A 130,060-nucleotide genomic window follows, 5' to 3' on the forward strand; every position below is an offset into this window, starting at 1 on the left:
AGTCCTGCCAGCACAAGAAGGCTGACAGACTAAGCTTTAAACTATTTTGTTTCAGTGTGGGTTCAGGAAATACCTTAGTAAGAGTATTGTCTGAGGTTTTTTTAATTCCTTCCACAGAATTTTCCATTCGTTTTTAACAGCTACGGAATAACATTTTTTTCTCCCTCTCCTCACATCACTCCAGTGCCCTGGATCCTGCACTGATAGGTCTTTAGGGCTGTATTTAGATCTGGATTTTCCAGACACTGGGATTTGTATTTCCATCAGCCAAGAGTGACAGGCTGCTTGGTCCCAGATCTGGGTGCAGACACAGGCAGATTTCTATATTTTGTAGTTAAGACAGAAAAATCTGTAATACTCTCAAATGCAGAGCTTTAACAAAGTGGGGGATGTGGGAGCAGGGAGAGAGGGGGAAGTGTTCTAAGTTATGCTGGAAGTCAAACACAAGAGCATTTTTGTGCAAGTTTGCAACAGTACTCTCTCTTCCCTAAGCTCTACATCTGCTCCAAGAGGACTGCCAAAGTATTTTCGAGCTACTGGATCTGACCTGTGACTGGCTTTTAACATTTAGAACCTGGGAAGCTGGGAGCATGGTAGAGAGGGATGTAGGAATTCACTGAAACCTTTTAGAATATTTAATAATCCCTTTGCGGTTTGGTCAGAATTGGCACAACTTCACAGCAGTAAGCTGATTTGCACAGAAATGGCCTCATGGCTCTAACAGATGCTAACAGCTCCCAAGAACAATTTTCTGCTGCAATCAAGGTCCTATCCATAGTGTTGTTTTGCTCCAAACAGGGTTGAGAGTAGAAACAGATTATTTTAAAAAATATCAAAACACCTCAAATAATGAAAATAACTTAAATGCTCAACTCAGTTGTTGAAACATTAGTTATCTTCATCAAAATTGGAACCTTCGAGTAACCAAAACACTCTGTGAGGCTTGCAGCCATAGCAGGACCTATTTCAGAGCAGCAGGGGGAAAGCTGAGGATACTCTTGAGCATCCAAAGGTCAAATACTCACAATTATGGAACCAGACCGGTGTTTATAACATTTTTAAATTCTTGGACAGCAGAAAATCCCATTAATCAGATTCAGTATTCATTATCTCAGGGATGAATAAATGGAATATTTTTAAAGTCTGTTTATGTTTGCATCATTTTCTTTATTACTTCAACATTGAAAGAATATTTAAATTAGACAGTGCTCGGAAAAAAAATGTTTTGGATAAGAGACTTTAAAAACCCTAAGTCCTCTATTGCCAATTGTTTGTCCTGTCTTAAAGTTTACAGATTGTGATAGGTATCTTACAGAGAGCATCAACTCATTAGACAGGACATAAATACACCCCTCTGCCACAGCATGAAAATAAGCATTTGACAGAATTTATGGGGGGGAAAAAAAAAAAAACAAAAAAAAACACCACAGCAAAGATAAAAAAAATCCGTTTCCTCTAACTAGAAAATGACCAGTTCTGGTTCCAAGATCAGTTCACATGAAAATCCAAGAGCCCATCTAAAGCCATTCCTTGTCCCAAGTGATTTTGACGTGGCTTCAGTGGGCATAAACACCAGAAAAAGTACAATGAGAGGCTTCACACAGTATTAACCCAGCCCAAGTTTGTCAAACACTAAAACAATCAAGGTGTATTTCCAGCTGAAATTCTGGAGACAGTTCACAAACCTGAAGTTCTCATGACTGCTCCTCTTCAGAGTAATGGAAAAAAATGGGAAGAAGTGGTGGAGAAAACCCACTCAATTTAACTACGTATTTCTCAGCGTGCAGGTGAAATCCATCAGCAACAGACTTAAGAAAGCAAAATATTAGCTCAACATTTACAAAAACCTCTGAGCCAGCTGTTTTCATTCAAACTGAAAGTGAAGAGGGTCAGAGGTGGGCATAATCTGAAAGTAGGTCCATTGGATTCACCATTCTGCAGTTGTTACTAACAGAGTAACAACAGTGTGTTCAATTTCTAGTTGATTTGCTTATATCCCCACTATTTTTTAATCCCAGCTGGTGGTTTTCAGCCTGTTATGCTGAATCAGCTGTTCATTCAGGCAAACTCTAGCTGAGAAATCTTTGGCAATGGATAGGAACATCCAAAAATCATCCAGGAAGGTAAGTCAGTTGTTTGTAAAAACTTACTATAAGTAAACTAGTCAGTAGTGAAACAGCTTTCTTGGATAGCAGAAAGAGACACCAGCAGGAGACCTGGCTGCCATTTCCATCCCCTGCTTGCAAGAAAAATGCTCAATGAAAGAAGTTATATAAACTTGCATATAGTGTGCACATTGTTTCCATGGCCGTTGATTATGTTTATCAGTGACAAATTACTACAATGAAATGATGTTTCTAGTGGCCAGGGAACAGATGCATAAGCTAGAAGCTTTTAGATTTCATGATATGTGAGAATATGAGATTTCCGTTTTAGCAACAGAAGGATATAATAATTGTTGTATCCTGAGGGAAAAAGTTTCAGCTCTAGCACATCAGTTCTTCTGTCAGCAGAGCATGATTCTTGTGAAAGATACAGTATTATCTATATATTCTGCGCTAGCAATTAAGGCATCAATATGTTCATTTTTTAAGGTCTGATAGAAACTTAAAAGTTGCCTTACAATATTGAAAACATTATGTTCCAGCATATACAGCAATGACAGAATAACTATTAAATGTGTGAGGTTTTAAATATTCTCCATTTCACAGTGGAGCTTTTTAAAGCTAGCATTTGAAGGAATCAGTAGTAACTCCGCAGAAGTTTATGTCAGCTTTAGAGACACTCAGTCCTTTGACAAAACACAAACTGCATTTCTGGTGATATCTCATGAGGAAGCAGAGGGGGGCTACACCAAAGCTCTCTAAAGCGACACACTCTCAAAGATTGCAATAATTCTATCTTTTAGTTGTCTGCACTGCTCAGTTTGAGCAGTAATAGCTCTGTCATCTCCTCTGCAGAAGCACAGAATTTATTTCGTTCCTTTGTCCTCATATAAAAATTACACTATTTCCAGAGAAAAAGCAGGCATCTACATATATGCAGAACTTGTATTCTGCATATGTTCTCTCTTACATTGAGAGAACTGATTTACCAAGAAGTTCCAGCTGAATTTCAGCCTGTTTTCATAAGCTCCAGGTTCACAGGTTCTATCTGGACCACCTTTTTTGCATACAGCTGTTCTTCTATGTTTTACCAGAAGGTTGCTCTCTTCCATTTGATGCCCCAAACAACCCCTTCATTGATGCCCCAAACAACCCCTTCATTGCAGAACAGGCTGATGCTCTGCTGTCCAGCCAGGATGCAACAAAGGCCTCTGCCCTGAGAAAACTCTCCACTCTTATTTTCTCCTCCTCTGCAAAAGCACATCCAAAAAGCAACCAAGCTGATTTTTTCCCTGTCAGTGTCACCCCTAAGGCTACACAGGAGTGAAGGGAAGAAGAAAAAACTTACATGAACATCTGCACCAAAAACTGAAGGTATTTTAAAATCAAAGAAGTCTCCTCTAGACTGATGCACAGTAACATAACCCAACACACGCAAGTAGAATTTTGCAACACACTGCCTTGTAGCAATCCATTTCTGAAACAAACATCCTCAAATCAACAACATCTAGTACATTGTAAATAATGTTTGTACATGCTGATGTTACCTGGTGAAACAACTTGGTAGCCTATAAGATAAAATTGAATGTGTCCTTTTCCTAGTATGTCAATAATAATTATTTTTTCTAATGCTTGTTCAGTTATAGGAATACATGAAAAGAAGCAATTGCGTTGCAGAAAACATGATTTGATGTTGTTTATACAGACACATGTACTGAGAGTTTATTTTATCTCCTGAGATATCACTGAGATTACAGGACTTGCAGGCAATAACCATAAGAATATTTTTTTAATCATAAGAATAATAATTTCCATTTTATATATGTAGAATATAAATTCCTAAGTACTTGCAAATTCAAGGTCAGCTGAAAGTTGCCAGAGCAGCTAGACTGTTTCATTAGAAATACAATGAAAACCAAAACCAGCAAAACTTCAACAAACCTAGCAGATGCACTGAGACCACAGAGGCTGTGAGACACAGCTTCAACACACATCTTGTTCTCCAAAATGCTTCAAGAGATGTACACTGAAAGGACAGCAGGTAGCAGACGAAGCCAAGCCAGAGCAAGAACTGAAGTAAAAAATTTCAGAGCCGACATAGGCTTTAAAGAGTGGAAAAAACAAGCTTATACTCCAGTGTATGTACAAGCACAACAGAAGCTTAAAAATTGCAGGCAAGGAAGGTGTTTTCTGCTCTGTTTCTCTTTAGTCCACAGAAACAAAGCTTTGAATAGTTGAGGGAGGGGAGGAAAGCAAAACACCAATCAAGGAAAAACCCACCCAAGGTGTTAGCAAAGAAATCCATGACTCACTCATTGCCAGTATCTACTCCCATTAATGTGTTGTGGTGTATTTACCTGACCCCTGGCATAACAGTGTAGAAATAGAAGTGAATGTGTATTTGGGCTACTCATAAACCCCTGGAGGGACGGAACAAAGCAACCTGAAGTGATCATGGTGCAATATTACTATTATCCATAGGATGTCCCTCACAAGCCTCATCATTTTACTCCATGCTTTGGCCATCCTGCATTCAAACACCTTAGGTGCTTGAAGCAGGCTGGCTCTATTTGAAATCTTTTTAGACTGTCTGCAATCTTTTGAGCTTCACAGCCTTAACATGTTCTGAAGGCACTATTGAGGCACAAAACAAGAGCTATATAAAGAAGTTTCTCTACAGAATTATTACTGGCTAGCAATAGCCCTACTCTCTTGGTACACGTAGGTAATTATATATAAGCATCAGAAATCTTCGTGGCAAGATTTTCTGTTGTGATCAAGCTAGTTAACCATCATCGGTTTCATGATACCACAACCACTGACATTCACAATAATTTCAATTGTCTTAATGAGAACTTGTAACCAAAGGAAAGCAGTTAACATGGAGGAGCACTCAAATAACACTGGAGAAGTTCTAACTTAAATCTCAAAAATATTTAATCTGAGACATGTTTCATTTTCAGTTTGAGAGATTTCTTCCATGTCCTAAATGGATGAACAAACCACCTGGTGAGCAAGGTAAGACCATGAGAACTTTACCACATAGGCAGCAGATGAAGTGATGGAGGTCTTTGGGCCTCAAGATGGAAGGTGTAATTTTGTACACTTGAATTGCTGGGAAATAGAAATCCCCAGGCAGCAAAATGAAGAGATTCAATTTTCTTCAACTAAAAATAGTACACCCTCCTTTAAGCAGGCATTCCCTTGAACTTGAGAATCACGGAGCAAAAACATTCTGCTAAGGAGTTTTTAGCTTTCTGACATTGTGGGTACCCATAAGATACATCTTTATCTGGCTGTGAGCCACACTGCCACAGGTGATGCCTGTATTCCACAGCATACATGAAAAATATTCCACAACTGCAATCCCCACAGAAGAGCAGGCTCAACAGCTCCCCACCCTCACCCACCTCCCCTTGATCACATCATCTGAATGCTTCCATGGGCCACATGCCAAAAATATCCTCGTTGCTCACATTCTTCTGAGCGCAGGCAGACAGCACTACTGCAAAGCTGGAAGTTCCCTGCATTTAGCTCACACATAATTAGCACAGTAGTCTAATTATGGACCACCTAAAAACATACAGTGTTCACAACTCCACAGCTTAGATTCAACAAAAAGTATTTGTCACATGTGTAAGGTCAGAACACAAAGGCAAGGGGAGAAGTAGAATAAATTTGACACCAGCCTGCATCAGCTACCACAAAACATTCCTCAGCTCAGCACCTTTCCTGGTTGTCACCAGGGATTGTAGTTGAGTTGTATCTTCCAGTGGTCTTCAGAGATATTCCCAGCAAGACCATTAGGATTTTGGAGCTAAGGGTCAAAAATCAAATCCTTCCCTTTGACATTGTTCAAAAACCATGAATGAACCTATTACCCCTTTCTTAAATCATGAGATTAGCTTGAAAATAGTATTGTCATGTGCTTATTTGCCTCCAGCATTAGATGTTCAGATTCCCCTTTTCAAGCTTTCTTTACAACTATTAATTTGAAAAAAAGAGAAAGCAAGCTCTGATTCTTGTGTGGCTAATGTACATCAGGCTGATGCTTTAAGAAAAACAGCAGCCATCATGAGAGTTGGCAACTCTCAAATTGGTGGTTATGAAGGAAAGAATATTAAACAGCTATCATCAATCTATCTAGACCTAGGAAGTGAGCCATGAAACGCTGACAAAGGGGAATATCTGATCTGACAATGACGGTATATTTATCTTTTAAATGAAGAGTAATGGAGTTACACTGGAGAGACTCATTTTAACTTTGCAACAGTATTTATCTCATCACCTTAGGGTGGTATCTGAGCACCTCAGGGTAAGAGAATTTATTCTATCATCTCTTTTAAAGACTACCATTTTACACAGGAACTACACAAACAGGAGAAAGGAGTGTGGAACTGACCTTCTGAACAGCTCTAGTGCAGCCTCCCATCGCAGCAGCAGGCCAGGTAGTCAGTGCCCGGCTCATCCTCAACTTCTTTTCTGCCAAACAGAGATACCATCAGATTCTCACAACAATATTGAGGTTTGGGGTATGTTTTGAGGATGATAACATCTTCACTTATTTTGTTTCCCAGCACATTAGGCTTTGTGACTGGGAGCATAAGTGGTGTGTACATGCACAGGCTGTCACACAAGAAAAGCACAGCAGTGCACTGGCTCTACAAGTGGGGTAGGAGCCAGAGCACTGAGGGACAGCTAACATCAAGCTGCCCTCATATCAGCCCTGGGGCTGTCTGAGCACTCTTATCCAAACTCAGACCAAAATATTTTTATACAGACCTCTACCAAAAACAAAACCCCAAACAAATCCCAAAAACCAAAACCACAAGGCAAGGGTGCTGCAGGCACTGATCTGTTTTAATCACTGTCATTAAAACAGTAGGTTGCAGCTTGAGTTATAAGAAAGATTTGAAGAGTTTTTATAATTAAGGAAGCCAGAAAAACTCAGGATTCATACACAGATATGATCACCCATACCTAAGTAAACCACAGATTCCTTACAGGGATCTATACCACCCTTTCCTTCTCCCAAAGACTGGACCCCACACCACACAATAATACTTTTTTGTTGTTAGTCTAAGCTAATTATGAATTCATCATGCCATCCCCATATCTAAGGACTGATCCTACCAACAAGGACTAATGCTTCACTTAAGTTCTGATAAATTTACCTGCTTTTTTCCATAGTCTGTCCACTCAAATTGTGAAAAAAGTAGAAAAAAAATTCAAACAATCCTAAGCAAACTCCCTTCCTATAGAAAAACTCCTTGGTCTTGTACTGAAGTCCCACTCTCCTCACAAGAAAATGAGCACTTGTTCTGTGGAGATACAACAGCTGATTCCAATTACCATTTTCTCTCCCACCTGTGCCCTATATTGCACCATAAGTATAACATTTGTGACTCAGCTGGGGTCCCACCTCTAGACAACCCAACCTCCTTTTGCTTTGTTGGGCAGCAAACCAGCTCCCTGTCCTGAGCTGTGTGGGACACTCAGATGTAGCCAGTCCACACCAGATTATGATCACTGGGAAAGGAGCTGCAGCTGCTGTGGTTTGATGCTCCCTTACCCTTTCTGACACCTGTGCTCAGGTAGCCATAGCAGCCTTTCAGCACGTCCCTGGTGCAGCATTAATGTTAGCAATCTGACTAGCAAAATCACCCATCTCTCTCTTCAGAAGCTCTGAAAAATGTATTTATTCATTGTTTTTACTACCAGAGAGTAGAAATTTACCTTAACACAGCCAAAAAATGCAGAAGCACACATTGATCTGCACTAATATTTGGCTGACCTCAGTTTCACAGAATGCTCTCTCACCCTGCAGTAGCCCAGACCTGGCAGGCAGCAGTGCTGAGCAAAGCCTGCTCTGGCTGTTTCTGTGCTGGGTCAAGCATGCAGACAGGCAGCACGTGGTTCCTCATGCTGGGACACCGGGTTTTTTTCTGTTTGTTGCTCTCTCCAGGGGTGTTCTTGGCAGGGAGGGTGCGAGTGCAGCACCCTCATTCAATAATTCTCAGCAAACTAAGTGGACTTAAGCCTTCAGTAAAATCAAAGCTCTGGCTTTGCTTCAGCTATGCATGGAAAGGGGGTGCCTATAGAAAGGAATTAGAGCTTGGACACAGAGTAAAAGCAGAGCAGAGCAAAAACTTCAAATCCTGAAATCACATGACTGAGCTTTCCTAAACACACAGAGAGCACGTTGCTGAACCAGAGAGCTCGTTCCCATCAGAACAGCAGGCTTATAAGGACTTTAAAACAGTTTTTTAAAAAGCACACCAGCAAAAAATCACTACTTTGAAATGCAGCAGCTGATATTGAAAAAATGTGCTGGAGTTTTAAAAGTAAGACAATGATATGTTTCAAGGAAGAGAAGCAGTGGCAAGGAAGCCACTTACCTTGATAACAAAACCCTTTCTGTTGGCTTGTGTAAGGAAAGATCCACCAGTAATTTAGACAGGGAATTTTGTACTGTTTTCTCTGGTGGAAAGTGGGATTCAGAAGAAAATCCTTAAATCTTTCAAGACCAAAACGATCTATTTTTTCCTGTAGAGCAGGAGAAGCAGCATCTTCTCTGCAGCAGTCTGATTTTCAGAGAGCATGCAGAACTTATTTGTGAAAGTTCGTTGACACCCCTAAAAATCTTGTCTATTAAAATCATTCTTGCTCTAGTAAAAAGCATTCTGAGCCACAGAGGGATCAGAAATGGGCAACAGCAATTGCTGCAGAATTTGTTGTTCCAGGCAATTTTTTCATTGTTTCATTGTTCATACTATAATAGCGGCTATATGTATGTATGTTTGATTCAATATAAAAGGAAAATACTCACTTTGTCACCTTATTTCATGTATTGTAGAGCAGGATTGACCACATATTAGCCAAACACCCTGCATGCAAGGAACCTGAGGAGTTTAGAGGGATTAGATGCAATGAAGCAAAACAATCTGTTCCTATTTGCACTTCTTGCTTACAAATGTGAGCATCAGCCCTGCACCTCACAAACAAGTAATAAAACAGACACCCCAAAACCCCATTTGGTATCACAGGGTTGCAAATGTTTCTGGAGCTATGTCTGCAAGTGATACCAGAGAAACAATGCTCCCTGAGAAAGCACTGACAGCGGAAGGGGCAGGGGTGATGACTTTACAAACTTAAAGACTGCATTTTACTCTTTTATCTCCGGTTGTACACATGACTTCATTGTGGAAAGGTCACCAGACAAAGGAGTTCAGTGAACTGGGTCTGAGGGGAGGAACTATGTGTGGGTCTCAGCTTTGCTCTTGCAAACCATTCACGTAACTGGCATGGCCATCTGTCCCGGTGAGGGGCAAGGCTGGTGTTCACACAGCCCGGCACAAACGCCCTGGGAGTCGGTGGGGATAAGTAGAAATTGTCACAGCAGAAGAAAAGTTATTGAGAAGTAAGCTTAAATTCACCTTCTGCGTCCCGTGACATCACACAGCACCTGGGTATCGCGGCCGAACACGCCACGGCCAAAACTTTCGCTCTCCCCCAAACACGAGGCAGGACGGGGCAGGGCCGGAGCGCGGCTCCCTGCGGGATGGAGCTCGGGCTCGGAGGCGCTGCCCGCGCACCCCCGGGCCCCTCGCTGCCGGCGGCGAGCGCGGAGCGCTGAGAGGGGCGGTGGGACCGCTGCGGGATGGAGAGAGCCCCTGAGGGGCGCTGGAATCTGGGGGGACAGTGGGACCCCTGCGGGATGGGGCGAGCTGCTGAGGGGCAGTAGAATCTGGGGGAGCGGTGGGACCGCTGCAGGATGGGGGGAGCCCCTGAGGAGCGGGATGGAGAGAGCTGCTGAGGAGCTGTGGAATCTGGGGGGACAGTGGGACCCCTGCGGGATGGGATGAGTCCCTGAGGGGCGGTGGAATTTGGGGGGACGGTGGAATTTGGGGGGGGGCAGTGGAATCTCGGGGAGCGGTGGGACCGCTGCAGGATGGGGCGAGCCTCTGAGGAGCGGTGGAATTTGGTGGGGCGCTGGAATTTGGGAGGCGTTGGGACCCCTGCGGGATAGGGCGAGCCGCTGAGGGGCAGTGGAATGTGGGGGAGCGGTGGGACGGCTGCGGGATGGGCCGAACCTCTGAGGGGCGGTGGGATTTGGTGGGGCGGTGGGATTTGGTGGGGCGGTGGGACCCCTGCGGGATGGGCCGAGCCGCTGAGGGGCGGTGGGATTTGGTGGGGCGGTGGGACCGCTGCGGGATGGGCCGAGCCTCTGAGGGGCGGTGGGATTTGGTGGGGCGGTGGGATTTGGTGTGCGGTGGAATTTGGTGGGGCGGTGGGACCGCTGCGGGATGGGCCGAGCCGCTGAGGGGCGGTGGGATTTGGTGTGCGGTGGGATTTGGTGGGGCGGTGGGACGCTGAGGGGCGGGGTGGGGGGGCGCGGCCCCACGTGACGCCGGCGCCCGGGCCGCTGCCGCTCGCGCCGCTGCCGCGCGCGCAGTCCGGGCGATGCGGGCGGGCGCGCGGCGGCGCGCGGCGCTGGTGCTGCTGGCGGCGCTCGCGGCCTGGGGCGCGCGGGCCCAGCGCCCCGGGGACCCCGCGGGTACGGGGGGACCGCGAGGGGACCGCGAGGGGACCGCGAGGGGACACCGGGACGGCACCGGGGGCCGCTCGAGCGCTGCACTGCCCGTCCCGCGCGTGGCATCGCTGCAGCGGTGCTTGCTGTGCTAAAGAGAGAAATCCACCGGAGCTCCAACCCGCAGACGTCCCGGGGCCTGAGGAATGGGAATGTGTCAGGATGTGTAACACTTTTGCGCTCAATTTTCAGAAAACGGGACGCGTTGCATCCTCTCGTCTTCATCGGAGTTTCCTGAAGGATTTTTCACACCGCAGGAGAGGAAGGATGGAGGAATCGTTATCTACTTCATCATTATACTGTACATGTTTTTGGCCGTGTCCATTGTGTGCGATGACTACTTCCTACCTTCCCTAGAGATCATCAGTGAATGTAAGTGACATCCTGACTGCTTTCCTGAAAAACTGAGAAGCTTCGCATACAACTTTCTTTAAAAGTTTCAAAGTTAGAGTGCTGTGAAAGAAAACTGAACAAGTGTCACTTTCTATGCACAGATGTGTCCATAGAATATTTAATTTGGTACACAGGATCAATATTTTATTGAAAAAACCTAGTGATTACACTGCACATGTATTCATTTAATATTTGCTTTCTTTCTGCCTGGAGGAAAATCTAGATTCCTCAGTATTACCTAAACTGACAATTTAACTTTGTGTTGCACAGTACTATGTCCAGGTAACTACTAGTAAAAGAAAAAAACTAGGAGGGATGGTGATTTGTTAAACTAAAACTCTTTCCAGGGTTTGTTTTTCTTTAAAAGTAGTGATGAGCTACTGCTAACATATTAAAAGTATGACACAGGAGGGACAGGAATTCTGTGGTTACCATGGTTCTAAGAAATCTAATCAACCTGCAACAATTCCCCTGGCTCCAGCAGACCACTGAAGTAAAGAGATGGTCTTGGCAGGGAGTTCAGATTTTCACTGCCAAGAATTAACAAAATTCCCTAGGGAAACTCATCCCTGAACTGGAAAACCCCCTCCAAATCAGTACACTCACAGCAAATGTAAGCTTATACACTGCCATAAGAGCTGGTGTTTTGTTTATTGATGGTAAATAAGCATTTGTCAGACTTTTGCCATGGTCAGCCATGTGCCCTGTACTTTGTGTGCAGGACTTGATCCACAGAGTGACTTACATTCCAGAAAGTCAATTTGCCAGAAAAAAAATCTCATTTTTCTTAAGCAACACACATACTGTTCACACAAAATGAAAATTTGATTTTAAGATCACAGCACTGGTTTGAATTTAACCAATGTTTCTGGTATGTGAAGACACAGTAGTAGAGATTTCCCTGGAGGATAGATTGATAGAATTGATTTGGGTCATACAGCAATATCACACTACAGTCCATGGAATTTCCCACAATTATTACCAATAGGAAACAGTTAAATCCTGCATACAAATACTGATTTTATGAGAGATTTAAACTAATTTCTGTAATGAAGTTAGAAATTAACTAGCCCAATAGATCAGGCTAATTTTCAATATACTTTATGAATCTCATATAAAGCACTGACTGTATGGAAATAAACTTTAATCTACTAAACTAGTAGATTAAAGTTCATTTCCATACAGTCAGTAGCTAACATTATGTACCAGTGAGAGTAAAGAGTGCAGGCTACAGAAGTATCAAAGTTTTTCAAGCAATTCTTTTTGTTCTATCCTTAGGCCTTGGCCTCTCACAGGATGTAGCTGGAGCAACTTTTATGGCTGCTGGAAGCTCTGCTCCAGAGCTTGTCACTGCTTTTCTAGGTAAGAAATGTGTTTTGACTCCTTATAACTTGGAATTCTTTTCCTTCCATGCCAAACTGAAACATACCAGAGAGTCATTGTCCTTACAGGAGCTTTTGTGACAAAGGGAGATATCGGCGTCAGCACCATCCTTGGATCAGCAATATATAATCTTCTTGGTATTTCTGCAGCTTGTGGGCTGTTTTCCAGTGTGGTATGTACCAACTTTGATAGTTCTGCTCCTAAGAGCCAAATAGTTATCCTTTCTCATTTTCCAACAAAAATCAAGAGAGACTTACTATGACAACTGCCAAGTTTATTATTTAGTAGCAAAACCAGCATGTAATCAGTTTTAAGATAACCTGCTATGAAAGTTTTTAAAAACACTAACTTGTTAAATATCATACTTAAGTCATTCCTAAGAATCTTTAATTTTTACATAATATAGAAACAACATATTGATGCAGCATTTACAGCACTTAGTGAAAGTATTACAGAGAGGTTTAAGAAAAGTACATGACTGATCTGCAGGTTTCGAGGCTATCCTGTTGGCCGCTGTTCAGAGACTGTCTGGCATACACCATCAGTGCAGCAGCGGTCCTTGCCATGATATCTGACAACAGAATTTACTGGTAAGAGCACAAGTAGTGTTGAATTCCTGTTGACTGGAGATTTGTGAGACAGTGTTTTGAAAAACAAATGAAAATCCCCAAGCCCCAAACTTCAAGTAGCCTGAACTGCCGTTCACTAACAGAAATAAACATCCTGTTGGCTTTAAAAAACTTAAAAAGTCACAATGCTTGTAAAGATTATTACCTAAACATTCAAACTCTGCATATTTATGAAGTTTGACCTGCATAGGTTTGTCTGTACAGACTTCACAATTTCTATCACAACTGTTCTGACGTAGCAATTAGTGTTCAGCATTTACTCCTTTTAAGCCTTTCTTTTCACAGCAGCATTGTTCAGAAAAACATTTGTCTGCCAGGAGATCATGAGTTTCTGATGTTTTGACTCCTCCATCAACACTGAAATTCCTGTTACCTCAACAGGACAGTCAGGTCCAGCACTAAGTCTCTTGAAGTTTATAATTTAAGCATCACATGAAGACTCAATTTTGCAAACATCAGGAAAATGTTAAATCAGTAAGATCCCCTGAAAAAACATGCAGCTATATAATACACAAACAAGATTCTGCAGAGGAGGGGAGTTAATCAAACTGCTGAAAGACATGGGGACACTCACAAACTTCCATGACATTAGCCATACAATTGCAAATAGATGCTTTTGTGTGTTCTCTTTTGCTATTCATGCAAATTTTCTCTCTCTCTTCTTATGCCAACAATTGGGTTCTTTTATACTACATATTATATAAAACTTGTTTTTCATTCTAGGTATGAAAGTGCATCCCTATTATTGATATATGGGTGTTATATTCTGGTACTATGTTTTGACATTAAAATCAACCAATACCTCATGAAAAAGTTCAGTCCCTGCTGTGCGTGTTTTACCAAAGCTCTGGAAGAGAACACGGAGCAGCAGCCACTGGTTGGATGGAGGGATGAGAGTGGGCCTCTGATCCGTCAACAGTCGCGAACAGACAGCGGAATTTTTCAAGACGAGCTGGACTACTCTCACCTTTCAACAAGCTTACATGGGCTCGATGAAATCTCTGAAGGTACAGGTATTGTTAAGCTGTCTCTAGCACTCCACATGCCTGTCTGCACCAATTCTGATCAAGAGCAGATTCTCAGACAGTATTAAGATTTTGCTCACAAAGAACTCCAGCCTAGTATTTAAGTAGATTGTTATTCTAACTTGGAATATAACACTGAGCAAAATCAGAGTGATGGTTTTCATATGAAGTTCGTTGCTAGAGGAATGCAAGGATAGTTGCTTATTTGTGTTGTAGTAGAACTTCTGTCTTTGTTGTGTGTATTTGAACCTTCTCAGCAACACTGCTTGTAAAATGCACTATAATCAGCTGAAAGCCACACAGGTACTGTAGTAATATACACTGTTTCCTTATGACAGTGGCAGGTTCATAGCCCAAAATATGCATAATATCAAAAGTAAAGGGATAGCTGTGATGTGGCCACAGGTCATGTTTCCTCTTAGGCAAAAAAGAGCAGTTGGTACTTACTCTTGGTAAATGCTATGGGCAAACCCTTATAAAGAAATTAATTTTTCATCCACCTTAGTCCTCCCCTGGTGATGTAATAAAAAACATTTTAATCATAGAATACTATGTTGGAGAGATCTCAAGGATGATCTGGTCCAACCTTTCCTGGCAAAAGCATGGTCCCAGATGGGCCAGCACCTGTTCAGCTGAATCTTAGAACTGTCCAACACTGGGGAATCACAGCTTCCTGGGGAGATTATTTTACTGGTGATTATTCTCATTGTGAAAAAATATTCCTCTTGTGCACAAGCAGAATCTCCCCAGAAGTAACTTGATTTCAGAATTTTGTTCAGAGAGATGTAGGTACTGGGTAATACCACAGCTGAAACTTGAGGAAGAAGTATTTTTCACCTTTTTTCAGTATTCTCACAAGTAGAGGACAGTAACATACTGTATACTATGGATTCAAACTTGATGCTACAATTTAAAATTTACTTTTTCTTCAACAGATCATCCAAATGTCTTTACTATGCCTGAAGCAGATATGAAGAGAATTTTGTGGGTGTTATCTCTTCCTATTATCACATTACTCTATTTAACTATACCAGATTGCAGAAGACAGTTTTGGAGGAACTGGTTCATGGTGACATTTTTAATTTCAGCAGCATGGATTTCTGCAATAACTTATGTTCTTGTATGGATGGTAACAATAGCAGGTAGGTACCTAAAGGGGTGTTGCTATACCAGTCAAGAATCACTGAAAGAGTTGTGTGGTTTCTCTGTGAGGTCCCTGTGAGGTTTCCCTTTAAAAGTCAGTTTAGCAACTGAGACTGTGCTGTAAAAAACACAACAAAGAAAAACAACAGAAACTTATGTTTGACTGCTTAGTCTGCCACCCTCTTCTATCCAATTGAGGAACACTTTATAGAGTTTAGCTGCTTCACACTGCTTACCATCACCTGAATGAGAACTCGATGTCGCTACAAAAAACCCGGTCTATTTTTAAAAACAGAGTTTCACTAAACTGCTTCATTAAGCAAAATAATTGGGACACACAACAATAAATTTGTCATGCTGAAGACTAACAAACATGAAATCCCCTAAGACTGGAATTAGACGTCAAAGCTTTTGGAAAAAATCCCTAATTTCTATACCTGTGTTTTTCACGAACATTACAGTAAGAGATTTGGCTTTAAATTCACTGCCAAAAAACGTCTCAAATGTGTTTATTAAATATTGTTGGAGTGTGTATATGTGGACCTCTTACAAATCTGCATCATAAAGTGGGGCAGTAAAAGGATTGCATTTAAGTGAGAAGGGGTATGAACTTATATGTAAAAACCGTCTCCTAAAAGTACTTTGAGGTATTAAAGGTCTCCTCATTTCATTGTTTCTCCAGTCAGCTTGAAAGACATCCAGTTTTTAAATTTAAGAACAAGCAGAAAATGAAACAAACTCTACAGAAATTTTTCAAAGCTTGCCATTTTCACATTATAGCTCACTAATCCTACCCAAGCATTCTACTAGTTCAGATATTAATAACTCCATGTTCAGTGCAGGAACAGACCTACACATTCAGTAAACCTTTGAGAAATCACTAGTAGATCACTGGATATTATACCCACCATGTTAACCCCTCGGTTAAATAATTTTCCACTTGTACCCAAAGAGCAAGGGTTCACTGTCTGGATGCTAGAAACCTTTGAAACAGGATTCAAGTCAACATTATTGCTGTTCTACAAGACAAAGCATTAATTCATTCATATGAAAGTAGGTACAGTGGAGATTCAGAGTGTATTAGTTCACTTTCAAGAGTCATCACAGCTAGTACTGGGGTCTTTGGCCCACTACTTCTAGGTAAATTATATTCTATTTACATGTTAAAACACTACAAGTTAAACACACAATATATTCAAGTCCAGGCTCTCATGAAGGTTGAGAACTCAAAGGTTCTATCATTGCATAATCAGTCTACTAGAATGTCACAAAAGTATCACAGCTGGGCACTAAACTGGGATGGTCAAGAACAAACCTAATTTAGTACATCTTTCTGTTGCTGGCAAAGAAAATTTGACTACTTATAGCAACACATTGCTACTGATTCACAAAATTAACAAAAGCCTAGAAAAATAAGACTTTTCTGTCTTAATGGTCAGTTGCTAGAAAATAAACCATTACACATTAAAGAGAAGATAAATCTATCTAATAAAATGAAAAATTAGCTTCTCCTGAGTTTATATTCTGTCTTATAACCTTCAGAGGGCTAGAAACTAATGTTGGATATATAAGGCTGGTTCTTTCATATTTCACCTTGGTCTGAACCATTATTTTCCAGCCTGGATGGTTTATAAAACCTGATTTGTTGGTCCCTCATCCTACAAATCTATTAGAACTGATGGAAGGATAAAGAGAGTACAAATTCTGCAACAAGATCATGTTAGTACCTCTGAAATCAACAAACAGTTTCAAACATAAATTTACTGGGCTGCTCTAGACTAAGCTGGTAAGTAATAGACAAGCATTGCTGAACTAGCTTAGCATACTGCCTCTTACTTAAATAAAATTGCTCTTATTAAATGTCAAAATATTTCATGTAAGAACTCAGATTTCAACAATAAAAATATTGAGATACTTTTTAGTGAACAAAAATGTTTAAGAAAACATAATTATTTTGTAGCTTGACTAGAGGTATCAAATAGTTCAGCATATTGATGCATCTGAATATCTGCTAAAACAGTTTTGAAGAATCCCTGTATTTTAAGTTAGAAATTAATATGGTTACAGGACATTTGGGGCTGAGAAGAATAGAGATTAGGGAAAATAAGCCACTCTTCCAATAAAAGTTTAAAACTTTTCTTTTAATTTAAATTAGTATCTGCCTGAAGGAACTCAACACTTCTAATGGGTTACTTGTACTTAAAAGTCATATAAAAAATGCTGTACTTTGATTCTTCCAAATCACTTTCTAATTGGAGTGAAATGGTAATGACATGTAGCATTCTCATAATATCTTAATGACTGTCCTCCCCAAGAAAATTCATGTGCTTTTTCCCCCCGCCCTGAGGGAATGAAAAAGAATGATTATAAGAGTTATTGCTTCATGAGACTTTTGAACACTAACAAGGAGATGCCCAAAACTGTAAGAGACCACAGTATTTTCTGGAAGTTGAGGGGACCAAAAAAAAAGTAGTAATTTGTTAGATATTTAAACTTCTACTTTATCTGCAAGAAAAAAAAAATCATAATTGCTACTGTCTTGACCACTGCAGACTTGAACATGGAAAGGATATTTGTTGTTACTCTTTAACTGCTTTGTGGTTCAGTCACCTCACATGTAGTTAAGTTAGCTGATACATTCCATATGAAATTACTGTATGATTATTGATTCTTTCTCCAGCAAACAAAGTCCAAAGCACTTTCAGTGGATGAGCCCTAACTAAAACCACACTTGCATTTTCTACCCTTATTTCTCAACTGCAGGTGAAACGCTGGGAATCCCAGAGTCAGTCATGGGTCTCACATTACTTGCAGCAGGAACCAGTGTACCAGATACAGTTGCAAGTGTGCTGGTGGCTCGAAAAGGTAAAAATTTAGTACTTAGGCTCATGCCAATGGATGTGTTTAAAAGGTACTACAAAAAGAAAGAATGCTAGTCAACATTTTGATAAATTCAAGGAGTAACCTCAAAATCCATGCTCCACATTCTAGAGCTTAAGTTTACTAAAAATAAATAAATAGCTTACCTGAAAAAGCTGTGGCTCAGACATTTAAAAACTTCTCAGAGAATCTCAGAGAAGTATTCTAAATTGGTTCAATTTTTGTTGATTACGTATTACAGTTTTACTGCAGAACACAACTGTAGGTCTCAGTATTTTAAACATAACTGGACTTTCTAATAGCCTGTCTAGCTTAATTTTAAGTGCAACTGTGCAGATGCTGGTGATTTAGGGAGACTTTTTATGGTTGTGGTACCCATGTTCTGTAGAATCATGACTATAGTTCTTCCAATGCAAAATCTGAAAAGGGTGCTCTGTGAGAAACTGAGGGCTGGCAGTCTGTTCCTCCAAAACAGTTTGGCAATTTAATGCAATACAATTAAACCAACTCATTTGTATTTCTTCTTTTACAGGAAATGGAGATATGGCTATGTCTAACATTGTAGGATCCAATGTATTTGATATGCTCTGTTTGGGAATACCCTGGTTTATAAAAACTGCCTTCATAAATACATCAGGACCCATAGAAGTGAACAGCAGTGGTCTGACATACACAGCCATTTCTCTTATCTGTTCTGTTGGTTTTATTTTTCTGGCAGTTCACCTGAATGGCTGGAAAATAGATAAAAAATTGGGAACAATTTGTCTTGTCCTGTACTTAGTATTTACTGTTTTATCAATTTTATATGAACTTGGCATCATAGGAAACAATCCTACAAGAGTCTGTGGTAACTAGTTTTAATCAGTGATTATGCTGATGAAAAAAAAAATAAAAGCAGGAGAAAAAGATCAGTTTCTTCATTTAGTCAAAATAAAACTTAAAAAACCAACTCCAAACTCCCGTTGGGCTCTAAATCTTATATACAGAACTAAGTAATGTCATTAAAGTAATATTAAGTAGAACAAAAACATCACAGCCTAATTGGAGCCCTTTCTTTTAGAGTCAAGAATTACAGTATGACTACAACGCACATATAAAACCAAAATTCTGAAAAAGACATCTACTTCTTACATTACAATGTTGATACACACATTTGGCGGGGAAAAAAAAGATCAGAAAACACTAAATAAATCCCACTATGCAATCTGGAGATTAACAGAGAAAATGGCTTATTTTATTAAAAACAGTATAACCATTCATTTAAACTGAATGACTAGAGACACTTGGCCTAATTTTCCAAAGGCACTGAGCATCCAAAGCATCCCCGGTCTATAGGGAGCTGCAGGTGCTCAGTGCCTTTAAAAAAAACAACAAAAATCAGGCGAATTGTCTTTAAAAACCAAACATAGTAAGATTCAGTTAACAAGTATCACAGTATATTAAACACTATACTGTTAAAGGCTGGTGGGATTTAAAAGTTCCTTTTTACAGCTTTTGTAAGCATACAATGTTACTAAAAATGACTTACTAAGACAGAGAAGCTAAACAGACAGAGGAATGTTCCTGAACACAGAGTTTTAAATTATGCATTGCGATCCAAGCGGACATCAATTTCTCTGCCACTGATTTTTATGCCGTTCATTATCCTACAGGCCTTTTCAGCAGATTCTGGTGAGTCAAATCTGACTGTTCCACAGCCCTTTGATTTTCCATTCTCCATTTTTATTTCTGCAAACATTACATGACCTGAATAAATAAGTTAAACAGCAGTTATTTTAAGTCCTCAGTGTACTAACAACTTAAAGAACTCAGAAGTAATAAAAAACATTTTAAAGTATAATCTAGGGGAACATTTGAAATTTGCACTTTCAGACTGATGGCACATTCACTCATTCAGGCAAGGTGATACAGGACAAAACAGCAGGAAAGAATCCAAATCCAGATCCACTATCTCGAATCTCTCCTGAAGTATGCCTGTATTTGACCTCAAGTTTGAAACAAAGTGCCCTGTAAGACTCAGGGAAAGGTTTGTGTTTCATACTGACAGAAGTGTGAGTATTGACAGGCATTAACCAAACTGTAGCTTAATCCAGGCCACCCTGTTCATCACAGAAACCTACCAAGTAACAGTCACAAACAAGCAATTTTTGGTAAGAAGCTGCAGAGCAAAATTAAAGCCTTTAAAACAATAAAGTTACCAGTCTGGGAGTGGTTCAAAAGTAGCATGCACTATCCAATTCCTGCTGAGCTTCCTTGAGGTTGGACACTCAACTCACAAGGAAATATTTTTATAAAGATGAGTTTTTGCTTATGGTATGTTGTAGCACACTCCTCCTAAGCCCCTGAATGTCACTAGGAACAAAAAACTTTTCCCTGAAATACAAAGCCTTTTATTTTTAAATATCATCTAAGACTGTCCTTTCACTGAAAGAAACTGAACACTGGGGAACAGTCTTTGTATTTCTTTATGATACTGACATGAACACCATCTGTTGCTTATAATTCTCAAAAGCAACTGAACACAATTACTACATCTATTAGCTGACAGAGATAATGAAAAAAAATTCTGAACTATCTGAAAGTTGCCCAAGAGGTTAGGACTTAAAAAAATAAAGAACCTGTTGTGCTATATCCTCCATATACAAAGAAAACATCAACAACTTGTAATTTTTCATAATTCAACTGTGAAGTCTAATTTATATCAGATCTGTAAACAGCTGTATGATAATTGTCTAAGGCATCAGTAGTATGTTTAAAATTATTGATCTTTTCTGTCCACCCAAAATAAGAAGTCATCCTGTAATTCAGTTAAAGCTCTCTGTTCTGAAAATGCGTTTTCAAAACATATCATGTATTTTGACACTCAAGCTTTATTTTTCACTTATTTCTCTGAAAAGACCAACTTTTCTGAATTAGATAAAACCAATTATTGAATATTTGTAGCAAACCTTTATCTCTTAAGAAAAAGAGGGACATTACAGCCTGCAAATGTACTAATCAGGATCATCTAGATCTATAAAACCTGTAATACTACACTGGCAAAACTACTAACTGATTTGATGCAGCACCATTTCTAAAGTAATGCAGGACCTGGACAGACCCAGGCTCCTGCACATATTTAGCTCATAGGAAACACTACATTATATACTTTTACTGGCCAGGGACTATGTCAAAAAAGAGAAAAAAATCAAAGAGTAATTTTATTAAAGGAAGAGGTTAAAGTTTATAGCAAGTGAGCACTCAGAGCCAACATAACTCATACTGTACCTTGGTCTTGTGTTCTGTCATGCCTAAAAATTATTTATATCATTCAAGAAAGCTGGGTGAAGCAAGAAAAATTAATCTAGCCAGACTCTTCTTCAGAGTCAGACAACGGTCTTCCTGATATCATCTAATAAACACCATGCAACACATGAAGTCCATGGAGATGAACAGGGGTAAGGTTCATATACATACCACATTGACTGAATTTCTCCTTTAGCTTCTGCCAGGTCAAGTCAAAAGGAAGCTAAAATAAAAAAGTATTATTGATAACAAAATATTACAACGAGAATAAGAGCTTGTAATCAAACATTCACACAAAATAAGCTTGTGGTTCCTATACATTTAATTGCTTACATTTCTCACAAATATCTGGTTGCCTTTAGAGCCTAATCTCTCTCTCATGCCACCTCCCATCGGGCCAGGCCCAAATCCTCGGTCGATGTCCATGTTCCTGTCCAGGCCTCCACCCATGGCAGGTCCCATTCGATCAAAACCGGAACCCATCCGATCCATTCCCATTCCTCCAGCCATATTGTTCATACCACCCATGCCACCACCTACACAGAGAAAGAAATGGAGGATAAAATAAAATCTCCTTTTAGTAATAAACACACAGGTATTTGGTAAAAAATAAAGTTCTTGTTTCAGGAGAAGAAAAACTTCATTAAAACTGCTGTAATATAAACCATAACTTTTATACATGCACAGTGATTTATCAAGGAGCATGGCTAGTATTTTAAGACAAAGTATTACACAAGATATAGAGTGTCAGTTCTAAAATAGTAAAACCAAACTGCATCAAGCTATTAGTCATACCATCCAACGTAGCAAAATGTTGAACACAAGAATTTAAAGTCTGTCTTGTTTAACTAAAAAAAATATGATAACCTTTACCAAAAAGATCAAATAAATAACTGTGGCAATACTTAGATACAGATAATTTGAGCAGATATACTATTGTTTATTTGGCTTCCTTCGTTTATATTCAGCTTAACTTAATGCAGCCATACCCACACCTAATTACAAAATCTTCTAGAGAAGGCTTTTTTTGCCAAGAACAGAAGTTACCGCAAGTACTGTAAAGAGCATGAACTTTCCTACACGTCATGGTTCAAACCCCAATAAAAAGTACATACATGGAATAAAATGTATTAATTTATTTACATAAGTAACTAAGAGCAATAGCATTCAAATGCTATAATATTTCTGGATTCATAATTAAAAATTAATGTACAGTAAAATGATCAAGATCGTTCATGAGGGACCCTCTCTTCAAGCTTTATGCATTCTAAGATTAGCACTAGCAACATTTTAGTTTCTCATCTGCTCTAGTCTGAGGAACTCAGATAGCTGGTGCAGTACAAACTCAGTATTGGAGCTTTGCACAAAATTAAACTGGAGGATAATCTGAAATTCAATGATTTTTTATTTCAATGATGACAGATTACTGAGGTTCAGTTGCATGAAGTTTACTCAAATAACTGCCTTTTTTTCTGAAACACGAGTTTGCTTTAATCACTTCTCCCTCCAAACTAGAAGTTGAAACTATTCCAAATCTAAGATTTAGGGAAAGACTGTGTTAGCTAGTTTTCCTCTGAACTTTTACCTCAACAAAACAGCTTTGAAAACTGTTAGACTTGTCACATGCAACCCAGTTCTACTTCCCTCAACAGCAAGACACTACACTACAGCAAGTTCCTCTGATACAAGTAGGTGTACATGGTATTGTTACATTGCCTATGCATTTATGTTCTATTGAAACAAGTTAACCTACTCATTCCAGATCTTACTGGGCCCATGCTAGGTGCTCCCATTCCTCCTGCAAAAACACCAATCATTGCACCACCTAAACAGAGAAAAATAATGAAGTGACATACACTGAAACCACCAGTTAGTGAAAAAAACAAAGCACACACTAATGAAGTGCACTGTTCTCAATGTTCCCTGGCAATATTTTTCTATAAGGGCACTTTAGCATGTGCCTTTACTATACAAACTAAACAGGAACACCTTGTAAGTAAAGTTAGTCTCTCCTTTTCTACTACAGGATTTAAGCTATTCTGATTTCTTTCTAGCTTTTCTCCCCTCTGACAGCCTGCCAGCAGCACAAACATGGTAAAACTAAGTGGGCCATTTCCCACATTGGGAAAAACAACCTCAAAATTCAATGCTTCATCTTATATGAACTTGATAGTGTAAAAAGTCAACAATTCTGCTGCAAATCAAACATCCTCAATTCCACCCTGATACTATAGCCCAATCAAAGACACCTTCCTTGATTTCAAGGTTACTAAAACCAAATGCCTTCACAGTACTTATTTTTAAGATACCATTAACCTAAACACTGTAAACAGCAGTACATCAGGACCTCCCCTGAACAAACACAGTATCTGTTAAAAGTCCCTACAATTTCCTTCCATTATTTAAGCTGAAGCTGGGAATCTCTAATCTTGGTTCTCAGGACACATTCAAATGGGCAGATCACAGATAGTTTGTAAACTGAAGCTTGCTGGATCTACTGAATGAAAGACACCCACATCAGTTTCTCACAGTGACCACGTTCATGAATTTTTAAACCAACATGTTACCAGAAGACTCAGAAGCCTACTGCTTGCAGAAACATTTATAACTTAAGTGGCCTTGCATTTTCACTCAGGAAACAGATGCTTATGCAAGTAGCCAGAGTGAAAACATACACTTGATTTCTAAGACCTTCATTCCAAGGCATTAAGACTAGCTCAAAGGACAAGCTTATTATGTTCTTACCACTTCTACACAATTATCAGTGCTGAAGAGAAGCACACAACAGTTACCCTTTGTTATGACTTGCCTCATCTAATATTTTTTTTTTTTAAAAAAACCCAACTTTTAGACCAAATGAACCTTGTGCTCTTAGGAGTTCTTCTCTTCCAAGGAGGTGAATTAAGGGAATGGAAAAGTACAAGAAACAGGGAAGAGGAAGAACAGTTGTCTCTTATAATACATTTTGTGTTCAGTTTCAGGCCCCTTAACAACAAGAAAGACATAGAGGTACTGGAGCATGTCCAGAAAAAGGCAACACAGCTGACCAAGGCCCTGGAGCACAAGCCTTGTGAAGAATGGCTGAGGGAGAAGAGGAAGAGACTCAGGGAGGACCTTTCTGCTCTCTGTAACTATCTGAAAGGAGGTTGCAGAGACATGGGGTCAGTCTCTTCCACCAATAACAAGCAAAACAACAAGAGGAAATGGCTTCAAGTTAAACCAGGGAGGTTCAGATTGGATATCAGAAAAAATGCTTCACAGGAAGAGTTGTCAATCATACAAACATACTGACCAACAAAGTGGTGGCATTACCATCCCTGAAGGGATTTAAAAGACATGTACACGTGGTTCTTGGTAACCTGGTGTAGTGGTGGACTTGTCAGTGTTGGGTTAAAGGCTGGGCTCGGTGATCTTTTCCAACCTGAGGGATTGTGTGATTCATCCAGGTAACAGCATAGTAACAAAGGGCAAGAAGGCTCTATTGTTGAGCTCTTCCACACCTTTGAAGATGGAAGAGTAACTCATTCGAGTGAACCCCACTGCCAAGAAGACATCATCTATTAACAAAATAATCCTGGCTCAGTTACAGAAGAGGCCAATAAATACCATTCTGAGCTACAGGAGCTCAGGAGGTAGGACAAAAACTGAAAGCACCAAAATGCAACACTCCTGTCCAATGCTACCTGATCTGCAGTAGAAACAGTCTTACAAAGTGCATTTGCAAAACAGGCTCATGGAAGTTACAAAGGCTGTACATGGACACCTTGTTCAGGATTATCAGAAGCATATACTTCAACACCCCAAAGATTTAATGCCCCACAAAATATAGAGTATGAAGGTAAATGCTTTCCTCAAACAGCTATTCCATATATTTTTTACAGAGGGAAAAAAACCCTCCACACCTGAACTCCTGTCTTAAGTGGTGACTGTAATGAACATTCAGTTTACATCCTTACAGTAATGACTGGGGGAGAAGAGATAGAAGATGACCAAATGAAACCCGGTCTTCTTCTAGCAAAGTTCTTCTAATACTATGTCACAGAAAATTTAACAGTTACCATACCCATCCTTCCAAAAGACTCTCCAAAACCACGGTTCAATGCCATGTCACCACGACCAAATTCTCTTTCCATGTTTGCTCCCATTCCACCACGGAACATTTCTGTAAAGAATGAAGCAAAAAACCAGGAATGTTCTGTTATTTACATCTAAGTTGATGCTCCTACAACACTTCTTTCACAGCCGCTTGTTTAAATAGAAGTGAGTCTAATGCACAAGCCAGAGGCACCTATTACACACTCAACTGTCCTGCCAGTTCCTAGGCCTCCACTCATGCAACTACTTCCTTTGAACTCATCTATATTACCCATCCCTAAATGGAGGGCTTTTAATAAATAAATAGCAGCAAGGTAATAGCTGTACAGGAACGGTGTTCAACTACCTCCCATTCGGTTGACTCCAAATCCTCCCATGTTAGGCATTCCTTCAGGCATTCCACGAAATCCAGGAAGCCCTGCAAAATAAGGAAAAATGTTTTCTCTACAGTATTAAATAAATATTTAATGCAAAAAACTTCATTGCACGTACCGCCTCCCATTCTACTCATTCCACCAAATCCTGGGCCGTCTATTCCCATACCTTTAAACCAAAAAGATAAACAACACTTAGTACACCTAATGGATTTCTAAAAAGTCAGACAGAGTTAAAATCTCAAAAGCACACTAGACAAGGCTTGCTTTGTCAAAAGTCTGTCATTTTTGCAAACACAGAAATTACAATTTTAAACTTTAAAATTTTTAACAAGCTTTGTATAACTTAAAAATGAAGAATATGGATTTACCTCCTGGACCCATGCTCCCCATTCCACCACCCATGCTCAGCTGTGTTGCACTGATGGGCTGTCCACCTGGTCCAAGTCCCATACCAATGCCACCAAGACCACCTCAAAAACAAAGAAAAGTAAGTATGATCAGAAGAGAGACCTTCCTCTGTATCACAGAAACCAGTTAGCAAAAGTGTTGCTAAACTGTACGAAAACATGGATCACCATATACTAAGTGCAAGGAGTAGAAAACAGAGCAGGCACTCACGAGGTAATTGTGAGCTTTTGCTGTCCACAACACGGAAATCTTCATGAGGAACTGATTTGTCATCCTGACAAAAAACAAGGATGTTATGCTATGATCCCTTCAATATTTTGGTAGAGACATGTAAGTAGAAAGAAATGAAAGCAACCTACCATTTTAACATGCATGGGTCTATCAAATAGGAATTGTCCATTGAACATAGCTGAAGAAATGCAAGTCAAGGAGTCTTAAGAAGGCAATTTAACTGTTTCTGAAGAATCAATGCAATAACTTATTAAATTTTTGTACAATTACTATGAGTCTTATCTTTCCCTATTTTAACTTTAGAAACCCAATTCAAGGGCCAGAAGATGCAATACAAGCTGTTAGGTACACTGTTAGTTTCACAATTGTCACACTGCCAGGTATTTTAATTTTGTTCAACATCATGAGGACATTTTAGAATTTAGTAGTAAATTCAGGCATTACAAATGTAATCTGCACAGTATTACACTCTAGTCCCTATATCGTAGCTACAAAGGCAATAAGCACCATTTGCAAAACTACGCTGCCAGAACCATTAGATTAATCAATATATGATCAATTATTTTCCAAAACCAAAGATACATATTGCTTGAACAGCTTCAATTGCTTGTTCAAAGGTAACTGTCCCCATTCCTCGACTCTTGCCATCTTTATCTTCTTTGATGTCTGCACGCTTCACAGTTCCAGCAATGCTGAATACCTCCTTCAGTTTCTTCCAGCCAACTTTGAAGTCAAGCTTAAACACAGGAATTCATCAGTGATTTTAGTGCACATCTCTATTCTGCTGTCACATTTGGAAGAGATTTTCTGCTTTGCTGTTAACCCTTCATTGACAAAATGCTTGATAATTGTAAATAGTTGAGATTTTGTAATATACACACACTGTGTCAAAGTCCAAAAAGTCACCAATTGTACAGGTATGCACAATATCTACATGTATTTTACTCTAATTAACACACTACCATTGGGTTGGTTCTGGAGAAGAGCAGCTGTAATTCCACAAGATCTCATATAAATACAGTACTCTTTTGTGCTAATAAAGAACTTAAATGACTGTATTTGTTGGAACTTTATTGTGTTAGTCTAAAGTAACTAGCAAGATAAATTGAAGTAAACTGATATATATATTTAATAAAAAAGAAATGCAATTGTAAATAGTGAAAAATGAATAAAATATTTTTGAATCAACAGATGACTGCAATAATTAGAAGCGCATGTCAGTCTCAAGAGTTTAATGTATCCTTCCATGTCCAAAATCTGAACACATATCCAACATTTTCAATTAAATACACTAACTGTGAACTATTTCCAGCCTCCTCTTTATATTCAATCTGAACTACACAGGTATAAGACGTGTTACAAAGATCAAGCACTAAAGTTATAAAATACAGTTTTAAGCTTACATTAGCAACAAAAATCGTGGATCCAAGCCTGCCTGCTTGCAAATTACTGATAACCTCAGGAGGAATGTTTGGATTATTAAGAATAGAAGGTGGTAAATTCATCATTCCAGGTGCTGCATCAGGTCCATGTCCTCCTGGAAACTGCCCTCCTCCCCGCTGCAGTGCCCTACGAGCATGTTCCCCTTCAGGATCCTGAAACATGGGCACAAACAAAGCCACTTAACCATCAGCAACTGGACTGGCAACAAACAAAATGGCACTATTTGAAATTCTGCATCAACCCATCAAAATTATCAACTAATAAATACACTTGTCCATGTCAGAGGGATCATGAACTGAATTAGCATGGAGACCTAATTCCCTCACCTCTAAAGGTGGGTCCTTTCGGATGAGGGTTGAGGCATATTGGCAAAGCACTTGTTGAGGAAGCGTGCACTGCCACTTCACATGCTGTACCTAGCCTAAGGACAAGTAGAAAAGATTTCAAGCTAAAGGACTGTCAGTCTAGCACTTTCTTCCAAGAACTGAATTAATTTCATTAGGTGGTGGTTTTCTATTATTTATTAATACCATTATTAAAATTGTAAGAGGACAGGAAGAACTGCATCAGATACCATCACACACTACAGCACTACAATAGAAATGTTGACATTATTTCACTTTCCGGACAGGACAACTTCTCTATTTCCAGCCCCATCTTTGTACATATGTAGAGGTCTAATAAAATAATTAGTTCTGTCTGGTATGTTGAAGCAGGTAAGCAATGTAAACATAGATTACCTACATTGGAAAAACCCTAAGGTAAGAATATGAAGTTGTTTAAACAACTTTAAACGGCATTAGATTATTTGACTTTAGGACATGCTTTTTGTCAGTTTATTTGGCATAGTATAGAAACTTCTGCAAGCCAACAGACAGTTCAGCCCATGAAGAAAATTTCACAAAACATGAAACCGGAAATTGCACACCTAAGATTCTCAAAACCCTGTATGGTCACCTCAGTAGCTTTAGTATCTTCACTATTTCAAATTCAAAACACCAGCAATAAACATACCTCTTTAATATTCAGCGGTCTTCCACTAAGATCATATTTGTTCATAGTGTCTAATGCCTTCTTAACAAATTCTTCATCTTTGAATTCAACCACACTTCAAAAGAATCAAAATATTTAGAGTATTAAAATAAAGTTTAACATGTCAAAAGTAATAGAATGATTGGATAGCAGTGTGCTTCTACACACATAAAAAAAGAAACTTACCCACAACCCTATATCCACGAGATTTGTCATCACATGTAAAGAGAAAACAAGCAAGAAAAAAAGTCAGTCAGCACATGACAGACTAACGAAGATTCCAGTTAAAGATCCCAGCTCACTGTTAAGTAACTATACAAGTTATTTTCAGCTTCAAAATCCAAAATATATGCTCTTTAGTGGTAGCCAATCTGAATTTCTCCTACTTTCTCAGCATACATACCGTTCAAATACAAGAGAATACATTGTCTCTTATGCTCTTTGAGTCAAACCAGAATTGGAAAAATGCCACACAGATCCATGTAAGGACAACTGGGAAGAGGAGGTGGGAGGGAAAGGGTGGAAAGAAAATAACCCCAAAACATAACCAAAATCCAATCAAGACACTCATCATGTCATTAAAAGTTGTCCACTAACTACAAAATTAAAATCTACCTACACATCAAGTACACCACTACAAGGAAAAAGCAATCTGCATACCTCTTCAGTACTACAACATAATTGAGAAATTACCTTATAAGAAAATAACCTTATTGACTGCACCAGCATCCTTCTAATCAAGCAAAGAGTTGAGGATTTCTTAAAGCATAGCAAAGCTGACAGCATGCTTTAGTTTTAACAAATATTAAAGAAAGTAATTTACAACAATTGATACAACCTCAGTTAAGACTCAAACCTGCATTTCTCACGTTCTCACTGCAGGTTTGGAGCTGCTATTGGCCAAACTTTTGACTATTATTAAGAAGACAGAGGAGCTTTAACAATCTTCACTATTTGTGCCTCATTGCAGGCACTCTGTTGGCTACCAACCATCTCCATCCATTTAGTTTTAAGAAAGTAAATACATTAAGCCAGTGTTTAAAAGTACCAATCCTTCAAAGCTGTGAAATCAGGTACTTCACCCAGTATATTCTTAGCTAATATTTTATACTTATTGGCCCCAAGAAGAGCATACTACACTAACAAAATTTAAATAAAATGATTGGTTTATTGAACATCCTTTATATGAAACAGATTTGTACCAAGACAAAGGTGTTGGCTAAAAAGAAGAATTAAGTAAAAGCCATTTGTTAACATTTACAGTGCCCCTTACAACGAACTAGTGTGAGTTGCATGAAGGTGTAAGACTACTTCTAATAGAGAATCCTCAAGGCTACCTTAATGAAAATCAGTGTAAAAATGAAACTTACTTTCCAATAACTGGTACAGGTATTATACAGAAATAAAACTGCTGAGGAACTTTTAAACCTCTAGCAGATTGTTGCCCACGGCACTTACCCTTGATTTTCCTTCAGCATCCTTAAACAGCTCCACGTATGTAACCTCACCAACTACATAAGACATACAAAGGGAAAATACCAAGAGACAATGCATTTAAACACCAGTATCTTTCTTTACTGTGCCCCTGTGCACAAGTCTACAGAGAATCACCTATTATTCACCAACAATCAAAACCAGACCAACCATACCTCCTGTCAATGGCTATATAATTTAGCTAGTTTTCAGAAATATGCAGCAGCCACATTCTCAAAAGCTAAAAACAAACAACTATATTTAACCTAATTCATACTACAGATCATATTTTGGCCAGTATGATATAGTTGGTGAACAAATTCAGATATACACAGTCCCTTAACCTAACAAATGAAACTTCAGTGATCACTGAAAAGTGTTACATTTATCATCCTACTCACAACACCTGTTTTAAGGTGACTTTCTACCTGAATATCTTCAATCAAAAGTTTGCCTTCAATAATAACCAAATTTACACATCAAATATTTCACAGCAAGCGACTCACTTTCTAAAGTAGGAAGTTTAAGGAAATAAACCAATCAAATAGTCACGTCACCTTACAACAGATAAGCCAGCAGTTACAGAAGGGGGGGGTCTGGCATTTTTCACAGCCTAAAAGCCAAGTGTGCTTTGCATTACTTTTGAAGAATCAATTTTTCAAGGAAAACACAGAACTAACTTTTTACAAAATCTATACATTATCGTTATTTTACCCCAAATTTGAAATAAAATTTTTGGGGTAGTCAGGTTTCTCTATCAGAACTGCAACAATAGGAACAAGCTTTTAATACAAAGCTCCAGACAAACAGTCATGGCAGTAGTGACAATGCAGACAAAGTTAATGCCACAGCCAGATTCCACCAAAGAAATACAAAACAACTTTTGAAAGACATCCCTTATTATTCAGGTTAACACACTTCATGTGTTGCTTAAATACAAAAGCCCTTAGAGAAAAAAAAATCTACAGGAACTACAACTAGACAAAACACAATCTCTTTAAGAACTCATGAGGTCATGCATATACTCTCTACTATCACACCAGAATGGCAGAAGATTGTGAGCACTTCATTTACCCAGCCTACCCTGCAATGCAATTGTCTCGGATGAAAGAGGGGGAAGGGAGATAGATGTACCAAGTACAGGCCAAAACAAAAAAAGTCAAACCAAATCTGTGTGGCTCAAAGGACACATCGGTTGCATTTAAGCCCCACTGGTTTCTGTGTGAAGTGCATTACAAGGAGTAAGTTACCTTTCTCTCTCATCAGGTCTTTAATAGCTTGCCATTTCATGTCATACGGGATGTTGCTAATAAAAACTCTGTTGCGATTAACAGCCTTCTTGTCTCCAGAGCCTGCATTCTTCTCCTTTGCATAGGGGTGGAATTTATTCTTGTTTCCAAGAGAAGGGATTGCCTTTGCTTTTCCAACAAACTTTTCTTTCACAGGTGCTTTCCCTTCTTTTGCTGTCTCATCATTATCCCTACATTAAAAAACAAAAATCCAAACAAACCCCCTGTTAGTCTTGTGTTGGATCATTAGACCACCCCACTTCCCATCTATATAACTGAGTATTTCCTATGCTACTGGAACTCCCAGGATGTCAAAGGCTGCTTTTCAAATTAGGAAAAACAAATTCATGCTATCAGAGTAATTCCAAAATACACTGCTTTAGCAAGAACAAAAAAATGTTCCAATACTACGTAAAGGAAGTACATCTTACCAATTCACTTACATTCCATTTCACAGAATCATGGAATCCTAGAATGGCATGGGTGGGAAGGGACCTTAAAGATCATTTAATTCCAATGGGCAGGGACACCTTTCACTAGATCACCTTACTCAGGGCTCCATCCAACTTTTAACACTTCCAGGGATGGGGCATCCACAACTCTGGGCACTCTGTGCCAGCACATCCTGTCTGTCAAGACTCAGGAAGATGGAACTATGAAACTACTACAAAGACCAAAACAGAAAGAGTGAAAAATGACCTCTAATGCCCATGCCTTGGTGCTTTGGCAATTTTCACCTCACTTGGACAAGTTACAGGATATTCACCACAGAAGTGAGAGTAGAAAGAGTCTAAGCTTGAGAGTTGAAACAGCTCGAGATGCTTAATTCAATGGAATAATAATATATCAAAATCAACTCCAATAGGTTTTATACCAAATTATATCTTTTTAATTGCAATTTGTGCTAGATTACTGTTAGAAATTAAAATCCAACTAAGAGCAACAAATATTTTTTCAATTTCACTGCTTAACACTACTAGAATTTGAAAACTTGTTAAATGCATAGGAAACAGCTGTATTAAGCCATGCTATGAATCTAAGACTAATTAGGTAACTAAGTATTATCCACAAAAAACAATAAAGCAGACACCTGGCCCTCAGTCTTTCAAAACTTCACCAACAGCACCAAAATTCTCCTTTTAAAATTTTTTTTAAGATGAAAATGCAAGAAAATTGGCTGCTTTCCTTCCACAGCAGTCCGAATCTCAACTTCAGTAAGACCATACACTTCCAACAGAATTAGAAGTATCTGTAACTCTTCAGCATTCCTGATATTGTTATTATCACAAGGTCATTTAGCATGCCAGCAGAGGCTCAAGGAGCCTGAATTGTTACTTTTAAAATGCAGAACTGCTGAACCGAAAGAACCCACTGAATAAAGCCACACAATTGTGATCCACCAAACAGATGCTACTTAGCATCTTTAACTACACATCACCGTTTACTTAAAGAGAAACTTTAAAAGCACTTTTACAGAAACGTGTATTTTAAAAAGCCAGAATCAGAATCTTTATTTAGAACAATTAGAAGGTGATGTCCTACAGGACTGACAGTAGTGAATGATTGTGAACCCTCCGTCTTAAATAACATCACTATCTTTACTCTATTTCCCATATTTCAGAAGGCTTAGTTTTTATCTCATTGAGACACTTTGGAAGGTTTCAGGCATTTCAGTTTTACAACCACAACATATGGCCAAACCAGAGATTTTGATTAATTGACAAGTTTTCAGCTCTCTGCATAGTTAACAAAACAGTGAGTAAGTGGCAGTCCTGCACTCAAAAGCACATTCAAGGAGCTCTTCATGAAGCTAAATGTATTATCTACTCAAGCCTGGGCATTTTTTCAGGGAGTACATTCAAATACGTCCATACTTCTCCCCTGACTTTTTCCCCAATTTTGAAATACTCACATGGTATTAACTTCACAGTCCTTATGTTTATACGTGGATTAAGAGTGGATTAGCAACTGGGAAATGCATAGATACTCCCCTGGGGCAAGTATTTGTAAAATTTAAAACATCTCGAGTCAACAACATGTTATCTGGTTCAAGCTTTCTCCGAGTCCCTCTGCATCATCCCTCCTCCACACCATCCCATCTGTGTGGCTGTGTAGTGAAGAGAAATGAAGGGAACAATGCAGGAACTGCATTGGGATCCAAGGGAGGAGGCAAAGAGCAGAGTACCAGGTCTCCCAGTCAGATCAGTTCCTTCCAATCCAATCCCATTTGCAAATGCAAAACTCCTGCCCAACAAGACTCCTAGTAAAAATCTGAGTTCTTCCTTAAGTTTTAGGATTAGAGCAATGGATTCTCTTCAGCCTTTTAAGCTCTTTCCTGCTTAAAGGATTATGAAACATCCCTTGGTGCTCAGTGCAGTGCACAGGATGAGACAGCTCTCCAAATATGGAATCCAGAGGCTCTGCAAGACCTGGCTGTGCACATCGTAGAGAGCACAGAAGATACAAGCCTGGCATAAACTCCTAAATCTGGGAAACAAAGCGACACTGCACTTGGTCTGGGAATCACAGCCAGGCTGCTGAAAATAGAGGATTAATTAAAGAAACAATCTTTTTTGCAAAACTCATCTGCCAAAACAACACAGGCCAGTGACCAGGCCAAAGACAAAAGACAAGCAAAACTAGAAGCCTATGAATAATAAGCACAAGATACATGAACATGAAAGCACTAAAACCTGAATTTTTAAAAGAAACTTCGACTCCTCCTCACAAGTGTCCATAATAAGATAAGCAGACAGAAATGGAAGAAGTTCACAACATGTGATTTCAAAGCACATGGATCATTTTAGCTTTGTTGTGCTGAACAGTTCCACCGCCCAATACAAAAAACAGGGAAGTGTGCAAACTGAGTCAGGATTCCTCTCCAGTTTAATCAATGCTGAGCAAACCAGGTTAATAATATCCTTTTTTTTTTTTTAAGTAATACATTTCACCCACAGACTGACAGCTTAATCCTTTGTACACCCGTTTGGGGGAAGATTAGAAATTGTATGTGAAAGAATAAGATTTGAATCTCTGTTACCAAGATCCCCCCATTACTTTCAAACCAACTCCTACCAGGCATAATGACTGATTTTTCATTTGCTTGTGAGGTTTTGGAGGGAAAAGAAGATACTGTTGACAAGAGGGATACAGAAAAAATACTTCATTTCAAAAGTAGCAACCTCGAAAGCAATAAAAGTCGGAAGCCTAAAAGGGGCAAAAAGGGTGACAACCATCCTGTGAAAATCCAGTTCTAATCTGTGCAGTCTGGAAGCTGAGGGCCAGACTAGAGAAAAAGAAAACAAATCCACAAATTCCATTTTACAGTAAAGTGGAATTTTTAGCTTGTAAACTAAGATAAAATTTACAGGGAGTCAAGCAAAGGCATGAAGTACATATTTATTCCTCCAGCTTTATATTGAAGATGATCCCATATGCATTTTTTTAAACACAATAGTACCAGAGCAGGGCTGCTTAGAACATGTCAAAACTTCACCGACTCCAACAGCTTTGATGTACTGTAACAGAAAGTCTCCTGCAAATGTATTCTGCCTCCAAGATGGGAATGAGATTGGAAGAGATACTGAAATTCCAACGATCTGAGGCCAAAATCCAAAGAGTGACAACCCTCAAAGCCTGACATCAAGAACCACGCACACAAAGTTATTCATGGTATTGTTCCAGAGAGCTGGTATTTCCAGCTCCCTCATACTAAGTTCCTTTTAGACCTACTATACAAAGCACAATTTTACATACTCCGTGTATGAAAATGCTACAGTTTCCAAGAAAACTTCATGTATGCATGCGCGGGGTTTGTTTTCAGAAAGTAAATTACTGTAGGGCTGTCTTACCATTCTCACGTAAACAAAGACTAGTTCAACGGCTTTACAAACAGCAATGTTTCGGCAAGAAGTGGAAACGCAAACGGCACCAGCAGCGATGCGGAACGCTCCCGGAGGGGCATCCCGCGGGAACCGGCCCGCCAGGTACCGGAGCCCGGGGCTCGGAGCCCTGCCCTGCCCTGCGGGGCGGCCTCGCACCGCCCGGCCCTCAGCGGCCGCTGGCCGAGCGCCGCCGCCTGCCCGCCCCGGGCCGCGGCCTCCCCGAGCCCCCGGGCCCCCGAGCCCCGGCCCCGGCCCGCGGAGGAGGAGCCACGGGGGCGGGGGGCCCGGCCACCTCCTCCCGCCGCCCCCCAGCCGCGCTGCCCCCGCGCCCCCCCGGCCCTGCCCTCACACACATTTTGACGCCATTTGCGCTGCCCGCGCCGCTACCGGGTGCCGCGGCCGCCGCCGCCGCCTCCTCATCCTGCGGCGGCTGTTGCGGCGTCTGTTGTTGCGGTGCCGGCTGCTGCTGCTGCTGCGGCGGCGGCTGCGGCGCCTGGCCGGCCGGCTCCTCGGCTCGGCGCGGCGCGGCCGCCTCCGCCCTGTCGCTCTCCGCCATCTCGCGCCGGGCCGCGGCCCAGCGACCGCCGGTTTGAAACGGGCCCGACCGCCTCGGCCTCGCCGCGCCGCGCCGCGCCAAGTCTCGCGAGAGCGCCGCGCGCGGCCGGGGGAGGGCGCGCGCGCCGAGGCTTTGTGCGTTGCCATGGCGACGCGGGGCCGGGCATGGCCGGCTGCGCCTCACGACAGCCGCCCTCGCTGAGGCGCTGAACCGCCCAGTCGCAGAAACAACCCGGCTGGGAAAGACCCTGGGATCTTCAAATCCACCCTTTAATGTAGCACTGCTAAGTACAACACTAAGCCGAGTCCCCAAGTGGCACATCTTAGCGTCTTTCAAATCCCTCCTGCAATGGGGACTGCACCACTTCCCCGTGCAGCCTGTGCCAGTGATGGACAACCCGTTCCGTGAAGAAATTTTTCCTAATATCCAACCTAAACCTCCTCTGGCGCAAGTTCAGGGCATTTCCTATCACCCTATGACGTGTTTCACGGAAGAAGAGACCAGCTCCCACCCGGCTGCATCCTCCTTTTGGGCAGTCGGAAGCGATAATGTCCCTCCTGTTCTCCAGGCTAACACTCCCTCAGATGTTCCTCACAAGACTTCTCTCCAGACCCTTGATCAGCTGCCCTTCTCTGGACACATTTCTGCACCTCAATGTCCCTCTTGCTGTGAAGGGCCCAAAACTGAACACAGGATTCATTGTGCAACCTCACAGTGAGAGTAGAGGGGAATGATCACTGCTATAGTCCTGCTGGCCACACCATTTCTCATAAAAAAATCTTGTATGTCTTTTCCCAAACATTTCAGTACTCTTCTACATTAATAAGTTCCCCCCCCATTCATCGTGAACTGAAGGCTCCCAAATTCTGAAGGATTTGGACACAAAATCAACCCTTAACCTGTGATGAGACAGCTCAGACCAAATATAGAATCATAGAATATGCTGAGTGGGAAGGGACTCACCAGGATCATCCGGTCCAACTCCTGGCCCTGCACAAAACACCCCAAGAGTCACAAGAGCATTGGCGAAACGCTTCTGGAACTCTCTCAGGCTTGGTGCTGTGACCTCCTGGGGAGGCTGCTCCAGTGCTCAGCCACCCTCTGGGTGAAAAACCTTCTCCCGATCTGACCTAAACCTCTCCTGACTCAGCTTCGTGCTGTTTCCTCGAGTCCTGTCACTGGTCACCAGGGAGAAGAGACTGGTACCTGCCCTTCCCCTTGTGACAACGTCGAAGATCCCAGTGAGGTCTCCCCTCTGTCCCGTCCAGGCTGACCAAGTGACCTCAGTCATAAGGCCCCAGACACTCCACCATCTTTGTTGCCTCCTTTGGACACTCTCTAATAAGCAATATTTTTAAAAGAAGAAAAAAGCATTTGTCATTTGGACAAAGTTTAATCATTTTACTAACTACAAGTACAAAAGCATTTCTAAAGGGGTAGCCAAATATTATATAAATATCTATTATATAAGGAAAGCCATTCACTCCTCTGCAATGAATTTAGATTGGTGGCTTCTGGTTGCTAATCCACAGGCCTGTATTAATGTGGCTTTTGGAAGTAAACTCCTTATGAGCTGCTGGGACTCTGTTTTGTCTGTCCTCATGATTGTCATAGCAGGTGTTGGTAACATGTGAGATTTTGGAGAAAGCACTCAAAGCAAAACACCCCAGTAACCTCCATTCCAGATGAATGTAAAAAGGCATGTCCAGAGATCTGATAAGAGCTGCAATTCTGTTCACATATTAACCATAATTAGATAAATATCTTGGTATTTGTGATAATAATCACTGCTGGAATAGTTAATGTTTACTTGATATTGCTGCAATTACATTTTACAGCGCTCACTTCTTCAGGATGAAAGGGAGTAATTCCCATGTTCAGGTAACCAGACCCTCTGATTGTGCTTCGCACAGAGCATCTCGAGTGATGGAATCCTCCCCTCCCTAAAGCATATTATGGCACCAAGCAGCTGACACTGAATTCCTGTCCTGATGGGCCTGTGGAGTTGCTGACTTTCTTACACACAGTTTGCCCACTTGTTCTGAATAACCCACTGGCTGTTTCAATTGCTGCCCCGCCATGTTTGTATGCCTTTTGGGCCCGTGGGTCTGGCTGAGGTGAAGTCAGTTTTCCCCAGAGCAGCCCTCAGTGCTGTGCTCTGTACTGGTAGCTGGAAAGGAGTTGGTAACACGTTGGTGTTTGCTGGGACAGCATCACAGCTGTGTCTCCAGCATTCCCCTCTCACCAGTGAGCTGAGGGTGGGCAAGATCTTGGGACAGGACATAGCCAGGACAGCTGACCCAAACTATCCAAAGGGATATTCCACACCATATGACATCTGCACAGCAACAAAAGCCAAGAAAAAGGAGAGGCAAGGGCATTTGTTATGACATCTGTCTTGCAGAGCAACTGCTGTGTGTACTGCTTCCCGGAAAGTGGCCGGGCATTGCCTGCTGATGGGAAACAGAGAGTAAATCTGTTTTCCTTGGCTTCCATACACAGTCTTTGCTTTATTCAACTGCCTTGATGTTGATCCATGAGTTTTTTCCACCTTGTTCTCTGCCATCCCATCCTGCTGAAGAATGCTAGAGCAACCTGGTGGGCACCTGTTGGCCAGTCAGGATTGACCCACCACAGCCCAGTGCACACAGTTTTGTACCAGTAAACTCTGCTGTCACACATTTGCAGTAAATACTCAGAACTGCACAATCCATACACAGCCAAAGATGAAGAGGTGTTTTTTTATTAAGGCTGCACTGGGGCAGTCTGGCTAAAAGCCTGGAGAAGTTATGGTAGCTTTGCCCTGTCTTCCTCAGACCACAACACCAATTTAGAGCATTCTGTTCAGCTCAGTTGCCTGTGTCAGGATTTTTATGGGAGTCTTGCTGCCTATTCTACAAGTCTCACACAAAATCACTCAGTAGTTCTGTCTTCAAAGAACAATAATAAAAATGGGAGAGTAATGCCACAAAGAGCTGTTAGGGACCTGACAGGGGTGAACTGAAATTTAAAAGTAGAATTTCTTTGGTCTACAAAACTGTGTTGAAAAATGTTTAAGTTTTTCCCTAGGAAGACTCTTGAGTATAAAATGATTGAAATATATATTTTTTTAAAAATCTACTTGCCATAGTTAAGTTAAAAAAAGGAAACCATTATCTTTCCATGCCATTTCCTGTGCTGAGAAAGTCTCCTTTGTTACACACCCCTGGTCCCTCCTGAGAATATTTTAAAATTATCTTTTGATATGCGGGCTTTCAACATCTCCTCTGCTTCTGTTCATGTTCTTACAGGAGACAGACAAGATTTCTGAGGAATGTTCCTATTAAAAGGGGATCCTTCATTTAGTACAACACTGTTACAAGCGTTCTTGATCTCCTGTCCTAACAAATTCCTCTTGTCATTCCCTAATGTAAACAGTGTTTCACAGTTACAGGTAGGGTGTATGCCACAATGGCTGTACAGTCTTGGCAAGCACAGAGTTGACAGCAGTAACTTTTGGTAGCACTTTTACTGTTCCTACACGAAACAATTCACATTACCCCTCTTCTCCCAGATATTACTCTAGCTGCTGAATTACAAAGGAAAAAACAGAGCAACCTGCTTTTTTGTTGGTCCTTCTTCCTCTGTCAGGCTGAGTGCCCCTAACATGCCCACCACCTCTGCCTTTCAAGTGAGGCAGCAAACACCTCCCTCCTGCAGCTCTAAAGGAACTCATCCTTCCCTCTGCCCTGTCCCCAGCTGGCCAGGGCTCTCCCCAGTGCCGGGGTGGAAGAGCTGGAGATGCACCGGGGCCATTTGCCTCCTCATGGACCAACTCTCCCGTCCCACCCACACAAGGTGGCACTGTTGGTTTTCACTGTATTCATGCACTTTTCCACCTTCCCCATCACTAACACTGACTGGACTTAAAGGGGGTGATTTTCAACCTTCTCCTGAATCCCTACACTTTTCCCAATTGAAGAGTGGGCCTAGTCAGACATTTAACAAGGGGAGACTGCTTTGTGGGACTTGTTTTCCAGCACCATTCCCAGCAGTCACCAAAGCAGTGCCCTACAGACCCACAGGGCTGTAGCCTCTATGTTGCTGGTAAAGTCAGAGTCTAGTAAAAGCACAGCCTTTGAACAAGCACAAATAGAGATTCCGATATTTTAAGACTATGTTAAAAAAAAGGTAGAATTGAGATGTTTATTCTTTTAAAAATGCTAAATTACATTAAATAATTCCAAGTTGCAATTGTGCAATTCCAAAGTTGCAATTCCAATTGTGATCAATACATAAATTAATATATAATCCACATATATTATGTTTTTGCTGGGGGCCTCTACTACTGCTTTTATCTCCCCTATATACTATTGCTTTCTGTTTATGCATATTCTCAAAAATCTTGCTTAAATTTGCTTGGGAGGGGAGTTTCAACTTGATCTGTTTCTTCTGTGTACAATATTTTTCCCTGACTGCCCACTTCAGCCCATTTAAAATTTCTATTGAAGGGAGAGTTTGCTTGCAAAGGAACACGCAAAGAGCTGTTTAAAGTTAAGCTGAAAAGCAAGTTACAAGGGAGTTAGTTATCCCTCAAAACAGTTACATTTTCTTGACACCTACACCACTCAAGTGATCCTTAAACTTCAAAAGTATTGACCAGCTAACAGCTCTAAGACTTCCACATTGCCTTTCACTCACTGGCACCCACTTAGCTTTAAGTCTTGCCCAACCTTAAATTAGGCCAGTTGAATTTGCCAACTCAACATAACAAATCACTAGATCATTATAAAATCTCTACTTGTGATCAAGGGCTCTCCTTTGAGGAAACACAGCACTCCCTAAATAAGGATCAAATCAACACCAAATATGACTGAAGTCAGATGAAAGTGATAGTAACTGTCAGCTGAACACAAAAGATGGATCCTGATCAAGAAATTGAAAACAAAGAGTAGCGAATGCTCCCTTTGTCCATATACCCAGAATGATTCACATCCACTGCTACCCATTTGCCTTACCAAAAAATCACTTCTCTCATGCAAAAGAAAAACTTGTGAATTTCAAGTGAAAAAGAAACGAAATGTAGAAAAAGATTGTTATTCCATCACTTTTCCACTTTAAAATATACCATCTTGAACAGAAAAACAGTGCTACTTGTCTGTTGACAACTGGTAGATGAAGAAGGAGACTCGTTCCCTATTGCTGGCTGCCAGTTTCTTTTCCAGTTTCAATTCCAGAAAAGTGGATCTTAAATATATAAATTCAGAAGTCTTCAGAATAGAACATGAGTGTCAGATTCCTAGAAATAAACACACGATTTCAGCAACTTCTGCCATGCCAGAGTACAATAGGGACAATTATTTCAGTGTTAAAAAAAAATAATTCTTTAAGTTCAATCCTCTAAGAATAACAAGACAAAAGGATCTATCTACAAGGAGTAATATCCCACAAGTAAACCTTTCCCAGGAAATTGGTAGACATTCATGCTTAAATTCTGTCAGAAGAGGCAAGAAGCACCCCCTCAGAATGTGTTTCTATTGTCAGTGCTGTCCCTCATTCCCAGCCACAGCAGTCAGAGTGGTCCTGGCTGCTCCCCAGGTCATATTTCCAATAAGGTTCTCCAAGTACAGCAAAGCTCAGCAACTACTAGGAATCCCTGGATTTCTGTCACTCTCCCTTAACAATTACTCTAGGTTGAGGAGGCACTCTAAAATTCTGAGATCTTGTATGTGCTCCTCCCAAAATTTCAAACTACAGCTTTCAGTCTAGTGAGAGACCTTCATGGGGCCCCCAGGCAAATCAGGGACAGGGCTAAAAAAGAAAACTAGAGCTCCTTAGGAACAGTAGGGGCTCTATATACATATTCTGAAAGCACAGTCTTATACTATTTAAAACTATCTATTTATAAAGTCTTCATGGATCTTTAAATATGAGAGGCACTTCAAAAATTAGCTTGATTTACAGACATTTTTTATCACATGACTAATCATGCAGCATTAGAAAATCAAACCAATAACCATTAGCAAGTACATAGTTAACCATCAGTTTAACCATTAGTTTTAACAGCAGGAGAAAGCTGTATTTTGACTCAGTACTTGGAAGTTCACTGCAGTCACAGCAGAGGAATTGGGCATTAAAATGGCAGGCAAGGAAAAACCCTGTTTTGCTCCAGATCATTTCAAGAAGAAGGTTTAATCTATTGTAGTGTTATTTCAGCAAGAAACATGAGGAGTTTTAAAATTATTTTCCATAGAACAAAATCTGTTAGTAGGTCTACAGCAGTCTCATAAGTCTCATGATGCATGACAGCGTGATACAGTCCTGTTCCACTGACCCACGTGCATCCCTGCAGGGGTGTATTCACCCTGATGATTTATAAATATGGAATCACTATCATTTGAAACAGATCTGTGATTTATTAATGCAATATATACAGATTCAGCTTTGGGAAAATGAATCTTCTTTCCTAATCCAACTTAAACACCTGCTGTTGTGGTAAATAGAAACCTCTCTAATATACAACCAGCATCAGCTAAACGCGGCTAATGAGAGGCTATAAAGCGAGGTCTATGCTTTAATCGTTATTCCTATTAGAGCTGCTGGGAGGACGCGAGGCCACACTGCGGGCACAGCCTAAGAGGCTTTCGGCTCAGCACGCCCCGCTCAGACGGGCGTGTGGAACCCTGCCACGGCCAGCAGGGCCCAGCGCGGCTCCACAGGTCCTGCTCGGCGCCGGAGGGATGCAGCCCCTGCTGCGGGTTCCGCAGCCCCGCTCTCCACCACTGCAGAGACCACCCGGCCTCCGAGGCCCCGGCAGCCGGCCTGGGCGGCGGTGGCGGAGCGAGGAGGGACGGCTGCTCCCGCGCCGCTCCGCAGCGGCCCCGGCCCGGCCCTTACCGATGCACCGCACGTAGTGTTTTGCAGGAAGTTTCCACGCTCCCGGGTTTAATCCGCGAAAAGCGGGGCTGGAGAGGAGCGCGGCTGAATAGCGATGGAAAGGGGCGGGCGAAGAGGTGGAGGAGGAGGCGGTAGCAGCAGCTGCCGTGTTTAATTTTTTAATTAGGGCGGTTTGAGCATCTCCCGGCGGGGTCGCATCGCCGGGCGGCGAGGGGAGCCCGGGCGAGCTGCCCCCGCCGCCCGGGACCGCCCCGAGCCCGGAGCCGTCGGGACTCCAGCCTGGACTTCGCAGAGCCGGCGCGGCGGAGAGCTCCGCGCTCCGCCACCATGGGCAGCGCGGGCGCGGAGGACAAGGCTTCGGACAAGGCTTCGGACAAGGCTTCGGACAAGGCTTCGCACCAGGGTGCGTAGCGCGGGCGGCGGGCGGGGCGCGGGGCTGACCTTGGGCGCCGCCCGGCCCGGCCCGGCCCGGCGGGGCACGGAGGGACGGGAGAGGCACCGGGGGAGCAGGGCAGGGGGAGCGCCTGAATCTGCCTTCCCCCGGGTAGCGCGGCCGCTGAAAGCGAAGGCTGGGCGCGCCATCCTACAGCAACAATTGCTTTGCAGGTGCTCGGTCTCTCTCAGCCTCCATCCCCTGGGAAGCAGGCAACACTTTTCCACATTCCCAAGTTAAGGATGATGCTAGTAAACGTTTTATTTTCCTGCACTTCTATATTATCCAAATCTAGACCACGTATATGAATTCACAGCACAGAAGCTCTCATCCACTGAAGACGCCAGGTTCAGATATTTGCTACAGATAAAATCTTATTTTGCAATTCATTCCTTGTTGGAAGGCTGGAAGTGTCACAGCTCGGCTGCTGCTTCTTTGCAGGGGAATGCTGTTTATGTGGAAAAGTGTTGCTTGCACCCAGTTACCATGCTGCAAAAACACAGTGTGGGGCTCTCTTTGCAGAGCTGTAAGCCATGTCTTCATTTGCTGAGCATCCATGTCCTGGCCTTCCTACCTTCACCTCCCTGAATGTCTTAGAAGGACATACCATACCCTGGAAGATACAGTGCTGTCCCCAGCAATTTAGAGAATACAGGCACGCAGTGAGCAGCACATGAGTATGACAAGTTGGCTGTGTGCTCACAGTGCTCCTTTTGCAGCATTTCTGGCCATGTGTTATTAACTCAGGTAGCTCAGACTCTTCAAAGAACTCCATATTCATGCTTATTTCTATTTCTAGTCTATTTTATAGGACTTCTCCATTGTTAATCTTTTCACCTTACCACCTTCTATGACCAACTTCTGTAATAGCATTTCTGGAATACAGTTTTGTTTCCCTGAACAGACAGTTAAGGGCAAATGAGGTGCTTCCAAAGCTCCCAGAGAATACCTGTTTATATGTCACTTTCCAAGTTAGGTTTGCTGTTACTCAAGCACAAGCTCAGGACTGAAGCTATTCAAAGTACTTTCAGAATAATCACATCCATGAACCAGCATTTGGGCTGTAGACATCCAGGAAGAGAACAGATGGCCACTAATGTGGTCAATTTTGTTACAAACTGTCATTCAGGAAGTGAGTTTTTAGGCACCTGAGGCTTAGTCATGCCAAGAGGATGAATGCTCCCAGCTTGGGATCGTGTAAAGCTGCTAGTTTCCTGAGCACTGAGCCACCAGAAAAAATCCTGTAGGGGGTTCTGTGAGAGAAGGACTGAAACCCAGAAGCCCAGGAAGATTATCCTGGTTATTTTCCTGATCTTCTTAAGTCTCTGTAAACCTGAGAGTAAAGGCTAGATCCGAAAAAAATGACACCCTGTCACCCCAAACCACCAAATAGCTGAGGCTGGGATCTTCACACCAAACACTGGCAGAGTTGGGCTGGTGATTCTGCTAGAGAATAACAGTTTTGCCATCTTCCTTCCAGCTGCCTCACAATACCTAGTGCCCATGGTGCTCCCCTTCATCCCCCACAGGTGCAGCCAGCACCCCCAGCTCATACCTCCGTGTTTCTTAGCTCAGTATTAAGCTGTTTTCCTCATTCCCATTTTCTTGAGGACTCTGTTTCTTCTGAAGGACTTCCAGTGGCCTTTTATTTCACAGCAGGATGTTAAGGAGCCTTTCTTTTTGCCAGTGTTTATATGGGTAACGAATAAAAGGAGGAGAAGAATCCTGACCTGTAAAAAAAAGATCAAGCTCTGTCTATGGCTTAGCCCCCACAAAATGGCTCTGCAGATTATAAATTATACAATGCCTGTCCCCACAATGCTGTCCTAAAGGCTATCTTTGAGCATTTTGGGATCCAAGCCAGGTTAGTTAGCATTCAGAGTCTTCTGACTCAGGACTTTGACAGATACACTGCAGCAAATGCAAAGGTACCCGACTAACTGGGAGAGGACATCCAACCTGTGTGCAGCACTAAAACGTGAAAGCAATAAAAGGTACCACGGGTTTGGGGATACATAATTAGAACAAAATTTCCTGTCAACTTTAAGGCTTCAATTACAGTTTCTGAAATACAGGACAAGGAACAGAAGCACACAAAGCTGTACATTAGAGTTTCCCAGAACCAATCCCCACCCCAGGCAAAATACAGTCTTCTCCTGCAGCTTTTTGAGGCAAACTTTTGTTAAATAAGACTAAGATATCAATTTCTCCACCTTTCAGCTTCAGTCAAGCTTTGCACAGAAATTTGTCCCATAATGTGTCCTGACAAGCACATAATGTACAAACAAATCTCATCTAATTCCAGTGTGTAAGCTGCAAAATTACTAAGACTGGAAGTCATATTCTTGGAAAATTACTCTGTGGTGAAGAAAGGTTATGTCAAACACAAACCTATTTATCTGGACTGAGCTCAAATTCAGAGTTCTCCATGGCCAGCCTACCCCTAATGTTCTTCTCAATGTCTTTCAAGAGGGCAGTTGGGATTTTTGGGTCTGGCTTTTCCAGCTAGTGACTATGTATCATTTTCCTGTGTAAGCCTTGTTTTTACTTTTTATAACACATTACCCTAGAATTTTTGGAAAGTTTTTTTTTTTTCCTTGACTGGCTTTTGCTCAAATCAACTAACTTCTAACATAAATTTGTGATATTGAATTTTCTGTAATTTTTTTTTCCTGCAGAAGGTCAAACTTAATAGAAAAAATGGAAGTATGCCAAATGAAAATCCATAAAGCAGGTGGGCTTTACCTATGATGTATTTTCAGAAAATAAATATTATTGTTGTTGACATTATACCTAATTCCTATAGGCTGTATCTGGATCTTTCTTCCAGCTTAACTGGAATTAAAACAGTATGACCCAAAGAGCAGAATATAATTCAAAACAAGGAAAGATCTCATACACAGGTCTATAGAATAAACAGAACATTGGTTGTTATGCTCTGGTAAATGTGTAAAGACCGTCAGGAAACATTTAATATCTACTATACTGAGCTTTATTACAACAAAATATATATACTAGTGTTTTGCCCTTTTGCTCTTTGTTCTAATTTTTTTTTTCTTTAGGATAACAGTCAAAAAACTCATAAATTTTGAAGTGAGAAAGGAGACACCAAACAAGACACAAGTTCTGTCCCTTTCTGTCTGCTCGGGAATACCAAAAGTTATTTTTACTTTTTCTGTTGTTTTTACTTGTAGGCTGACTCAGAGTATGGCTCCTCAGCCATGGCTGCAGTACAGAGCAGAGATTCTGGAAGTCCCTTTAACCTGGCCGAGCAGTGCAGGTACCTGAAGCAGTGTAGCCATGGCAGCACAGAGCTCTGAGTGGCCTAATTAGTCTGCCAAGAAATAAATGGATACTGGCAATTCCCTGGGGAAAAAGAGGTGGAATTGTTAATAAAAAGAGTTTTCCCTGAGGCACATTCGTTAAATAGGTGTTAGCAAGAGCCAGAAAACCTCAAGTTCTAACCTTAGAATAAAAATGTCTTTGTCCTTTGGCACTTTTGATGTCCCAGCCTTCCAATTCTCCCACTGTCTATAGACACAAAAGAAAGATGTGATTGCAATATCTGATGGAAAACCTAAAATAAAGCAAATGATCCCCACCCCCAACTAAAATCTATCCATAAGATCTCCTTAAAGAGACAAACACAAGAAGTTTCTCCTTTCTGGAAACATGCAGAGCTCTCCTGGTGGCAGCAGTGGGGTGGAGTTGCTTGAGCATCCTGCTTCCCCAGGACACACATCAGGGGCAGATCTCCTGTTCACTGTGCCTGTGAAAATGGCAGGGTATGTATGGGGAAGACCAAGGAGAAGAAACAAATGAGAACAAGATTTAGCGGAAAGGAATTTAATTGTTATCTCTTCTTCTACCAATCTTTGCTCATACACAAGAGTGGACATGTACAGAGAAAGGTGAAGGGATTCTAGCAATCTGCTCACTTTCTTACAAGTTCAAAATATACCCAGCTTTTTTTTTTTTCTGAAACTGGAGCCCAAGACTTCAGTAAAATTGCACACACAGTCTTTTATTTTACAAGTTGGATCTATTCACGTAGACTCTGAGCTAAATCAAATGAGTAAAATCCACATTATTTAGCTGAAATTGCCTTTGAGGTCAATGCAAGTTTAACTAGTTTAAGCACAGAGATGTAAAGCCATTTCAGGAAACATATCAGGTTTCTGTATGTGAAGACCCTAGAGATTATTGCCAAATCACAATCTGTAGACTTGTGCCCAGTCTGACAAAATGCTGTTTGCAACAACTGAAATTTCTATTTTGAGGAGATAGAAAACCAGAAAATTGTGAGTCTGCTGTCTCAAAACAGAGGCCAGTAAGTGAATGGTGTGTAGAGGCTAATAGTTGCAATTTTATCATATTAATTTAAACGTGAAAAAACAACAGGACACTTCTGAAATCCAAGCTGGTTTTCATTTTCAAATGTTCATCTGTTACAGCTCAGACATATGCACCCCATTTAGAGCTAACCACACTGATTTGACGTTTCTATGCAGGCAAAGAAGCAATAGAGGTGAAAATCCCACAGAGCCACCAGGATGTGATGCCCAATGATGAGCAGTAATTACTGCAGCAACACTTCAGCCAGTATGAGTGTCAACGAAATGTCTGCCTTCCCTCTGACTTTAGAACAAAAAACTGGCTTTGCCTTTGTGGGGATTTTGTGTGTTTTCTTGGGACTTCTAATTATCAGATGCTTCAAAATCTTGCTAGACCCCTACAGCAGTATGCCTTCTTCCACATGGGAAGATGAAGTTGAGGGGTTGGATAAAGGAACATTTGAATATGCTCTTGCATGAAAACTCACAGAATATCCTGCCTTAAATTTGATGTTGATTTCATTTTGGAAACCAACTGTTGTTACATTTGTTATACATACCTGCATTTTGAAGATATGTTGGTGGCATCCATTTTGTTAAATAAATATTTGTTGCAAACTCAAAAGGTACTTCATGTTGCTTTTATTTGATGAACAGTGGAATGGTAGATAATAAATGGCTAACAGCAAACAAATACACAAAACATCACTAGAAGTTACCATGGCCAGTAATTTAAGGATCAGATTATATTTGGCTCTTCAGAGGAGGATCTCCTGTCTACTGTGATAGAGAAGAAATTCTTCATGAAGAAAAAGACAGGCTCATGAATGGTGAATGTTTAAGTGGTAACCCCCTTCTCTCTTCATCCAATGCAATTTTCTGAAACTCAGTGTCTGTACTTGTACACTGAGGATACAAAAGTGGAGAACAACAAATGGCTGTGGCTTAGAGGAGGTGCCTGCAGGAGGTGTGTGTCCATGTTTTTATTCCACTTGGTTACAGAAGATGATTCACTGTAAAGTGGAACTTAAACTGTCTGGTTAACAGCTCCCAGCAGTAATTACACCAGCCTGGGGCAAGGCCAAAGCAGACACAATCATGCTGCTTACCCATTTTTACCCACCCTCAAGGAGGGCTGGGGTCCAGAGCTCTACACTCCAGCACTCTCCACAGCTGGTTCTTCTGTTTGTGCTCCTGCAATTGTGCACAGTGTATGATGTGGACTGTCACTGATGAACTGGTCATGGGAGATCCTATCAAAGCAGAAGTGGAAGAGGGAAAGCAGAGATTCAAATCTGGATATTCAAGGTCACCCTCATACACACAGCTGTTTAGCAAGTGTGACAGTACTTGACAGAAATTCAATTCCGTTTTTAAGAAGGCTGGCATTAGAATATTAGGCACTGTCACTTTTGCTAAACAGATCTGTTTGCAATGAGGAGCTAAGACAAGGAGATCAGTTACAGCAGTTGTTTTCTTTTTCCTGTATTCTGAAAAATACATGTTATTCCTTTTGCCCTATATACTAGGCAGAGGCAGACAGTGGAACAGCAGACCTCAAGTGCCATTTGGAACATAAAATACTCGATTGCACAGAGAAAGACATTAATCTCCTGTCTAAAAAATACAAGAGATGAACAGCCAATATTAATCTACACTGGTCCATTTAAATTATAAACCATAAACAATTTTTTGAATGTAAGGGCTTTCAACTGCTTCAGATTATACATAAGAAAAAAAAATCCAGACCCTCAGAGATTCAGTATATTGCATTTATCCTAGTTAATTTAGCCATAAAATCCAAGGTAGATATCAGTACAATGATTCATGTGATCTGTTATTGCTGGATAGGATCATCCACTGCAGAGACCTGACACTGCCATTCTTTTTATGTACATCTAATCAGCAGAGCTCAGCTCTGGGCTGTCAGGTTAGAGTGCTGAAGGTACTTAAGTTATCTGGGTTAAATATAGCTCAGTTATCTCTAAACTACACAGCAAACACTGCAAAAATATCCAAAGAACCCCAATATTGTCTTATTTTGTTCTTGACCCAATCTATTGCTGGAAGCAAATTATCTAATTCCCTTCTAATCACAGAGCTTCATAATTTCCTGCCTGCTCTTTTCTTCAAAAAGACTAGGAAGTCAGCCTTCCCAGAAACAAAACTGAGAACATCATTTTTCAAAGGCTTTTTAACATACAGAGTAAAACTTTAAATAGGGTCAGGAGTAAATGGTTTAAAATTGCATGTAGGACAAGAGGACCCCTCAAAGAATGATCCCACTGATTTCACTGAATCTTCTGCACAAAATGCACTGAGCAGATCCTGTCCTGAACTCTTGTTATCTGCATGATTATATATGCAGAACTGAAAGATAGAGAGAGTATGATCTGTGCAGATCAGGCATAGCAGGGAGGGAAATGGAGATAACAAAAGTATTTTCAGGCCCCCTTAGAAATTTCACAATGCCATAAACCCAGTAATTGTAATGGATAGGTACATTTGCTGGTTAAAAGTTAACAAGCTAGAATGCCTTTCTAAATCACCATCTAGAAATGTTTTGAAAGAAAGGGATTGGATGGTCTACTCAGTATATTAAACAGGAGAAAAACCTGGCCAATAAGGCAGAGTCTGTAGTGCCTCAAAGAGAGGGTCACACTATATGCATGAATAAAAGAGGCAGATTGTCCTTCCCTAAAAACACAGGATTGAATGGTAAGTTCAATTACCCTGAATAAGGTAGACTTGATTATATATGCATAATGCTGGAAAACTAAACACAAAGTTAATGGCAAAAAACAGTTCAGAAATGTCTGGAAATACATTGTGAAAACCTAAGTATTATTTTCAAGAACAGCAGAAAGGTAAGAGATTTTACTTTTCCTAGCAAAATAAAAATATGGAAATAAGACAGTGAAATGACAGAATCATTTTACTTGGTAGCAAAAGTTTCATTCTCATCAAAGAATCAGGATTTCATTCAGTCATGAAGATGGAAACAAACACAGTTCTGACCTCAATGACAGAAGATTTGTCTTTGCTCCTTCATACCTGAAGATGAAACTCTTCCTTGCAATTTTAAAAGGCTGAAGGAAGCAGAATAGTATGATCGTAAATGTGTAATAAGAATAATAACAATAATATTAATAATACAAAGCCAGTAGAAGTAAAATAAACTAAATAAATGTAATATGTTGCTGTGAGGCTTATACAACATTAAGCAGGAAAACTAACACAAATATGAGGAGTGACTAAGTGGTGTCTTAGCAGAGAGGTGACAGCAGAATATTACCTATAGCTGATGGAAGAAATAAGAAAATATGCTTTAGCTGTAACTTATACTGAAGATGGAAGGTATCTAATTATCAGCTCTTCAAATAATAGTTTGGATATGTGATTTTAGAGAAAATTTACATTGCTGAGCTATAAGTATTGATGTTGTATTTTATCTTTCCATGACAAAGGGCCAAATCATTGAGAAATCTAAATTGAAAAAATCTTGGGGGTTCATCTAGTCCAACCTCTTGCAAAAACATGGAACTTTTAAAAAAATGTAATGGGCTTATTTTTCCAGATTTTTGGGTCATATATTTGTTTATAAGATGTATTTTGTTTCTAAAACTTTCTGCTTTTACAAATGCTTGCAGAGTTTCAATGTCTAAACATGCTTTGGTTTAGTGCCTTTGAACAAGCTGTGCTCCTTCTGAATTTTACAAGTCTATACAACCACACTCCCTAATCTCCTTAGAAATATGTTTCAAGACAAATGATTGCCATCATTTCAATAGCTCATTCCAGGGCTTTCTAAGCCATACTTTAAATTGCTGCAAAGGTACTTAACCCACTAAAGGCCTTAAATATATGTACCCCTTCTTCTCTTGGAGTTTTTGTTTGCTTGTGTGTTCTCTCTGAGGAGATCTGTGTGGGAAGGAGGAGGTGAGAAGCAGATTATACAGCTGTGTATAAAAAACCTCTCCATGGGCTGCCACTCAGGGCAACCTAGACAGGCCAGAGGAATGGGCCAGCAGGAATCTCATGACATTCAACAAGGACAAATGCAAATCCTGTACCTCAAACAGATTTAACATCTGCACCATACAGGGAGCAACTCTCCTGGAAGGGACTGGGGGAGCAGGCTACAGAGGAGTGAGTTCCATGCTAATCATGTTCCAAGCTTCTGCACATGGATGCTCACCATGTCACCCTGCTCTTTTGTGAGTTTTCATGAAACAGATTGAAACTAGAGGAGTTCTTGGCCCATTTACAGCTCAGGCCTTTACCTCCTCTGGAGCTTGTACCAAACTCCTGCTGCTTTGGTTAGAGGGTCAGGTGCATCCATCACAGATGGAACATCTCCACAAGCTCTGTCTTTGCTAGGTTTTTACTCAACAAGTCATAGGATAACAGTCTCATGGATACGTGGTGAGGCAGGGGAGAGGGGAGAGCTTATGGTGGAAAACTTATCTAACCTATCTATAGCAAGATAATAGAAATAGTTTATTTGTATCTTTTATAGCAGTAAACCTGCAGCCAACATCAGGAAGACTGCTTAGAGATTCAAGAGAAAATTCTCAGCCCTTCATTATTTGAGAAGCAAAGGTCTGATATGCAACAGCACTAAACCCTTTGCTGTATCTGCAACTGTGTGGCTGCAGCCACAGGAGAGAGCACAGATCAGTGACCCAAGGGTGTAGCATCCCTGAAGATGTCAATGAACAATGCACCAAACGTATTCTTGGATCCAAATGCAAATCGGTTTCAAGTTAACATAATTAATGAAGACCATGACAACAATGAAACAACCCAAGAGGATGAGGGCTCTGACCCACCACATTATGAAGAAACATCTTTTACTGATGAAACACATAACAGACTAAGAATCAGTTACAGACCAGGAAAAAGAGAATTATACGACAACTTCCGTCAAAATGGGGAGAAAACAGAAGCTAGCCTACATCCCTATGATACTCACAGTAAAATGTATTATCTACAAACTTTTGGACATAACACAATGGACCCAGTTCCCAAAATTGATTATTACAGAAACACTGGCAGTGTCAGTGGGAACAAGATCAACAGACCAAGCTTATTAGAAATTCATGAACAACTGGCAAAGGTAAGTGAAAAGGAAAGAAATAATTTTTCTCTATTCCATTTCCAGACTGTTAATTCTGTTTATTAATAAGAGAAAGTCCTTAAATTCATGGACCTTGCCCAAGAGAAGAAGTACAAGTACCTACTTACCATATTTCCTTTGGTAGCTGCAGTTTGTTCTCTGCTCTGTACCTTGCTCAAAGAAAAGACTGTTATTAAAAGGTAATTGTAATGTACTCGATAATCAGAAAAACATAGCTTAATCTTGTCTAAAAGTATGGATCTACCAAATCTCTTCTGTTTCACATAAGAGTTAGGATGGCAGATGGTGAACGTCAATGCATACTTTAACCAAGCTACACAATTCACACTTACTCTAAACTAGAATTTTACATCAATGCATACTAATTTTGACATTTTTACTCATTAACCAATATAAGCATTATAAAAAAATTATGTGAAACAAATGCAACTTCAGTTAATCAGATATCCAGAGTAGTACCTGTTTGTTGCTGTAACATACATAGTATGCAAACATACTAATTTAGTATCCATACTCATTTGTACTGCTACTCAAAGGACTAAACATTTCCATGCTCAGAAGAAATATCCTCTTATAGAAATAATTTACTTCAGTAGTGGCCAGAAAAGAGTAAAACTGTATCTTGGCTTTGAACATGTAGTGAATATCAGCATATTGAAGGATTTTCAGTTTTGATGGTGACCAGAAAATTCTGGGTTTTTTTCTGTTGTATCTCTCAACAGTTTGTATATTTTAAATAAAATATAATTTTAGGGGTTTTTTTAAGGCTTTCACTTAAAGACAATTAAAAAGAAGGCAGATTATATCACAGAATAAAATGAAAATTGCTTCACATGTTGGGACTGTTAGAAAAAAGAGAAAAAAAGCATAATCTAACTTAGAGATTTCCAGACTTTTTCCAGTATCCATCTTACAGAAAGATAACCTTATGCCTTTCAAAACAGGAAGGTGAATGTCACAGGTAATGGGATTTTTGTTAGACTGGCAACCTGCTGTGCCCTTTTGTGGGTTGTGGCCCTGGTCTGGGAGCACAAGCACAGCTCTGGAACAAACGATGCCCCATTAGCATGGCTGGAGCCCATTCCTGCCTGTCCCATGATCTCACTTGGTGACCTTGGACAAATCACTTCTGTCTGCAGAGCTTTTGCTGAAGAATAAACAAGCAGGAGGTCACCAAACAGGAGCTTAGTAGGAAAGGGAAATGAGCTGTCTGAGAAGGCAGAGCTCCTCTCAGGAGGCACAGGCTGGATGGGGCTCCAGCCCCTGGCAAGGAGGGAGGAGGTGCCACACTGAGCGTGCACAGGAGTTACGGCGACAGCCCAAGGTGCACTTATGAAGCAGATGCTTTATTCCTTTTTTACTTAACCACTAAAATCTGAGTTTACCACACCATACCCCAAGGCAATGCCACCCCCTTGCCCCTGATTTGAAACTCAAGTTTTTGAAGGCAACTGTTCTGTCAGAGCCCATGGCAAGATTCTGATAAGAAGTGGCATATGTTTGACTTCAGATTGCTAAACATCACATAAGCATTCCCATTGTGCTTTGATGCTGGGCTTAACATCAGAAGATAAATATTAATATTTAATACATTTTTTAATATGTAATTTTTCAAATGTCAGAATGTAAGACAGGCTGAAAGGAACTTCAAATATCTAGTTTCCACACTGCTGGAGTCAAATGTGTGTCATCTTTTAGCAAGATGTGTCAGTTTTTGCACACATTAAGCCAATTAAATCCCTAAAAAATAGTCTAAGTGCTATTTCACAGCTGATGGCTGGTGATAATTACTTGGGCTTAATATTTACCCTACATAAAAAATAATCTAACCTTTCTTCCTCTTGGCTATTCTCCACACTTGTTATGGAGATTTGATGAGCTCATCATCTTTAGCCACAGGAGAGATGAAGACTAAGCTATTCTGAAACAAGGAAAGGAAAATGTTTGGGTTAGTTTTTTGGGGGGTTTTTTAAAGCAGTAAACTTTTTATTTTAGTAGCTTTTCAAAATGTTCTGTCACTTTTACTCCACATCTTTAATGCATGAGTAGAACAGGTACAGCTGCTTGGTAAATAACCAATCATTCACTAAAGCACACCAATTTAAAATGCATTTATGGAAGGTTTAAGGCCATAATTTATGATAATGACACAGAGAGCACAAATTAATTCAAACTACAGAGGAAACAACTTGTTTCAAGTACAAAGACCAAGCCCTTTTAATTTTTTTGTCTTTGAAATTCTAACCACTGTAGCAAAAGCCTGTCATATTATTCTGCTAATCTTCCTTCATTGACTTCAATCATTTACTGCATTTTGAGCAAACACAGACACTATTATTTCAGGGTAAGAATTATCAAAATTATCTAAGTATCTCAAAGGAGCTCAAAGTCACAGGCTTTCAACAGATCTTGTATTCCCACTTTTCTTTGGGCCAGTAGAGCAATAGGCACCAAGCTTAGCCCACATCAGAACATAATATCCAGTCACTTTTTATTTGTCAGCACAGTACAGGACTTACTGTGTCAAAGGCATTCTAAAACCTTACATCATTTTGGCTAGAGCCCCCATCCTTGAGGGGCAACTCCAAACATTAGTATAAGAGGCATATACAGTTGGTCTTTATTTATCTTTTGGGTTTGTGCGTTGACTAGTTTTTAATTTATGGACAAAATATAGAAATAACCTTAAAGTTAACCAAGATTTAAAATCTCACATTTCACAGAATCACAGGCGTCTTTCCTCCTTGACCTGCTAAATTAATCTGGAAATCTCTTATCACCCTCCAAAGCCTAAAAACATCTTGATTCCACTCCAGGAATGGTACCCACTCCTGATTCCCTGCCAGACTATGGCAGCATGCAGGGTTCTTCCTGAAGGCCTTTGAGGAGGACCCAGAAAAATCAGGCAATTGCTAACCTAATGCCAGTTCCTCACAGAAACAGTGGGAGCTCTGAATAAAAAGAATCAAATTAAATTAAAAGACAATTACAATGAGTACAAATCTCAGCACCATCACTAATTCCTATTCAAGCCACAAGAAACATATCATATAACATATCCAAGATTCTGGGGCAAGAGAGCTGAAGAGATAAAATACACATTTATATCTGTAACTGATCACAATCAGTTACAATCTAAAATTCTAGGCTACTCACTCCGGTTGCACCATAAATGTATTAATTCCTAATCCTATCTACTATGGTAACACCAGTTGTGGCTAACCCACAGAAAAAATTATTCAATTTCTACATTTCACTGGCATTTCTCTAATTGTTTTCAGGAATATGTTACCCATCTGCTGCTGCAGTTATGTTTGTACTTCATTCAACAGGAAACACTAGATTTCATCACAGAAATTAACCAAGCTGCATTCAGTTAGGTCTCTTTTCACTGTTTGCAATTATCCCCATTTCTACACTTAGCATTATTCATAAATTATTGCAAGAGCATGCAGGGGCGAACCACAAGACCCTCATTATGTTAGACACTCTGCTAACATGTCAACAAAACATATATGTGGAATAGCTTACAATAAAAACAGGTTAGTATCAGATCAAGTAATGATGTATTTACTCTGCTTAAAGTGATTCTTTCATCTCCTCCCCTTGTTAGCAAGCCCACCTGCTGATGCCTGGTGTGAGCAGAATATTGCTCTCCACTCCAGTGACTGTAAAACGTGATCTTTGGAATTCTTTTCTATTGCATCTCCTTTATGCAGCCAGGTGTCCTCTTCCTGGCCCAAAAAATGTATATGTTTTCTGTGTGGTCCTCCAGAACATCGCTGTGAGCACCGGCTCCGTCGAGAGAGTGGCGAATGGAGAAAGCACGGCTGGAGATGAGACAGCAGTCAGCAAGGAAGAAGAAAACAAAACTGGATTTGTCAAGTTCGGATGGGTGAAGGGTGTGCTGGTGAGAAACTTACCTGCATTTGTAAAAAAACACAATTAAAAGGAAATAAAATCAGTTCTGTTACACTTAAGTCTCTGAAGAATTAAGAGAGGGAGGCAGACTTCAGGGATGTTTGGGGTGAAATGCACTTTATCACCCTTCTGGTTTTAAACATTACTTTCAACCTTGAACTAATGCAGTAATTTTTCTTTAAAACCTAGGTAAGATGCATGCTTAATATTTGGGGTGTGATGCTCTTTATTCGACTTTCCTGGATTGTAGGTCAAGCAGGAATTGGTATGTATCTTATTTAATATCATTTTCAACAGTGGAAGGGATAAAGAGGATAAACTATACATGATCATGATTAATATATAATCCAAGATGTGCATTTGCATGTTGAACTAAATAATGTTTTCAAATGCTTGCCAGGGTAAAAGACATTAATCCTCCAAACTATTGGAATTTTCCAGACTCACAGCCAAATTATTGCTTAGAGGCATAGATCTGTTAACTATGCATATGATCATCACATTTGAATATTTCTGAGCTTTAGTGAAATTTGTATTTAGGTCCTTAACAGATGTAAACTTTGTGACTCGGGCCAATTTCTAATATGTGCGTAGAGAGTTAACCTTTAAGAGTTCACACTTTGCTTATCTGTGAAACCCAAACCTTGTCATCTACATATTATAAACAACACTTCTTCACTTCTTCAACACTTCTCTGCCAAGATGAAAACAGAACTGGAAGGAGGTCTCATTTCAACAGGATTTTGTTATTTTTAACTACAGAACAGCACTTGATACTAGTGTAGTATGAAAGACTAAGTTTTAAAAACTCTATTACAGCTTTTATATAAATGAAATAAGTATATTTGTTTGTGTACTGTATCTTTGCTTCTTCATTGTGAAATTTAATTAATCCAAATTCCAGATTCCTGGGAGACTGGGCTCCAAGGCCTCCATCCAGCATATTGCAGAGTGTTCAGTGAAACCAGCAAGTGAGAGAAGTGCTCTCAGCACTGCAAGAGCAGCTCAGAGAGGTGCAATGTCCCACAGCTGGGTGCTACAGCTCCCTTTTTAGAGCTACTGCTCTGGGGAAGCACAGAAACCTGAGCTGCCATGGCAGTGCCCCTCTGTGATCCCTGATCATACAATTAGAGCAATGGGACCCTGAAACAGCAAAGGGGGGATGGCAAGTAGTCCAGTTTGGATGATCACAGAACGGAAACATTCAGTTATATTAAGGGGTGTCAGCTCTGCTGGACTTGGATAAAAGTCAGTGCTCAAAATCAGATTGAATAGAACTATAATTTATGTCCATGTCAATGGAAGTGAAATGAAACCTCTCCAAAATTTTGCATGGTTGAAGTCTCATTTCCAATAAAAAGCAGTAACTTTACAGAAGTTTCACTTGAGCAAGACTGAGCTCTTAATAAAAAAATAACAATGAAACGCTTATTAAGGAAAAAAAAAAATCACAAATTTACAGAGACACTAATAGGAAAAGGAAAAACAACCCAACAATAAAAGATTCAGAACTAAGCGGAAGAACTTTACTACTTCTGCCGTGTTCCATGCATGGCTCCAGCACTGTGCCTGACAAAAGGGTGCTTTCTGATTTTATGATGCATACCAAATGAGCACATACAGCCCAGGGCACTCATAACTATATGCCTTGCCATGAAAATTCTGCATCTTAATATTGCCAAGACTTTGCTCTAGGGTTTCATGCAAAATTAGTTTTTAAGGGCAGTTTAGTAACTTATTGAGATCATCAAGAAGTATTACTTTGTTTTGAGGTGTGAGAATAGCCATGGGCAAGAGTAATTCATTTTGGAACAACTTACTTAGGAGCCATATGCCTGGTTTTCAATCTAAACTTTAATCAGATTTTAACATTAATTTGCACAACATCAGTTACAACTTTCCTACTTTCATTTTTAATTTTACCATTTTAACTCATTGATAAGCAGGCTCTTCTTACAGTTTATTGCTCTGCTGTTGCTTTTTTAAATTGCATGTGTTATGCAAGGGGGTTACTTTTATTTTTGAAAATGAGACGTCAAATTCCATTTGAATAATTTCTCAATGCATTTTTGGAATGCCTTATAAGCAATAAGCTTTAAGTCCCCAGCCAAGCTGCTTAAGGAGAACAGTGATGGAAGCTCATCATCACCAAGGCTCAGGGATTTCACTGGGTACTGCTACGAACATGGAAATTAAATGAGACAGTTAAACCACCATCTGGGCACCATTTACATCCCCATCATTAGAGGGCCAAGGAGAGACAACCCAATTATTTCCATACCCTGATAGGCTGTCTTGGGTAAAAGCTCTTACAGGGGGAAAAAATAGGATTCTGCAAGGTTCTCTGGCTATCATAAGCTAGGAAAAAAAAGGCACAGAATAGTTCTGACAAGATTCCAGGTCCAAACTAGTCTGCTATTTCCACCTAATATCTAGGGACACTCTGAAATCTGTATTTGTACCTGTACATGGAATGGTTAGACAAAGGCAGGGAAAACCCAAGTTTATGCTACCTGCAAATCTGGCCCCAAATATTAAAACTATATTACATTACATTATATTACAATGATGTTTTGGTTGAGTAATTTCATTTTATGCACTTTTCTTCTTAACATGCTAAAATATTTTTTAAAAAATTATCATTAAAACCTTCCCAAGAAAATGTTCGTATCAGATTAGCAAAATATCTGACCCTATATATCACATATATGTTAACAATATGAATTGTGAAATGCAATAAAACATCCTTGAAAAGTATCCTTAGGATGCACATAGCAAATAATTTTAAAACTGCTTTGAGAATTATGTCTAACTTACTCAATTTAAGAGTTAACAGCTCTTAAAGTCAGTCCACTTCTCAGGCACAAAATTTGCATGGTTGAACAATATCCTTCAAAGCACATCCTGCTCAATGGTAGCTGACCAAAAGGAATGACCATTTGGAATTCTTTTATACAGACCTGCACATAAAACACTTGCATGACTAGTTATAGTAAGAGTTCAGAAATCAGTACAATAAACATGATTTATTAGAGGCTGAAATAATTTTTAAACATCCTACTCTATGTTACATATCATTTATGGCTCACACATTACAATGCTTTATCTTAAAGGATTGTGATAACGTGGCTATAATTTAAGCAGCAAAGAACATTAATTCAGGGACTGGATGTCTATAACCATGAGTATGAACTGAACTCAGGAATCTGATCTGTAAGTCAGATGGTAGAAATACAGCAGATAAATCAATAAGCTCGTAGTACTTCTAGCTCAATGTCAATTGTAGGATCTAAGTTTCAATTTGGATGAGGCCTGGCCAATAAATACAGCTGCAAGCAATGTATATTCTCCAGTTCCACACTGAATGCCTATGGATCCTGTGGAAAAAAAGATACTGCATAAGCCTTAGCAAGTTCAGATAAAACTAAGACCTGCTTCCATGCTTGGCACCAAACTGTAATTCTTTTTTTTTTCCTCCTGGTTTTCTCTGTCCCTTATCATAGATAGAAATGAGAATAAAAGCAATAAAGTTGAGAGGAAAAAAATTATATTTCTTCACCTGACTTGAAACAAAAAGGAGATCTGGAACTACAGAGAACAACTCCTCTAGGTAGTGCCAGAAATGTAACAGCAATGGCTGCAATTGTACCTTGGGAGGTGCAGTTTGTACATGTTTTATTGGGCAGGTAGTCTAGCCCTAGAACATGTAATCCAAAGAGGATCTTCTGTGGGATCTTTATCCATGGAGGTTTTCAAGAGCCAGCTAGCCAAGGTCATCACTGATTTAATCCTGTGCTGGCAGTAGTTCTGCTGTAACTGGAAGGTTGAGCTACAGAGCTTCTGAAATCACTTCAAACCAAAGCGTCTGTGATTTTAAATCACACAAAGCACATCCTACTCATACAGTTTCTAGCAGTTTCACAAAGTTCACAGAAACCCAGCCATATAGCCAAAGACTGGAAACATTCAAGGGTTTCAATCTTGCATTGAAATCCAGTTATAACTAATCACCTATCACTGATATTTTGATATATGATTTTCATTCTGTTATCAGCTAAAAAAAAACCCCTAAGTTCTCTATGATTATACTTTACAGGTCACCTGTTAAAATAAATGGCATCTAAAATGCAGTATTTCCATTTTCAAGTGTTTGTTTTGTGTTAGAGTAAAACTACCTTTTGCAGAGAAAGAGGCAGAGAGCAGAGTGGGAAAGGCCAGCATTTGATAGCTTAGCAAGTGAGGATGTAGAAGGTTCCCACTCTTGTCTTGTCCTCTGCCTGACAGACTCCCTGTCCTCATGCACTGTGAATATAGTCAGTCTTCCTCTGATTCAACATTTCATTAACTGATGAAACACAACAGCATTGTTACAAGAGCTCTGGTTTATGTGCTCTATCTTAATTTAAACAGCCAGGATGTGTGTTAAAGGTAGATATAAGCATCCATGTCAAGGGATGCCTGTTTGTTTGTTTCCTCCATGCTTTGGAAATCAAGAATTCCTGGACAGGGCACTCCTATCAGAAAGAAGCACTGCTTGAAGACTGATGGGAATAATTTACTATCGTGACACAGACTTCATGAAAACATTCTGCAAGCTGCAAGTGGTCAACAAACCATCTTTTCAGTTTATTGCTCTGATTCTGGCCTGAAAATTCAATTTAAAGAAAGAATGATTTGTAGGAAACATGGAACATGAGTAAAATATTTTATCTTCTTATTACTGACAGGTCTTGGAGTAATCATAATTCTCCTCGCCACGATGGTAACCTCAATTACTGGGTTGTCAACTTCTGCAATAGCAACTAATGGGTTTGTCCGTGGAGGTAAAAATCTTAGGGTTACTAATGCTTTCAAGCCCCAGAAGGTATTTATGTATCATTTTGGTATGAGACAAACCAGAGGGACCATAAACCAAAGGGCACAGCTAGTGGAACTGGAAGGTAACAATTCTAGCCACCTCTCACCACAATTTCAGGCATGTTTGAGCTGTCACTTCTAATAAAGCATGGCTTTCAGTTCAGTCTGAGAAGTACATTTCAGGTGTTCCTGCCAACTGCTGAGCAAAGGATGGTTTTGGCTTTTCCTGGAATTCTTTCACCTTTCAGCTGCTCTTTCCTATTCAGAGCATTCCAGGTTGGACATTCTTCAACAAACTCAGCATGAGACATCTCTTCCTGTCATTTTGAAGACTGATGCAGATCAGTGGATATCTTCAGTTTAATGCCTTCTTTATAACACTCCTTAAATTTCAGCCCCTCCTTGGAAGATGGGTAAATAATTCGGCTGTAAAAGTCCATGTCAGGTATTTTGTGAAACAAAGTTTTGGTGCATTTCAGAGCCTTAAAGTTTTAGCTGGTCTGGTCTAAGCCCTGTGGAAAATGGAAAGTTCTTACCACGTCCCTAAAGCAGAACAGGTACTGGAATACACTTGCATATACTTTCTTTTTCGGATCTTTCAGGTCTTGGAATCATAGTTATTGCTCTGAGTGTAGTAGTAACAACATTGACATGTATCTCCATGTCTGCCATTTGCACTAATGGAGTAGTAAGAGGAGGTAAGTGAATATGATCTCATGAATATGATCTTCTCTGCAGATTTGAATTAGAAAAATTAATGGAGTTGGCATAACTGTGTTATAAGCAAAGAAAAAAAATGTGTATTTGCAGTGATTTCTCCCAGTCGATCAACAGTAAATGGAAATATAGACTTAATGCAAAAAACATTAAAGATTCACTGCAGGAACTTAAACAATGTACCACAGAATGTGACCTTTCATGTTAACATCGGGTAGACCCATGTCAGTTACAACTTAAAAGTTAGTTAACTTCACTTTTTGGAAGTGAAGTTCTCTCTCCTTTATGTTACTATATCATGCATCATGAAAAATTATAACAAGGTCCAGTTTTGCATGCTAATATGCAATAAAATTTCTGGAATAGAAAGGCATACTGAAAAGTCTGACGGCAGAACCAGTATACAGCACATTGCTTTTCTGCAGTGTCCCCTATTAACATAGGGCAAAGCTTGATTATATTTGGGAGATTAAAAGCACAGATGTGGGGGAAAAAGGGCAAAAGCTGAGTGTTTAGTTGTGCTCAAATAATAATTTCTGTCTGCAGGTGGAGCATACTATCTTATCTCAAGAAGTCTGGGCCCAGAGTTTGGTGGATCTATAGGACTTATCTTTGCATTTGCAAATGCAGTGGCAGTTGCCATGTATGTAGTTGGATTTGCTGAAACAGTTGTAGAACTTCTAAAGGTAAATATAGATGTTTCATGTATATGATGAAATTGGGCCAGTTTTGTTTTGTGTGGCTTTCCTTTTTTTGAGGGGGGGTGGTGATGGTGGTGTTTGTTTTACATAATGTATTTGTATAAGTAGTGATATGTTTTAGTTAAGGCTTGAGGGCCATCTTTAGCAGGGAAGAAGCTGGCTGTCTATATATGCCACAGAGTGCTTCTTCATTATTTCTCCCTTTTGAATATATTTCATACATTTCTGGACAAAAATCAGTATAGGAGCAGGCATCCCATTAGCCAAATAACCCCAACTGCAAAAAGCCAGCTGGAACATGACATACCAACACAGACTCACAGAACTCTGAAACTTTGACAGCTCACTGCTTTCCATTTCACCTTGTTATTTGATCCCACCAGCTGGGCAGAGAAAGACTGGTTCTCATAACATTTCTAACCACTTTCAGGAGAGTGATACACTGATGGTAGATGAGTCCAACGACATCAGAATCATAGGAACCATCACTGTGGTGTGTCTTCTTGGCATCTCTGTTGCTGGCATGGAATGGGAAGCAAAGGTAAACTTTTAAAAGAATATAAAAGCAAGCAGTATATTAACCAGCTGTACAGCATTGGTGTGTGAGGAATGCTATTCAACAGATGGAATTTTCAAAAGCACTCCATTTCAGTTTATGCTTTATCTTTCTAAAAGCAATAGCAGTTTAATCATTACATTCAATGAAAGCACAATCACTCTAAACTCTTCCTTGAACATACATTTAAAAGCAAAGAGGAAGTTTGGGTTTTGCAGATAACTTGGTTATATTCATTTTTATAATTCATTATATCATTTAGAGCCTTAGCTATGTGCCTCTTCTGTCCTTATTTTTGATGCAGCTTGATAGAATAAACAGTAGCAAAAACAATATGTGGTTTTATCACTGTACTCTCTCAAGCCCTACTCAGCAGAAGAGATCTATTTGTTACCCATTCTTTAATCTCTAATGATTTCTGCTATTCCTTCACCTGTGAAAAAGGTCAGAATGCAAATTCAAATGGAAATACTTTAGAGAGTAGAATACAGCTATTGAAATCAGGTCCAGAAATCAGGTTCAACAGTACCTTATTTTTGCTGTGATGGAGACTAGAACCACTTGCAAAAAAGATCAAAAAACAATTTGATAACATAAGCTTTGAAGTGACAACCCCCTGCAACTAAAAAAAAAATCATAACACTATAAAAATGTCTTATACTTTATACTAATGCATTAGCTGTTCCATTTCGCTTTTTCTTTAAGGAAACTAACCTAAAATTAAATTATAACTCTTATTTCATTACCTCCTTAGTAAAAAGCATCTGCTGTTGTCATTAGCTGATTCAGCTATCTTGACTCCTGATATTTTCAAAAACTACAAAAATTAATAACCTGTTATAGGGAACAGATAACTTACTATATAACCATCTCCACAGCAACAAAGCTAAAAACAACATGAGAATCTCTTTGTTTCTATTAATAGGCTCAAGTTATTCTTCTAATAGTTCTCCTTATTGCCATTGCAAATTTCTTTATTGGGACAGTCATTCCTACCAACACTGAAAAGAAGGCAAGAGGCTTTTTTAATTACCAAGGTAAGCAACCTCGCTATCATAAAATTATATCTGCATTCTTTTGAATTAATAGTAGGCTAAGGATTCCACCAAAAAACGTCACAAGATCAGAATCTTCTGCCCAAGTTTAAGTGAGCTTGCACACAAAGGGAATGGATTCAATCTCTAATTTTGAGTCTGTCTCTGCTGCTGCAGCTGACAGCACAGTAAGATGCAGCTTGAGTCATTTATACATCAGTAGAGCACAGGCAAACTTTAACACACAGCTAAGAGCAAGTGCTGCAGTGACACTTCTGTCACTTCAGCATGGATCTGCAGCTCTGAGATGCAGACAAGCACATCCTTCTGGGGAGCAGACTAAGGAAATCAAATTCACTTTGTTTGTGGTGTGAGACAGATTCAGACCCAGTTGTCCAGATGTGAAAGACTGGCTTACTCACCTCCTTCATTAAGTAACTTTGGAATCAAATTCTGTTGCTGTATTTCATTCTCACTATATTTGCAGCATCAATATTTGCAGAAAACTTTGGACCAGATTTCAGAAGCGGAGAAGGATTTTTTTCGGTGTTTGCCATATTTTTTCCAGCTGCCACTGGCATTCTTGCAGGAGCCAATATCTCAGGAGATCTGAAAGTATGTATTTCATAAACTTCATAATGTTAGTCATAGGTTGGAAAAATAACAAGAAAACTAATCATGAATCAACACTCTATTCAGTTTTAAATCATGTCTTAATTTAGGAAGCAAAGCTCTCTCTTTTAAGTACCTGCTTTATTATTTAAAAACATCAATTCACAAATTCTCTCGTAATGCATTATGGGTATTTACAGAAATTACTGTAGCTAGATTTGGGTTGCTATATAATTTAAAAACATGTTTCAATAACCTGTAATAATATATCATTAATGGTCCATTAGCAGCAGGTACTATAAGAGAAATTACATGTGTATCTCTTGCAGCTCATCTTTTGTAAACATCAGTCCAAAAATCATACCTGGAAAGCTCATGTTTGTGCTCACAAGAATCAGTGAGGATCAGCTTTTTGTATTCAGGGACATAGCAAGGGCAGAGCAAACAGAGCATTTAAAGAAAGCAAGTATGTCCCAGTCCCAAGTCAGTATTGCTGCTCAAAGGAAAAGCTGCAAGCTTGCAGCTGTGACCAAAAATGGAGTCTGAAGAGAAAGGAAAAGGAGGTCCAAGGGTGCCCACTTGTCTTGCTGTGGCCAATCTGTCAGTTCCCCACTCTCCTCTTGCAGTTTACCAGTTAGAGGAGATGGAATTTCTAGTATTTAAACATACAGATAAATTAGAGACAGGAATTTAGTTTGGAGTGCTCTCTAGTTTTTATGACAAAAACACTCAAAACACCAACCAAATTAAATAAAGAAAAAAAAAGTCACCAACAACACATGGCTCACAGCTTGATAACCCCAGCATGTCAAATGAAGTTATTTGGCCTTATCCTATAAATCCATTGCCTTGCAGACCTTAAAGGATTCAACCAAAGGTCTTCTATTTCTGTACTGGCACAGCAGTCACAAGTCCACCAGATCCTACCACCCCTGAGAGACAATTCCCTTTCCCTTCCTCATCCTGAGCTGCATGCCTCAGCTCCTTTGTTTTCAGAGGACTGCTTTTCAAGCCAAGCACAGAGAAAATACGTAGAAACTGAGCCACTGATAGCGTCAATGAGATCCCATTTTTAATTAAAAAAACAAAAACCATTGTACTTCTGCCCAGTGAGACTGCACCAGCCTCACACAATCTCCATCCTTTTATCAAACAAAAATAATTCTGTTGCCATACACGGTGCTCTGTCTGCATGGCAGACTCCCAAAGCAGCAGCACTTCTTTCATCAGCTGAGCAGACCTAGGGAAGCAGTTCTCCTGCTGGATCTCTGCAGTCATTTCAGCCTCACAATAAGTGGACTTCTGTAACCAAGTCCTCCTGGCAACAGATTCCCCACTGGGCATGTTTAGATGCATTAGACAAGGCTAATTGAATTAATCAGCCTCTCCAGAATCTGAAACACAAGCTAAGGAATGTTTGAAAAGTGTAAAATTTACCAATCAAACTTTCTTTAGAATTTGTTGCAAACACCTTTGTCCGTGCTGCTGCAGGCACTACATACACACAAGTCAAGTTGTGTCCTACTCATAGGGACAGCTTCCTAGTGACTTCCTACTCCCTTCAGTGGGGTTTAGCCCCTAAAGTGCTAACAGCATAGTAAATATGGATTTAAATTTTAAAAACATAAAACATAAAAGTTGTCAAGTTGTAAGAAGCTTTAACCTTAAGATGTAATGTTACACAGTTTAAGATTACCACAAGATTCCACAAACAATTACCTAAAACATGCACATCAGAACTGCATAAAGCCACCATGGTCTGAGTGCAAAGGCTCTTATGCAGCAGAAGTGACTCCACAATTATTTTCCAGCTCAATAAATCCTTACCTCCTTTAAAAATTCTATTAATTACTAATCCAGTTACGCAATTCATGTATGCTTCACAATAAATTCCAAATTTGTATTTTGGTTTTTTACCCTCCAACAAGCATAGTTAAAGAGTCTGTGACTTCAAATGCATTCAATAAATGTTTGATTTAAAAACACCATACTAAACCAACTTAAGGAGAAAATTCATAAAAAATTCTTCCTAGCATAAACAAACACACCCTAAATTATAAGGTTATCTAGCATTAAAAATCTCTTTAAAATGTACAGTGCAGATCTTTGGACTCTTACTTACAGTTGCATTATCAAAGCTGATGCTGTTGTGAGCCAGTGTGTAAGCATTATAACCCAGCCCCATTAAATTATTTAAATTAAGTCAATACAGTGAAAGAAAGTAGCTGTCTTGAAGACCCAACTAACAATTACTGGTTCAAAGCACAGTACTGTATTCTGTACAGGGTGACTACATCTATCTTACCAATTAACCAAAAATGGTCCCATCTTGTCATCCACAAAGGTCTGATGGTTCAGTAACTATTTACCCACTACATCATTAAACATTAAAATAAAGCCAATTGCAATGTAAAGAGAGTTTGGAGTTCAAGAAATGCAGACCTCAGGACACTTCTGTTGCTATAAATGTGAGCTCTGCTCCAGCAGAACATCCTTCCTATGGGCAGGCTAGGAGTGTTGCACCACAGGAGCTCTGCTGTGCTGGGACCAGAAATGTTGGCTCAGGTCAGAGTGATAGAAATCTGCTCTCTGGGGTATCTTCACACCACAGTGTGGCAGAACCCCCAGCATGCAAATGCAATCAGGCTGCAGCACACAGCTCACAGTGTTTCTGTGTCACTGCTTTGTTTAAGGACCCACAAACTGCCATACCCCAGGGAACAATGCTGGCCATTGTGATCACCACAATTGCTTACATTGCTGTTGCAATATGTGCAGGTAAGTACAGAACCTCTGCTTCACTTGTACAGTTAAGTTTGAAGCTTGGCATGCAAATGAATGATTAGTCTCACTGCTTTTTCAGCTCTCCTCTCCCTCAGCTAGCTCAAAACTAACTAAAAGCAAAGGAGAGCTCTCTCCAGCTGTCATTGCTACAGACAACACAGTCTGTGAGAAGGAATGCAGGGAAGCAAGTGCAGCTTCTAAAAACAAGCTCCATGTGCCTTCTCTGCCCCTTCACTCTTGGAGCCAGTCTTGAAGATGCAGAGCTTAATATCCAACATAAACAGAACAGATGATTGGGGATACAAGCATCATAAAGTCAGCCTAGGCCATAAGCAAAAAAAAGGTAACATAAATATCAATAGACACAGCAAGAATATAGGTAATTCCTCCTGTTTCAAGTTTTTCTCATCACGTTGGTATCAGTAGGACTATGACAATCTGAACAGCTGAGGATCTGGGTCTCTAAAGTAATTTGGTGCCCCTGTTACACAGAAAAAAGGGTATGCCTAGACATAAAGGCCTCACTGAACCTGTTTGCTCTGAATACTAGCACTTTTACAAGTGGTAACAGGAAGACAAAAGACTTCTGAGATAGCCAATTTACTGCTGATCTCCATCTGGGTCTCTAATCTTAGAAATATGCTAATTCTTATTAGTTAAGTAGCTGATTATTTTAAAAGTAAAAGAAGCAAATATTTGCTTATAGACACTGTGAGAAACTCAGTCACAGGACATGAAAGTAAATCCCTGCCCAACATGAAATTTCTTGTTGGGATGAATCTAAGGCAGCAGTTGTACAAGAAGTGTGCAGTTAGGAGTCAAAGTGCAGTGAGAATATTCTTTCAACAAGGAAGCAAAATAACAATATATAATTTTTTCCACAGCCTCCTGTGTTGTAAGAGATGCTACTGGGAACGTCAATGATACAATTGTACCTGGAATGAGCTGCAATGGATCATCTGCCTGTGGCCTAGGCTATGATTTTTCAAGATGTGCAAGTCAGCCATGTGATTATGGGCTGATGAATAATTTTCAGGTTTTAGTGAGATAATATATACTATCATATAAGCATATATTAGCATAATAAGCAACACATGTACATAAGTACAAACATACAAAACTGTTATTAGCCTACAACTATAACAGGACAACCACTTTTATCTAAAAATACAACCTATAGGAATGATGAGAGACAAAAATCCCCTGCATTGCACTTTTATCTTCACACTGTCCATCACTAGCCTTCCTAACACTCTGGTAATGCCTTCATCTCCTCTTTTAGCAAATCCCAAGTACCATGCAGCAGTATATATTGTAACATCTTCAAACTGAAAGCCCAGACTTAACAGAGACCTTAGGAACTCCTGTTAGATGAGGAATTCACCTCACTGCTCTTGACACATGGATGTGATTGTACCTCAGGGGTGCTGTGGTCACAGTTAAAGGGTTGTGTCACAGTAAAAACCAGAGTTCTGATTTCTTTTTAAAAAGTATCCAAAAATAGAGCAAAAAATCAAGTGAGAAGTAATGGAGTCTTTCTTCTAGGCCAGAGAATGTCTGCCATTTTTATTCTTCAAAATAAAGCTTAGGCTAAGAATCAAAGTAAAGCAGCTCTGCAGCCTGACAACCACAGGTCCCAGATCTCTGTTCAGCCCCTGTGCTTCATGGCCAGCGAGAGGAATTCACCACCCACCTGCACATGCTTTTCAACGAGTCATTTGTAGCTTTTAAAGTCACTTGCTTTTTTCCCAGCTGGCTCTGCTAAATGACAAGGCTGGGTAACCACCTTGAAAGGGATATGCTGTCCCTTTCATAGACTACTTTCCATTCCTTCCTTGATCATTTACCATCCTTACTCCCACCTCAGTTCAGCTGCCCACACTCAGGGCACCCCTCCAAATCAGTGACCTCCCTACAGCCAGACAAACTTTCACTTCTTGCATTTACCCCTGCCAGGCTAGAGCCATAAAATGGTATGACTACATCTGACAAACCTTCAGGATTCACCGGTTTCTCTCCTGAATTACTGCCCACACACCACCAATCACATCCATCCATCTTTTAGCTCCCTTGTCTGGTGCTCCTCGACAGCCCTTTCACTGCAATAGTGACCGAGGCCAGCCCAGGCTCCTGGGAGGGCTGAGGGAGCCCTGACAGTGACCATCATTTCTGTTTGCAGCACTGCAGTTACATCAGCACCAGCAGGCATTTTCTCTCATTTTTAGCCATATTAAATAATCAAGGGGAAAAAAACCCAAATAAAATAAAGTACCTCCAACCACATTTCACACATTGATGCTTTTCCATGCTATTTCCATTTTCTTGTCTGCTACAAGCTATTTACTCATCAAGTAGAGGCTGTTACTTACAGCAATCAGTTGGTAAATGCAGTGAGGAAATCTCAGAGTACTCATCTGCCCCAGCAGACAGCTGCATATTTGAATAAGAATTTGGCTTTGCCTCCATTGCTTTTAACTAAACCAGAAATAATAGTACAGTTTGTAGCAGATGAAATTTAGAACTGTGAAAAGTAGAGACACAGAGTACTTGAATGGGTTTGTCATTAGAAAGTGCATCCAAATGCAAGCCTATTCCTTTTAACCTTTGTTTTTTCCTAAAGGTGATGAGCATGGTGTCTGGCTTTGGTCCTCTCATCACAGCTGGCATCTTCTCAGCCACTCTGTCATCAGCTCTAGCATCTCTTGTCAGCGCACCCAAAGTTTTCCAGGTAAAATTCAACTATCCATTTCCTTATACTTGGCTTTACTTCAAATACAAAGTTGAACTCTGTGTGCCAAATGTAATGTATATTTAAGCAACACTGACACATGTGGCAGGAAGAGGCAGGGAAAACAATATGTAGAATGTTTTTCAGCAGAAAAAGACAAGTCTTATCATCATACAAGGGCGATACTGTTCGTTTGGTCAGAGCTCAGCTTTGCTGCAGGAGCAGGGGATACTCATGTGCCTGTCATAAATAGCTTCAAGGGTACTTTCAGGACCATTTGTCTTCTTACAAAAATCTACCCTGTAAGCACAGGAGCCGTCAGGTCCATAAGATTCAGCTGCTGTCAGGTGTGCTCTTAACAGGCTGTCCAGAAGCTGTCTGGGCAGTAGCAACGTGGACAGACTGGGAACAGAGGGCATGGGAGAGATAAGCTGTACAAATCACATCAAGCCACTGATTTATGCTTCAACTTCTCCCAATTTAGACTCTATTTAGCTATTTAATTACCTTTTTCTTTTAAAGCACCAAATAAGCATTAAATGCCTGTAATTCTATTTCCCATGATATAATAACATAGTAGCACATTGTCTTATCACCTTATTTAAATGTTCACATGCCAAGCAGTTGATGTACTTGAAGCACTAAGATTTAACTTTTGTTTAGCAAAAGCCTAGCAAGCTGCCACTCACAGACAGTGACTTCTGGTGCAAGAAAGTGCTGCTTAATAGAGTTATGTGCTGATTTTCTTACCAGGCTCTTTGCAAGGACAACGTCTACAAAGGGCTAGAATTCTTTGCCAAAGGATACGGAAAAAACAACGAGCCTATCAGGGGATATGTCCTCACTTTTGTGATCGCCATGGCCTTCATTTTGATTGGTTTGTATAATGTTGCACAGCTGCTATAGTGTCATGTTCTGAAATTACACAATCTCATACTATAATACAATTAGTAGCTGCAGTTTGGAACATTTCCAGTCGGGTAAGCTCTGACATAAGCGTACTCCAAGTCCTGGTAGCAGTTCCACTATTCCTAATGAAGGCAAAAAGAAAGCAGCAGGGATTTCAGTGGCTTGCCACCACCACCACAGGCTCATTCTCCAAGATGCAGAGTAGCTGCAATTCCTGCTCACTCTGCTGGAAGAGGGCAGTGCTTAGAACTCTATCAGATATGGCAAAGTCACAATCTTTGAAAATGGTTTTCCAGTTTATATTGCACATAGCTCAGAGGTAATTCTGAGATACTTAGGAAGCCTGTTCTTCCCAAGCCTTTCCCACAGCCAGCTCCAGAGCAAATCCCAGTTTACCAGGACTGGTGAAAGAAAATACCAGCTACCACATTTAGGGGTGCAGGGATTGTTATCAGTTTTTCCAAGATTTGAAATTCAAACTGTCTTATACTAAGTAAATAGGATGTCTAGTAGAGAATTCAGATTCCCACTAAGTTGTAACTACAAATATTTTTTAAAATGCATCCATCCTGTCAATTACATATTTAAAATTCTGAACTTTACATCAGATCATTAAGAGACAGTATGCTGAATCCCAATATCAAGTATAACACTGCATAGTACATAATATTACTAAAGTCAGGATTAGCAGACATAATTCATATGAATGAAGGTAGATCAAGGTGGCCTTAAATTAGCAAGACAGGAAAATACCAAGCTCTCCCTCGATGATAACTGCAGACAATGTTCAGATTTAATGCATCATTAGGAAACAGCTAGCCAACAGTCCAGGAAACTGGTGCCTCTGTCTGACTTGTGTATGTGTCTTGCAGCTGAACTGAATACCATTGCTCCCATCATCTCCAATTTCTTCCTGGCTTCATATGCTTTGATTAATTTCTCCTGCTTTCATGCCTCATATGCAAAATCTCCAGGTGAGTCTGCATTCAGTGATTTAAATATAGAGCTTTATAGTCTGATCTCTGGAAGGTTTAAACTGTATGTCAGAGAAAATTGCAGCATGTATAAAGTATCTAAGTTATGTGATCTGATGTCTTATTGAATATTATATTTTACTTATCTCCAAAAGATCAAAATAATGGCTCTAAGTCCTTACAATGCCTACAGTTGTACAGGATGAGAAAGGCTTTAGTGCATCCCACTGGAGAAAAAAAATTATCCTCAGAGTTGTATTTTTTTCCCCTCACTATTAAAAAAAAACGTGGGTAAAAGCTTATGCCAACTCTGGCCAATGAAGTAAGCCAAGTATAGTGGGGAGTCACACTCCCTTCTCCAAACGTACAGCAAAATGTACAGGGAGATTCCTAAGCACAGCAACAGTGCTACAAGTGATGCTGCCTGGAGGGGAACATGCAGAGCAAGAGCAGGTCCATCAAACAGCACCAGCACAGCTCTGCAGTGCCTGGAAGCAGAGTTGTAAAGCACAATTGTGAAGCACAATGAGGTCCTGTTCAGGGGTAACTTGAGATCCTCCCTCTACATTTGCAGCAAATGAACATTCTGGCTGTCAGACTTGTGCACTGCCACAGCAGAATGATTCTCACCATCTCATGAATGAAGGGGTGACACCTTCAGGAATGAAGTCAATCAGCTGGTTTGGCACACAGGAAAGACAATTTCCTGCTTTATGAATTAATTATTCCACTCAAAGAGCAAGGAATACATTTCTGACTTCCAGTGTGAAGAAACTGCAGTAATGACATAAATGCCTGCATCAACTTCCTTCCTATAGATCTGCACAGTGCCATTTGTTTAGAGGGCAGAAAAGATGAGCACTTCTGCTAATTACCTGCACAGCTGAACAAATGCAGATCTGCTCCATGCGGCCTTGGCGCTGAGTGACAATTACCTCTACAGATTTCATCTGCATACATCTGACTCTGCTCTGCCACTACTTAACATTTCAGACAGAGCTGCAGCCATTCTTCTTTTCTCATTTCCTCCAGTTAATTTCTGCCAATTCACAATGATAGATTATAATAATTGCAAGGCTGCAGGACAGAAAATTTCTTCCCAGCAGGTCCTTCCCATTCCCTCATTATAAAGATGATCCAGGATAGGGTTGCTCAGCCTCTTGTATTTTCTGTGTATCTTCTGTGTTTTTTCCCTCTCCAAAGTCTGCTCTGTAGAACACCTGGCAGAGACCTGCAAACCATGAAGGCTCAGTGTTTGCCTCATCATTTTAATTGGTAGCAGGGGATGGAATCAGTACTGCAGCTGAAAAGCAGCAGGAATAATATCTTTTTAAATTCAATTGCAGATGATTTTATTTTTCTGCCACAAGGCCAAGCAATTTCCAAGTTTAAGACAGGTGCACTTACAGTATTGGGATAAACACTCCTCTCAGCAAGTGCTTAGCTACCAGTAATAAGTTCTGTGTATATGCATCAAAAGTACACAGTCGTCAATTACCTGAAGTTACAGGTAATCTCCTTCTGGTCTTCTGAAAAATTCTGAACCAATAAATTTTAATTTTGCCAAAGTACATATAAACAGAATAGCTACTTTGACAGAGCCTGAAACAAACTGTACATTGGATTTTATCCACAAAATAATGGATCACCATTTTATCAATATATTTTATGCTCTTCCATTGTCCTCAATTCTCTTTAAACAGGTTGGAGACCTGCATTCAGATATTATAACATGTGGGTGTCACTTTTTGGAGCCCTGCTGTGCTGCGGGGTGATGTTTGTCATCAACTGGTGGGCAGCTCTCATCACTTATGCCATTGAGCTCTTCCTATATATTTATGTAACATACAAGAAGCCAGGTAAGGCCAAACCCCACTATTATTACAGGTATATGTTGTGCTGCTAGACTGGATTTTAAAGGAATTAATTCTGCTAACAGAATTGGAATTTTTCTCTGCTATCTTTATTTAGAGGCAAGTCTGAAGCATCCCATTAAACTCCACTTTATATAATACAGATTAAGTTGATAGTCTGGTGACTGCCTGTTTAACAAGCAGCTCAAGTGTGGTTCAGGGTTTTCTGTAAACATTCCAGCAGACTGGCTTATTCCCACCACATATTTATGACATTTGGGCTTTTACTTGAGTGGCACTCAAAATTTTTTCCACCCACGCACAAAGCCTTACCTGAATTTTGCAGTGCTCCTAAGCTGACTCATGCAGGGCTCTCACTCAAAATGTAAACCTGCTGCCCATTATACAACAAAAATGCAAGCTGAATTACTTATGAACTGATCATCCTCCATAACCTCCCTACAATTCCTACATAAATCAAGACAGATGGGCCCACTTTACTGCTGGAAAAAACCACTTAGTAGCTCAGCAAATCACATGAGCTGTCCTCAAAAACCTGTGTGCTGTACAAGCCAGACAGTCTGGCTATTCATATCCAGGACAAAACTAACCAAGGTCCAGATTCAGGTGCTAACCACCTGAATTACTTCTGCAGCAGAAAACATAAAGCAAAACCAACAAATAAAAGAGGCACAGTTCCCAGCAACAGATGTACTTTTATTGGAGTTAACTTGGGACAGCAACACCTGGTCTGAGACTCTGTTATTTTTTCTGTTGCTGTTGTCTGTCCTGCCTATCTGAGCTCTCTCACACCCACTGGGATGGTCTGTGCTTCTCTTTCTCTCCCTGTAAATTTATCATCAGCTGCAGGAAAGCACACCTATCTCCAGTCAGCTGTCAAAAACATTTCAGGATTTCTACCCTTTCCTTGGATATTGCCAGGGTCCCTAATGCAAAGTAGCACTTAAAGCTTGGTTAAATTCACTGAAGCTGTTGTACAAAAGCCCTCTGTCTACTGCTAAGAGTGACTTTTGTTCAGCAGTAATTTACCAACAACTTCAGGGCTCAGAAAAAACTAACATTCCTAAGAAAAGGTGACTTTACACAAACCTCCACTTAATACAAACTTCCACTTAATATTGGCTTTGTATCTTGACATAATAGGACTTGATTTGCATTCATGTAGATCTCAAAGCATAGCAAGACATTTCTTACATGTCTGCACTGACCAAACAGCTGCACAATAATGAGAAAATATGTATATGCCAAAATGGGGTTTGGAGACTAATTTTTGGCCTTTACAGTAGAACAGAGCAAACTGGCACCAGCAATGTTCCTTCCTACTGGTTTCATTTGCACCTCCTGAAATTCCACACCACATACATGACTCAGGGCTGTCCATTTTCTCATGGGAGAAGGACCCAAAGTTAATGTAACATAAAAGAAAATAGTTTTAAGCAGGGGAAGAACATTCCCAATATTTAAATAAAGAATGAAACTATTTACTTTCCTGGGGTTTTCTGCATCACACAAGCAAAACCAATTTCTTCTATTATGAAGCACAAAGAACAACAGACCTGTATCTATGAAGTACAGAAGTATATACTCTGCTCTTCATAGAGAACACCACTGCTCATTTTTGCAACAATGTAAGGAAAAGCCTGTGGTTTAATGTGCATTATTTATCTTTATTATATGCAGAGGTAAACTGGGGCTCCTCCACACAGGCTCTGTACTTTGTTAACGCCTTAGACAGTGCTCTGGCCTTAACGACAGTGGAAGAACACGTCAAAAACTTCAGGTAAGATCTCTAGTGAACAGTAGAACGGCTTGTCCTGAATCTGGACATCAGCCAGTTATACACAACCTCTTTTTCCCCCAACAGACCCCAGTGCCTGGCATTAACAGGAGCTCCTATGGTCAGGCCTGCTCTGCTGGACATCACCCACGCCTTCACCAAGAACAACGGGCTGTGCATCTGCTGTGAAGTGTACACGGTAAGGGAACTGCCCCCTGCACACCCTGCACACCCCGCGCCGGGGGGGCTGCAGGTCTCTGTCACACACTCCACTCTCACCCAGCACACGGTGCTCCCACTGGTGCTGTGCACACCACCAAAGAGATCTGCACTGAGAATTAATTTCATCATAATTCTTGACACGAAAGCCATCGGCTGATACAAAGTCTGCTGGTAAATGCCTCACTGAGATGCTTTTCAAAGTTCACAGTAGGTGAACTAAAAAATGGTTTGGAGGGGAAAAAAAAACCCAAAACATTACAAGGAAAGAGTTTAGGCTTAGAAAACAGAAAACCCCCAAACCACACAAAATGCAAAATTTGAAGGGTTATTGTGTGAGAGTCAAATTACCCAGGTTCTATTTTCAGCTTTGTTACCGATTTGCAGAGTTGGGGTTTGGCAAGTAATTCAGTTCTCTTTGCAGTGGTTCCTCCAAAACTGTTACAATGCTAATTTTGAGGATAAACATGCTCTTCTGAGATCTAAAGAGAGGAGCAAAATGTATTTCTAGATACAAATATACAGCAAATTATGTATCTTAGAGGACGAAAATCTAGTCTCTCATCAGAACAGAACAAAAATAGATAGGTTTGTATGTAGGGAGAAAATGTATTTTAAATATTACAGTGCCCTTTTAATTTTGAGAGAGGAAAAAAAAAAAAAACCAAACCAGCTCATGGCACTAAATGGGGCTGCAGAATCTAGATAATAGAGTCAGGCCAGCCAAGATAATGTATTCCTCTACAGCAGCAAAGGAATAATTCATTTGATGCTGCCACATTGCAGAAGCAGAGTAAGGAAGATTCACATGAGATTCTTCCCAAATCAAATTAATCTATAAAGAATGAATGATCCTAATTCTTCCCTACTAAAATTATTGTTAGATTTCCCACTGAATTCACTAAGTGTAGAGCCAAATCACAACAAGATCCTGAGACTACGCAGATAAAAGTGTGACAAAATGAGACTTTATGAATTGCAAAATTGTGGTAAAAAGCATATGATAAAATTCACAATCACGTTGAAGAGCAGCCTGCAATAAATATCACAACAAATGCAGCAAGACTATTCAGCCATAGATGTAACACCCAGCACATTCTGCCTCAAAACTGACATGCTGTTAGCGATGCATAGAGTTTGGAAACAGCATGCCAGAGAGAACATCTTCCATTCTTTCCTTCCAAAAGGCAGCAAGAAACTTTCCAGGAACATGGTGATACATAGCTCAGAAATGGACAAAATAAAGACCACAACAGAGCATAAAGATGATTTCAAGATTACTTGTCTCTGAGGTTATGGCTGCATGTTGGCTTGAACAGTCTGAGCTCCCAGTAAAAGGGACTATTTCTGCTTTTACTCCCTGCCTTCATGTAAGATACTTTTTCAGGGTTAGTCCCCGGTCTGCAGATTCACTGGACTCCTTGTACAACTGCACAAACAAAGGAGGAGCATGGGAGGACATAGACAGGCACCTGGGAGAGGGGTGGGTCTGGCCCCTCGGCCAGCAGAAACATATTGTGCAAGCCAGTTACAAAACCACCTTCAGGGGCTTTCCTTTGAGAGACAGGGAAGAAGGGCAAAACTTGTTTGCTTCCCTCCTTACTCACAATGAAACTTCAAGCTTATTGTTCAAGTTATCATTCCCAGCTCTTCATACATCCAGGATCAAATCATTCTTAAGTTACATTGATGTCTTGGGACTTGGATATGCACATGGATTTTTTTCTCATTAAATTACCAGAGGACCACTGAAAGAAAACTGGCAACAAAGGCATTTGCATCTTTAAGTGCATTGCATCAACTCTTTTCTCTTGTCAGTAGACAGGAACTTAACCATGTACATTTACATCTCCTGAGACTCTTTTACATAGTCAAGCCAGGGAGGGACTTTATTCACTCTGAGATGCTTTATCATACCTTAGATGTTTTTTTTAAGATGTTACAATCCATAGTACTCCTTCCTTCTGTCAGAATCACTGCATTTAAGTAGCATTAACAGCCTCAGCCCTCTCAAACAGAATGTGAATAATGTTTGCAGCACAGATATTTTCAAAGGGCTGAATCTCTGTGGACCCTTTTTGGAAAGGTATTTTTCTGACTCTCTCCATTTGCTCCCACAGCAGACTAGGTAACTCCTTCAAAATCACTGTGTGATGTACAACACAAAGCCTTCATAATAATATTTTTTTGTATCATACAGGGACCACGCAAGCTGTGTGTTAAGGAGATGAACAGTGGCATGGAAAAAAAGCAAGCCTGGCTCACAAAGAACAAAAGAAAAGCCTTTTATGCAGCAGTGGCAGCTGACAGCTTCAGAGATGGAGTCAAAAGTCTACTTCAAGTAAGCTTTTTGTTTACAGAACACACAGGAGAATGTACATCAAAGCATCCCTTTATGTGAGACATTACTATTCACTTGTGAAGAAGCTCTACATATATATGGGTAATGTAATAGACAGAAAGGGGGTACATGTATATTATATTACAGTGTATTTCATAAAGATCTAGTTCTGGGCTATGGAATTATGAGACCAGGCATACTGTTTCTGTCCTAAATGAATGAGACACTATTATGAAAAAAGAGAAGCATCTACAGGGCAACATATCAATGTCTATGCAGCTGACACTTGATACACTTCAAATCAATTCTATTGTTTGGTATTACACAGCATATTAAATATCTGAGAATGTTTTGGCAATAAATGACAACTGAAAATGTGTAATATACGTTTTCTGCAAATAGCAAGAAGGTCATTTAAATAAAAGTCTGCAATATTTTTCTATTACTCTAAGAACGCAGGAGATCATTTCCAACAGTCCATTTAAAATGGCATAATGAAGGCACAGAGACACTGTTTTCATTTTTCTCATCTCCCTTCCTCTCTCACATATATGAATATTTAAACATATAGGTACTGAGGCAAAATATACAGAAAATTCATCTCGTTTTCACAAAATACACTGCTGAAAAAACATCAGTGCCAACTGAGACAGTAGGGAGCCAACTGAAATACTCTGGGTAAGTCACCCACTGGTGTCCCAGGGCTCTTTGTACACTTGCTGAATGGACAGTACAATTGAGCGAGATGAAATGCTATTAATAAAGATCCCTTTGTTCTGTAAAAGCCTCACAAAGACACTTCATCTTGGGCTTATACATTGACTCAGTAGGAGATCTTTCTGATGTTTTTGAGAACTGCTACAGTCTGATGATCTCTTCCTTTCCATTACTATATAAGCACTATTGACTAAGTCAACTACTGGACCCCAAATAATTCTCTTCCAGCAAACAAAAGGATAACCATATCATCATTACTGCAACCTAAAGACATCAGCAACAATTGCTGATTTCAACATAAACAGTGATACTCAAAAAACCCACCAAGGTTCCAAGAGTTTTTACCTATTTTCTGTTTGCTAGTAGTAAAACGTTGGCAAGTGCAAAAACTTTACAAGATGGTGTTTTGTGTGTCTCCACCTAAATTTTCCCAATACACTGAATATTTAGATTTCTATAAACACTAGGTTAGCTGAATCTAGATCTGACTTCCCTTGCTTGTCCAGGTTTTAGCATCAAGAATTAGTTTTGTAGGCAAACTAATATCTTGCCAAACCATTTCTTTTTCCTGTTTATAAACCATAGTTTTATCTACAAAGCATGCTTAGTTGATTTTGGATCATCTTTTGAAAAGAACACAGCAAATGAAACAGCAGCAGTTTCCAAATTCAAGGCAAAAAAATTCTTAGGAGCCTATGCTTTCTCTGTGTATCTGAGATGTTTTAAGAGACTACAGACCCACTTCATCTACTGAGTATTCCAAAGCTGATAAAAGCTTTATGACATTATATCAGAATGCACATACAAACAGTTCTTGAACTCCCTCTTGATTCCAAGTTATTGAACCATTTTAATGAGAGCATGTCAGAAGAAATGCAAATGAATGCTAATTTAGAAAAACTACACTTCTGTCATCTAAAATAATTTATAGTTGGAATGATTTAAAGCTAATCTTTCTGCTTTCTGCATGGGTATGAGCACGAAGGGCATTTATGAAATGCAATCTAGTTGTGTCTCCAGAACATTACTTCAGTTATCTTTTGCCATTGCTTTTCATTTACAGTAAAAGCATGCATATGTACCTCTCTCAAGCAGTGTTTTAACATTGGCAGGCCTCGGGCTTGGGTAGAATGAAACCAAACACCCTGGTGGTTGGATTTAAGAAGGACTGGAGAAGTGCACCTGCCACTCAAGTTGAGAACTATGTGGGCATTATACAGTAAGTCAGCTCAGTACCTCCTTTTTCACCCCTCTTGGATTAATGTAGCATTTCCATAGAGAGTTTGATGTGTAGAAACAATACATGAACATAGGTACAAACCTGGGCTCACACATCCTAACTCTGTGGCTGAAGTTACTGCCCATCAAAAAAGGCTCACTGGCTTCCCACACCTCACAGGACCAGCTTAGCAAACACCTGGCACCATCAGAGCTGATGTGGCTTGAACAATGCTAAAGAAGCAGCAGTGCTTTTGCAGAACTGTATTTTCCCATTTTTAGTGGGCAGGAGCTCAGAGAAAAACAACTGTGATGTACATAGTAAGGGAATAAGAGAACATCATGGAATTCTTCTTTTAAGCCTAGGAGACAGAGGATCAGCTTTGCTTCAAATCTCATGTGTGCCTAGGGCTCAGCAGCTCTGTGGGTTGGGATTTAGCTAGGAAACAGTCATTTTAGAACAGGTTTCTCATAGATGCTTGCTCAAAATTCACTTGTAAGGCTAAAGCAAGTTACAGAGCAACAAAACCCACCTCAGCTTTGTTATTTCCTCAGAGAGGGGAGAAAAAAATTACCCTACAGCAACCTAGTTCCTAAAAAAGTGCAGTCTGAAAGACCCATTTCAGGAATAGCTGATCTGTTCCCATACCAAATCAAACTTTTTTTTAAACTACGGAAGAGAAGTACTACAAATTTATCTGGGACAATTCCTTCTGCAATTTTACCTAGTCTGTCCTCTCTGTGAACATTTTCACTGATCTTTTCAAAATAGCTTTCCTCATCAACATGTACAATGTAAAACCATGTTTACTCTTCCTTTTCTTTCTTTCCAGTGATGCCTTTGATTTTGAGCTTGGTGTAATTATCATCAGAATTAGCCAAGGATTTGATATATCTCAGGTCCTTCAGGTTCAAGGTATGTAGTGACTCAACAGCTGAATATCTCTGCTGGTTAGATGCACAGCATAAGGAGGACTCTGACACTCACAAGAGTCACCATCTGCTTTCTAGAATAGCTCCTACACTCACAACTTCCACAGTTCGTCCTTCTTGTGCAGTTTAAATCCTGCCTGAATCCTTGCTGATCACTGGCAGTGACAGAAGGAGTCCAAGCCTGACACATGAAAGGGTTCTGCACACCGAGAATCCAACTCCCAGAGCAGTTCCAGCACAGGCACAGACTAAAGCAATAAAACCATTCTGTGCCACAGCAACCAGTGGCCCTGCTGCACGTTTCCTTCCTGGCCACGCACACCTTCCTCTATCTGCCTGTATGACATCTCTGGGACAGACAGGAAATGGGAAAGCTGCACTTTTGGTACCATCTCTGTGGAACTGAGTCCCACAGAGTTCCCACCAAAAAAAAAAAAAAAAAAAAAAAAAAAAAAAAAAAAAAAAGTTTTTTACAAAAATCGGAAAGCCGCAAGAAACACCAGCTCTCTCTCCCCGCTTTCTGTTCATTCTTCCTTAGGTTAGCAGTGCCTATCCCAGGGGGAAAGGGCAACCCTTCCGCCATACCACCACCACTTCGGGACAGGTGCCTAAGGGTGGCAAAGGCGGAACGGTTTCCTAGATTTCCAGACGGCCGGCTCTCCCAGCGGCCCGGTTCGCCCCGGAGCAGCGGGGCCGGCTCTCCCAGCGGCCCGGTTCGCCCCGGAGCAGCGGGGCCGGCTCTCCCAGCGGCCCGGTTCGCCCCGGAGCAGCGGGGCCAGGCCGGGCCGGGCCGGGCCGGCGCTCCCGCGGCTCTCTGCTGCCGCCTGCCGCCCGCCGCTGCGGGATCAGGGGAAGGAGCGAAGCCGCGGAGGAAATCAGCCCGCAGAATGAAAAGGCGCCAGAGATTCCCTTAAGGAACAAGGGCAGATGAACACTCCCTCAGCGCCGGCAGCTTGATGTGCCTGGAGACCCACGGGGCAAAAGTACAGGGACTCAGAAAAGATTCCAAAATAATCAACCTTTTCTTCACCCCCGGTGATTTCTGAGAGGTATCTGCCTATCTCTGCTTGATGAGAGTCAGAAACAGAGGGCTCAAAATCTGTAAAAATACAGTGAAAAACAACTCTGCAAGCTTACAAATGAGCAAATGTTCTCCGAGTGTTATGACACAAGGAGACAGAAAGATTTAAGGAGGGGAGCCTCAAATACAAAGAAATATTTTGAAGCAGATACAGAGTCATTGTAGTGGAAAAGAATGATCATTGTGTTCTCTTATACTTGGTACAGCATTCTGTTCAATAGAAAAACTGAAATTTTAATTTTGCGTAACTGTTAAGTTTGTAGCTATCACCACTAATAATCTAATAGTCTAATAATCAGAAGTATGAGACTGTCACTGATTAAAATCTAAAAAAGTATAATCTTTCTGTTGGCAACTGAGAGTGCTAACAGAGCTAATAATGCTAGCAAGGGTTTATTCTACTTTTTCAACAAAATGTCTTAAATGAACTTACCTCATATTTAGTTAATGTATTACTCAAATAGAAGATTTCCTTATGAAAAAAGTTTTCTGCAGGCAAATGCCTGGATCACATTAATTAGTGCCTCACCATAATATATTCCACAATAACACATGGTACCTTTTTCTCAGGAAAAACATAATAATGCTGAGATTAAACTGTTCTTCTATATTACTAAGTTTACAGAATTGATTGGCTAAATCTTACATCTTTGCAACTAATGCTTAAAAAAAAACCTATGAAAAATATTTCTGCATGGAGAATGATTGTATATTTAGCATCCTTATGTATTTCTGAGCATCTCAAAGTATGAGACTTTGTTCTAAGAAAAAAGACCCACAGGCTAGAACTAAATACTTCAGCTTCCTCAGTGTAGGACAAGAACTTTGCCAATGTCTTTTCAAATTCTTGGCTAAAGAAACCAACTAAACATCCACAAGCATAACTCAATAAATAATATCTCATGGAACTATAAAACTTCATAGTACTGAATTTGATTTGGAAGAGACAAACTGAGAGCACCTGGCACACCACAGTGCTGTAGGCACAGGCACCCCAAGCTAGGGCTTCCAGAGGTGAATTCAGCTTCCTTCTCCCTACTCATTTGCAAAGAAAATGTGTTTTAAAAGAAATTTTCATACCAGGAGCTTTACATTGTCTACAAAGTACCACAACACCAATTACATCACTGCCATTAGCTCAGCAAGGGATTTAATTTAAAAGACAGGAATGTCTTACCAGTTCTTTAACTTTTTCTAATACACAGAGGAATTAGAGAAGCTGGAGCAGGAGAGATTGGCACTCGAAGCCACCATTAAAGAAAATGATTTTGAAGAAGGAAAAAGGGGTATCTGTGGATTCTTCAAAAAAGCCAGCACACTGAATATCTCAAAACACGAAACAAAGAAGGGTAAGTTCCAAAATGACAACTTATCCCCAACCCTTCCATGCATCACACTTTTACCAATATGCAAAGTGGAATTTACTCCAAGCCAAAACCTCCTGAGCCACACAGAAGCCCCTGGAACAGAAGCTCCCTTGTGCAAACCGAGGTGGCCACCAGCCTGTCACGCAGCACAGTGACACGCTCTGCTCGCAGGACACGCTGTCTGCGGCACAACCACTTCCCCTCGTTTGCTAGGCAAACTCCTCAGCTCAGCTCAGCTTCACTGCCACTTGACAAAAACAGAATATGGTTATTGAAGTTTGAGGAGTTCAGAACAAGTTGGTTGGGGATTGTTTTTGTCTTCTCAATCTGATGTTTTAAGCTTTTAAATAAAAAAAAAAGGTTTTTTTCCTCCTCTCTAAGGAAAATAGAAACTATGCACAATATGGAGGGAAAAAGCATTCATATTTTACTTAACATACATACACAAACTCAGTACACAGCTGAAAAAACAGGTAAAAATAGCACAAATGCTCTATAGTCTAAGCACAATTTCCTAAAAATGCACAAGTGAAGGTGGTAAAAGTACTGAAAGTACGTACACAACATACTGTCAAATAACTAACACACTGATGTGTAGGTGATGAAGTCAATACTACATTTCAGATATAGTGAAACGATACAGACCCAATTTAAGGTCTCATTTCACAACTGCTAGGCTGTAATGATAATGACCCACCTGAAGCCATGCTTGTACACAGACATGTATTTTGAGAGTTTGCACCTGCAGAGACAATTACATCTGGCTGTGCATGCAACTCCTGCAGGTGCCAGGAAGATCTACAGACTGGGAACATAAAATGCCATTATTCTTCAGCTGGCAGGCTTCACTTGATTTTATTTCAGTAGAACATATTTTTATGACAATTCCAAGAGTGCATATCCCTATTTCAACTTCCCTTTTTGATTTAGTTGAGACATGCATAAAGTAAATACATATTACACATTTTGGCTCTCTGTATGAGATAGATTATGTTAATAAATAGCTCCACCTCTCTGTTTTGTTTTGATGTTTGTACTCCCCAGAGTTGTTCCATCTCCCAGCAGAGATGCTAGAACTCTAGAGGAAAGCCAATAACTGCTTTGGAACTATCCTGTACACACTTCAGAAACACAGGAAAACCAAACAAGGCATTATCAGAACCTAGCAGATCAGAGTAAAACCTCTAAAGAAGCCTGTTTGTTCCACTTAGAATACTGCTCTGACACCACCTCTTTGAAATCATTGAAAGAGAAGCAGTAATAAAGCCAGAGGCCTCAAAAGGTGGAATGAGAGAAGGTATTGTTAGTACAGAGTCAAGACTGCATCTTTTCAAGCCAGCCAAGCAAACAGCAAGAACCAAAATTTATTTCCCATTATCAGTGACCATGTCAGCATAGGGAAACAGCCATATGTGCTTGTGTTTTCTAACTTCCAGCTTCACCTCTGCTACCCCTGCACCCCACCAGCTCATTTCATCCACTCTGACTGTACCTTTCAGGGAACTCTGTATTTTACAAGACAGCTGAGCTTGTAAATGATGCAAAATGACACATTTACTTCTAAAATCTATCTATTTCCCAGTTGCTTTTTAAGGCCCCAGTGAATTTTACATTAACTAAAAAGAGACAGAGAACAAATAATCAGGTAACCTTTTTCAAATGTTATCGTCTAGTGACAATGTGTTACACAAGCTTTGGTTTTTGTGTGTATGAGAAAATTAAAAGTCCAAAGCATCTACTCTGTACCTTTTTTTCAGATTTAAAGGCTAGAAATTATGTCAGAAACAGTTCATTTTCCTGAAGCTTTCCCTCCATTTGGCTCCCTAAAGCTACTTATTGCCTCACTTATCAGACATCCTTCCACATTTTTTTCTTTCTTATTACAGAGAGCAGCATTAACACCATACAGTCAATGCACGTGGGTGAATTCAATCAGAGGCTGCTAGAAGCCAGCACTCAATTTAAAAAGAAGCAAGGAAAAGGTACAATTGACATCTGGTGGCTGTTCGATGATGGAGGTAAGGAATTTGAGTAAGAATCACAGGAAGAGAAATTCCTCTGTTACCAAATATCAAAACAGACTTGGGAAGTTGCATAAAACTGGTTTTTATTAAGCTTACATAATCAATTTTCTGTCAGGCTTAAATGTTTTAAAATTAACTTATATCCAATACTGCTGAAGTGAAAGATGGAATTTTTACCATACAATGCACTAATTTGATATTCCTCCAATTTTCTATGTTCTTCCAGGTCTAACAATCCTAATTCCTTACATTCTAACTATCAGGAAGAAGTGGAAGAATTGTAAATTAAGGATCTTCACTGGAGGAAAAGTCAATAGGATTGAAGAAGAAAAACTAGTGTAAATATAACTTTATTTGTCTCACTTGTTTAAAGAATTAGAATTGATGCTGAACATAATGCATATACAGCAGGAAGACAGGAAATTCTCAGCACAACTGGTTTGTTGTACTGTGGGCAGCATGAGAAAGAAATGTACTTGACTGAAAGGTGTTAAGCTTTTGGCATAGCCCTTAAGGCTCTGCAAATGGTGATTACCAAAGGAAAATCATATCCAGCACTTTTTTCCATTAATAGCTCATATTCCCTTCTCTAAGAAGAAGTCTTCACTCTGTAATGAGATTATAATTACTTTTATGGGATTTGCATGAGATTGTCCAGGTAACAGGAAGTGAAAATGCACATGAAGCTCTCACATGCAAATAGCACAGACAGATAACTCACATAAATGTGATTAACTGTGGTAAAATATAAAGAAGTTAAAGAGCAAGTTAATCAACTTTAAGGCCAAGTTGATTTTACTCAGTGTTTTAAAGAAAGTCTAGATTTCCTAATCATCATTTCATAATCATTTGCCTTTGAGCAAATGAAAGGTACTAATGCAAATTTATTTTTATCACCACTGCATGTAGGACCTTTCCTTCCTAAGCACTTTACAGGCACAGCCATTTCAGCACCAGTGGAAGCAGCTCTGGGGTGGAAGTCAGTGACTGCTTAACAAAGAGAAGCAGCACCATGCAGAGAGTTAAAAACATCTCCAGCCAAAACTCCAGTGGCAAACAAGCGAGAGGGGTGCAAGGACAGGAGTTAGAATCACCAGCTTCACTAGGATTACAACACAGTGCCTTGGAAAGGCAGCTACCACAGGATGCTCCCTTAAAGCAAAAGGGAACACATAGAGCAAACTTTACTCCTCTGTGGTTCCCTCAGTTTTAAACAGGACCCTGAAGTTAATGTACCTCTGCAGAAGAGATTCACAAGTGTTTGTACAAACTCTCCTTGTAACTGGGTAAAAAAAGCCCTGGAGCTGCTCAAGGAGCTGCTGGGAAGTGTTCTCTGCCCCCTGTCCAGCCTTGGCTTCTCAGGATTGCAAACAGGCTCCTGAACCCACTAGTCACCTGATTTTGCTGGAAGTAGGAGGCTTTGACACCAAATGGGATTTGTCAAAACATGACAGCTTCCACAGAGGCAGTTCTGACACCTGCATACACTGCTTGTCCCACAAAGGCCAGAGTAAAGAGCATGATCAGGACAGCTGACAAAGACCCAGCTTGTCCCCAAGAAAACATTATGTGTCTGCACTGCTACCCAAACAGCAGCATTCCTCAAAACCTGGCCTACCTGCCACATGCAAAGGCCTTCAAAGAGACAGATCTGGGCTGGGTGATTCCTCCATTCCCTAGGTAGATCTAATACAAAATCATCCAAGTATAAATTCAGCCATCTATTTTGAATTCAGAAGTCTAATTTAACTGGACTTTTACTAGCATGTAATTGCCCAAATATTAAAGCCTTTTCACAGAAGTTGAGATTTTGCTCTTTATCGTGTTCAAAACAGGGACTGCCACCAGGATCAGCAAGATTTATACAAGATGTATATTCTTTTTATATAAATACTTTAAAAAGAAAGAGTAAACTCTCAAGTCATAAACAAATATGTATTCCTGCCATGGTTTGCTCCTAGGAACTCTCTGACCTTTTCAAAATCCAAAGCTTACATACCAAAAATAGAAATAAAAAAGCAGGTGGGAGAAGGAGGTGTGGGAAAAAACCACAAGATCCCAACCATGGTTCAAACTAGGGCAAAACTGACCTAATTAAACCTCTCTATCATAAGCACAAACACATAAAAAACTATAAACTAGTCCTGCCAAGTGGGGCAGAAAGGCAAATTATTTTTTTTATGAACATGTGTAAAGACAACATGTGAGTAGATCAATATAAATTCATAAATGAAAAAGATGAAGAAGATTCTTTAAGTATTGGACCTTGTGGACCAAATTTTGACCAACACATGCACTACCAGTATTGTAAAACTCCATCCACAGCATTCTGACAGTAACAGAGTAACAGAAGCCTTCTGTAAGTACTGGAGAATTTTGACCTACTGTATATTGAATATTCTTCCTTTATAACTCAAGCTTTTGGGAATACTTAAAGTACCATTGCTTTCCCAAAATGTAAACACGCTGCCCTCTGTCTGCTATTAATTTCTTTTTATTTTGTGATTTTCATCCATCATCAGTTAAATGAATTATGCTACAGCAATCACATTAATCCAGTTCTGCAATTAGAAATTGAAACACTAAAGGATTTAAAGTAATTTGTCATATAGTTAAAGATAAGATATAAAATGTAGTTGTCTAACTCATTTACAAGCATTCTTTGATATAAGGCACTCCAAAGTACAGTGATAAAACAATCTCTCTTTTGTTTTCAGGATGGCTTCACTCCTAAGCAAATTCAGAATAAAATTTGCTGATATTAATATCATTTGTGATATCAATATAAAGCCCAACAAAGAGAGGTAAGAAGCATTACCAAATCCACTATTTAGCAGCTAGCCTTTATCTAGAGTTTATTTCTTTTATGTTGAAAATTAAAAGCAAGGGAAAAAAAAAAGAAAACCAACAAAGTACAACACAGAAAATAACACTGTCACTTCATTGTAATAATTTTCCAAGTACCAAGAGCAGGAAAAAGAAAAGAACCTTTTAACAATCACGGCTTAAAGGGTCAAAATCATGTGTAGTCTTTTTCTTTATGTTGTAAAGACTAATTAGACACCATACTTATGAGCCTCTAAATTTAACAGACATTTTATGATGACTTCTCATATTTATTTAGGCTGCAATAGACTCCAGTCAGTCACAATTCTCCTGTAAATCTGCCATCACTGTCAACTCAGCCTTCTGGGTTTTACAATAAATTCATAACATTTTTCTGGTCAAACATAAGCATACTTCCTCTGTCCCATTAGGTCAATATTATAATGCTCCCCTATCACTCAGATACAATGAAGGCTTAATAGTTTTAAAAATTAACTTATCTACAGAATTAATGCTCTTAAGCAGAGGTTAGGAAGTTGGTAAAACAATGCTCAAAAAGCTCCACCTCCAACTGTGTTAGCTAAATTAAAAAAAAACCAAACCAAAACTTAAAGTCTTTGATTTCTAAAACATATCTCCATAGAAATCAACTATTTGTTCTGCTTATGTAGAAAAAAGTACATAGCGGGCTGTTCAGGGGATAACTGAATCCTAAATTCAATTCACAATATTGCCCTTAGTCTTAAAACTCTGAAAATGTGCCCCCTTGCCATACTGTCTTCCATTCCATCCCTTACTCCAACCAAAGCCTTTCCCCTGGGTTCAAGTGCAATCCCAGGTTAGGGTCTTCATCATTCTGTGTCCCATTTCTGCACACACACAAACTTTGCAAAATTAGTATGGGATTCACCAGAGTTTCTATGGACCACTGGAGATTTTGACTGAAGAAATGCAGCTAAAGAATATAAAGGTTTTATAACTGGATACCTAAAGTCCCCTTTCAGTGCCCTCTTGATCTCTCAAGTAAAATTTTTAATCATATAAAGAACTGTGCAATACATATCTTGTTTTTCCTCCAGTACAAGGCAGTGATTTTACATAAATAAAAGCTATCAAAGAGAATTAATATCTGGCATTAACATAAAAAGCCACACACATTTGCTGCATCAGCACTATCTGAACTGAAAAGTGAGTTCTATGCCAGACAGACCACTGTATCTCTCTTCCAGCTGGCACCCCATCTATTTAGTGAATAATAAGAGGATTATCACTATTTTGCATACTGAAACAGACAGTAAGGATGTTGACAAACACTGACAGCTTAGCAACAGCAACACTAAATGCTGCATTTCACAGCCTTTAACCCATCTCTTGGCTTCCTGGCCATGCAGCCAAGGCCAGCCTGTGCCCAGTCTGCCACTTCACAAGGCCTGTCAGCACCAAGTGCTCAGAGAAATACGCTCACATCCATACAAAAGAAACTCCCTGAGGTCTCTCTGAATTTTCAACAATGGGCAAGCAAGGAAGTACTGAAGGACAATAAGGTTCTCCAGATGAAAACATTCAGAAGTTCAAGAAACAACCTGAAATTTAGAGAGAAAATCTGAACACAATTCTGAGTCCACATATAGCAAAAAACCCCCTAGTGTTTCCTTTAGCCTCTTGTCACAGGCAATTTGTATTACCTGTTTATCTATTGTATTAAAACCATATCAGTGAGGTGATTGATCCAGCTAGTGCTGAGACAATAATAAAATGTTCAGCATTAGTGAGGAGACCCATATTCATTGTTAATATTAGTAACCAATATACTGCAGTTTGCAGTTACTATAAAACTCATTTCAGTATTTTTGCTAGAACCAGGACAATGCAGAAAATTCTCTGCTAAATGCAGTGTTTAATTATCCTCAAATAACCTTTTAATTATTCTCAAATAACCCAAACATACAGAAGTGGCACAGATATATCTTGGGGCACAATGTAGCAAAGAATAAAGATTTTGCATGTTTTCAGCTATAATTATTATCAGTGAGGCCCGTCATACACAGTGCCTGTGAAATAAGCTAGTGAGTTCACACCCTGCAGCAAGGCCTCCTTTGTAATTCCTGTTTCAGCTGGAAATTCTTTGAAGAGATGATTGAACCATTTCGCCTCCATGAAAGCTGCAAAGATATGACAACTGCTGAGAAATTAAAGCGAGAGACTCCATGGAAAATTACAGATGCAGAGCTGGAAGCATGCAAGGAGAAGGTAAAGCCTCACCTATTTTTTTACATATGTACCTTTTCTTACCCTCCAGATGTTTGAAGCTATTAGTAAGAAAAAAGTGAAATATCAGATATGGCATTAAAAACATGACATGTACAAACCTGTATTTGATATTTACAGATTGGATTTATATTGTAAACACTGCAGAGGTGTGTTGTGATTGCATTATTGAGCTCTCTCAGACCTTGGCATGTTTACACAGTACTTTCCAGGCTGATGAGAAGCTCTGCCCACATCAAAGCCAGCCAGATGAAAACCACCTCTGAACCAGAAGCCACAGAGTTACTGCACTGAGCCTGAGCTAATTGGGTCTGCTGAGGTTTATTAAATGGCTCCACTGTTTTGGAGCTTGAATCTCTTCAAGGGTGCAGTTCCAAACATTCACCACTTTGGGCAATTTAGAACTGAATCCAGACACTTCAACTAAGCTAGAAATTTTTCCAAAGGCAGGGTTGAGCATGAATTCTTACCTCAATGGCAGAGTGAAGACTAAACCAGTCTACCATGCAGAAGCTCTCCTGCAGTTCAGAGGAACTTCAAGGCTGATGCTGGCTGATCCACTGGGTGAATTACAGCCCAGTCTGCTCTTTACATTTCTTGGAAAAATACCTTTTTACCAATGAACCACCAGGCTTCATCAGGCCAGTGACAAAAGGATGCAAACTCTTTCAACCTTAAGAGACAAGTTCTCCTGTAACTCAATTGCTAGAATTAATCTAGCAATTTTAGTTATGGTTCCTGTGGAATTAACCTGAGTACAGTGGGAGTTTAGTTATCTCCACTTTATAGTGCTGGTAACTTCCTCAACAGAGCAAGGATTGTGACTCTGAGCTCAGAACTGCCAGAAGTCACAGCCTGACATATTAACATAAGCAGAAATCAATGATGATTTAAGGTAACACACTACACTATCGACTGCAGCAGCTGGGAAGCAGACTGACTGCTCACTGTACTACCCTTGGCATGGAGCTGATCATCAGCATAAGGTTATACAGTCAGCTATGGGCAGAAAACCTCAGAATTATTCTCACCTTAAATTATCCAAAAGTGAGAGTCAGAGCCCTTAAAACACCTCAGTATAAATGATAACAGGAATATAATCACAGACACTTGCCCGCAGAACTAGTGAGGATACAACTGAAAAAAAATACCTGATTAAGCTTGGTCTTGTCTAGGTCACTAATTAAGGAACCAGAAAAATTCCTCAAAAGTTAAAGAGAGTCAGCAATATGAAAATGCCAAATTACTCTGTAAAACAAGAACAGCAACAAAAAGTTTAGCTCACACATCTGGAAAGATATGCCCCTTGTCTTCAGAAGTAGGGCAGTTCTGGGAGTTTTACAGGGGACATTAGAACTCATTTACAATTCAACAGATAAAAACCTAGCAGCACAGATAAAGGCTGATGTTATAGGATGATTCTCATGAGATAACAGCTGGCTACATTATGAGGGCTCTTACCTATATAATATGTACAAGAACAGTAACATCTCTATAGAGAAGGAAAAATTTAAGATCTGAATGGAGAAAAATCTGCTTTTTACTTTCCCCGGGGAAAAATAATTTACAAAATCAGCTAAGATACTTCTATCTTACATAAACCTGCCTGGTCTCTTATTCCCTGTGACTTGTGGTTAAGCCATAAAAATATTGAGGGTTTGAGCTCAATCATAAAGCAAGTTCAGTACAAAAATAATCCCTATCCCCAGGAAGCCTTACAGAGGAGTGCACCATTAGAGTGGCCCTAATATAACTACAGCAATCAAAAAGTGTGGCTTAGCCTCATCTTTTGCCATGGCTGAGACTCTGGACCCCAGAGCAGACCTCAGCCTCCAGTGCTGGCAAGGCAACAGCAGAAAATCTTGCAGGCAAGGGGGAAGAGTAGAAGTCCATAAGACACCAGAGGTGAGGATCACTGACCTAACTGATATTTTTCCTTTTCCTGTTGTGTTTTAATCAGAGTTACCGCCAAGTCCGTCTGAATGAACTCTTACAAGAGCACTCGAGAGCAGCCAACCTCATTGTCCTGTGAGTTGCAGCATTTTTGATTTTAAGAATAATGTCTAATGGGATTCTGGGCTGGAGCTACAGAAACCCTTGTGTTAATTCACTGAGCACAAAAGTCATCTTTTAAGTACCTTCTGGAGGACTTGCATCTGGACTGATGCTTCTCTGAGACTGCACTGAGTATGAATCTTTCCTGGTGATGAAGCAATTGTATAAAGGAAAGGAGGCCACCAATAAAATTACCAAAAAAGGCCTTTTCCAAAAGCAATTTTTATTTACAGACATTTTTTATATACAGCTTCAAAAAATTAGCTTGCACTTGTGATGCACAGATAAACCTCTCCAGTTCTATTAATTCAGTCTCAAAAAAGGGGTGGTCATGTAGTGCTTACCACAAATTGACCCATACTTTAAAACTCCCATCTCACAGTAACTGCAGATCAGAAAACAGACTGATGGACTGCAAAAGTATGCATGTGTTGCCTTTTTAAAAAAAAAAATCATCCTATGTGTGAGTTTTATGACCCCAAAAATATATTTTACCAGTTTAAGGGTACAATCACAAGCAGTTCCTGTCCAGTACAATCAGGTGAGCAAGGGTTTGCAAATTAAGACCTTGTATTATATCAGAGTTGTATATGAACAGTGATGTTTTCTGGTTAGTATTTAATGAGAAGCCTGGGCTACCCCTGCCTTCAAAATGATAATTTTATTTTTCCCTCTGCCCAAACAGGAGCCTCCCTGTGGCAAGGAAAGGAGCAGTGTCTGATTACCTGTACATGGCTTGGCTAGAAATTCTCTCCAAGAACCTTCCTCCAGTCTTAATGGTCAGAGGCAACCACAAAAATGTACTGACTTTCTATTCTTAGAAAAACATCAGTGCCTGGAATATGCCTTGCTTTATTCCAGCAGCTATGTTTTTAATGGCAGTGGTTCATCAAAGACACACTCATTTAATACAAATCTAAAATCTTCATAATTGACAGATTTTTTTTCTTCAAAAATCCAAAGCAAAGAATTAGAAAAAATAAAAGTAAATGGTCCCTGCTGGTGTTACACTCCAGTACAGGCAAAAGAAGGAAAATCTACCTATATGTCACATGAGACAGCAAATATTTTGAGCACACAAAGAAGAAATTCTTCAGATTTTATAAAGTATTGAAAAAGTTTTTTATATTTATCCTAGAAAGCAAAAATTAACTGTGATAAAACAGAAAGAATTAAATCTCTAAATAATTTTTTTCAAACTGCACTACCATGGTTGCTAATGAGCACACAGTAGGATTCAAATGAAATGCACCAACATGTGAGACAAAAACCTGTATGGGATCCATCAGGTGTAACTCATGAACTGACAGAATGCAAGTAGAAAACATGCAATGATTTTTATTGTAATATTGCCAAATTAGAACCTATGCCTACAGCATATGCTTTTACCTAAAATATTGTGCTAATTGAAATTAATTCAAACACTTCTAATTTAGTCACAAAAGAATTAGATATATAAAAATATGGACTTTATTACAAAACTTTATAATGCATTTTCAAGCTCTGACATGCAATGGAATATGTGATTGAAATAATTAAATATTGTAAGTAAATTTCACAAAAAAATTAGTAAAACAAAAAATTCTGACAATTTCTGCTATGAATGTTAGGGTTAATACAATCTGACATTATACATTGGGATAAAATGTACAGTGATTTATGTGATTAGAAAACAAAAACTCATTTGCTGAGTTGAATGCCTTACTTCTGATTTATATAAAAGATTTCTCTCTTTTTTGACTTTCTAAATAATATTAATTATACACTAACTTAAAATAAAGGCAATTCATTAAGTTGTGCAATTTTTCTATTTTCTACTCTGCAACGTTATGGTACTTTATAATTTCAGCTGTCAAGAAAAGCTGCTTCTCTTTTTAATGGGTAAAGCTATATCCTATGTGTAAGCACTATTTAAATTAAACCATCAAGGAACATTTATTTATTTTCTGTAGTCCTGCAACTCTTTTGCACAGATCAACAAACAAGAAAGCCTCATGAAAGCCAGGGAAGCCTGAATTTCACTACATGTATATTTTAAAGCAGGTTTCAGCTTCCATCTTGCTTGCATTATTAGAATTTAACTTGTAGTGGATTTAGCACTCCATCTCCAAAAATGACAAATATTTAATATTCATATTTTTTCTGAGTTCAACAGCAGCAATTCAGCAGAACATGGTAATGTAGCCCAGTAAGCCATGCTTTATTTTCTCTGTCTATTAAAGGCAGGATATTAAATATTGATATTTTCTCATAATGTTCTTCCTTTACTTCTCACACATTTACAATCAGGCTGAAGGCTCATTTTACAATCTAACTGCATTACACAGAAGTTTCCTCCATCCACCAAACTTCCTGCACAACTTTGAGCAAACCAGAGCTCACATCCTGCACCTGCAAAACAAGGAGATAATTCTCATCCTTCACAGTGGTATCAGCAGTGATACTGGAGCTTGCTGCATGCTGCCAGGTCCTTGCAGCTCCTTGTAGAATTGTGATGGTCACCATCCTCTCCACCTCACACAGATACAACCTGAATGGCACCCAGCCAAAGCCAGGCTTTTAGGGAGGCTCCACTTAGGCTTTGTGGGTTTCTTATCACAACCTATACAAGGGCCTGGAGGAATTCTACACCTCTGTTAAACCTTTTAATGATGCATATGACTGGGAATTGTTTCTTAAATATTCCCAAGTACTGTAATTCTCAACCTGTTGGGTCAACATTGACCCAAACTGTTCTGGGGGACCCTAAGCAGGTCCAAAAAGAGAAGGAGCACAAAATGAACCAGCAATGGCACTTTCAATACTACTCACACTTCTCTCCCACAAACACACTGCAGTGGGCATTGCAAAAATAAATACCTTTCTAAATAAATAGTCATCAAAAACTAAGTATTAACATAGACATTTCTATAAAATTTCTTGATTGCACTACAGTGACCAATTAGAAGTTGGACCCACACAACAGTGTAATGGGATAAACTCAGGATGCAACAGCACTAAACTACCTGAAAGTGTTATTTCCACAAATTCGTAAGTAATTGAAACACAGTATTTTCCTAGCAGCTTCTACTCTCTTCCTCACCATGATTGCTCAATGTTTCTGGACCAATTTGGAGAGTATAGCAATTATGAACTATCTTAAATTGCAACTTAGATAGCAAAATTTTGTTAGTCTACCTACCTCATTTCCAACTCCATAAGAGACAGTTCTGTTGCAGTTGAGACAACCACAACACACAGGATAACACCTTATCACTTCAGAAGGCTTCAAGACCCAGCCCTTCTTGTTCTTTAGCCCAGCCTTTTATCCCCTCATGTTGATGCACGGCCCCTGTGTGCCCTCTGCTCCCTTTGTGGCTGGTCAGTGCCCCTGGGCACTCCATGGCTCATTGCTGTCAGTGCTGCTCACCTGCTGCTCACAGCTGAGCCCCCTGGGGATGAGGCTGGGCCAGCCCCACTGCCAATCCCCAAAACTGTGTGCCTAAAACACAGCCCCACTGCCAATCACCAAAACTGTGTGCCTAAAACACAGCCCCACTGCCAATCACCAAAACTGTGTGCCTGAAACACAGCCCCACTGCCAATCCCCAAAACTGTGTGCCTGAAACACAGCCCCACTGCCAATCCCCAAAACTGTGTGCCTGAAACACAGCCCCACTGCCAATCACCAAAACTGTGTGCCTGAAACACAGCCCCACTGCCAATCACCAAAACTGTGTGCCTAAAACACAGCCCCACTGCCAATCACCAAAATATTGTGTGCCTATACAGTTCTTTATATAAGTTATGCATAAAACAACTGCTGAATTTTAATCATCAAGTTAGTAACTACACTAATTACATGTTTGCAATCTCTAGGAGAAAAGACAGCTCTAACACTGTCTAGCACATTTTTAGCTTATATCACACTACCAATTCCACAAGTTTATATAATTTAGGCTGGATTTGGCCAGTCATGACAAAAGCAAGCATGGGTAAAGTGACCAGGGACATTTAAGTGTGAAAATACCATTGCTATGAAGCAAGGACAAAAAACATTTTGAATTTTGTTCAAAAGCCTAGGCAACCTTTCACAGCTAAGCTTGTGCCTAAGGGCCTGTTAAAATGGTCCACTATTGTTCCTCTCATCAGTGAACCTTACCTTTCCCTCTTAATGTTAGTGGAGCTCCAACAGGTATCACAGAAGACATTTCATCATAGTTCAGAGACTACACTTTCCTTAAATCTTTTTACAGCCACTGGCAAGTTGCCCATCTTGATCACAAACCCCTAAAGCACAGTCCAGATTATGCTGTCCAGAACAGTATTCTTCCAATACTGATTTCACTAGATCACAACAGAGATTCTTTTTGAGGGCATTGCTTCTTTATTTTATTTTTAAATCAGCTACCCAACAGTGCAAGTAGAAAAGCTACCTAACCAAAAAGGCACTGCATTGTGAGGATTAACAGCTGTAACTACACTGCAAAAAGCATGTTGTTATCCTACTTCACACCTGAAGGAGTTTCCACTCAATCTTCATCATCACAAAGTATAAAGCTCCAGCCACCAGCATAGGAAATTTCATCAGTCTTAAACCTCAGCAATTTTCATTACATCTTTGAAAAGTCCGACCAAAAGCTTTCCTGACTGAGCAATACTAATCCTCAGAAAACCTAGACATTTCTCATTTTTTCTCTCTTTTTCTCTAATTCCATGTGGGATTTCAAGATCTTTTCAGCAAAAGCAGTTTCAGCAGCTGATCAGTAGTTTACAAGCCAGAGACATCACCAGGTAACAGGAATCTGCACTGCAGTTGTACATATGGGGCAAACAGCTACAAGCAGTCTCAGCTACTCCTGACCCATTTAACTCCCCTTAGCTGTTTGTCACCTCCCCTCAGGCAGAGGTCCCTGACCTGTCAGCAAAGCTGGGGGAACACAGTGTGAGTAACCCTCAGTATTTTCATCTTGGATTTCAGGGATCTCAGAGGAAGCTCTGGTGGTTTGGTGTCACTGGACTTCAAGGAAGTGAGTGTGGATCACTCCAAGATCCTGCTCTGTCTCCCTTGTTACCTCTCCAGCTCTTGGCAGCAGAACAAAAACCTTCAGTGCTGCAGCTCTTTGCTAAATGAGTGACTCATCACTCAAGTTACAGATGAGGAAAGTCAAGGTTTTGCTAGTGTTGAGCTTCAGCAGAGGTGAGGCCACTGTTCAAACATCTGTTCATGCAGGCACCTGGGGCACAGCCCCCTGGCAGCTGTGTCGAGACCCTGTGGCACTGCTGAGGGAACAGCTCACACGGGCCTTGACTCTGCAAGGAAACATGGAAACAAACAAATAAAGTGAGTTGCAGTTCTCCACAAACAAGTGCAATAACCCACAATCATGCCATTGGCTGGAATTTCATCAGACGAAATTCAGTTTCAAACAAAATCAAACACACTAAGGTTGTCTGGAACAGAGTAAAAAGCAATGGCAAAATTCCACAACTCTCATGCTGTGCTGCAAACATGCAATCAAAAATAAAGTTTCATTATAAACAGACAACATCATAACAGCCTTTTTTTTAATTACAAACCTTCATCATTATGAAAGAAACAGCTGTGCTAAGTAAGAATGGGGTGGGAAGTCACTTTTAAATTCAGGGTTTTCTTCTAATAAAAATCCTCATTTTAACACCAAAACTTCAACGAGAATTTTGTGGCTATTACCCCAAAAGAGGCTCTGTTTGTTTCTGTGTACAACGAAGCAGCCTCCACTCCTGCTCTCAGTCCAGGCAAAAAGGCAGATGATTTCAGTTTATCTCAGTATTGTTTTTCAAAGTCAGGAGGAAATGCCCGATGGAGAGCAGCACTTATCAGCGATCAGGAATGCAGGAAGGTTTCCTGACTCTACAGAGCAAACAACACATTGCCAGAACCAAGGTAAACTTGGTTTTAGACTTCAGGCATAAGGCTGGGGGGTTCCCCTTGTAAAGATCTGGAAAAAAAGCAAGTGTCACTCAGCTGAATCCTTTCTCCTTAATGATATTTTTGGATGAGTCCTCCTCTTTATTATTCATGGACTTCCAGGCTACCTCAAGTGGAGTTTAGAACCCAGCCTGCTTCCCCAAGTCTGGCCACTCATAAAACTGGTCCTTTTCTATACTATAATGCAGGATGCAGTCATAAACTCCATAAAGTCCTGCTTGTATAAATAAACATTTACAATTAGATATTAGTTTGATACAACTTCAATTCCCATAAACTTCAATTTTTGGATAGCTTACATCAGAAGCCACAAAATATTTTCAGTAGGTTTTTTCACATGAGTCTGGGTTACATACATATTCTCCTTCAAACAGTTCATACTATTAGACTGAAAATACTGAGCAGGAAAAAAGAAAGCCCAAATTAGGACATTATTAAAAATGCCTTTCACAACTGAACTGCAATGTGTAGTAAAGGTTTCACTGCCATCTGGCTGCATTTAGAAAATATAGCAAGGAGACCATCACATACACTTAAAGAGTTTAAAACAAAAATCACAAAGACTTGTTGTTTGACAAAATCTAGGCCAGCAAAAAGAATCCTAAAGTCTGGAGCTATTATGCAGAGCCAAATACCTCCATTAGCCTTACCAGGGACAATTTTCAAACTGTGACTCCAATGGATTCACAGATGTGGATTTTCAGCCCACAGCAGAGCCATGGGGGAATTGAGGAAATTCCCTATTCCTAGGGATATAGATATGTCCTGTAGAATATATCTATATATAGAGAGATATGTAAATAGAAAGACATGGATATAGGAAAAATAGGGGGTAAATTACATCATAAATCGAATGGCAGGATGGCAGAGTGTTTTAAAGACAATGAAGTAAGTCTTCTGCTGTGAGACAGAACAGGGCAGGCCTAGCATTGACAGGTTTTCCCATCCACCTCATTGTCAAGAACTGTTCTCTCGTAAGGCAAACGCTTCTGACGTGGCCTGACCATTTCTGAAGGAGTCTCCTTCTGCCTCTACTCTGTGCAACGGGCTCTAGATCTGCTTTAACAGCAGGATTGGACTGGATGCTCTCCAGAGCTCCCTCAGCCCCGAGCACCGTGTGCCTGTGGAGGACAGCGGCTGCCTGCCGGCCGCGGGGCAGCCCCGTGCTCGGCCCCCCCGGCTGTGCGCTGCGGGAACCAGCGCGGCCCCGGGGCTGCGCTGAGGGCGCCGCGACCGCCCCGGCCCCGCCCGCCCGTGCAGCCGCAATCGCGTCCCCCGGCAACGCCGCGCGGCCCGCGGGGTCCGCCCGCCCGCCCGTGGCAGCGCCGCCGCCGCGTCCCGAGGGGCGTGCCGGGCCGGGCTGCTGCCCGAGGGGCTGCACCGGCAGGTAGAGCCGGGGCGCGGGGAGAACGGGGCGCCGGCACCTCCGCCCGCGCCCCATGAGCCGTGCGGACCGCGGCGGGGAGCGCCTGGCGAGCGGTCCATGGCGCGCTTCCCACACGGCGGCGGCGGCAGCGCTATGTTGGCCCGGTGCCTCCGGTGGCTCCGGCCCCCCTGCGGGCGCTGTAAGGAGGGGTGGGGGAGTTGCGGGGCAGCATACACTGCCCAGCCCGCAGCCCTCGGGGGCTTTGGGGTGTACACGCTGCCCAGCCGCACGGCGGGCCCGCTCGGCGCCCCTCGGGGGCCGCCCGGCTGTGCCGCGGTTTGGGGCGATGGGCGAGCCCCACCTGACACGCGGGGCGGGACCCTCAGCGCGGGGTGCCCGGGGGGAGCCGGGCGAGGCCATTCTCACCGAGGGGCAAATGGGGTTGCGCCGCGCGCGGAGAGGCCGCGCACGGGCCGGTTCCCCCCCGTGCTCCCGCCCCCATGGGCCGCGCCGCGTTTTGGCGGGTTTTCGGCGCGCGCGCGGCCGTCCCTCACGGCGTCTCTCCCGCTCCCTCAGCCATGCCCGCCTCCGAGGCCGTGCTGCAGCCGTCCCCCAGCAAGAGGCAGAAGGGCTCGGGGCCTGCAGAAGCCTCCGCACGGCTGCGCTTCACCCGGCTGTCCGAGAACGCCTTCGCCCCCTCCAGGGGCTCCGCGCGGGCTGCGGGCTACGATCTGTACAGGTGAGGGGAGGTGCGGGCACGGGAGCCCGCGCTCGGTGCCGCCCCTCTCGGCGAGCCCTGGGCACGGGGCTCCGGCGGCTGAGAGCGCCCTCGTGGCCTCTTGCCGAGCTGAGTCCCCGGACAGTCCCCTGGCCATGCAGGAGAGGAGGCCAGGGCTGATGGAGTCGTAGCTCCCTTGCTCCTCCATCCCTGACCATTTTCGGGTATTTGTGGTCCAGCTGTGTTACAGCATTGATTTCATCAGGCACAGATGCAGTCTTTGGCTGAAAGTCAGGCTTGGCAGAGCATCCAGAATTGCTATTGGTGCCCAGATTGGCCAGGTTGCCTTCCTCTTGAAAGGAAGAAATGGTAGCGCACGTGGGCCCTCCTTTCCAGCACTGGTGCTTTTCTGCCTTCCTCTGCTCCGGGGTTGCTGCCTGCCAAAGGGCCTGTAGCAGTCTGATAGTGCTCCTAGCTGGACACCACGTGTACAGGCTCGGGTTGTGGTTTGAACTAATAACGGCCCTTGTTCAATGGCTTTACTGTGGTCAGGAATACCTGTAGCCAGACCTGTGGATGTTTGCTTCTGTGATCAGGTCACTAGTTTTGAACAAGTGAACTTTGCTGATGCCACTTCTATCTTTTTTAGTATTACTTAGAATAACCAGCCTTCTTCTTCCTCCACCTCTGTGACTTCTTTGCTGAAGATTTACTGCACCACACTTTACCCTTTTTTCTTTTTATCCCTTTCATCTCACCAGGTTTGTTTTTGTTCTTGTTCCAGTGTTGCACTGTAGACCTGGAAAAAGTCTGTTTTATAGAAAACCTTTCAGTGCTTCCCAGCATTTAAAAAACAGTTCTTTGTCAAGGTCAAGACATGACAAGTATTGTCACCACTGCTTCTCATTAGGCCTCCAGTTGGGTAGCTTCAGCAAGCTCTTAAAATCTCTGTAGTTCAGAGTTTCCAGGAGAATCATGTGAACCATGAACTGTCAGACTGCTCAGAAAAAAAACCCAAAACATTGTTGCCTAAAAGTTAATTTGATACATTATTAATTTTGACTACAACTAGTTCATCTGCTGTAGAAAGCTTACTCAGACTGTATCATTCATAAAGTTTCTGCTATTGCACAAAAAATGCACAACCACATTTATCTAACGGTTACTTTAAACTTGTATTTTTTTCTTTCTCACTAATTAAAAAAAATTTGAAACTGGCAATGCTGTTCAAATGACACTTCTGGAATCATAAACTAGCACCATCAGAATGGTAACATCTTGTGTTTTAGGATCTGCATTAAATTTTGCAAATCTGTAAATATTTTTTGTTTAAATTCCATTGTATAAATTCCCTGGCAGTTTAATTCTGCGTAATTTTGTACCTTAAGTTACAGTAAAGAAACTTTAAAAGATATTCTATATAAACCAGTGTTTCTTTCCTTAATGCAGTGCCTATGACTGTGTGATACCACCCATGGAGAAGGCTGTGGTGAAAACAGACATTCAAATAGCGCTTCCTTCTGGGTGCTACGGCCGAGTGGGTGAGTACACAGCTGTCAGAAGGCTGCAGACTCATTCTGCAGCAGGCTTGACAGCATCTTCACATTCAGATTCTGCCTGAAGCTTTCAGAATTAGTCAGCACACAAAAGGGATGTCACGTGGCCCTGTGATTTATTTAATCTTGTGGTGTTTTCCTGTTACCTGATATTTGAAGTTTGGTGTATGTCAGGTAGCCAAAGGATGATCAGCAAAAATACCTGTACTCTACATACAACTTCAGAGGCCCCACAGCAGTTCATTATTTCTGTGCAGTTTCAGAATTCAAACAAAGACTAATAGGTTATGGACATACAGAAAATTCATCCCTCGTTGTTTAAAATTAACCCCAGAGTACCAGTGCAGTAGAATTTGATGACATATTGTGGTGGAATAGTTGAGAGAACCTGTACAAGATATTCTATTTGTTTTGTGGATTCTTTATCTGAATTATGTATAAATTCTTAAAGTAAAAAAGCAATAGCCAGTCCAGTGGAAGAACATGATCAGAGTTTGCTATGTTCTTTTATGTAAAAGAACACATGCATTTCTCTTATCCCAAAGAAAATTTTAAAGGTCATACCATTTTTATTTCCACATCCCAGTAGCCTAAGGTAAGTAAAAACCCAAATCCCCACACATAATTTATCTGTGTATAACACTGCTTAGGAAATTCCTTGCCAGGTATTGTTTTCCTTCATAACTTAAGTGGATTGACCCAATATTCTTCTGAGATGATGCTGAGCCAGTGATAGTCACCAAAAATAAACCAGGATTAGACAGTCTGTCTGCTCCAGTTGCCTTCCTCAGAGAAACCTACTCTGCAATTGCAGGTCAAATAAAGATACATTTCATTACTTAAAGATTGCAATTTTATTGTAGCCTGTTGCAACTGTTACTCTGTTTAATATACATTTTACTGTAAACTCTTACAGTAATTCCTGTTATATGTTTATTTTAAAAAGACTGTGAAAACACTTAGCATTCCCAAGACTGTGCAAACATACTGTATAACCTATAAATACTGTCTTTTTAAAGAAATAAATTATAATACTTAAAAAAAATTCTTTTCTAGCACCACGTTCTGGTTTAGCTGCAAAGCACTTCATAGATGTTGGAGGTAAGCTTTTTGTTCTTTTTATTAAGACTTGGTAAGTACTGATCACAGAAGTGCCTTAGTTTCACACTGTAATGTGCAAATAAATGATGGCTTCTTGGGCAGTCTGGCAAAATGAGATACCTGGGTGACACCTGAGAGAGACAGGCCATTATAATTATGTTAACAGTTTCTTAATTATAAAAAAGATTATGGATTTATTTTTTTTAATAACAACTGTATCATACTTCTGTAGGCAGTTACTGCCATAGAAGTTACTTTTTGGCTTGGGCATTAAAGATGACTTCTTACATGCTGGTTTCTCCATTTTTTTTTAACCAGAAAGTTAACTTGAGAATTGCATGTTTTTCTAAATTTTCAAAACTCAGGGGATACTCCCAGTGTTACTAGCACCTTAATTAGGAAGCTGTTCAGAAATGCCATTGGATTAACCCAAAACATTACATCAGAGAGCTGTGTAAATACCTTTTCCACTCTGGAACTAGTGCAGAGATTGCATGGTAACTATGGGATCATATGCACTACAATTTTTTCAAAAGCTGAAGGAGCTACTTTAAAAATGGGGTTTTATTCTTAAATGTGCATTTTGTGGTTCAACATTACATTCAATGTACACTCATGCTGCAGTTTCCTCTGGTGTTAGTCATCTCCAATGGTAGTACTTTGTATCAGCTGGGGAATGTCTTGGAATGGCATTTAATTTTAGTATTTAAATTATTTGTGCAAATAGACGTCCAAGTACATACCTGGGACCACAGGCATGGCCAAACTCATGTTTTCTACTGGAAATACGTTTCCTCTACCTGAGAGAAAAACTCTAAAGAAGCAGAATATCATTATTTTAATGTGCACTGGTAGCCAGTCTTCTGAACTGTGTGGTTAATACAGTCATACAAAATACAAGAGTAAGCTAGTTTTATAGTCTTGGTGCTAGAATATAGCTGTATGACAGTCATTTCCTTACAGCTCTGATTCTGTTACCTTGCCAGAGGTACAGGATTTGGATCTGTGCAAATCTATAGCTTTCAAATGAAATGTTACAGTTAAAAACAGATTTCTGCTTGACACGGAACGAGCTGAAGTTAGCAGAACAAATGGGGCCTGAATTTAGTGCAGCTGTCTTGATTTCAGATAGGTATTGCTACTAAAATTAGTAGTACAGTGGTAAAGCATTTCTTGACATGTGATGGTGTTTTACAGTTCCTTTTGCAAGACTGAGTAGCATTTTTAGATCTCAGTATTTGCATGTATATTGTTAGTTGTGCATCAGAAGTATAAAGGATGTCATTATTAGATACTATAATAATTTATCAATCTAAACCTTAATCTAATCTAGTTATCTCATACACTGACATTTACTAACTGGATATCTCTCAAAATTTCTCATGACAGCTGGTGTTATTGATGAGGATTACAGGGGAAATGTTGGTGTGGTACTGTTCAACTTTGGCAAGGAGTCATTTGAAGGTAAGTGTTAAGCCTGGCAGAGTCTTATTTTCAGCCATCTGACTGGGAACAAGAAACTAAGGGGGTTTTTTAAGTTTATGCAGAGGTAGAACTAGCTGGGAACATCTTTCCTCTCTCAGTTAACAAAAACATAGATACTTAATGTCCTGTCAAGAACATGTAAAGATTCTACTCATAGCAAATTAAGCAGCATGCAAAACAACTGCCCCCAAAAAGCAAACCAAAACATCCCTACTTAGCTAAGCTTTAGATTCACAAGCTACACTGAAATGCAAATTTAATTAAGTTACTACCTTTCTCTGAAAACAGAATTAGCTGAGCAGTATTTGAGAAAAACCTTTTCTAGAATGCTGGGAAACATGAGTAACAAAGACAGGATTATCCATTCATTACACTGTCTTTCTGCAAAAAGTCAGTTTTCAGTGCCCAATTGCAAGAGATGTGCTTTTGTGGCCTCTTCTGCATCTTCACATCACGAGCTGCTTATGGAAGTTCTGTGAGCCAGGTTGGTTATTAGTGAGAACCTCAGTTTTCCTTTTATCAGTTTGCCTTTTTCCCCCCAAATTCCTGGGTCTAGTTCATAAAAGGAGCTACATTATCCATACAGCTGTCTCTCCACCTCTGCAGTACTTGCACATAATGAACTTAAGATGCCAGAGTATGGCAGGAGGAATGAATGGAAAGGCCTTGAGCTGGTACAGCTGCTGACATTCACCACAGAAGGACCAAACAAAAGTTTATCTCAACCTGTATTTTTTTGGGTCTGTTAACATCTATTTAGATAAGTTTCAAATAAGTGTTTTCACTTTATGTGTATTCTGATATAAAGGAGATTGTCTAAAGTCTATATTCATTGTTCACATTTTTGAAGGAACTAATAATATTTTAACTTCTCTGCAGTTAAAAAAGGGGATAGAATTGCCCAGCTCATCTGTGAACGTATTTATTATCCAGAGCTAGAAGAAGTTGAAGTAAGTTGACAAAAGAAAATATTTCTGCTTTTTCAATGATTATTAGTATAAGATACTTGTATATAAAAGGAAATCTATTATATAGATAAATACTATAAATACTATAAAATTACTTTCAGTGGTAAAACTGCATAGCAGTAGTACTACCTGAATGAAAGTCTTGATTCTTTGTACTTACGTGCATAGACTTTTTTTCTTTTTTAATAAGTTTTCAGTTTTTGAAGAACAGTTCAGTATATACTAGGAATGGTTGTCTCACAAGCATTTGTTTAAGCTTGTACAAAAGATATTCTGAAGTGTTTCACATACATTTTTCTGTTTCTTAATTATAAGTCTTGTTACAAGTAAATGATAGACAGTATTTCTTGTATAGAAACGAAAGGCAAGTTAAGGCACTAAACCAGCTTATCATAATTGATGTCTTTCAGGCTCTGGATGATACAGAACGTGGTGAAGGTGGCTTTGGCTCTACTGGAAAGAACTGAAAATTACTTGAATATGCTTTCTATTTTTGTTTTTTGCTATACTATTTCTAATTTTTCATTTGAATTAGAAGTAGGATTTTTGGAGTACATAAAAATATTTCAAGTTTTATTGAGACTTCTCTGTATCTATCCTCAAGTGAATTTGTTTGCATAATGAGGAAATGTGCAGGACTGGCTTGACTTACTACTTGATGTGTTATTTTCTCTTTCAAGATGTTTGGTCCTCAGCAATGAGAACACATTGTTTTTGTGGCAATTATACTATAATAAATGAAACATTAACTTAATGATATATTTTATTTTACTCACCTAAACTACAACAGCCAATTGTTCCCTTGCCAGTTTTTGTTAGAGTTCTGAAAGCTGTCTTCCACATGGCTCAGGATTTCATACGAAGAGCCTGTTTCATGCAGCATCAGTGACAGTATCAATAAGACTTCTCACTGTGATACCAAAACCAGAATAAGACAAAGATATTCAATATTGCATCCTCTACAACCTGTCCAAATAATTGTGTTTCTGTTCAAAGCTAAAGTTCTGACTTTGATCCTTAGCTGATCTTCAAGTGGCCAATTTTTCAGCTCTATTAAAGCAATACAGTGTTTGAGTTAAATAACACAAGTCATCTGGAAATAACTTCTACATAGTAAATAAGAACTGTGAATTACACTTTTGGAATATTTGTTACAAATTTATCAATATGTTACTGTATGGAAGAAAAATTCTGAATTTTTGAAGCAGTGCACAGTTTGGTTAAGTTCCCTTTTGTCCAGTTAACAGAGAATTTTTTTTTTAATCTGTCCTAAACCTGATCCAATAAGTGTGTGGAATTTCTTAAATGACTGCCTAACTTTTAGGTGAAAGAACGTGCAGAGAAGAGAAGAAACAAAAAAGGAAAGAAAAGTGACTATTTTCCCACTTTATGTAAAAGAATTAGAAAAGGCTCTGAAGCTCTCACTTTCTTCCTGCAGCTGTCTGTACTTTAAGATTTTCTTATCTGGAAGAGCACAGGTAGGAAATACTTCAAGTTTTAGCAGTGGAAAGGTGTGCCCTTTGTAGGCTGATGTTCATACTGCTCTTCTGCTGGGTAGTTTCAGCTCAGGATAATCCTGTTAGTTTCATGTTCTTGTCTAGGACTTTTTAGTGACATAGGCCCAAAATACTGCACATTTTATACACTTGATCCTGCTCACCCCTGCAAGAAGCTGGAAAATAAAGAGCAGTGTGACTGCATTTAGATCCCTTCAACCATGGGATAGGCATTACACTGGCTTGGCAGTGCTGAAACAGGTAGATTCATCTTTGCCCAGGATAGAGGCCTTTTCCTCTAAGTGCATGATGTGCTGACCAGTCATTTTGCTGTCGGTCCCTACCCCTCCTCACAGCCCCGTGCTTGGATCTGTACACCCAGACAGACCATCAGGAGCAGGCACACCCTGCAGCAGGCACTGGAAGCAAGGAGCACATCATACCAATGCAGTTGAAATGAACTGGGAAAGCTGAGCTGAGCTTGACACTACTTTTATTCAGTAGTGCTGCCTAAAAGGAACAGCAACCTACAAGGAAGAAGTTGGAGTTCAGGTGATACTCATTATTTGTTGTACCTGATGGATACTGATCTGATTTCTATTTTTGAAAATAATGCTAATACTACAGATTCTGAGATAAGTATTTGCTAAAAAAAACACAGTCTCAGAAGCTATCTCAGACATATGAAGAAAAAACAGATTTACATATGCATGCCTGCAGTAACTTGTCAACATTAAAACCATTATCTGTCATTAGCAGAAAAGGCTCACTTGTTTGGAAAATCGGTATGGGGGAGTTCCTTTCCATTGTTTCTCAGTATTTCTCTAGAGAAGTGTGTCATGAGTTTTAGATTGCTACAAGGCCCTTCCCAGTAAGGACCTTGAGAATGTTTATCTGAAATGAGAAATGCTTTCAAGCTTACCTCTACACTGAGCTCTCCCGTGTGCACCAAGCCATAAGGAATCCTGGTGATTCCTGTTAGGGTGTTGGGGTTTGCTTTTCTTCAATAGAAGTAGCAAATCTATGAAAGACAAATACTTCTACCCAGGCAACAAGAGTTACCAATGTACTGAAAGTTCTAAAGCTGATGCTGCTACTGTGGATCAAGGCCTGCATTTGAAACTTGTAGAAACTTTGTACTGGCACTGAGTAGAGGCTTCTTAGAACAGCATTTGCTACTCTATGGTTCAAACCAAACTATCTACAGCTTTTTTATTTATAGTCCCACCATTTCATTAATACGAAAAATAATACCCCCCCAATTATTTTCATGTTCCCTTTTTCATATAATATCTATATTAGAAAAGTATATTATCTTGGTATCTGGCAAGAGAGAGGGGGGACTAGGAAACACTATCTTTCATTACTTTATCTGAGACCTGTCCTACCTCCATTACCTAGTTGTAGATCAGTTTTGTAATTCAGTGACAAACTGCCTAAGTGTGTCGTTGAGTGCACATGCTTCAACTAGGGGAAGTAGCTTAATGTCTCCAGAGCCTGCCACTGGGGTGTGATCCCCAGGCTCACTGCAGGTATGAATCTGAAGAGATGTAAAGCTATTTGCAAAGTAACAAAATGAAAATCAGTTTAAGTGAAAATTACATTGGGCTGTTCTCCACTATCACTGACCAGTTCAAGGCAAAGCTACTCCTTAATTCAACTTCTCAGCTACTCACATCTGTAAGAGGAGTTACCTAAGGCTTGAAGAACAATCTTGTGGAACATCTGTGTAAATGAAACATGAAACCTTTATAAATTAAAAGTAATTTGTTGGGAATTCTTATCTACAACAGAAAAGAGCATTTTCCTGCAAGGAAAGGAGAAGGACATTACTGACTAAAACTCGACTTCCTTTTTTTTTTAGAAATGGATTTGACTTGTTACAGGGATAGAGAAAATTTGGCCTTTCACCCCTGGTGAATTTGGAAGAAAGTTGAGATGCTTAGCTCCACATTCACCTCCTTGGTTTGAGTTGCATTATGAGATCTGAAAGGGTTCTATTTTTTTATTTCAGCTGCAATATTTATGATAAATTCTATGTCCTTAAAAAGGCAGAGGATCATAAGCTGAAGAGGGCTTTGAAGGAACATGGGATTCCTATACAATTCTTACCATTTGAACTCTCCACTTTTGGACAAAAATCTTGGAACAGAAATTCTGGCAGTAATACCACTGCTACCATTAATCTTTAGTTCTTTCTTTCCCCCAGAGTGTTAACCTGGTGTTTAGTAGTTGAGAATTTAGGCACAGCTTCCTCAGCTGTTATATTAGCCTATGACATGGTAGGAATTTTTTAAATCTATTTAATGTTTTCTAGATCAGCCACTAGATGGCACTTAAAGTTTGCTTTCTTTTCCACTTCTTTTTCAGAGGTATTTTTCAAAGATCTGTTCATCTATAATTAAGAGTTGATGACTCCCACTGGGACTATGTTGGTGGAAAGAAAGATGCAGCAATATTTGAGTGAAAGCAGGCAAAAGTATAACCATTAAAAGGGGAACAATGACAATAATTTAAATAAGATTTGGGTGGTTGCAGTGTTTGCATAATCCCTCCTGGCATGCAAGAGCAGTAGAGAAGCCTGTGGCTTTTCTCTCCTGCTGCGTTTCAACAAAAATGGAAAATTGTAGTGAACAGCAACATTTTTCCTATCTTTCGTATTCACTGTGTTCTTGCTCTCTCTTCCTCCATTCCTTTAAGTGGAATGCAGAATACTTAAGGATTGCATTGTAATGAAAGTAATGTATAGCCTGGTAAACTCTGCATTGGGTTTTCCAAATCAGACGCCTCTGGCTTGCAAGTTCAGGATATAAATTAAAACTTACTTAATACATGTTAACTCACTAAGGGTGGGTGATATATAGTAACCTGAATTATGTAAATTAAGGTTCCCTAGTTTCTGTATTGCTTGCTGCTCCTGTAATAACACAGTTTAAAGCTCTTGTATTTGTCTTCCTCCTGACCTTCTATTTTTTTTTGTTTGTTAAGTTGGTTGGTTGTTTTTTGTTAAATAACTATCATTGTATTTTGGCTTAAAGATGGTTAAGTAAGTTTTGGTATTAAGTAAACTTCTATGACCCTGCCTATTTCCTGTCCTGTCAAACCTTTCCTTGTAAGAATAACAGTGTCCTTTTATTTGGTGGAGTGTAGCATGATGTTTTTGGCAGGCACGACATTTTTGACTTGCATAAATTTGTGACCTCAAGTGCAAGAAAAGTGAATGCTTGCTTCAGTACCTCATGGTTTTTTGCCTAAAAAGAAAAGTGTCCACATGGCTAACCATTGCAATTTCTGAAGGAAAATTATCAGCACACTTATTCCACCTGATTGCACATGACTGCACTTCCAAAGAAAAGAACCAGCAATAAAAATAAGTATTTTGCACCTAGTTATGTAAGTTACCGAAAGCCTGAAAATATAGGGCAGACTGTACTGCCTTCCTGGTTTCTGGAATTGGCACACATGGCACTTCCCTCACTAACAGCTATTTGGCAGTCTCTACCTCAGTAAGGATGTGATTCTGCAAAGTGTAAATTCGGGTCTGCTGCTGGGCAAAGAATGTCACTGCATGGTTAGAGGTTGCAGGATCAGGTCTGAAGCGAATTTACGTAATTATTTTCCTAAACTTTCCCTCCATTAACTGTGTGGTTATTTAGCTCTTTACCACTGAATTGATGCTATTCCCCTACTCAGAACACAGCAAGAAAGCTTTTTACCCTGCCAAGTCTGAAAACCTGACAGATTGATTTTATCATTTGAGAGCTCTCATCCAGGAAGTAACTACTGTGTTTTAACATGTAAAATATGTTTATACAAACACATGTGAGCTGTGTATGCCTACTTACTTGCTTCCCCTTAGATTTCAGTGGGATTTTTTTCATTGTCACAAAAATTTTATATTAACCTTCTGTGTTTTAGAGAATATTTGTATAGTATAATTCATAACAAGAGTTTTGTATCAATCAATACTGCTCATAGCCTTGAACTAAAGAAAGTTGTCTTTTGTCTACTATTGATTGTAGAAAAGGAATTCGTTTGCTTTCATTTCGTAAAAGGAAAAAGGAAAAACAAACAGACATGAATGTAGCATCCTTGGCCAGATTCTTTTAAGATGAGTATTTTTGTTTATGGATTCCTGCTGTGAAAGGTTGTCTCCAAGTGTCCAAGACAAAATAACTATGTGTCCTCGTTGGAAGGAAACATCTTTCCTTTGCAGCTAAACTGATTGTGCCGTGTCTGGCAAGCACGGTAGTTATCCAGTGCTGTCTTGCTAATTAATACACCTCAGTCCTGATGACAGCCTTCCCACCTGCTTAGCTTACACTCTGTTCACTGCCAGATTCCAGGGATCCTTCCTTGGGGTGCAGGAGAGCATCAAGGAATCCCACTTGTCAGGTTTTCACAACAACAAACATAAAAACACCAGTCTCACTATTCCACATAGGAGTTACTGCTGGCAGCAAGCCAAGCTGGTCAGCATTACAGGTAATTCAAGCCATTTAAATTCTGCAAGAGTATTTTTCTTCATCCTAAAAATGATGCTGTATCTTAGCAACATGTATAGGCTAGAGCAGTCAAAGAAAATGAGATGTTTTGTTAGGGGAGAAAGTATATTTCAGTCCTGTTCTTATCTTTCTTCTCAACTTGCATTTAAGTCATTAGTAACGTGAGAAAACTGAAAAAGGAGCTGTGACAACAACAGGAAATCATGGATTCAGCAACAGAGAACTCATTGCTGTCCCTGGACATGAAGAGGAGGTGACTGAGAGCTCCATCTTGGTGAGGGTTATTTTGTTTGGTCTGGTTAGTTGGGTTTTAGTACTAATCATAGTAATTAAGCTACTAAAAGTTCTCCAGGAAAAACTGGATAGAACTCACTGCCTGGAAGACTGCCACCGGATGTAAAGCCAAACTGCTGCACCAGGGAGGAAGCAAGGTACTGGGTTTTTTTGTCAAAAATCATTCCTTATTGTACACTTTATTATCAGTTTCTAGCCAAGAAAGGCTTTAAGAGTGGCTTTAAAGAGGGCCTCATATTTCTGAAAGCCTGACAGATGTTGTGTCCTGCCCTAGGTCACCTGCAAAGAGCCCCCAGACTGCTGTTCATAACTTTCCCAAATGGCAGCTGAGTAAGACTGACTAATAGTCAAAACAGGCAAGCTTTCACTATTGTATCTGGAGCAGGCTGGAGGTCTGTTGTGTGGGAGAAAGAAGCCTCTGTTTGCATTTACTTTTTATTTGGATGACCTTTGAGATGCTTAGCATTTATGGGACAGCCTGGACTGAGCAGAAAAACACTCAGGCACTTCCAGGTAGTTTGGATCCTACAACAGGATTTTTAATTTTTCAATTCTGTCTGCTCCTGGCCACCTGCTTGCCAACAGAACCTGCTTATGTATTTTTACATCATTCTGCTAATAAAGTTGATTTAAAAACTATGAGAACCTAAACTAATCACAATAATAGAAGATTGGACTCTGCCCCCCTCCTCCTGAAGTTTGCTATTCAAATGTACAAAACTAATATCCAAGGCATGGCTGGATATTTATTACAGCATGCAAATGATCATTGATTCCAGCACTGCATACAAGCTAAATGAGAAATTATTACTCATTTGCAATTATTCCAGGAAATCTTGAGTAGCTGCCAAAATAATAAAACAGCTGGAAGACAAGACGGATAGGATCAGTTTAAGCTGGCACTCAGGCTAAAAAAACTCATGCAAAGTCACAGCCATGGGTGTCTGGAAGACTCAGCTTTATCCCACTGAGGAGCTGGTGCACAACATTGTGTATTGTTACATGCTAACAACATCTGCCCAGAAAATGAGTAACTCCTCCAGTCTCCATTGGAGAGCACCAAGTGCCTCTAGAGCCACAGATCAGCAAAAACAACACTGCATCAAAATCAGAACCGTGATAGGTTTGTTAATCAAGATAGTGGTGTTGATACTAACCCAGGTGAGAAATTATATAAGTGGAGTTTATTACAAATACTATGACTGCACAAATAGAGTAGATGTGGAGAAAGGCTAAGGCTAAGGATAAAGTCATATTTTATGATGCCTTAGGATCTCCCTGGATAAATCCTTTTCTCCTCATGCCATTGCTCATTGATCTCTACTGTCTGGGCCACCAAATTTTCATCTCATTTCATTTTCACCAATGATAGGAGTGATTAAATAGGAGGTTGAAAAATTCACGTGAAACTTGCTCACTTCTAATGAGCAATAGAGAAATAATTTGAGCTGTATTTAACTTCAAAAGAACGGTGCTTACAAGGTAGGCACCAGAATCAAAAATTATATCTAAGAGCAAAGCTCCTGGCTTAGCACTATAAAGCACATGCCAATAGTCCAGGGAAGACTTTACTTAAACTCCATCATGGGTCCATTAAAAGTTGCCTCTTCTGCTGGTAAAAGTGCATTGCATGGTCTCACTGGTCTGCGCGTATTCCCAAAGTCTGGTGCTGTTGCTGGCAAAGCTTTATTATATTCCTACATTACATAGAGCACTGTGCAAATGCTAAACAAAAGAAAATGACATCCAACTGCTAACAAAGACCTACCCTTTCCCACAGCCAGAGTAGCAGTCAGACAAAGGCTTCCTCTGAATCCTTGCTCATTGTGTAAAGCACAATTCAAACAATCACCAAATGGTATTAATCATGGCCTTCCATAGCTCTATAACTAACATCTTTAAAGTTACCCTGCATGGTAAATATAATTTTCAGCAGCTGAGAACTGTGAAACTGATACAGCCCCCATCAGAATACTAAGGGTATTGGCATTGCTTTAAAACTATCTCCATACTCAAACAGCTTCTATGCACAGATGCCTTCAAGAAGAGTCAGAGGACTGCATGTTTTAATAGCTATGGAAGTATTTTATTCCCTCTGAAAAAAATATTTGGGTTAATGTTTATTAATGCCCAATACTCAAGGTCAAAAAGAACATCCATATATTTGGCCAGAAGCATTGCTTTGCATGAGATCAAGATGCCGGAAGGTTATACTTGATCAACAGTAGGTGCCCCAGGGATTTGAATGAAAACATTTGGAACTATTAAATCAATAGCTGTCAAGATTCCTATATCTATAAATGCAGTTGGTTTTAGTAAACATGTGTTGAGTGGTTTTAATTCACCTATGGAAAATATGGGGTTTATGTGTTTCTGGGACATGAGCTCACAAATTGCCTAAGAACTTTGGCACGATTAAAAGGAGTGAGAGTCAGACAGACACTTCAAACATTAGTAAGGGCAAATTTTGAATGTTTGCCAAGTGAAATGCAATTAATCAGGGTCTCTGCATTATTTACTACTGAGAGATGACAAAAATCTGTCTAAGGAATAACTACCAAAAGAGACAACTCTGGGGTGGGACACAGCATTGGCCTCACATGATCTGCATACAAGAAGTCATGAATATAGAATTACATCTGAGATACAATATAGTCATAAGACAGAGGAACCTTCTCTCAGATTTCCTTTTCTCCATCAAAGTGAAACATAGAATGCTTTTATTATTCCAGAGGCTCAAAGTTACTCCTAAGGGCAAGCACTAGTCAGCTATGTCATACTCTCCCTAGAGATGCTGTGGAAACCCCTCTGGCTGGATGCAGACAAAGAAAGGAAAAAGCATAGCACCAAGAACAGCCCAGCATTGGCTGGTAGGCTGAGTGGATGACCTGACTGTCTTTTCCATCTGTAATTTTCTTCTGTGGCTTCGATACTGAAGGCCCTCTGGAGATCCACAGTGCTCTTGCTTTCCTGGAAGCCTTAATAAAGATTTGGTTTGAAACTCAGAAATACAACTAATACCACTGAGCATATGATTCTAGTATGGTGTGGGAGGCAGAAAGAAGGCCAGTGGGAACATGCCTCAGCATGCTAGTTGGGTTTATTCTGGCCTTTAACACAAGGATCCTCTGAAAAACTTGCATCAATGCATTCTAATTGCAATGGTTGTCAGCATGCTGCTTACTTCAGTGCAGAAAAACCCTGGTGCATAACCAGTTATTGTACTGTTTACCCAAGATAGTGTTTGGATTTATAAGCTCACAGGTCCCGAGACTTTGGTTCATTAGGAGATGAAGAAACGAATCTAGATACCCTCATTCAGCAACAAATGTCTCAGTAGTTCTTCTCTACTCTTCACCTAGTCTCTGCCTGTCAGAAGCCTCTTTCCTATAGCACATCCACTTGTAAAGTTGGTACAAGCTCACAAAAGCCTCTTTGTCAGGTTTATTCATCAGTCCAAAGACCAGACTTTCTACTTTAGCCTGTTGCCGCTGGAATTATTTGAGGGGAAAACACAGTTCCAGTTCTACCTCAGAGTATAGCAGGATGATTGACAATCTCTCTTGTCACCTAAAACTTGGTCACTTGCTTCTCCACAGCAGATAAGCAGGATGATTGACAATCTCTCTTGTCACCTAAAACTTGGTCACTTGCTTCTCCACAGCAGATACACCAGAAGCCCCTAAGGCAGAACCAGTTTGTGAGCAGTTTCTGTTGGTCCCTGGAGCTGAGTTCCACAGCCAGCAGTCAGATTTGCAAAGCCGAAAGATATTTTGTCAATACCTTAACTAGATGAAATATGGTAGCATGTAGCCTGCAGCAACCCAGATCTGAATCTAGAAATCTGGCCTTTGCAGGACTGGTGGAACCAGAGGAATATTCTGACTCAGCTGGAGCAACTTCTCAGATCTGAAGGAAACTTTACCCAGTGGGAACTCACAGCAGGTCACAGCTCAGTTTCTCATGAGATTGGCCACATCTGTTCTCTTTTATGCAAGAGAAACACTTCATTAGAGCCCTATGTAACCTTCTGTTGGGCAATACTGGGCACTCCTGGTTTCATCAAAAGATGAATCAGTGGGTTCCATTATTGCTTCATACCTCAATAGTAAAGTTTTGGGTGGGTTCTTGGACAAGAATCTTGGCTCTGAGAGACATGTTTGATATGGTAGCCTTGGACACAACCATACAATAATTCAAGCACTTCTTACAAAGCACATGTGTTTACTTACATCAACAAATGAAAGCCAACATTTTGCTATTGTATAAAATAGAACACCACAACACTATTATATCTCTTGGCGTTCAGGGGGACCTATACACACAAACACACCCCTGCAATGTGACTTAGGAAAATATCTTAAAATCCAGACATTTCCATGTGCTGCAGGATGGCCCTGTGGAAAAAACCTCTTCCAGAATTGAAAGCTGACTGTAAGGTCCACCACAGGCCAGTATCCCTGATATCCAGTGAATCATACTGCACACACATGGAAGGCAGAACAGAATCTGGCATTTAGTAACATCTAAGTTGCTCTTTTTAAAGGCCATGTTGGTATATTTTTGAATGTTTCTTATGAATTTAGCAGTTTATTTCTTGGCTCTATCACAATCCAGTTTACTCTTCAGAGTAAATTTGAAGTCTGAATGCAGAAGCATTCTATTACCAATCAGTCACTCACTACAGAGAAAAGTTCTTGGTGCTGAAATAGTTTTGTTTGTTCCCATTCTTACCCTAATGTAATATTGCTGCTATATGTTGTGCTCCAGAAAGCACCAGAGACTGTGGCTTCGCAGCTCTCTCTTTCCGCTAAATGTCTCACACAGATGACACACCCTAGCAGTGCTGGGCCTGAGCTTGGGAACATCTGCCTGTTCCAAACCCCAGAGTTCCCACATAACTACATAATTCGCTGCTATCGAGTTACTGGGCTAGCCACAAATTGACTAATGCAATAGTCATCAAGGATCAGGAGGTTGGAGCATGAGTGCTTAAATTTCAGGGGAGGGTGATTTGTCCTTAAGTATCACAAACACTTTATCAACACACAAATGAGAAAAATTCCCCATCTGCCTGCCATAAACAGTACAAAAAATAAGGGAATCTACATACAGCCTTTAATTTGCACTGATGTACCCTAAACAGAGCCTTTCAAAATCTCCAGCTGTGGGGAGAGCACCTGGGCCTTGGCACTGGAGAGCTTTGCTTGCCTTACTGTGACTGAAGAATATCATTCTCACAATGGATATCACTCCCTCTCCCTTAGTGTTTTCAGCATACAAACTAAACAGCAACAGCAGTCAAGAGCAATTCCTTTTCCCCCACATATCTCACTGACAAAATAAAACTTTCCTGAAAAATCTTTTCCATCTTAACAAACCAAATTAGTCTTTTTCTAAGCTAGAAGGATCTTCTGAGTTGTTCCTTAAACTCAAGCTTCACATCACTCTTTGGTTATTTCTCATAGGCTTTTAGCAACCAAACCAGCCCATAACCCTCAAAGAGAGACTGTGCTCCATCCACAACAACAGGTTAGATTAGAGGAAAACAGAACTTACTGCTTCAGTAGTTTAAAATCCTGAAGACACTGATCATGTTCTCTTCACCAACCCAGCAATGCTACAAAGACTCAGGAAGCAGGGCAATGAGAAGAGTCTGTAATTATTGGCTGCAGCTGTTTGCACCAGCCGTTCTCTTGCCTTTAATTGCCAGTGTCACAGAATCACAGAATGCTTTGGGTTAGAAAGAACCTAAACATTACCTAATCCAAACCCCCTACCATGGGCAAAGACACCTTCCACTAGACCAGGCTGATCAGTGCCCCATCCAAAATTCCTCTGGGCAGTGGTATATACAGCAGCATGAGTATCTGCTGATGATCTGCAAGTGACTGCAGGATAAAATATAGTCTGAATTCATTGACTAGGGACCAGTAGGGAGAGTTCATTCAAAGTCTGCCTGTGCTCTACAAGAGCTGCTAATCTACTCTGTAGTAATCTGTTTTCTGAAAACAGTTTTCTAAGTGTTAAACCATAATATCTAAGCTAGAAAGTTATTTTACAATAGACCATCCTTCTCTGGATATCCCAATACCAACAATCATTCAGATTATTTGATTTGCATAGTAATCAGTGAGGAATGTAGTCCTAGAACTTTTTTTCTCCAGCTAGCTGTGGAATTCACTACATAATTTTATATTTTTCATATGAAAATGCTTATGATTTCATCTAGAATGAATTTATTGAGTCTGCAACCAAAACTCATCTTAGTGGCATATATAAAGAAATTAATTTTGGAAGAGGCAATTATTTAACACCATTGGACTGCCACTCTCTGGTACAGAGAGGTTTTTATTGCTTGAGGTGAGCAAATAAACACATTAAGCTTTCCAAATCAGGCACAGACAACAGGACCACAAAGGCTTGATGTACTTACTGTGGACTTCATAAAATATGTTTCTTTCTATGGTATTACAGTTTGCCATTACCTCTTCTGAGCTACCAAGACACATTTCATATGCATGGTTATAAACCATGTAGTTATTTGAGCTCCTCCAGCTCCCAGTGCCACAAGCACAGCTCACCCTTTTCCACCCATGTATATATCCACCAATGTTAACTGTTCTGTCTTAATGCCTGCAAGATAAGTTGAGACAAAAAAGTTAAACCAAGTCCTAGAATGGATTGTAGACACACAGTCTCCTTCTGCCAGCTCTGCAAAAGAGAGTAAGCAAGTGCTGTTTGTTTTGTGCTTATACCCGAACATGCAACACAGAATTAATAGATCAGTTTACATTCTTCTAATTCCTGAAAAGAAATTTGTCTTCATGCCACCTGCTTCTTCTGACCTGAAGGGACCAGGTCCTGGGGAAAACTGTGAAGGAATTCACATGATAAGCTGATTGGCATAGTTTTGGCCACTGTGTCATTATTTAGAGCACTGATTCTTATGCCATGTATTGTCAGCAATCACTGAAATGACTGCAAAAATCAGAAGGAAACTCTGTACTGTCAAAGGAGCAAAAGGGGAAATATAAATAATGGACTGATTTTCAGAATCCAACCTGATAGGTATTTGGCTCTAAGTAAAAACCTCTATGGTATCACACCACAAAGTGGTTGAAGGATTTTTTTTTTAAGGGACATTTACAGCATATTAGAGGGAGAAAATAAATAAAAAGCAATTTTTGTAATCAGCTTCTATAATGAAAAAGAAGAATGGAAAGGAACATTTTGTATAGCATTGGGATTGAAATTGTGTCAAGTCCTGTTCAGTGGAACTTTTTCCACAGTGACTATGAGCCAGGAGCTAACCTTAATACTCACTGTTGCTTTCTCTGTATATGTACTTAAATGTCTTCTAGTAAAAGTGCAAAGCCCAAAGCCACTGGTCAGCATCAGCCAGACTGAAGCAAGAGCTAAATGTCAACCAGCTGCTGAGCTCATAAATGCCTTTCAGGAAAGAAGGCAGAGAAGGAGAAGCTGGATTAGTCGCCACCCAAATGAAAACAAGCAGGATGAGCTTCACCTATATTAGACTGCAGCAAATAGGAAGGGCCTGCTACTGAATGTCCTCCTGGGGACTAGACTTGACTGAACCTTGGCTTTTCCTAGACATAAAAGTCTTGCCTTTAGGGTGCCAGACTGCTGTTATTACAGATTTGAACTGCCACTCCCAATATTTGTGTTGAAAGAGCTCCGTATATCAGAAATGGCACAGCAAGTTTAGAGATGAGCTCACCTGTGATCAGTGGGAGAGCAACTCTAAAGTAGCTGTCAAAGAAAAGAATATTGTTTAAATTAAAAAAATGGGGAAAACCTTTCAGTCAGTTTATCAAATAATAAGGTATGGAAGAGTTGGCAAAACCAGAAACCAGTGGAATAGTTCTTGCCTAACAGCCATTAACTTCTTTAGTTGATCTTGTTAATTTACTCAGATAGATGGCAAAATATTGTCACTAGAGGTCGTGTGCAGGGGTGATAGGAAAGTGTAAGAGCAGGAGGCAGTTAAATGGTTGTGAAAGGGGTGAGCAAAATATGACACAGTGCCAAGTCCAGCTAATGAAACTGCCTGAATTTATAGCTGGATAAAATATGTTAAGTTATGGGTCATTTAAGTTCTCAAGTGACAGGTCAGATCTATGGAGTGGCAAGCACAGCATAATTACTGAAATAATCATCAGCAAACTTGTCTGCCCTTATGTTTAATAACATTCCATTTTATAAGCAGTTCTGGATGATAGCAAGTGGCTGTTCAGTCAATTAAATGCACACAAAGAAGTGACTCTGGAGGCTGGATTACTGGCACCAGGTTGAGGCATTACTGGGTGGGTGGGACATCTCTACAGCTCCATACATAAAAATTTTTATTTGTGTGTTACTTATGCTCTGACCCTCTGGGAGGACAGAGCAGAACTCCAGTGACCTATGAAATTCTGCTTCTGAGCCAAAGAATCTGCACAGCACCTATCTCACACCCAGGCCTCTCAGTACTGCCAAAGTGATATTCTCATATCTATCTGAGCACATCCATCTAAGCAAGACACAGGCTCAGCTAAGGAAGCACCACAGCTCTTCTCTGCTCTTTGTTTTCCTTTCCTCCGCAGGAGCTGAGGATGGCTGTGTCGAACATGGGTGAGATCCCAGGAGCACTTTGAGGATTCAGGGTAAAATCTTGTTCCAGAGAAATCAATGGGAATTTTGCCATTGACTTTGGTGGGGCTGGACTTCATTCATAAAGTGTTGACTGTTTTAATAGATTTACCAGCCCTGCAGGCAGCCCATGCAGAAGTGTAATAGATCTTGCACTCTTGCTTCTAGAAATGAATCCCCTGGCTCAGGCCAAGGTCTGCAGAGAGCAGCTTCCCTGCGCCAAGCCCTTCATCTGGGAAACCTCCCAAGCCAGTATTGCACTGTAAGTTTGCAGCTTAGTGGGACTGACTTGTGCCTCCACCACAGGAGCACAACCATACGTGCTGCCCAGCTCTGAGAAAAGCCAAAAGTCCCATGCAGGTGTAGCCCAGGTGGTTCTGCCTCGCAGTGGGCTGAGCCCTCAAGCAATAGCAGCAAGGGTGGGCTTTGCCAAGCTGGCCCTCAGCAGCCTCAGCACAAAGCTGGCTGAAGCCACCATCCAAGCCAGCAGCTGCACAAGCAAAGGGATGGAGCCTGGCTCCTTATAGGAATGGTGCAGTAGCCAGCAGTGACCCTGTGCTAAAGCTGCTCTGTGGTCAGAGTGCTGCCTGCCATGTGTACTGCCCTGGCACGATGGGCACTTATTTAAAAAAGAAAAAAAGGAGAGAGGGAATCCTGCTCCATTGTCCTACTGCAAGTGGAAAAGGGCTGAGCTAATTCAAACCAAACTCTGAATAGAAACTCCTCCCAGGCAGAGACATTTTTCTGTCAGTTTTCAGCCCTGGGAGAATTTTTACAGCTGAGCAATAAACTCTTGAAACAGAGGTTAAGGCCCCCACTGACTCCAGGCTTTTAATACAAGGAGCAGCACAGAGCAATGGGTACTCAATGTGTAGGAATGTGTTAGACTGAAGGGAGGCTGGGTGTACTGGGGAAAGGAGAGGGTTAATTACCATAATTGCCCAACAAACATTTCCTAATATTGTCACTTTTTACCCAGAAGTTACAATTTCTGTTACTATAGAAGCAAGATGTTGATACTGGATTCATTTGCTGGGTTTTATTCCTTTTTGTCATTTTTCCCATGAACTAATAAGCCACAGTGGATTTGAAAGTATGAGCAAATGTGAACACTATACAAAGCACTTTTATGTTCTATTGACATTTTCTTCCCACCCTAATAATTTAGAGCTGTTAACATTAAAAAAATTAAGATGATCATACTTCCCATCACTTTCATTTCCCATGTTTATGAAGGAAGAATTGTGAGTAATTTCCCATAGTTATTGTTTGCAGCACAACACATGGTCTCAATTACTGGGATAAAAAACATAGGGTATTGGTGAGGATAAATGATTTATCTGTGCATTTCATTCAAAATTCATTTTCCATGCCATAGTTTATATTACTTTGATCAACATCATCTTTTTTGTTTGACTTTATAAACATAATTCAACTATTCTGAGCAGGACCCTGGGTCACAAGAGATCAGTTTGCTGACATATTTCTGAAGCAGTGAAACATAAGCAGATTGATCCTCCACCAAACCTACTTTCTGATAAAGGTATCTACCCAAGAAGGGCAGATCTGGACAAATCTAGAGCAATGGAACACAAAATAACCCCTGGATTTGACTTTTGTTCTCATTTCCAAGTAAATAAAAACAGACACAGCTAGTGTCAGGATCCATCCTCACACAGAACATAATTCCATGCATTAATATGTATTTTCTTTCTGCCACTTAGAGGTCCTTCAGTCACCTTTGCACTGCCTTGAAAATGCCTTTTCTGCATTAATGACCTGAGTGGTTGCAGGCCCATGGCTGAGGTCTCTGCATGGAGCTGTCTCAGGCAGCTCTGTGACAGCCTCGGGGCACTTGGCTCCTGCTCTCAAGGACAGACAGGTACCACTGGCATGTGACTGTGCTGAGCCAGCACATGCTATAGAGAGGCAGCTTAAGCACAGATCACAGCAGCTCAGATGTGGCACAATGAGTGGATTTATCATTCAGGGCTTGATTGTTGCAGTAGAGTTTGTTGTTTGAAGAGTGTGTCTGGTGGCAATGGGCTGGTGGCACTGCTGAGACTGGCAGTAAATGAAGTTTGGTTAATTGCAGATTTTTCAGGGTGTGAGTTCAGCTGACACCAAAGACAGCATTATTTTCTTATTTTTTTACCCTGCCTTCCCAGCTGGTGCTCAAAGACAACGTTCAGCTGCTTCTCTTGTAGGACTGCTCTTTGTTAGACATCGTGCAGGACATGAGATATTTAATGCTTAGGGGGTTGATGGGGAGGTGCCCCTGCATAAATCCTTTACCAATTCTTTATTTTTTAAATAAATTCCAGGCTGGTCTGTGGGGAACTCAAGCCTGTACTGTTTGTTAGCACAAATGAGCCCAACACAAATAGTTGGTCTTTTTTACCAGAGGGTTGTGCAACTCCACTGGACTTGGCCTTCAACCCAGGCCTGGCAGCCACATTGGGACCCACAATTTCCTCCCATGGTTTTATCTGTGCTGCAGAAAACACTTTTGTTCCCAGGATATTTTGGGATATAGGAGTGTGGAGTTTGCCTGTGTGTGGGTTACAACATGATCTGTAGTAGATTCAGTCTCCTAAATGACATAATCATATTATAGGGCAAATGTATAACAGACAAATTCACACTCTTTGCTGAAGAGTGAACTTTCAAATGACAGTTCTGCTTCTTGGTTCCTTACCCTTGCTCTGAGCACATGTGTAGTGGATTTTCTCAGCCTTTTTTTCCTTCCTTCCATTTCTGGGTGCTGCTTTCAGTCTTAAACCACAAAACACACAGATGAGACACGGTTTAAAGATAAAGACCAGGTCTCTTCAGAACCTCCAGCCATCATTCACTGAAATTTTCCCATGCCATAGAGCAGCTCTCATGGCCTGAGACTCCACCTGGCATTCTCCAGAACTGGCCTCAGTTGTATCATGCCAGAGTTGTACCCCAGCAGTAGAAACTGCTGCTGGTCTAAGACACAGCAGCAGCTCACTTCCATGGAGCTTTGATGTAAGTGTTCTTCTAACTATCCACTAAAGCTAGGGGATCTCTGAGCTTTCCATCCTTTGTTGTGGCTACTTTGCCCCAGTGCTGTGAGGACACAGAGATCTTGAAAAGGTACTGGGACATCTTTCTAGAAGCATATTTGAAAAATGGAGGCAAAAACATTACAGCAAAAAGCTTTCTGTGAAGGGGGTTCATGTCTTTGGCAAATACTATTTAAACATATGGAGTGGGGAATCTGGTAAATTCTGTCTTGATCACTTACCTCTTTGTTTTCAATTCAGTACATAAGGAATTCTCTTTAAGGGCTTATTAATCTGCACACAATACCTGCTAAAGTCTCATTATAATCTGAACCTGATGGGTGTTCTTGGGGTTTTTCTCTGGCTCATTTGGTATCTTGTTACCAGCCAAAGACCTGTGTGCTGCTTTGCAGCCATTCCTGAAGTGCTGCTTGGCTCAGAAGCATCAGCCCCAGGGAAGGCTTTGCACTAAGGCTGGCAGCCTTGTGCAGCTGGATAGCACAAAGGCAGAAGGCTGGTGATGCACATCAGACAGTTCTGAGCAGCTGCCCTGCAGAGCCACTGCTACTGTGCTGTTCATTCCCCTCCTCCTCTCTTCCAGTTTCCTGTTCTTTCAGCTCTGCACTGATGTGAATACAGACTGGTCCCTTCATATTCCTTGTCTGCTCTGCACTGACACTTTCCTCCTCTCTTCTATCACAGGTTTCTCAAAGCAGCAGCAACTTGTGCTATCACCTTCTTCTCTGGACCCACCACTTACATTCCCATTTCATATTCTGACTGATTGTTGACTCCAGATCCTGCTCAAATATTTTCCGTCTACAGTTTATGTTTGATGCAAAACTAATCTTGTGATAAAAGGGTTTAATGATGATAATTTTTTTTTTCATTTAAAAAGGCAACTTTGTATCAGAAGATTCCTTTAAAATTACTGAATGAATCTAAAGAAATCTGCATTGACAAGTGATTTTAGCTCTTTTCCATCTTTAAGGTAACTGTGCTATGGCAGAACTAGCAGCACTGAGAAGCTGAGACCCACAATCATGTTGGGTACCTCTCGACCAAGAAAACTGGCACCACTTCACTGTGAATCTCAGCATTTCAGGTAGGAAGTCCATTTTCCCACTATATGCCTGGATGAGAGCCATGTTTAAATGCAATATGAGGATAAGGACCACTGGTCTCATCTCCTGAACTTACTTGTTAATTCCCTTGTTAGCTGAATTTACTCCTCAAAATGCAAACATACATTATGGGTTGGATCTTGGTTGCATAAACCAAACTCAAAGTCAGCACACTGCAGGCTTGGAAATTGCACATGCAACTTCAAATTAAGAATCTGGGGAAGGCTTAATTATTTGGATGGTTTAGTGGAGCAGCACAACCCAAACCAGATTATGCACAGCATCACTTGCAGTGGGGGAACAGATCTCAGTGCTGGTGCTCAGTGCAGTGCAGGGCTTTGGGCTCCCACACTGCAAACCAGTTTCTGCATGGTTTGGCTTGAGATTCACCTCTTTGCTCTTGTTGTTTTGTTTTCATGGTCTAAACTCAAAACCAAAGTGAAACTCAGCCAAAGTGCCAAGATTTCCTGGTTACAGGTTGAAACCAAGCAAAAAGTCCATATGTTGATATGGTTTCAACCTAAAATCATAAATAATTTTTTATTCACCTAAAGTTCATTCCAAATTTACTCAAAACTTGGCCTAGATTTGCCTGAAACTTGGCCTATTATTGCTTGAAACTGAGCCCAGCTTCAGAGAGGTTCATGAACCTCCACAAACCTGGACCAAGTCTTGAGCTTGTAATGAAACCCAAAACCAGGGGAGTTTCACCTGATTTGGGTTGGGTTATAGACATTTCTCAAGGCTCTAGTATTTATTATTATTATAATAACAACACATTTATACAGAGCTGCAAGCACACACAGAGAAGTCCGGACAGTTTTCCTACCTGTCCAAGCTCACCAGCTCAATCATATGTTGGACTGGAGCTATAAACTCAGCCCCAGATGAGCTGATTAAGAAAATAATTTCTCCTGGGTTGTCAAAGATTAAAAAAAAAAAAAAAATCACCCTGAAGCACTTCACACAGAAATCACAGGGATAAAGAATCAACCTCCAAAGAAAACTAAACAGTAGCCCTGTTTTCTGGCTGGTTCATCCAGCAGCCTGAGAGTTATGCCAGGCAGGCTGGCAGAGCCCAGGTCCTGCTCACCAGCAGTGCCACTTCTGCTTATGTCCATGCAACCTGATAACCTTACCCAAAATCTTTTTTTGCAGTAAACTGACACAGGTTTTGCTAAGTTTTTTTTTTTGTTTGTTTTGTTTTGTTTTGTTGTTGTTTTTTGTTGTTGTTTGTTTGTTTTAACTGGTGCAGCTGCACCTGCAGTGGCAGCATCCTGGGTGGGGCACCTATGGGAAGAGACTCTCTGGGGTCTCTGTGCTAGGGAATGGGGTCATGCTCCTGGTTTTCTGAACAGTGTGGGGAATGGCCAGGGCTCCATCTGAGACACATTTTATTGAAGAGGGGCAGTTCCCATGGCTTTATGCCAGCTGGGGCTGTCATGGCTGATGAGCCCTGTGGCTCTTGTCCTCCTCTCCAGGGACACCTCAGTACTTTGGAGTTACTCCTGGCAGAATGGCCATTGCCTGTGAGCTCTCCCAAACCGAAACATCTGGTTCTCAGTTCCTGTCCTGTAAAACAAGGATGACAAACACATCCCAACCTCACAAGGGTGTAGCAAGGAACATCCTACAGCCCTGGGAGCCATAGAGAAGCTCATAAACAAACAAACCTGCAGATGTGAGAGCCAAAGCAGGGAGAGGCTGGGCCCGCGCTGCTGCCACGTACAAGGGAAAGGTCCAGCCCAAGAAAGGGGAAAAGCCCGTCCTCAATACTTAACAGACTTATCACAGCCTTGCTTTGGCCCAGAAGCATCAAGATACAGTATCTGACTATTCAGACAAAACCACCTACATGTCTGTGGGCACATGGCTAAGCAGGCTGAGGACAATGGCCCACGCTGGCCTGGCTGGCACCAGCACAGGGCTGCAGCCCAGCTTTGCCAGCACGCTCCCACTGGTCAGGCAGCCTGGGCTTCCACAGATGCTTCCTGTCACATGGCACAGCAGAAATAGAAAGGAGAGCCCAAAATACAAAAATAAACACTTTGTTGACCTCTCTGGCCCCAAGGTTCCTCTCCTGAACTCAATGGGAAGCTCATAACTGAGAAATTGGCTTGGGCGTGATATTCCTCAAAAGCATTTGTTATGAGGGTGTGAAATATTTGGCAAGTTTTAAGGACAACAGAAGCAGATTGTTGGAATTTGTCAGAGCTGAAGTCATTGACATCTTCAACATTTTTGCTGCACAGAAAGAGGGTCTCATCTTCAGGCAAACCAGAGCACACAGCCTGCTCCAGAGGGATCAGATTTCAAAGTCTCAAGAGCAGCACCAACCTTGGTGAATGGGGCTGCAAACAGAATCCTGCTGCCAACCACCTCCACCAGCCTGGCACCAGCAGTGCCTCTGCCTGCTCTGAGAGCAGCCTGGCCATGTCCCGTTCTGTGGGGACAGCTGCTGGTCCCTGCAGCACCTACCTGGGGACGTGCAAGGGACAACTCAGAAGCACAAAGAATCGGGGCTTGTGCAGGACCAGCACATGTGAGTGAAGCAGAACATGCATTGGAGCACTTTGGGCCACTGAATTACTGCAGCATTCTACCTTCTTCCTGTTTCTTTCCCTCTTTTTCCTACTGCAACCTCTACAATCATTCACATTTTCACTGGAGAAAATTATGGCATATTTTGCCCCAAATCACACCTGTCTGCTTGCCCTGTCTTCACAGCATCCCGAACCAGCACAATCCTGCAGGTTAATGTGACATCCCTGACCTGTGGTGCCAATGGGGTTTGCACACTGAGCCCTCCAGGCAGCTCTGTGTAACCACAGGAGCTCACACAGGGGCTGCACAGGTCTCTGCAGGCATCCAACATGCTCAGGCCACAGGCAACAACTAGAAGCTCTGGGATTTTCTGAACACAAGGGTTTTAGCCAAGTGCTAGTCTGCCAAGATTGTGATAACATGAGGGCTTACTCTGGGCAACACTCTGGTAGGATGCTGCCAGCCCGGATTTACTGGATTAATCTGCTGTACATCATATCTTGGCCTTAGCTCCGGGCCACTCCTGCAAGCAGAAAAGCTGTAAGATTTCCTCTGGGTAGAGACTGAAGTAGACAAGATCCTGGGTTCAGATGTCCCAGTTTTTTGAAGTTGGTGTGTCCCATTAGCTCCTGTCCTACCTGGCCCAGGACAGCTGGGGGGCAATGAGGGGGTGCACAGCTCCTGCAGCTCCAGCCTCATCCAGTGCTGAGCTCTGGCTTCCCTTCTGTAACTGAAAAGACAAGATTTTCTCGTCACAGTGAAGTAAGAGAAGCTCCCTCCTCTTCATCTGGTGCCTAGTCAGAAAGTAGCAGCACAACATAAACTGTTAACCTCGCTAATTTGGGCAGAGACCATCAGGTCCACAAGAGTACAGTGAGGCTTTAATGGTTCAAGTGGCCATTCCTTCACAGCCAACATCACTCTTTAAAAGTGGTGAGAATAGAAAAGAGCTTTTGCAATGACAGCACCACCACCTCCAGCTCAGCCCAGAGCAGCAGGTTTGGTGCCTGTCATGCACTTACCTGTTGTGGTGCTGCTGCAGAGAGTGGCAGTGCCCAACTCAGGCCCAGGAAGGTACAGGCAGTTGCTGGACATGAACCGTGGCATCTTGCTCTCCAAACAGCTCAGGCCTGTCTGTGCTGAGCAGTCTTGACCTGATTAGCTCTTCCAAAGCACAAAGCTGAACTTGAATCCCAGCATAGAATATTTATCTTAGAGAAAACCTGAGTATGACCCTTCAAGACCTGCCATAAGAAAGCAAATACTTGGGGTTCTTTGAAAGTCAGCTTAAAAGAGAGACTGTGGAAACAGTGGTGTTGTGCCAAAATACACGCAGGCTGTCAAGTTTACAAGATACAGTTACAACACACAATAAGAGAATGATTTGCTGTGTACAGTAACAAGCCATCTTTGTTAAAATCTTTAACCAAAAATTAGATTTATTGTCCATGCAATCATCTATGCAGAGTCATATGCACAATTGCAGCGGAGGAAAACCACACTTATTTCAAGTAATTAAGCATTTTATTATTTCCTTGAATTTGAAAAATATCCTTTAACTGCAAAAGGATATACATTTAGAAAGACTTCTACTTCAGTCTGTCTGGTGCTTAGAGTCATTCTGGGGTCCCAGTATCAAATGAAATACAGCAGATTATTTCAAAATCACACTGCAAGTTAGAAACCACTTTTTAATTGCAGGTTGCATGCAATGTTATTGTGCAACCTTTGTGCTTCATTGAGATGCCAAGGAAGCTGCAAATATTCAAACT

General features: G+C 40.5%; 5 protein-coding genes and 3 long non-coding RNA genes across 26 annotated transcripts; 4 read left to right on the forward strand and 4 right to left on the reverse strand.

Moving 5' to 3' along the window:
* The first annotated feature begins 10,542 nt into the window (after positions 1-10,542).
* Positions 10,543-27,279, forward strand: SLC24A5 (solute carrier family 24 member 5). Of its 2 annotated transcripts, XM_064388584.1 has the most exons (9): positions 10,543-10,662; positions 10,888-11,067; positions 12,367-12,450; positions 12,540-12,643; positions 12,961-13,061; positions 13,824-14,107; positions 15,061-15,267; positions 18,032-18,133; positions 18,681-27,279. In XM_064388584.1, the coding sequence occupies exons 1-9, from the start codon at positions 10,569-10,571 to the stop codon at positions 19,001-19,003; spliced, it is 1,479 nt and encodes a 492-aa protein (XP_064244654.1). In that variant the 5' UTR covers positions 10,543-10,568; the 3' UTR covers positions 19,004-27,279. The 2 variants fall into 2 exon arrangements, with proteins under 2 accessions (XP_064244654.1, XP_064244655.1); XM_064388585.1 differs by lacking the exon at positions 18,681-27,279 and having other exon boundaries at positions 16,887-18,172.
* Positions 18,990-36,319, reverse strand: MYEF2 (myelin expression factor 2). 2 transcript variants are annotated; one of them, XM_064388591.1, is made up of 17 exons: positions 36,019-36,319; positions 31,743-31,972; positions 30,478-30,530; positions 29,206-29,213; positions 29,002-29,095; positions 27,948-28,139; positions 27,127-27,280; positions 26,673-26,722; positions 26,524-26,587; positions 26,274-26,375; positions 26,021-26,071; positions 25,875-25,946; positions 25,497-25,595; positions 23,187-23,258; positions 21,767-21,969; positions 21,605-21,656; positions 18,990-19,894 (listed from the first exon to the last, which is right to left on the reverse strand). In XM_064388591.1, the coding sequence occupies exons 1-17, from the start codon at positions 36,219-36,221 to the stop codon at positions 19,731-19,733; spliced, it is 1,863 nt and encodes a 620-aa protein (XP_064244661.1). In that variant the 5' UTR covers positions 36,222-36,319; the 3' UTR covers positions 18,990-19,730. The 2 variants fall into 2 exon arrangements, with proteins under 2 accessions (XP_064244661.1, XP_064244662.1); XM_064388592.1 differs by lacking the exon at positions 23,187-23,258.
* A 6,787-nt stretch (positions 36,320-43,106) lies between these two features.
* Positions 43,107-48,489, forward strand: CTXN2 (cortexin 2). Of its 2 annotated transcripts, XM_064388589.1 has the most exons (3): positions 43,107-43,500; positions 46,725-46,810; positions 48,042-48,489. In XM_064388589.1, the coding sequence occupies exon 3, from the start codon at positions 48,096-48,098 to the stop codon at positions 48,342-48,344; it is 249 nt and encodes an 82-aa protein (XP_064244659.1). In that variant the 5' UTR covers positions 43,107-43,500; positions 46,725-46,810; positions 48,042-48,095; the 3' UTR covers positions 48,345-48,489. The 2 variants fall into 2 exon arrangements, with proteins under 2 accessions (XP_064244659.1, XP_064244660.1); XM_064388590.1 differs by lacking the exon at positions 46,725-46,810 and having other exon boundaries at positions 43,110-43,500.
* LOC135280558 (uncharacterized) lies at positions 43,507-100,713 on the reverse strand. Of its 11 annotated transcripts, none has more exons than XR_010347442.1 (8): positions 96,679-100,713; positions 91,253-91,336; positions 77,019-77,149; positions 65,213-65,399; positions 56,627-63,718; positions 54,835-54,925; positions 53,112-53,170; positions 43,507-45,260 (listed from the first exon to the last, which is right to left on the reverse strand). It is a non-coding gene; the product is annotated as an uncharacterized LOC135280558 (long non-coding RNA). The 11 variants fall into 11 exon arrangements; XR_010347443.1 differs by lacking the exon at positions 77,019-77,149 and adding an exon at positions 92,594-92,690; XR_010347440.1 differs by lacking the exons at positions 77,019-77,149; positions 91,253-91,336 and having other exon boundaries at positions 96,679-98,789; positions 99,057-100,713.
* LOC135280560 (uncharacterized) lies at positions 48,436-50,954 on the reverse strand. The gene is made up of 3 exons (XR_010347449.1): positions 50,883-50,954; positions 48,974-49,117; positions 48,436-48,543 (listed from the first exon to the last, which is right to left on the reverse strand). It is a non-coding gene; the product is annotated as an uncharacterized LOC135280560 (long non-coding RNA).
* On the forward strand, positions 50,442-95,290 carry SLC12A1 (solute carrier family 12 member 1). Of its 4 annotated transcripts, none has more exons than XM_064388580.1 (28): positions 50,442-50,582; positions 52,384-52,983; positions 56,780-56,914; positions 57,115-57,190; positions 61,653-61,748; positions 62,385-62,480; positions 63,046-63,185; positions 63,631-63,741; positions 64,682-64,793; positions 65,278-65,405; positions 68,096-68,180; positions 69,071-69,222; positions 70,807-70,914; positions 71,668-71,791; positions 72,696-72,797; positions 74,501-74,656; positions 76,352-76,451; positions 76,536-76,647; positions 78,868-79,008; positions 80,838-80,944; positions 81,777-81,859; positions 84,163-84,306; positions 86,211-86,342; positions 86,575-86,686; positions 89,066-89,152; positions 91,289-91,424; positions 93,403-93,470; positions 94,183-95,290. In XM_064388580.1, exons 2-28 carry the CDS (start codon positions 52,573-52,575, stop codon positions 94,316-94,318), a joined length of 3,390 nt encoding a protein of 1,129 aa, XP_064244650.1. In that variant the 5' UTR covers positions 50,442-50,582; positions 52,384-52,572; the 3' UTR covers positions 94,319-95,290. The 4 variants fall into 4 exon arrangements, with proteins under 4 accessions (XP_064244650.1, XP_064244652.1, XP_064244653.1 ...); XM_064388581.1 differs by having other exon boundaries at positions 50,572-50,731; XM_064388582.1 differs by lacking the exon at positions 62,385-62,480.
* Positions 100,674-107,395, forward strand: DUT (deoxyuridine triphosphatase). Of its 2 annotated transcripts, none has more exons than XM_064388587.1 (7): positions 100,674-100,834; positions 101,390-101,552; positions 102,981-103,072; positions 104,144-104,188; positions 105,578-105,652; positions 106,553-106,623; positions 107,052-107,395. In XM_064388587.1, the coding sequence occupies exons 2-7, from the start codon at positions 101,392-101,394 to the stop codon at positions 107,106-107,108; spliced, it is 501 nt and encodes a 166-aa protein (XP_064244657.1). In that variant the 5' UTR covers positions 100,674-100,834; positions 101,390-101,391; the 3' UTR covers positions 107,109-107,395. The 2 variants fall into 2 exon arrangements, with proteins under 2 accessions (XP_064244657.1, XP_064244656.1); XM_064388586.1 differs by having other exon boundaries at positions 100,791-101,012.
* LOC135280559 (uncharacterized) lies at positions 103,953-118,604 on the reverse strand. Of its 2 annotated transcripts, XR_010347447.1 has the most exons (5): positions 118,496-118,604; positions 109,060-109,158; positions 107,418-107,551; positions 104,932-105,002; positions 103,953-104,319 (listed from the first exon to the last, which is right to left on the reverse strand). It is a non-coding gene; the product is annotated as an uncharacterized LOC135280559 (long non-coding RNA). The 2 variants fall into 2 exon arrangements; XR_010347448.1 differs by lacking the exon at positions 109,060-109,158 and having other exon boundaries at positions 118,496-118,596.
* Between the last annotated feature and the right edge of the window lie 11,456 nt (positions 118,605-130,060).

Source organism: Passer domesticus, chromosome 14, assembly GCF_036417665.1.
Source record: "Passer domesticus isolate bPasDom1 chromosome 14, bPasDom1.hap1, whole genome shotgun sequence".
Lineage (NCBI taxonomy): Eukaryota > Metazoa > Chordata > Aves > Passeriformes > Passeridae > Passer > Passer domesticus.

Bases quoted from the DNA above. Each gene is read 5' to 3' on its own strand.
- DUT (XM_064388586.1), top strand. From the start codon at position 100,931: ATGGCGCGCTTCCCACACGGCGGCGGCGGCAGCGCTATGTTGGCCCGG. The intron at 103,073-104,143 runs GTGAGTACACAG...ATTCTTTTCTAG, and splicing joins TGGGTGCTACGGCCGAGTGG to CACCACGTTCTGGTTTAGCT. The intron at 104,189-105,577 runs GTAAGCTTTTTG...TTCTCATGACAG, and splicing joins GCACTTCATAGATGTTGGAG to CTGGTGTTATTGATGAGGAT.
- CTXN2 (XM_064388589.1), top strand. From the start codon at position 48,096: ATGATGAGCAGTAATTACTGCAGCAACACTTCAGCCAGTATGAGTGTC.
- MYEF2 (XM_064388591.1), bottom strand. From the start codon at position 36,221: ATGGCGGAGAGCGACAGGGCGGAGGCGGCCGCGCCGCGCCGAGCCGAG. The intron at 30,531-31,742 runs GTAACTTACTCC...TGTCTTATGTAG, and splicing joins AGACCTGATGAGAGAGAAAG to TTGGTGAGGTTACATACGTG. The intron at 27,281-27,947 runs GTAAGCTTAAAA...CCTGTGTTTAAG, and splicing joins CCACGATTTTTGTTGCTAAT to CTTGACTTCAAAGTTGGCTG.
- SLC12A1 (XM_064388580.1), top strand. From the start codon at position 52,573: ATGTCAATGAACAATGCACCAAACGTATTCTTGGATCCAAATGCAAAT. The intron at 86,343-86,574 runs GTAAGGAATTTG...ATGTTCTTCCAG, and splicing joins GTGGCTGTTCGATGATGGAG to GTCTAACAATCCTAATTCCT. The intron at 89,153-91,288 runs GTAAGAAGCATT...TTCCTGTTTCAG, and splicing joins ATAAAGCCCAACAAAGAGAG to CTGGAAATTCTTTGAAGAGA.
- SLC24A5 (XM_064388584.1), top strand. From the start codon at position 10,569: ATGCGGGCGGGCGCGCGGCGGCGCGCGGCGCTGGTGCTGCTGGCGGCG. The intron at 13,062-13,823 runs GTAAGAGCACAA...TTTTCATTCTAG, and splicing joins TCTGACAACAGAATTTACTG to GTATGAAAGTGCATCCCTAT. The intron at 14,108-15,060 runs GTACAGGTATTG...TTTCTTCAACAG, and splicing joins GCTCGATGAAATCTCTGAAG to ATCATCCAAATGTCTTTACT.